Source organism: Trichosurus vulpecula, chromosome 2, assembly GCF_011100635.1.
Source record: "Trichosurus vulpecula isolate mTriVul1 chromosome 2, mTriVul1.pri, whole genome shotgun sequence".
Classification (NCBI taxonomy): Eukaryota; Metazoa; Chordata; class Mammalia; order Diprotodontia; family Phalangeridae; genus Trichosurus; species Trichosurus vulpecula.
The window spans coordinates 182,103,755-182,247,933 of NC_050574.1; positions in this window are offsets into that span (position 1 = coordinate 182,103,755).

Consider the following 144,179-nt stretch of genomic DNA (forward strand, 5'->3'; position numbering starts at 1 on the left):
TCACCAAAGATGATAAAAGAACAATAAAAAGCAACAAAGTGGGAAATGAGATCTCATGGAAAAATCAAGGAAACTTTCATATATTCAAATCCATGCTAATAAATTTGAAAATATAAAATGAAAGCATGAATATATATATACATATGTATACATATATATACATATGTATATATATTTATATATGTGTGTGTGTGTGTAAAATACCAAATAACAAACCCAACTGAAAAAGAAAATGACCTAAAATTTAGGAAATGCTATTTTGGTTGGACCTATTTATTTTTAATGATTTCCTATAAAGAAACTGCATTTACAAAGTAGGAATTAAGAAATTGGTTGTAAATTAGCAATAATTTAACTCTTGATGTTTGTGTCAGGGTGAGGGTTGAGGTATAAACAGGGAAGGAGAGACTAGAGGGTCTGGGAATCATGTGCTAAGCCACTAGAATCCAACAAATATGATGCAATCAATCAGGGAGTTATGATGAGGTGCCCAGGTTGTATAAATAGGTTGTTTGAGTACTATGATTCTAGGGAGGACACCTGAAGTACAAGCTGGAGATGTCAAGTCAAAGTTGAAGGAATGGAAGAGGAGTCCAAGTAAAAAAAGTCATAAGTCATTGTCTAGAGATAAAGCCAGGAAAGTCCAGGCAAAAAGATGGTCAAAATATATTGTCAGTGGTTATTAGATGGCATGGACTAGCTGCTTTGCAGAGACCAGGTAATGGGGACCATAGCCTAGGCAAATAGAATAAAAACGGTGAGATAGGGAAACAGATTTCTACACACTAGTGAGTTGCAACCAAGACAGAGCCTGGGCAATGGTGAGAAACCACTATCAAGAAACTGTGCCATAATTATGGCTGGGTTTAGAGAGTGAGAATTGGAGAACCAGGACTAAGAATGATGTTGTTATTGACCCAACTTTACTAAAGCAAATACTCCTTATATACATTTTCTTTATTTTCAGAATGAAGGGCAGATGATGAGTGGTGGTAAGGCCAAAATCACATACCGGGGGTAAATTTGTATGCCATATGACAATCTGTTGAAGGAACTGTGTATGTTCAGTCTAGAAAAGGGAAGATCTGGGGGAGGGGAGAAGGACATGATAGCATTTGAACAGCTCTTGAAGAATAATTAGGTTTGTTCTGATTTGTCTCAGAGGGGAGAAGAACAATTAGTGAAAGACACAAAGAGGCAATTGTAGTCTTGACACTGAGGAAAGCTTCCTCATGATTTGAGCAATCCAAAAGTAGAATAGGCAAACTTTAAGAAGTGAGCTATTCACAGAATCAATATGTCTGTGGTTGTGTATGGTGTCCTCCTGGTTCTACTCCACTCCCTCAGCATTATATCATAAAGGTCTTTCCAGGTTATTATGAAGGCCATATCTTCCCCATTTCTTATAGCACAATAGTATTCCATTACATTCATATACCATAACTTGTTTAGCCATTCCCAAATTGATGGGCATCCCCTTGATTTCTAATTTTTTGCTACCACAAAAAAGCTGCTATAAATATTTTTGTACATACAGGTCCCTTTCCCACTTGTGTGATCTCTTTGGAATAAAGCACTAGAAGTGGTATTTCTGGGTCAAAGGGTATGCACATTTTTATAGCCCTTTGGGCATAGTTCTAAATTGTTCTCCAAAATGGCTGGATCAGTTTGCAACTCCACCAACAATGTAACAGTGTTCCAATTTTTCCATATCCTCTCCAGCATTTATCATTTTCCTGTTTTGTCACGTTAGCAATCTGACAGGAGAGATGTAGTACCTAAGAGTTGTTTTGATTTGCATTTCTCTAATCAAAAGTAATTTAAAGCAGTTTTTCATATGCCTATAGATATCCTTCATTTCTTCCTCTGAAAACTGCCTGTTCGTATCCTTTGACCATTTCTCAATTGGGTAATGACTTGTATTCCCATAAATTTGGCTCAGTTCCCTATATATATACGTATTTTAGAGATGAGGCCTTTATCAGAGACACTGGTTGTAAAGATTTTCTCCCAATTTTCTTCTTCCCTCCTAATCTTGGTTGCACTGGCTTTTTTATACAAAAAAACTTTTCAATTTAACATAATCAAAATTATCCATTTTGCATTTTGTAATGCTCTCTCTCTCTTTTGTTGTGTCATGAATTTTTTGCTTTCCCGTAAATCTGATAGGTAAACTATTCCTTGCTCTCCCAAATTGCTTATAGTAACAGCCTTTATTCCTAAATCATGAACCCACTTTGAATTTATTTTGGTATATGGTGTGAAATATTGGTCTATGCCAAGTTTCTGCCATACCATTTTCCAATTTTCCCAGCAGTTTTTGTGAAATAGTGAATTCTTTGATAGACTTGGCTCTTTTCAGCAACACAAGGTTCAAAGACAACTCCAAAAGACTCATGATGGAAAGAGCTATCTACATCCAGAGAAAGAACTATGGAGTCTGAATGCAGATTGAGGCAAACTATTTGCTCTCCTTTTTTTCTCTTTAATTTAGTTTTGTTTCTTCTTTCTCATGATTGATTCCATTGGTCACAATTCTTCTTTACAACTTGACTATTGTGTAAATAACTTTAATGTGAAGCTACATGTAGAAAATATATCGGATTCCATGCTGTCTTCGGGGAGGGGCGAGGGGAGGGAGGGGAAGAAAATCTGGAACTCAAAAACATGCAGAACTGAGTGTTGTAAACTAAAAAATAAAAAAAAATCAATTAAAAAAAGAAGTGAGGTATTCCTCCTTGGTTTTTAGGCAGAGGTGACAATCACTTACTATGTTTTTAGTAGATTCCTTTTACATATAGGTTGAATAAGACAGCTTCTGAGGTCCCTTCCGCTCTAAAATTCTCTGAATCTGTGGAAGTAGCCATGCCAGAGTTGTAGGGATGAGGACTTAGGAAATTCCTGATACCTTATAGGATCATAGATCTACAGCTTAGAGGAAACATAGAGGCTATCAAGTCTATTCCCCTTAATTCTACAAATGAGGAAACTGAGGCTCAGAGACATTAAGTAACTCAATCAAGGTCATACAAATATACAAATTAATTGTCAGGTGAAGTTTAAGCCCACATCCTTTGATTCCTGAGGCAGTCATCTTTCAACCCTACCTCATTACCTTACTTGGTAGTTTCAAAATTTGCTACATAGTGTTGTTGTTTAAGAATACTAAAAGGAGCTTTTACATATTTATATATGTATGTATGCATATATGTACATATATGTGTAAATGTATGCACACAGATATATGTGTATATTCTGTGTGTAAACATATGTGTATGTGTATATATATGTGTATATATATACATATATATATATATATATATAATTATGCATACATAATTGTTCCCCTGAATTCCTTCCAAATGAGGGGAAATGGTTCTTTTCCTCTCTACCTGAATACTTCATGATTTCCAAAAATTATATACATCCAATTTCCTACCAGGCAAACTAACTTGACAGACCATTTTATTTTTCTTTAGTGTCATCATTCTCCTGAAAACCAGGCAGTTCAAATTTCCCTTAAGAACTCCCATTGGAGCATATTTGGAATATTAATTACTTAACTATAATTAATTACATTTTGAATCATGTTAATATGAGTATAATTTGCCATACCCTGATTTTATAACAATTGAGAAATAAATGCCTTAAGGAAAAAAGAGATTAAATTCCACTCTTAATAGAGGTGATGATGTTTTATAGAAACCTTCAGTACACTAATAACCTAATGTATTATTTTGAGTGTGCAATATTTGAATATATGGACACAGGTGTTCCGTGCTTAAAGATCACAATTTGATCTCAATTTAAGACAAAAAATAAACACTAAAGATCAATTAGATAAGATTATTTTCATATTCAAAAAGGTTTGATCTATATAGCTTATTACATTACATATCTGAAATAATTTTAAAAATTGATTACTCAAGAACTATTCAGGAATGCTACTATAAAGCAAAGCATATATTTGTCTGTAATATAAAAATCTCATTTTAAATGTAATAGGACAGTGCCTTTCTATAAGCAGGGTGAGATAAGGGTGGCAAGATAACTTTGGTTCAAATCCCATTTCTGACTTTTCATGGCTGTGGAAACCTGGCCCCATCATTTTACCCCACCCCCCACTTCAGTCTTTTTGCTTGTTAAATGCATATGAGAACATTTCCCTCACAGGATCGTTGTGAGAATTCAATAAGATATTGTATGTAAATGCTCTATAAAGTTTCAAGTGTTTTACAAAGGTGAACTATTATTTTTTTATTACTGTCATAAAAAAGTTGTTCTCTATCTACTTGAGCGGATAAAATTCCCACACCAAAATTTCCCCATGTTAATAAAATCATAGTTTCTTTTTGTAGTTATGTGAAGTAAAGCTTGATTTGGGCAGCTAAGTGATGCAATGAATAGAGTGCCATGCCTGAGGTCAGAAAGAGTTGTCTTCATGATTTCAAATCTGATCTTGGACATTTACTAGCTGTGTGACCCTGGGCAAGTCACTTAACCCTGTCTCCCTGAGTTTTCTCATTTCTAAAAAATGAGACAGAGAAGGAAATGGCAAACCGCTTGAGTATCTTTGCCAAGAAAACCTTAAATGGGGCCACAAAAAGTCAGACAAGACTGAAAAATAACTAAACAACAATGAAGACTTTGAAACACCTCTCTATTATGTGTAATAGTGAGGCTGCACGGTATAGTCAGTAGTGAGCTGCCCTCAAAATCAGGAAGATCTGGGTTCAAACCTGCCTCTAATACACAATGAATCTCTGATCCTGGGCAAACTATTGAACCTCACAGTGACACCAAGTAACTCTCTATAAGCTGAAAAAAATTACCAAGGACACACTTGCCCACCAAAAACAGATATGGAAAGATGCTTCTCCTACTCTTTCTCGGAGGAGGGGCATCCACTATCATTGACATGGCATACAATGTCAGTGTATTGATTTGTTTAGGTGTTGTTGTTTTTTCCTTCTCTTCTTCCTCTATTAAAAAATCTTTGCTACAAAGAATAGTTCTCTGAGAGAATATAGGGATGAAGTTAAGCAATGTAAACAACAAAAGCTATGAATATAATTAAAAAAAGAAAGACCATAAGTATAGAGAAGGTGCCAAGCTGACATTAGTAAAAGATATTTTATTTTCATCAGGAATTAACTCCCTAAACCAGTGAAATCACAGGTCAGGAAAAAAAGAAAAAAAACATAACTAAATTTAACCAATTTTTTTGATTATTTATTTAATATTTTTAGTTTTCGGCATTGATTTTCACAAGACTTTGAATTATGAATTTTCTCCCCATTTCTATCCTTCCCCCCACTCCAAGATGGCATATATTCTGATTGCCCTGTTCCCCAGTCAGCCCTCCCTTCTGTCACCCCACTCCCCCCCATCCCCTTTTCCCTTACTTTCTTGTAGGGCAAGATAGATTTCTGTGCCCCATTGTCTATATATCTTATTTCCTAGTTGCAGGCAAAAAACTTTTTTGAACATCTACTTTGAAAACTTTGAGTTCCAAATTCTCTACCCTCTTACCTCCCCACCCACCCTCCCTGAGAAGGCAAGCAATTCAACATAGGCCACATGTGTATCATTATGCAAAACCCTTCCACAATACTCATGTTGTAAAAGACTAACTATATTTTGCTCCTTCCTAACCTATCCTCCTTTATTGAATTTTCTCCCTTGACCATGTCCCTTTTCAAAAGTGTTTGCTTTTGATTACCTCCTACCCCATCTGCCCTCCCTTCTATCGTACCCCCTTTTTTATCTACTTCCTCCTTCTTTCCTATGGGGTAAGATACCCTATTGAGTATGTACCTTATTCCCTCCTCAGGTCAAATCCAAGGAGAGCAAGATTCACTCATTCCCCCTCACCTGCCCCCTCTTCCCTTCCTACAGAACTGTTTTTTCTTGCCAATTTTATGCAAGATAATTTAACCCATTCTATCTCTCCCTTTCTCTCTCTCTCAATATATTCTTCTCTCATCATGTATATTCCCTTCAGGTACAGTAATACTGAGGTATCATTAATTATACACATCGTCTTTCCATGTAGAAATGTAAACAAAACAGTTTAACTTTAGTAAGTCCCTTATGATTTCTCTTTCTCTTTCTTGTTTACCTTTTCATGCTTCTCTTGCTTCTTGTGTTTGAAAGTCAAATTTTCTATTCAGCTCTGGTCTTTTCACTGAGAAACCTTGAAAGTCCTCTATTTTATTGCAAATCTATATTTTACCATGGAGCATCATACTCAGTTTTGCCGGGTAGGTGATTCTTGGTTTTAATCCTAGCTCCTTTGACCTGCAGAATATCATATTTGAAACCCTTCGATCCCTTAATGTAGAAGCTGCTAGATCTTGTGTTATCCTGATTGTGGTTCCACAATACTCAAATTGTTTCTTTCTGGCTGATTGCAGTACTTTCTCCCTGATCTGGGAGCTCTGGAATTTGGCAACAATATTCAGTACAATAGCAAAACAATAGCAGTTTTCTTTTTGGGATCTTTTTCAAGAGGCAATTGGTGGATTCTTTCAATTTCCATTTTGCCCTGTGGCTCTAGAATATCAGGGAAGTTCTCCTTGATAATTTCTTGAAAGATGATATCTAAGCTCTTTTTTTTAATCATGGTTTTCAGGTAGTCCAATAAGTTTTAAATTATCTCTCCTGGATATATTCTCCAGGTCAGTGGTTTTTCCAATGAGATATTTCACATTGTCTTCCATTTTTTTCATTCCTTTGGCTCTGTTTTATAATGTCTTGGTGTCTCATAAAGTCACTAGCTTCCACTTGCTCCAATCTAATTTGTAAGGGAGTATTTTCTTCAGTGGTCCTTTGGAGTTCCTTTTCCATTTGGCTAATTCTGCCTTTCAAGGCATTCATCTCCTCATTGGCTTTTTGGAGCTCTTTTGCCATTTGAATTAGTCTATTTTTAAGGTGTTATTTTTGTCAGTATTTTGGGGGGGCTCTCCTTTAGCCAGTCATTGATTTATTTTTCATGGTTTTCTCACATCATTCTCATTTCTCATCCCAATTTTTCCTCTACTTCTTTAACTTGCTTTTCCAAATCCTTTTTGAGCTCTTCCATGACCTGGGACCAGTTCATGTTTTTCTTGGAGGCTTTTGATGTAAGCTCTTTGACTTTGTTGACTTCTTCTGGCTGTATGTTTTGGTCTTCTTTGTCACCAAAGAAAGATTCCAAAGTGTGAGTCTGAATCTGAGTGTGTTTTCGCTGCCTGGCCATGTCCCCAGCCAACTACTTGACCCTTGAGTTTTTGTCGGGATGTGACTGCTTGTAGAGTACAGAGTACTTTGTCCCAAGCTTGAGGGGCTGCACTGTTGTTTTCAGAGCTATTTCTACACAGCAATCTCTGCTACACCAGTGCTCCTCCTTCCCCAAGAACCACCAACCTGGACTAGGACTAAGATCTAAGTAGGCTCTGTACTCCTGCTCTGATCCACCACTTAATTCCTCCCACCAGTTGGACCTGGGGCCAGAAGCAACTGCAGCTGTAGTTCTTCAGAGCTGCACCATCTCTGCTGCCCCTGGGGTGGTGTCCAAACCGCAAAGTCTTTTCACTCTGTCCCCACAGTTTTTCCCACTAACCTTTTCTGTTGTCTTTGGTGTTTGTGAGTTGAGAAGTCTGGTAACTGCCACAGCTCACTGATTCAGGGTGCTAGGGCCTATGCCTCCCAGCTCCCATACTGGTTGGTCCTGGCATGGCCCATGCTGCTCTGCTCCACTCCCAGCTCCGTGCGATAGACCTTACCCAGAGACCATCCAGGCTGTCCTGGGCTGGAGCCCTGCTTGCCTCTGCTATTTTGTGGGTTCTGCAGTTCTAGAATTTGTTGAGAGCCATTTTTAATAGGTGTTTGGAGAGTCCTGGGGGAGCACTTCAGACAGGTCCCAGTCTTCCAGCTGCCATCTTGGCTCCGCCAATTTAACCAAATTTTAAGAGCATCTTATAGTTAATTACCATTGCCATATATTTAGAGTTTGAATTGTCTTTTCAATCCAAAATATTAACAATTAACTTTGGTCATTTTGAGCCATATGCTAGTATACTCAGCACTTCATTCTCTATGGGGGCTCAATAGTTATGAACCATCATGTCCAAGAAATCTACAATTCTCCCTTTCATGGAGGATAATTCCATATGCTAATAATGTAATCTACAGTGATACAGTTGGAGGGCAGCTGGTGGCATAGTGGATATAGTTCTTCTGTGTCTGGAGTCAGAAAGACCTGAATTTGGATCCAAGGTCTATCAGTGCTGAGATATATCAGTGATTTTCTCAACAGTCTCTAAGACCAATTGTCAGGGATATTGTATGGTGAAGGAGATTCATACATCAGGCAGGAGGTATGAGTAGATGAGCTTTCAGGTCCCTTCCAACTCTGGAATTCTATGAATTCATTGTCTTTACACAAAAAGAAGGCCATAAACATGATTTCTTTCTTTTGATTCTTCTTTGCTATTGTGTTAAAGATTCATGGTACAGTGAGAAATGTCCTGAATTTGGAGTCTGGTTCTGCCATCTGCATGCCCCTGAGAAAGTATCTTAATTTCCTCCTCTGTAAAATGGGACTAATAATAGCATCCACCTTCTGTGGTGGTTGTGAGGAACAAATGAGAGAATATTTGTAAAATAGTACTTAGCACAGTACCTGGCACATAGTAGGTTCTACATTAATGTTAGTCACTATTATTTATTTATTTAGTATTATCATACAACTTCCATAGTGCTACCCCAAACATAATAGCCTGAAATGTTAGAATTCTCACAGGATACTCATTGAAGGTGCTGCCTCTGCCACCTTGTTTTAGTGTTAGCCTAAGATCTGAAGGTCATGAATGAGATGAGGTAGCTTTCTGTGCAAAAGGCAATGACAGAAGCCTCATGAAGTAATGAACTTCCCATCACTGAACATGTTTAAAAAGTCTGGATGGTAATTTGGGGGATGATATTATAAAAGCAATTCATGTATTTAATAGTGGGATAGGCTAGATGACACATACAGTATTTCTGATTTTTATTATACTTTAAAGTTTAGAGAGTGGCTTTGTATCAACCACCCTGTTAAGGAAGTAATATGAATATTATTTTCCCCTTTGTACAAATTTGGAAAATGAAGCACAGAAACAGTCCAGATTCACTCAACATCACCTGGCTACTAAGTTTCAGAGTTGGGACTTGAACTCTCTGACTCCAGTACCAGTTGGGTCTTTTCTTAATATTAAGCAATGCTATCATTCAGTTTTTGTCAGTCATGTGACATTGTTTACTTAGAATCAGAATAACTGTAGATTTAGAGCTCAAAGGGACCTCAGAAGTCACCCAAATCAAACCTCTTATTTTTCAGATATGGAAACTGAAGCCCAGAGAGGTGAAATGACACTTCTAAGTTCACACAGGTAGTGGAAACGGGATTGAAATCCAGACACTCTGACTCCAAATCCAGGGCTTTTTCCCACTACAGCCTTCATGTCTAACCCAATAGCAAAGATGTCTAAGAAAAGAATCATACTTTTGGCCTTCCTCTTTGTATTTGTAAAGATAATGATTTCATAGCATTCCTGAGTTGGAAGAGACCTGAAAGCTCATCTAGTCTCACCTCCTGCCTGATGTATGAACCCCCTTCACCATACAGTAAATCTGACGAGTGGTCACAGAGTCTCTTGTGAAAATCGTTGATAGATCTCAGTCTTCTTATAGTCTCTATTTAATTCTATAGTAAATAATTATTCTTTTATGATGAAATATAATCACATTAGTAATCCTGTCACTATCTTTCAATGCAGTACTAATTCTGAAGACCTTTTGATCCTTAGTTGGGTTTTAGCAAATTTCCCTTAGACTTGAAGACAAGTACCTTTCAACAGAAGAAGGATTAACTTGAAACAGCAATCTCTCACCGCAGGTAAAGTCCAGGGTTCTCTTTTTTGCAGGTTTCTTTTTCTGGGGATTATCCATAGATGAGCCATTGGAAATAGTTAGTTGTCTGGTTTGTGATTTATTTAAAATCCTTTAAAAATCTACATAAGCATTTTTCAAGAACTGAAATGTAGCACTAATCTGATAGATTTAGGGAAAAAATAATGTAACCCAGTGAATAGAGAGAGGGGAATAGAAGGAGAGAGAGGGGGAAGGAAGAGGGGAGGGAGAGGGAGAGGGTCTTAGAAATGTTTGCCTTTTATGAAGAAATCACCAACCATCCTGATTTAAATATACACAGAATTTAATATACCCTCAGAAGGTAGAAGAGCTATATTTTGAATATGTGGTCATTTATAGCCAATCTACAAGCTTAGTGGGGTTTGATCATGCTTTCATGATAATAAGTCTTTAAAAAGTAATTCTTTGACTTTGTAATCATTCCCACAAATCAACAGGAAATTTATCTTAGAAATGGGGTGGAAACTCACCATTCATATCAATGTCTTGGGAAGAGAACCTTTACTCTTCAATCCTCCATTTTATAGCTTAAAATGGTACATTTTAAAAAGGAAAGACACTTTTACAACTTCATGAGACAAATCCATTGTGCAAATAAGCAATACACAATGTAGTCTTTGATCTTTCTACTTCAAGAGATTCCTCAAGATTCCTTCAAGAGATTCCTGTCTGAAACCTTACAGTGGCACCTGTGAATTCTGAGCAATGACCCCTTCCTAGGTAGCTACCTTGCTATTGATCCACATTTATTTATGTTCTCTTACTTTATAAACTGGTAGTTAAATGCAATCAAACAAAATTTCTACTCTGATTTAGAGAATGTCATTGACCAGATGAAATACTTATTAGACCTGTGATTTCTTCTCAGCTGCCTATTGAGGGAACTCCCTCTGGCAATTCATGTCAGCAGCATTTCTGCAAATTACAAACAAAGAGTTCCTTAGAGCATGAAGAGGTCCAGTGACTTGCTGAGGGTTATACAGTCAGTATGTGCCAGGCACAGGCCTTAAGCCCAGGTCTGACTGGCTTTGAGGCTACCTCTCTGTCCATGGTGGTAGGCTAGCTCCCAACCAAGACAATTAATTAACCATTTTCCTGGGCTTTACATAAGAAGATAATGTTGAATTCCTACAGGAGAGTTACACATGGATTTATATTCCTTGTATTTGTCTTCAAATTTCCCTATTCCTTTTTCTTCTTGAGACATTAAAGGGAAATATGAATTTTTTTTAAAAATAGGATTTCTGATAAATGTCACAAAAGAAGATATGTATTTTGATGTATAACATCTTACATTGAAATTATTGCTCAGGGGCAGCTAGGAAGCATGATGAATGGAGCACTGGCCCTGGAGTCAGTAGGACCTGAGTTCAAATCCGGCCTCAGACACTTGACACTTACTACTTGTGTGACCTTGGCAAGTCACTTAACCCCAATTGCCTTGCCTTTCCCCCTCCAAAAAAATTATTGCTCAATTCAGTTCAATCCAACAAGCATTTATTAAGTCTTCCTCATGTGCCAGACTTTGTTCCTTATGGTTACTCCTTTCTAACCATTCTAAATTTGAGCCAAATTATCCTTTGTACTTGGGCAACTAGGTGGCACAGTGGGTAGAGTGCTGGGCTTGGAGTCAGGAAAACTCATCATGCTGTGTTGAAATCTGGCCTCAGACATGTAATAGTTGTGTGACCCTGGGTAAGTCATCTAACCCTCTTTGCCTCAATTTGCTCATCTGTAAAATGAGCTGGAGAAGGAAATGTCAAACCACTCCAGGGTCCTTGCCAAGAAAGTTCAAAATTGGGTCACAAAGAGGCAGACATAACTGAAACAACTGAACAACAACATATCTTTCCTACTTCCTGTTCCCTGTACTTGGCAGTTTATCTTTTTCCTATATGTCATCGCAAAGGCTGAAACCCAGATTTCAAAAACACTGCCACCTCACCTCCACTTAGAAGCCTTGGCTTCATTCAAGGTTTAGCTACAAGCCACTTCCTATAAGAAGTTATTCCTGACCTTCCTAATAATTGTTCCTTTTTTCCTCCTCAAGTTACTGCATCTGTTTACATGTTATATCATACCCCACTTCCCACCTGCACATCTATCTATCTATCTGTCTACCTATCTATCTATAGCACAGTATTAAGTGCTGGGGACACAAATATGAAAATGCATTCAGTCTCTTTAACCAAGGAACTTACATTTGAATGTAGATAGTAACATGTATAGAGGAGTGGTGATTAGGAAGGATCATGCATTTTAGATAGGAAAGTCACAAGGCTGGTGAGTGAAACCAAATCAAACTAGATTGACATGCTCCATCCAGGCACAATGGCAGAATTAATTTGATTGTGGTTAATGGTTATAGAAGTGAGGAATTAGAGGGGGGAATTGTTGATTGAAAACATTGATTAGGCTGTGGAGGAGGTGGCTGAAGAGGAGGGAGTGAAATCAAGCATGTCTGTGGATTCATTAAAATAATCTTGCAGGACAGGATGCCCTTAATCATCAGAGTGGAGTCCTTGGTCACCAGTTCTTCCATGGTATGGTATATTGTGAGGGCGATGAGTTGGTTGTCAGTGCTATTGCACAGTTTGCCTTAATGAAAATCTATTAAGTGTGTGAGACTACTCAAAACTTTATCATATGCAGAAGAGTTGAAGCAACTAAGAATGACAATTCTAAAAAACAATTTCTGAGCATTGGAGAGTGGGGTAGGCCTTGAAGAGTAGTAAGCAATTACTATGCACAAGGCATTGACTCAGCTAGTCACTGAGTCTACAAAGATGAAAAGTAATACTGACCCTTAAGGATCAGGCAATCTACTAAATTGTAATGTCCATTATTTGTTTTTAAGTACCTTAAGGGTTATCTTGCAGAAGATGAATTAAACTTATTTTGTAGAGTTCCAAAGAGTGAAAAAAAATCCAGCGGGCGGAACTTACAGGGAGGTAGAATTCATATTAATATAAGAAAGAACTTCATCACAATTAGAGCTGACTTGATATGGAAATGTCTGATCAATGAGGTGGTAACTACCTTGTCATTGGAAATGTTCAAACAGAAATTGAACAATCACTTACTGGGTATGTTGTATGGAGAATTTTGGATCAGACAGAGTTGGATGCGCCTTGAGGTCCCATTCGAGTTTGTGCTTCTGTGATTCCTCTCATCCTCATTTTGATATTTTTCTGTCCCTTCAAGATGAATAGTTTTGGAAGGACAAATAATATTTTACAGAAACAAGATCATAGTCTCCCTGGAAATTTATGAACTTTAAATCATTCACTTTTCATTCCACGGAAAAATACATATAAGCTATGTTCAACATGAATAGAGGCGGCATAGTAAATGTCATAAAAAGAAACACTAATGATTTTTTTCTTTCCCCATAGATACTCTGTGTATTTAAGTGTGTAATGGGGAAAAGGGGGCAAGTAAGGGTCACAAAGAGAAATGTTCCATGGAGACTTGCTTGAGTAGGATGGAGGGGGTAAAGAAGAAAAATCAATGTATTCAAAATAAATAAAAATAAAAGTGGAGAGTGGTAGTGAGTGTACTGAAGGATAATTAGGCTTCTAAGGAACAAAACACATTAGTGAAAAGAAAATCATACTCATCTAACCTCTCCACCCATAAAAAAATGATGATAAAAATCAATGCCACGACACCAATACAAGGCATCCTAAGTACTTGTAAAGAAAAGCTGAAGCCAACAGAAAATTGAAATGGTTTGGGGAAAATGAGGGTGTTGAATATGTGTCCTGAACTTTCTAAGCCTATTAGATAGTTGGAAAGCCTGTTAATATATTTTGCTAAACCTGCAATGAGTGATAATACCTCAGTGCAATTACCCTCTCAGGTAAGATACTCAAATTTGTTCAGGGACTTTTAAAAAACTTCTTTTTCTTGATGCCATTGTTTTTCATGATGGTCATTTACAGATATGCTGACCCCACTACATGTTGACTCCATTTATTTGGAACAAGGGAAAACTAAGCATTTGTGAAGTGAAACAGACCAACAAAGCAACACTCTTCATTTATAGTTCTCCAACCAAAAGAAGGATGTGTCTTTTAACTCCTATTCTCAGAAAGCAAGGTTGTTTATTACATTTCAACTGAATTCAGCCTGGTATAGTGACTCACACAAGTAACCTCCATTTTGGGGGGAAGCTAAGGTGGATGGATGACTTAAATTTAGTTCTATGTTGCAATTGAACTAAAGCTGATCAAGATATCTATCTGTATTAAGTCTGACATCAATACGGTGAACTCACAGGAGCAAATGGCCCCTAGGAAGTCTAAGGAGAGGTATATTGGCTCTGGTTTGAAAAATGAAGTCAACATCAATATTGATCTATGTTTGTATGAGGTCATGAATGACCCTCTGCTTCCAGCCTGGGTGAGAAAGGGAGACCTAAAGTGCAATGAAGAAACAAACAAAAAAAATAGCAAATAAATGAAGGGATTGATAGACTAAATCAAGCTACCTTTTCAAGATATTTTCATTTATATTATTGAAGTCATTGAATATGTTGATCTCTTGGTTCTGCATTCTTCTCTCAGCATCAGTTCATCCAAGTTTTCCAACATTTTTCTGAACTCTTGATGTTCATCAAATGTCATAGTGTGGCAGAGCCAAGATGGCACTGTGAAAGGAGGGAACTACTGGAGCTCTCTCACAAATTCTGTCAGATACCTCTAAAAAAGTGAATCTGAGCAGATTTGAGAGAGTTAGAAGCCACTAGTAGACTGAATGGGGCAGAAGCGATTTGTGTATGGAACGGCACGAGACCACACCAAATGGAAGCAGGAGTGGAACCCAGCCAGTGAGTCCAGCACTGGACACATGAAATGCAGGAACAGGAGCAGGCCCAGAGTGGAAGTACTGGCTACCACGGCGATTGATCCCCAGGCCACTCAGCCCAGGATGGGAGTCCGTCAGAGCTATGGGAGACACCAGCATAGAGCCTTCAGCCTCAGGAGCAGCTACCCCTGAAGCCTCCAGCCCACAGTCTAAAGGTTTGAAACTCATCTTCTTGAACTTCTAGGAGCCGTGATGACTGGGTAAAGTGGCTCTCATCCCTCTCTTCCTCACCCAGATAATACTCCCTCTGGAGAAACCCTGAAATAGTGGAGCCAGAAGTGGGGCTTCAGTAGCCTTTTAGTGAGAGAAATTGGGGAGAGGGCCCTTCTTGTGGTGGCCGAATGAGACTAGTGCAGGAAGAGAGGTGCCCCAGCAGGCCCCACCTCAGCACAACAGCAGGAGTTCCTGGGCCCCACAGGGGTGGAGTTAGCAAACATCAACACCAGGACCCCAGACATACCTTCACACAGCCAGGGAAGTGGCAGACACCAGCACAGACAACAGCTGAGACCAACCATGGTGTAGCAGCCCTAGGGGAAGAAGAGACTTCCAGCAGCCAGACCACCCCTCCCCCACACCTCAGGAAACCAGAGGCCAACGCACACAAAGCCAGTGGGCAGGCCCACACTTCCCAGCAGAAGAAACTTGGAACATAGTCCCCTGAGCCACAGAAGCAAAGATTCACTTTAGAAGCCAGGGGGAAAAAAGCCAAACACCATGAAAAAACAGACCAGAAAACCAAAGACTATTGATTCCTATTATGGAGACAGTGAAGATCAAAATACCAATTCAGAAGAGAACAGCATTGACACTATACACACATGTGAAACCTCAAAAGGGAATGCAAACTGGTCTTCAGCCCAAAAAGTATTCCTGGAAGAACTCAAGGAGGACTTTAAAAACCAAATTATAGAGGTAAAAGGAAAAATGGAAAAAAAATTCACTGATGAGAACAAATATTTAAAAAGTAATATTGGTGAAATGGTCAAGGAGAGTGAGAATATAAATGGACAGAATGTCTCATTGAAAAGTCAAATTAACCAAATGGAAAAGGAGATAGAGAAAGTAAATGAAGAAAACAACCTGTTAACAATTAGAATTGGGCAAGTAGAAGCTAATTACTCTATGAGACATTAAGAATCAATCAAACAAAATCTAAAGAATGAAAAAATGGAAGAAAATGTGAACCATCTGATTGGAAAAACAACTGACCCAGAAAATAGATCCAGGAGAGATAAACTAAGAATTATCGTTTTACTGAAAGCCATGATGAAAAAAAGAGCCTAGACAGTATCCTCCAAGAAATAATCAAGGAAAACTTTCCCAACATCCTAGAACCAGAGGGTAAAATAGACATGAAAGAATCTAACAATGACCCCCTGAAAGAGATCCCAAATTGAAAACTCCAAGGAATGTTGTAGCCAAATTCCAGAATTATCAGGTCAAGGAGAAAACACTTCAAGCAGTCAGAAAAAAAAAAAACAATTTAAATATCATGGAACGACAGTCAAGATCATGCAGGATCTTGCAATTTCTACAATAAAAGAAAGGAGGAATGGAAATATGATATTCTGAAAGGCAAAAGAGCATGGACTACAATGAAGAATCAACTACTCAGTAAAATTGAGCATAATGTTTTTCAGGCAAGGATACGGATATTCAATGAAATAAGGAATTCCAGACCTTCCAGATGAAAAGGCCAAAGCTCAACGGAAAATTTCATCTTCAAATATAAAACTCAAGAGAGACATAAAAAAGGTAAACGGGAAAAAAAACTATGTTATTCAATAAGGGGAAATTGTTTACATCCTTATATAGTATTACATTGATTAATGTATGTTATATATATATATATATATATATCAGTCTGGAGAATGGCACAGTTATTAATGCCAAATGAAAGGGAAAAACACAGACCGAGGGTGTCAGTGTAAAGTAACTGATATGATAATAAAAAAAAACAGAATTAAAGGGTGCAAAGGGATTGTTCTGGGAGAAGAGGCGAGGAGGAGGTAGAAAAGGGTAAATCATGCCACATGAAGAGGCACAAAAAGATAGAAAGAAGGGAGGGAGAAAAGCAGTGTTAGAGCTTTACTCTCATTGGATTTGGTTCAAGGAGGGAATAACATACTCTGATTAGTATAGAAACTAAATTTGTCCTACAGGCAGTAGGAGGGGAAAGGGGAAAGCAAAGGAGGAGGTGGAAAGATGGGAGTGAAGAAGTAGCAAGGTGAAAAGGCTAAGATAAGGGAGGGCAGTCATTAGGAAGGAAGATGGTGGTCAAAAGCAAAACTCTCTTGAGGAGTGGAAGGGAGAATGGAGAAATAAAGGTATAAAAGGGGGTAAATAGGATAGAGAAAAAGACACAGACAGAAATCATAACTGTGAATGTGAATGGGATGAACTCTCCCATAAAACAGAAGTGGATAGCAGAATGGATTAAAAACCGTAATCCAACAATATGTTGTTTATAGGAAACACATTTGAAACAGGGGGATACACACAGGGTAAAGGTAAAAGGCTAGAGTAGAATATATTATGCTTCAGCTAAAGTAAAGGAAAAGCAGGAGTAGCAATCCTAATCTCAGACAAAGCAAAAGCAAAGATAGATCTAATTAAAGGAGATAAGGAAGGACACTATGTCCTGCTAAAAGGCACAATTGACAATGAAGCACTATCATTACTTAACATATATGCACTAAGTGGTATAGTATACAAATTCTTAAAGAAGTGAAGGGAGTTACAGGAAGAAATAGACAGCAAAACTATATTAATTGGGGACCTCAACGTTCCCCTCTCTGAACTTGATAAATCTAACCTCAAAATAAACAAGAAAGAAGTTGAGGAGGTGAATAGAATTTTAGAAAACATAGATATGATAGAACTCTGGAGAAAAATGAATGGGGATAAAAAGAAATATACCTTTTTCTCAGCAGTACATGGTACATACTCAAAAACTGACCATGTAGTAGGGCATAAAAACCTCAAAATGCAATGCAGAAAGGCAGAAATAGTCAATGCATCCTTTTCAGTTCATGACGAGATTAGACTTATTTGTAATAAAGGACCATAAAAAGATAAATTAAGAATTAATTGGAAAATAAATAATCTGATCCTAAAGAATGAGCTGGTCAAAGAACAAATGATAGAAACAATTAATAACTTCATTCAAGAGAATGACTACAATGAGACAAAATACCAAATACTTATGGGATGCAGCAAAAGCAGTTCTTAGGGGAAGGTTTATATCTCTAAATGCTTACATGAATAAAATAGAGAAAAAGGAGGTCAATGAATTGGGCACGTGACTGAAAAATAACAAATTGGAAATACTCAATTAAATACCAAATTAGAAATACTGAAAAGCAAAGGAGAGATTAATAAAATTGGAATCAAGAAAACTATTGAACTAATAAACAAAACTAAGAGCCAGGTTTATGAAAAAAACCAATAAAATCTATAAATATTTGGTTAATTTGATTAAAAAAAATAAAGAAGACAGCCAAATTACCAGTATCAAAAATGAAAAAGGTGAATTCATCTCTAATGAAGAGGAAATTAAAACAATAATTAAGAATTATTTTACCCAATTGTATGTCCATAAATGTGACAACCTGAGGGAAATGGATAAATACTTACAAAAAATAAATTTCCCAGGTTAACAGAAGACAAAGTAAAATGCCTAAATCACTCCATCTCAGAAAACTAAATTGAACAAGCCATAAATGAACTCCCTAGGAACAAATCTCCAGGGCCATATGGTTTTACATATGAATTCTATCAAACATTTAAAGAGCAATTAATTCCCATACTTTATAGACTATTTGGGAAAATAAGCAAAGGATTCCTACCAAATTCTTTTTTATGACATAAATATGGTACTAATACCTAAACCAGGAAGAGTCAAAACAGAGAATGAATATTATAGACCAATTTCCCTAATGAATATTGATGCAAAAATTTTAAACAAAGTAATAGCAAAAAGAATACAGCAATTTATCACAAGAATAATACTCTATGACCAGGTAGGATTTATTCCAGGAAAGCAAGGCTGGTTCAATATAAGGAAAACTATCAGAATAATTGCTCATATCAACAACAAAACTAGCAGAAACCATGTGATTATCTCAATAAATGCAGAAAAAGCTTTTGACAAAACACAACATTCATTCCTATTAAAAATATTAGAAAACATAGGAATAAATGGAGTCTTCCTTAAAATTATCAGTAGCATCTACCTAAAACCACCAGCAAGCATTATATGTAATGGGGATGAGCTAGATCCATTCCCAGTAAGATCAGGGCTGAAATAAGGATGTCCATTATCACCCCTATTATTCAATTTGGTACAAGAAATGTTAGCCTTAGCAACAAGAGAAGAAAAACAAATGAAGGAATTAGAATAGGCAAAGAAGAAACTAAGCTATCACTCTTTGCAAATGACATGATGATATACTTAGAGAATCCTAGAGAATCAAGTAAAAAACTACTTGAAATAATAAAAAAACTTTAGCAAAGTTGCAGGATATAAAATAAATCCACATAAATCCTCAACATTCCTATATATTACTAAGAAAGCCCAATAGCAAGAGATAGAAAGAGAAATTCCACTTATAGTTACTATAGATACTATAAAGTATTTGGGAGTCTACCTGCCAAGACAAACCCAGGGCCTATATGAACATAATTACAAAACACTTTTCACACAAAATCTGATCTAAATAAATGGATGGTGATTAGGCCGAGCTAATATAATAAAATGACAATTTTGCCTAAATTAATTTACTTATTCAGTGCCATACCAATCGAACTACCAAAAACTATTTTACAGAGCCGGATAAAATAATAACAAAAGTCATCTGGAAGAGCAAAAATCCAGAATATCAAGGGAATTAGTGAAAAGAAATGCTAGGGAAGGTGGCCTAGCCATACCAGATATTAAACTATACTATAAAGCAGCTGTCATCAAAACTACTTGGTACTGGCTAAGAAACAGTGGTGGATCAGTGGAATAGGTTAGGTACATAAGACGCAGTAGTCAACAACTATAGCAATCTATTCTTTGATAAACCCAAATAATCCAGCTTCTGGGCTAAGAATTAACTATTTCACAAAAACTGCTGGGAAAATTGGAAAACGGTAGGGTAGAAACTGGGCATAGACCAATATCTTACACTGTATACCAAAATAAAGTCAAGGTGGGTTCATGATTTAGGAATAAAGACTGATACTATAAGCAATTTGGGAGAGCAAGGAATAGTTTACCTGTCATATTTATGGGAAAGCAAAGAATTCATGACACAACAAGAGAGAGAGAGAGCATTACAAAATGCAAAATGCATAATTTTTTATGTTAAATTCAAAAGTTTTTGTATAAACAAAGCTAATGCAACAAAGATTAGGAGGGAATCAGAAAATTGGGAGAAAATCTTTACAACCAGCATCTCTGATACAGGCATCATATCTAAAATATATAGGGAACTGAGCCAAATTTATGGGAATACAAGTCATTGCCCAGTTGAGAAATAGTCAAAGGATATGAACAGGCAGTTTTCAGAGGAAGAAATTAAAGATATCTATAGGCATATGAAAAAATGCTCTAAATTACTTTTGATTAGAGAAATGCAAATCAAAACATCTCTTAGGTACCACATCTCTCCTGTCAGATTGCTAACATGACAAAACAGGAAAACAATAAATGCTGGATGTGGGGAAATTGGAACACTGTTAAACTGTTTGTGGAGTTGTGAACTGATCCAGCCATTCTGGAGAGCAATTTGGAACTATGCCTAAAGGGCTATAAAAATGTGCATACCCTTTGACCCAGCAATACCACTTCTATGTCTGTCTCCCAAAGAGATTACACAAGTGGTAAAGGGATCTGTATGTACAAAAATATTTATAGCAGCTCTTTTTGTGGTAGCAAAGAATTGGAAATCAAGGGGATATCCATCAATTGGGAAATGGCTAAACCAGTTGTGGTATATGAATGTAATGGAATACTATTGTGCTGTAAGAAATGGGGAAGATATGGGCTTCATAATAACCTGGAAAGACTTACATGATATGATGCTGAGTGAGGGGAGCAGAACCAGGAAAACATTGTACACAACCACAGACATATTGCTTCTGTGATGACTAACTTTGATAGACTTGGGCAATACAAAGTTCAAAGACACCTCCAAAGGACTCATGATGGAAAGAGATTTCCACATCCAGAGAAAGAACTACAGAGTCTGAATGCGATTGAGGCAAACTATTTGCTCTCTTTTTTTTTCTTTTTCTTTTCTTTTTGGTTTTGCTTCTTCTTTCTTATGATTCATTCCATTGGTCGTAATTCTTCTTTACAACTTTGCTATAGTATAAATAAGTTTAATGCGAAGATACATAGAACAAATATCAGATTCCATGCTGTCTTGGAAGGGAGGGAATGGGAGGGAGGGGAAAAAATTTGGAACTCAAAAACATGTGGAACTGAGTGTTGTCAACTAAAAATAAAAAAAAAAAAACTAAAAAAATTTTTTTAAATAAAATAATGTCACAGTGCAATAACTATATTTTATTACATTCACATGTCAAATTTTGTTTAGTCATTCCTAATCTCAAGTACTTGAAAATAGTTATTATGCTCATCCTAAGCCTTCTCTTCTTTGAGTTAATCATTCTCAGTTCCACTTTGTTTCTAGTATTTTGCTACCACAAAGAGCACTGATATGATTTTTTTTGGTATATACTGGGTCTTCCTGTCACTTATGTCCTTGGGGCATATGTTCAATAGTGAGATCATTGGGTTAGAAGAGTATGAACTGTTTAGTGGTTTTTCTTGCATAATCCCGAGTTATTTTCCATAACGTATTTGTCTTCCCGTGGTTCCTCCAGCATTAACTGCTGCCATCTTTTATTTTCTTTTTAAGTCTAATAACTGTGAAGTGAAATAGCATAGTTATTTTAATTTGCATTTCTCTAATTAGTGAGTTGTATGATTTTTTTTCTCCTTTGGGTATTGATCATTTACATCTTTTTCTTCTGAAAATTGTTTGTTCATATACTTAGACCACTAAGTGATTAAATACAGAAACATTCAATTATTTAATGTCAATTAACCTAACTAATGGCAGGCTGATGGGAAGGAAGAAGGAGACTTTCAGAGGAAGCAGGGTCTTTTGTTGTTGTTTAGTCATTTCAGTCATATCTGACTCTTAGTGGTTCCACTTGGGGTTTTCTTGGCAAAAATATTAAACTGATTTGTCATTTCCTCCTTTAGCTCATTTTAAATATGAGAAAACTGAGACAAACAAGGTAAAGTGACTTGCCCAGGGTAACACAGCTAGTAAATGTCTGAGGCCAGATTTGAACTCTGGTCTTCCTGACTCCAGGCCCAGCATTCTCCTCTACTGTGCCACCTGGCTGTGGGGCCTTTTAAAGGTCCTCAAATCTTTTATTCAGAAAAAAAATACTGACGCTCAGTGTCAAACAGTAAACATCATGCTTTAACTTCTCTAAGTGATAAGAAGAAATAATTCTAAAGAAGTAGATGAAAAAATGAAATTGGCATGGTTAGAAAAGACTCTGGGGTGGTAGAGGAGAAATCTGAAAGCATGAGTGAATGATACAGAGAGGTATATTTTTTCCCTTAGAAGAACAGCACTGGGTTTGGAGACCCCAGAGGAAACTGGATTCAATTGCACCTCTAACATTTATTTCTTGACCAGGAGTGAGTACCCTGAGCCTCAGTTTTCCTCATCTGTAAAATGATGATGAAGGAACTCCATCATGGAGCTGTTGTGAGGATGAAATCAGATAATGAGTATATTTTAAAAACCCGAAAGCATTACATCATTTTCAGTTGCTGCTGCTGCTCCTCTTCCTCCTCCTGCTACTACTACCACTACTACTACTACTACTACTACTACTACTACTGCTGCTGCTGCTGCTGCTACTACTACTACTACCTGGTATTTCATAGTATAGGGAACTCATTATGAAAAAATCATTACCAATGAAAATTAGCAACTACTCTACAATTTACCACCTTACAGAGCTGCTCAGGGTACTGAGAAGCTAAGTGACTTCATGGGGTGGCACAGCCAATGTGTCAGAAGTGAAAATCAAATCCAGGTGTCCCACTCTCCAAAGCCAGTTCTCTATCTACCACCACCACCATCATCATCATCATCATCATCATCATTTCATTTTTTTTCATTTTCTTGACAGAGTTCAAATGCAAAAGGTAGGGTAAATCCTTATCCTACTATGCTTCATTTATGCTTACTGTTTAGTAAGTGGTGCCTGGGAGGATAAAATTATCATTAATAATGACTCTTTGTGAAAGTGTTGAAATGCAGCCTCACTTCTGTAGATTTTAAAAGTATCTTCTGTACAACTCTATTAGCAGACAGTATGATGGGAATGATATGTACTTTTTACCATTCCCGAAAGATTTTGAATTCTTCTGCTAGTTCTCTATATTTTAAGAGCTTTAGATCCTACATAGTTAGGGATCATGCTTGCTTGATATGGAGGCATTTATTAAAATCTTATTCTTCATTTTTCATATGTACAGGCAGTTATAGTTGACAGTTTGTCTATGATAATGCTCTAATTCTAGTACAGTTAGTTGATCTGTTGAGTGCTCAAAGATATATTGAGACTTTTTTATAGCTCAAAGATTTGTCATCAGTTCATGTAGAAGAGTGAGCTTTAGGTATATAATTCCAACCACTTAACCATCTCTTTCCAGCTATTTGTCTAAATTTTTGCAATCTCTAGAGGTATATTTTGCAGTTCCTTTCATTTTCTTGCTAAATCTACATTGCTCAACAAGACTGGGCTCCCTAAGAATGGTTTTCTTAATAATGTCTATTATCAATGGCCTGATTGTAGATTGCGTTCATTAATCTACATGAATCTATAAATAAATAAGTTGCCTTGACAGCCATTTCTTTGATTTTTAAATTATTGTTATTATTTTTATTTTACTTATTTTTTTTCCACAGGGGAGGTACCATATGGGTTGAGTTCATCAGAATATCACCCGTGGAGTGGCTTTTGGTTCCACTCTGATCTTAGCTATTTCAGAAGTTCAGTATGAAGGTAAAACAATGCTATTTATATTCACTAAGTCCAGGAGTATATATCTATTATTAATCTTTATTATTACTCTGTTATGTCTGTTCAGGAAATATTTCTGCACATTTAAGCCTGTTTGTCAGGTAGTCTAGAACCTCCATCAGTCTTCTTCCTCCTTCTTGTTGGGGTTTTGTTAATCTTTCTATATCTGCCTTTCAGTGATGAGCCATGTGATTTTTTTTAAGATTATAAGACTTATGTTTGGATAGTTTTTAAATCTGTGACTGTACATTTTAGAATTTAAAAAGCTTATGTTAAGATTGGTATTAGAAATGTGTTGATTATTCTAAACATATTCTTCTTAATAAGTGGAATTATTTCTAAGTGGAAAAGACTTCCTTAGGAAGTGGTGAGTTCCCTACCACTACAATTCTTTAAACTACAGGTCTCTCAACTACTTGTAGGAAATGTTGTAGGAGGGATTCATTTGACCACCAACCTCTGAGCTTCTGTGACCTTATGGGAGAAGAGCAAGAATTTGCCCTACTAGTAAGGTAAAGTACTATTTTTCAAAGTGCTAAAACTCACAAGGCAAGGCAGTATAATATAATTATTCACAATATCCTGGCCATGAGCTAAGTTTCAAAAGTCCTGGAGAGTGTGGCTGTAAATCATCTGTCGGATCTGAAATTCGTGATTTTTCTTCAAAGATCAGTGACAGTTCTATGCAACATAATGTATTAATACAGCCACATTGGTTTGAACAAAATGACAGCGGTTCAGAATGATGTGCCCCTAGTGACTCCTTAATCCTCCTGCCTCATGGTGCTCCCAAGACTCCAAGGCACCATGACCATGGTACAACACATATGCCACATTAATTATTCTCTACTAAAGACCAACCAAGGGCCCAAGTACACAACACAACAGAAGGCGACAAAGAAACACCAAATAAATTATTGCTCTCTTGTTGTTTAATAATTGTTGTTCAGCACAGTTTTGAAAAATTCTATAATCCCTCCTTGTATATCAATTTGAAAATATTGGCACGTCCTTTATCACAACCAGCTGACCTAACTTCATCTGCCTCTTAAAAGTAAAGCCACATGTCTTATTAGCACTTCCCTGCCATGTGGCAAATCATTCAGCTCCATTCTTCTATTATGATTAGATGCCCTAAACATTTGTTCTGCATAAATTATTGGGGATTATTTATATCTGGAAGTGATTGTTGAGATTGCAGGGGAAAAATGGTCATAAGAATATAGTGAAGCCTAGAACTGGCTTTCAGACTTGTGAAGAAGGTATTTCTAATGATAAATTAGCAAATGAGGATGGCTCAGAGAGATAAAAGTGTTTTGCTAAGATGGACATTCAAATTAGTCTGATTTGGCCCAATGTCAAAGTAATTTTTTTCGTCATGACAAATTAATATGTCTATGTTAAGCTAAGGAGAAATAAAGATGTATTATCATGATCTTACCTGCCAACGTCTATTGCGGGAGTGGGGTGTTCCTACAATCAGAAAAGCAGAAGCTATTGCCAACAACCTTGCTAAGGGCATCAGTCTCTCTCCTTCACTGGGTTTGCCTATAAACAGCTAACATACAGCAGATCAACCTTATTCTCTAGGTTAACATCTTCTAAACTGACCCTCATGAAGAACCATCTGTGCTGTCAGAAAAGAGCTCAAAAATAAGTCAGGTAAGATTGCCATGAGACAGAACAATACATCTCTGGGGAGTGGTTGCCTGGGTCACTTTGTCCTGAATCTTTTTTTGTGCTTTTCTCTGTTCATGTTCCTGGAAAAAGTATAGTACATTTGACTGTACTATAATTTGCTAGTTCCTTTTAAGGGGCAACATACCCCAAAGCACCTGAGTGGTGATGATTGGTATAGCACAAGGTCATCAACACTTTAATAACATTTTCCTGAGAGCTTCCCTCTTCTCTCAGATATTTCACTTTTAGAAATTTCACAACCCCAGAAATCAGAAGTTATTTGTTGTACCTTGTTTAAGGTAGAATGTGAAGCACCGTGGATGAGAACTGTGGGGAATGCAGTTCTGAATGTAACTGTGAACCTATGTATCAGGCTGGGCGGAGCTCACATATTTGTGAGCTTGTGTATGTTGGTATCTAAGTTTATAAATAGGACCAGTGATAGACATTTATATATGACAATACAACTACAATTTTAATAAATCTGTGCCTTTTTCCCTACTATTTACAAGAAGACTAGTTAAAAAGATGAAGCAAGAAAAAGTCTGTGGTTGTTGTTCAGTTTTTTCAGACTCTTCATGACATCATTTGGGCTTTTCTTGGCAAAGTAACTGGAGTGGTTTGCCGTTTTCCTTATCTGACTCATTTTACAAATGAGAAAACCGAGACAAACAGGGTTAAATGACACGGACAGGGTCACACAGCTAGCAAGTGTCTGAGGCCAGAATTGAACTCAGGTCTTCTTGACTCCAGGCCCAGCACTCTATCCACTGAACCACCTAGCTGTCCTTAGGGAAAATGTTTGACTCAATCTAAGTAAAACCCATGAATAGTTTGTATAATGGAAAAGAGCAGTGGATTTGATGTCCAAAGATTGGGTTTCAAATGCCAGGTCGGATATTGCAACTATTGGCAAGTCACTTCATATCCCTTGGCCAACATTTCTTCATGTACATAGAAGAGACTTGACTGGATGATCTGCAAAGTCACTTCCAACTATCAAGATATGAGCCTATGAGCCTGCCATATGCAGATGATGGTGTTGGATACTAAGGATGGATAAGAATGGGGATGGAAAAGAACAAAGCAATAAATTACTGTCGTTTCCATTATGAATGTACAGTCTAACAGAAGAATAGAAAGCAAACGTTTATGAGTACAATGCAAAACAGCACCAAAAAGTGCATAGAGAAGTTACAGACAAAATATCATAGAAGGTCAGAAAAAGTAAAGGTGGTTTTTGACTAATGAGATTGAGGAATGGTTCATGGAGAAGATGGGGTTTGATGTTGGTCTTGAATGGTAGGTGAGAATTCAATGGGCAGAGATGGGGAAGATAAAAATACCAGGAATAGCAAATGTTGTGGGAAAAGGTAAAGGGGTGGGAAAATTGGAATGTATATAGGACTATCAGTTCAATTTGATGGGAACATAGGGTAAATGATAGAGAAATATGTGGGTTAAGTATGAAAAGGTAGGGTGGGGCTAGATTTTGCAGAACCTTTACTTCAAGGCTAAGTAGTCTGAATTGTACTTGGTTGGTGAAAAGAAAGCCATTAAAGTTTTTGAGCAGAGACATGAGCCTATCAGAAGTGTAAAATGATAGTGTTGGACTAGATGACCTCAGAGGTCCCTTCTAGTTTTCAATCTATAAAGCTATGAATCCATATACAGTTATGCCTTTCACATCAAAGGGGATGGGGCATTGGGTCCCCGCAATCTGCAAAATCCATGTAAAATTTTTTGCCCCTCCCTTCTTACTAGAGAAGAAGTCTTCCAGCTTTGCATATTCCATTCTCTTTTTTTCTTCATATTATACAATACTATACATATATTTTATGCAATTCTGAGTTTCTAAACTTTTCTGTGTCATTTGCTGGTATTCATGTGTTATCTGATGCTTCCGAAAATTTTCAGAATATTCTCATTTGCTTTCTTATACCAACCTGGAATATATCAAAACCACAATGGGGAAAGTTGTGATATGGAAGAGATAATTGCGTAGAAAACCTTAATCTAGATCTGATATAGATGATGGAATGAAACAGGGAGAAATTAGAACAATTCCCCAATTAACGAGGATTTATTAAACTCCAGTTGTGTGCCATGCCTCTCAATGTCTCTGCCCTGGATACAAAAAGACAAAGCCAAAATGGCCTACTTATCTTTATTCATGTTGTTTCCTTCCGGGTAAAATGGAAGTTCCTTGAGGGCAAGTGGCATTTCATTTTTGTCTTTGTATAACCAGCAACTAGCACAGAAACTGCCACATACTGGAAGATTCTTCATACATTATTGTTGAATGAATGTATTTATTTATATATTCTTAATGTCATACCAAATGGCCAGTTTGTTTAAAAGTGCCTCTTCATGTTATAATAATAATGCTACTTTTGAAAATTTGATCAGGTCAAATTTTTCCAAAATTATATTATGATTCATATAATTTACCTTTGTAAATATTTTATTAGATTTTCAAAGTTTTGAAATAAGAACAGTGAAATGAACTATGACTAAGTGCATTACTGTCCATATCTTTATGTATTTAGACTTTGGTTACCTTCTCCTCTTCATACTAGGCCATGTGGTACATATATTTTAATATTACTGTTTTTCATCACCTATTGTCTAAGCCTGATGCTCTGCCTCACCTCAAAACAGTAAGAAACATATCAAATGAATAAAAGAACAACAGGAAGGTGTTCCCAGAACCATGGGTCCTATGTTCTTTGCCTTTTCCAGAGGTCTTTTCTGTATCTGAATGACATAACTTCCCTGTTAATATCTTCTCTTTCTTACTCTATCATCCACTAATCATGTATGAATTTGGGGAGTTATGATAAGTTAAGTATTTTTAATGTGAAAATATTAATGGTCATTCAAAATTTTAACACTTGCCAGACTATGATGTATTTCCCATGACACTAGAAGCATATTGAACTGAGAGAGAAAAGCATTTTGAAAAAACAAGATGTTACTCCTTTTGATCTGAAAAATCTTTAAAAATGGTTCAATTTGTTGCATTTTGGATCATCCTTTCTGAAGAGAATGGAAAGAAAAACTTTTCATATTGCTATTACAAGTGATTTAGTTCTTTCATCTAAAATTAAGTTACTTTTTCTCTATATATTATATAGATACTTATCTAATATATTTACACACAATTTTAATGTCAGATGCTAGTACAAAATGTAGCAGTCCAGATGTTGTATATACTCTTGAATAGAAACACCTGGTACCTTAAATAAGAGAACACAACATCATAAAGGTTTTCTACGAGTAAGGATTTCTATTAAACATCCTCCTTACCTCAGATGTACATCAATCATTTATCCACAGTGCCTGTCACATATATATGCTCTTTGTCTCTTTCTTTCTCTCCCTCTGTCTCTGGGTCTGTCTGTCTCTCTTTCTGTCTCTCTCTGTCTCTATCTCTGTCTGTTTCTGTCTGTCTCTGTCCCTGTCTCTGTCTCTGTGTCTGTGTCTCTCTCTGTGTATGTCTTTCTCTGGCTGTGTCTCTCTGTCTCTCTGTCTGTCTCTGTCTCTGTGTCTGTCTCTCTCTCTCTCCCTCTCTCTCTGTCTCTCCCCGCTTCCCTCCTACCCCCCCCTTAAATTTTATTGTCCGTTGTTTGCATGTTGTTTTTCTTTATCTATGTACATTCTGCTTTCCCCTAGAAAAATGTAAGCCCCTCAAGCAAGGACCATTTCATTTTTGTCATATCCCCATTGCCTGGTATATAGTACATACTTAATAAATGTTTGTTGAATTGAATGGAATTGCTTTATAAATATTTAGAATTGAATGAATATATAATAAACTACTATGGTAAAGATACTAAGTAAAACTAATAATGTAGAGATCAATAATCATAAAAATAAAAATGACAACTTATTTTTGTGGTGCTATTAAGTATTGCATAGGGTTGGTGTTAGAAAAGAAGTCTTCATGGAAGAGATAGGACTAAATATCTGCTTTGGATGGCAGGGAAAGACAAATATAAGCCTAGAAAAGGGAACAAACATCTTGATTATTCCTTTTCTGAAAGCATTATAATGTAGCATCTCTACTATTCAGATTTCGGGTAGGGTTACCATAGCAATCTAGACTACCCTTTCACGTTCCCACTTTCCATTAATAAGCAGCAGGAGAATAAAAAAATGGGGTCATAGGATCATAGATTTAGAGCTGGAAGGGTGGTTATAACATTAGAATATCAAGAAAACACTGCCCCATAGGTTAATATAAATGGAGATTTCAAGTGAGATGGTCAAGCGTTTTATTTGTGTTTTACAAATAAACATGTTAAAAGCCCTAATGGAAAGAAATGTGAATGATGAATTAGGACCTTATTGTTAATGGAAATGTGTTCCCTATTTCCTGGAAAACTAGGCTAGTCATTTCATTCATGCCACTTCAACAAAATGATCTATAGATTCCTGAGGCAGAAGAGTTTTAAAATCAAATTTTATATATTACAATTAATATTCACCATACAAAGAATCACGTGTGTAGAATTATGTCTAGAATTGATGTTTCCTATAAAACCTGGGGCAGCTAGGTGGTGCAGTGGATAGAGTGCTAGGCCTGGAGTCAGTAAAACCTGAATTCAAATCCAGCCTCAGATACTTACTAGCTGTGTGACCTTGGGCAAGTCACTTAACCTTATTTGCTTCAGTTCCATATCTGTAAAACTATCTGGAGAAGGAAATGACAAACCACTTCAGTCTCTCTGCCAAGAGAACCCCAAATGGGGTCATAAAAAGTAGGACACTGCTGGGAAATGACCAAACAACAACAAATAAAACTAGATCAGAAGATCATAGAGTTAGAGCTAGAAAGGCCACTCAATTATATTGCTCTCTCTGTCATCTCTACTCTCATTTATCTTCAATCTCTCCTTCTCTACTGGTTCTTTCCCAACTATCCATTTTCCCTATCTTCAAAAAACCTTCCCTTGATCCTCCCATTTCCACTATTATCCTATACCTATCCTTTGTGGTTAAACTTCTTGAGAAGGTGCCTTCACTTTCTTTCCTCTCAAACTCTTAATTCCCTACAATACAATTTGAAACCTCAACATTTCCAATGTACTCTTAGTTGCCAAACCCAATGGCCTTTTGTCAAGCAATCTTGATTCTCCTTGACCTATCTCCTTGACTTTTGACACTGTTGATCATCCTCTTTTCTTTGATATTCCCTTCTCTATATGTTTTTTTTGGACACACCTTTCTCGTGGATCTTGTCCTACCTTTCTGACTGCTCCTTATCAGTCTCTTTTGCTGGATCCTCATTCAAGTCACACCCTCTTCCATAGGACTCTTTCCTGGGTCCTCTTCTCCTCCATTTGCTGATCTCAACAACTGCCATAGATTTAAATATTATCTCCATGCTGATGATACTCAACTCTACCTATCCTGCCTTAAACTCTCTGCTGACCTCTAATCTCTCATCTCCAGCTGCCTTTCAGATTTCTTGAACTGCATGTCCAGTAAGCATCTTAAATTCAACATGTCCAAAACTGAACTCCTTATATTCCTCTATGAACCCTATATATTTCCTAACTTTCCTATTACTGTTGAGGGCCCCACCATCCTATCAGTCTCCCAAGATCATAAGTTGGGTGTCATCCTGGATTCCTCACTGTGCTTCACTACACCCTAATTTGTTGCCAAAGCCTGGAAATTTAATTTTTGTAACATCTTTCAAATATACCCCCTTCTTTCCTCAGATACTGCCACCACCTTGCTGCAGCCCCTTATCAGCTCATACTTGGGCTAAGCTAGCTGATGGGTCTACTTTCATCAAGTCTCTCCCCACTCCAATCCATTCTCTTTTTGGCCACCAAAATGATTTTCCTAAAGTTCAGGTATGAACATGTCACCCCCATACTCTTACTCAATAAACTCCAGTGGCTCCTCATTGCTCCCAGGAGCAAAGCTAAAATGCTTGGTTTGGTATTCAAAACCCTTCATAACCACTCCCTAGTCTTCTTACATCTTACTTACCACCAGGTGTAACAACAATGCTACTTGTCCCTACTGTGGCTGTGTGAGACCAATAACACCAGCACACAGGAGGGCTGCAAGCACAAGTTCTTTGATCTGCTATTCTAAGGAAAGCAACTTCAAGAAGTTAACAATCTTACTTTAATTAAACATGTATGTACCATTCACTTAGTTCAGGGGGAAAAGCCAGCACCCTGAACTTTCAGAGGGAATACAAACAGAAATTACAACTAGAAATTATATAAACAGAGCAAATAACACAAACCAGTCTATCCATAGCAATAGATACATAGTTACCAGAGAGAAAAGCAACAACATCTGGGTTTTTCAAAACCAGAGGGCTCCTTAATGGCCACTCAGAGTCTCATCTGGTCAAATCACACAACACTCTTCCACTGAGTGAGAGCCCCAAGCAAAATGCTAACCTCAGAGTATACATACCCTTTTTCAGGGTCAGAGGGCATCACTACCATGTGACTCAAACTCATGAGACTTAGGCCTCCTTGTGACTTAAGCAGATCATCAAAGACTCTTGATTCAATCAAAGACTCTTGATTGAAAGAAAGGCAAGATTTAATCAAAGGCATTCGAACACCATAATGCTAAGAAGCACTCAAAAAGAAACAGCAAAAACTGCTGCCCTGCTTGGCATTACACCAGGTAAGTAAGTCTAATGAAACTGGACTCCTGGCTAATGTTTATCTCTTGGCTCTGGGCATTTTCTCTAGCTGTCCATTTTCCTGGAATGCTCTTCTTCCTCATCTCTACCTCCATGGCTTCCTTTAAGTCCCAATTAAAACCCTACCTTATATAGGAAGCTCTTCCAAATTTTCTTAGTTCTAGTTCTTTCCCTCATTTAATTATTACCAATTTATTTTATATGTATCTTGTTTGTATAGATTTGCTTGCTTGTTGTCTCCCCCATTAGACTATAACCTTCTTAAGGGCAAAGGCTGTCATTTGCCTCTTTTTGCATCCCCAGCACTAAGTACAATGCCTGGGATACAGTAGGTGCGTAATAAATCTTTATTGACTGACTGATTTTACTAAGAAGTAAATTGAGTTGAAGATTCAGTGATTTGCCCAGGGTCACACCTAATAAATATCTTACTGATTTCAAGTTCAGCAGTTTATCCTCTACTCCAAGCTCTTGCTTGTTCCTCACCCCCCCCCCCACTCCCCCATCACCCTGGGAAAATATACCTTTATTGTAAGAGCATTAGTACTGTTTTGGGGAGAGGCTCTAAAGATGAAATTGTTGGCCAATAGAAGTGCTCTCCATGTCCTCTTTAGGTGTTTTGAGGCCTACCATATTATTCTTGCAGTGTCTAGGTTTCCTCTTTGACTATGTACCCAAGCAGGACTTGCTTCTTATCATGAAGTTGAATAGCTAACTCTGGTAGGCATGTTCTGTCTCAATGTCCATGATGTTGCCACTGTGCTGTTCCTTTGCACTTTTGCTCTTCAAAGGATCAAAGGAAAAAGGCTAGAGAAATCACTGGGGTGATAAGGCAAGATGCAATGACTAAATGAGAAGTGATCCATGCTGCCCCTTTCCTGAATACAAGTTTCAAGATAGAGTAAGGAACTGCTGAAGACAACTATAATAGAATAAGTGTGTGCTTATGCATCATTTTAGTTGTTTTTGTTATCAGTTATTTGTTTTAAAAAAGCTGATAGCCCTACACAAATTTAGAAGCCTTAAATGCATGTGCATATCTCAATGGTCTCATCTGCTTAACAGCCATGCTCTCAAAATAGAAAAATTCTGAATAGTAACATCTCATATCATATGGAGGCCTTAAGCTCTAATTTGACTTCCAACTCCCCAATTGATCCAGACCTGTACAGTCATTAATATAAGGTGCTCCCTGTTGAGTAAACTCCCTCTGCCAATGCAGATGTACAACTCCTCTGTAACTTATATTATTAGAGAATTGCCTGGAAGACTAAGAGGTTAAGTGGCTTGCCTAATTGGAGTCAAACAGCCATTATGTGTCAGAGCTTTGGACTTGAATGTAAGTCATTCTGAACTCAAGGTCAACTCTCCACCCATTATAACATACTGTCTCTCGAAATGTTACTTGGAAACTTTGATCGACTTGAGATATCCTCAGTGGGGTACTCTTTTCACCAGTATTGATAGCATCCTCTACAACAGAGGTGTTAAAAATATATTAACCCTCAAGACCCAACATTGCAGATCTGAACACCTCCAAGTAAAACCCAAACCAGATTAAAATGCAATTAGGAAATATTTAACAAAACAAATAAAAATCAATAGAATATATTGCTAATATATGGTTTTCTAAGTCAATATGAGGCTGGAAGGATACTTACATACAACGTAGTAGCCCCTGTTTCTATTTGATTCTAATGCTGCTGCTTTACAACATAACCTTCCTCCCTAAGAGGTTCTCATTTGTCTTTGCATAAAGAATTTAGCCAAGAAATGGTGACCTTCCCCTTTTGATATCTCAAGGATATCAATGTTACATCCAGGCTATCAGTCTTCTACCATTCATTTTTGCTCAATGACCAACCCACCTCCTTATCTAGTAATATAAGACAGTGACTTATTTTTATCACTTCTCACATATTTCATCTTTGGTAATACAATTCAGCCTGCACACACTCAACATGTGTTTTTCAATTGCTATTTCAGTCACATACAGTTCCGAACCTTTTGAGTTGATGGCATTCGCTGATTTGTAGCAATATAGTTCTACCAGGAGTTTATTGACCTTAATGATATGATATAAAATTACAAAAAAACCGAGAGATCCTAGCAAATTGCTTTTATGATACAAATATGGTCTTGATACGTACGTCAGGGAGAGTCAAAACAGAGAAAGAAAACTATAGACCAATATTCTTGATGGAAGCTAGTGCATAATTTTGGATTAAAATCTTAAAAAAGATTACACCAACATATAAAAAAGATACACTATGACAAAGTTAAATTTATACCAAGAATGTGGAGATGATTCATAGAAAAAATTGGACATAATTGACCACATTGGTATCATGAACAATAAAAATCATATGAGTATATTAAGAGACGCAGAAAAAAGCATTTTAACAAAATATAACAACTGTTCCTGCTTTAAAAGTAGGAATTAAATTATCTTTCCTTGTTATAGAAAGTGATATCTGTCTAAAACCATGAACCAGCATTATAAATAATGGGTATATACTAGGGGTTTTCCAATAAGATTAGGGGTAAAGTAAAGATGTCCATTATTACTATTTCTAATTGACATCTTAAAAATGCTACCTATATCTAAAAAAGGAAAAGAAAAGAAAAAGAAATTGAGGAAATTCACATAGGCAAAGATGAAATAAAATTATCACTGTATGCAGATGATATAATGTTTTGCTTAGAGACCATTAGAAAATCCATTATATATTAATTGAAAGAATAAATAACTTCACCAGAGTTATATAAAATAAATGCACAACAAACCATCAGCATTCTAGTATGTGACCAATAAAATCCAGAAGGAAGAGATAGAATGAAAACTTCAATTTAAAACAACTACAGGATATATAAAGTATTTGGGAGTCCACCTATCAAGCTATCTATAGGCATGTGAAAAAATGCTCTGGATCACTACTGATTAGAGAAATGCAAATGAAAACAACTCTTAGATACCACATTGCCTGTCAGATTGGCTAAAGTAGCAAAACAGGAAGATGATAAATGCTGGAGAGGATGTGGGAAAATTGGAACATTGTTACATTGCTGGTGGAGTTGTGAGATGATCCAGCCATTTTGGAGAGTAATTTGGAACTACGCCCAAAGGGCCACAGGAATGTTCATACCCTTTGACCCAGCAATACCACCCAAAGAAATCACACAAGAGGCAAAGGGATCCATATGTACAAAAATGTTTATAGCGGCTCTTTTTGTGGTAGCCAAGAATTGGAAATCAAAGGGATGCCCATCAATTGGGGAATGGCTGAACAAGCTGTGGTATATGAAGGTAATGGAATACTATTGTGCCATAAGAAATGGGGATGATACAGACTTCATAACAACCTGGAAAAACCTACACGACATAATGCTGAGTGAGCGGAGCAGAGCCAGGAGAACATTGTACACAACCACAGATATATGGATTCCGTGAGGACCAACCCTGACATACTTTGCTCTTCTCAGCAACACAAGGTACAAAGACAACTCCAGGGGACTCACGATGGAGAATGCTATCTACATCCAGACAAAGAACTATGAAGTTTGAATGCAGATTGAGGCACACTTCATGCTCGCCTTTTTTCTTCTCTTTAGTTTTTGTTTTGGGTTCTTTTTTTGGTTCTGTTTCTTCTTTCTCATGATTCATTCCATTGGTCATAATTCTTCTCCGCAACTTGACTAGTGTATAAATTAATTTAATGTGAAGTTATACGTGGTAGTTATATGAGATTCCATGCTGTCTTGGGGAGGGAGAGAGGAGGGAGGGGAGAAAATCTGGAACTCAAAATTATGTAGAACCATGTGTTGTAAACTAAAAATCAAAAAAAGTAAAAAAAAAGACATACACAGGAAGTATATGAATGTAATAATACAATATTCTTTAAGAAAATATAGACCTAAATAACTTGAAGATGAGAAATTTCTCACAGATAGGCCAAGACAATATGATTAAAATGAAAATGTTACATGAATTGATTTATTTATTCAGTGCAATATCAAACACATTCCTAAGGGATCATATTATAGAGTTAGGAAAAATAAAGAAATTAGCATGACTAGGGTAGCAATAGCAATGAAGAGAATGGGATGAGAAGTGTTAAGGATGATGCTGATATTTACTAACCTGAGTGACAGGCAGGATGGTGGTACTTCAGCATTAATTAAGATGTTTAAAAGAAGGAAGAGTTTTCGAATTAACAACAGTTTCTCTTTTGAACATGTTGAGTTTGAGATGTCTACAAGACATCCAGTTTGAAATATTCAATAGGCAGTTGAGGGTATGAGACTTGAGATCAGGAAGGAAATTAGAGCAGGATAAATAGATATGAAAATAAGATGAATAGAGATAATAATTGAGTAATTATAATTAAAGCCATGTGAGCCGATGAGATAATCAAGTGAGATATAGGGGCACAATAAGAGTGCCAAGGACAGACTGTTGAGGGATATCCCCCAATTACTGGTTTTGGGATGGACTAAAATCTATCAAATGACTCTAAGAAGGAGCAATCACACAGATGGAAGGAGAAACAAGAGAGAGCTGTGTCATGAAAACCAATGAAGAAGAGTCCTAAAGAGAGAAATCAACAGTTTCTAAAGCTGAAGAGAATATAAGAAAGATGAAGATTGAGAAAAGACCCTTAGACTTGGCAATTAAGAGATGATCGATAACTTAGGAGTTGAACTTTGAGGTCAGATACCCAACCCTTGGAGAAATTAGATGACTGATTCCTGTTATTTCTTCTTTTGTTAATATGTAATCAATTTATTTTCTCACAATCCCTTCCAATTTATAAACTATATGTACCTTTCTATGTTTCTCTTTTCTCTTGAGCTTCCACTTCTGAATTTCTACTCAATTCTGGCCTTTTCATCATGAATGCTTCAAAATCCTCTATTTTATTAAACTCCATTTTCCTCCAGTAGCATTATACTTGGCTTTACAATATCATTTCTAAGCATTTCTCTCCTTTAAGTGATAGTTGTTAAGTTGTATGTGATCTCTGAGGTATTTGAATTCCTTCTTTTTGGGAGCTCACGCTACTTTTTCTTTGATCTAGATGGCTAGGTGGAACTGTGAATAGGTCTTTGGCATGGAGTCAGGGAGATCTGAGTTCAAATCCTTTCTAAGACTGATGATAACTGTTTAAACCTTGGCAAGTCATTAAACCTCTTCTTGCCTCAGTTTCCTCAAATGTAAAATGTGAATCACCATAGCACCTACTTCCAGGGTTGTTCTGAGGACAAATAGGATAAGATTTGTAAAAAGCTTAGCATAGTGCCTAGCATACAACAGGCATTAAATAAATGCTTGCTTGTTTCCTTTTGGCTTTGAAGTTGCTAAGAATTTTCTTTTGAGGGTTTCATTCAGGGGGTGATCAATATACTCCTAGATATGAAAATAAGATGAATAGAGATAATAACTAAATATAATTAAACCCATATAAGCTGATGAGATAACCAAGTGAGATATAGGGGCAAGGTAAGAGTGCCAAGGACAGACTATTGGGGGATATCTAGTTCCACAATGTCTGGGCTGTTTTCATTTATACTTTTTTGAAATACTCAAGTTTTTATTTTTGTGAGGAGGTGGTCATGATATTCAGATACTTCAATGATTCTTAGATTATGTTTTCTTGACTTTCTTTCCTAGGTCTGTTACTGTTATAATACTTTACATTTTCTTTCGCTTTTTCAATCTTGGTTTTGTTTCAATATTTCTTATGGTTTGACAAGTCTCTATTTTCTGTTTTGCCCATACTACTTTGTCAAGCAGTTTGATTTTGGGGTAATTTTTACTACCATTTTTCTTAAAGTATTAATTTTCCTTGTCATTTTTCCTCTCCCTAAATATTGAATTCTTTATTTTTCCCAAATTATTTATCTATTTACAGTTTTCAACATTCACTTCCATAAGTTTTAAATTTTCTCCCCCTCCCTCTCACCTTCCTCCCCAAGATGGCACGCAATCTGATATGTGCCCTACACATACATTCCTATTAAACATATTTTAACATTAGCCATGTTGTATAGAAGAAATATAATGAATGGGAGACACCATGAGAAAGAAAACAAAACAATAGAAAAAATATTCTGCTTTGCTCTGCATTCTGACTCCATAGTTCTTTCTCTGGATCAGCTCACAGCTCCACCAACAATGGATTAGTGTTCCAACTTTCCCACATCTTCTCCAACATTTATCATTTTCCTGTTTTGTTATGTTAGCCAATCTGATAGGTGTGATGTGGTACCTCAGAATTGTTTTGATTTGCATCTTTCTAATCAATAGTGATTTAAAGCATTTCAAGTCTTCATTTCATGTTGTTTTCTTCAGGTAGATATTCTCTCAGTCCTTGTAGCTAGGACATTTTTTTCCCTGAGGCTCTATTTAGGTTTCTTGTGGATTTACTCTTTTCTGGCTTTGCACCTTGGACTTTTCTCAGTGCAAGGGACTTCTTCATTGTGTTCAAGATTTTTTTTTTCACTTTCAGTTTACTCATATCTCCCATCTCAGTTTCTGGATTGGGGACTTCTTATGAGTCAAACAACTGATACCATACCGCTGAATGGTGTGTGTAGGCCCAGATCAATCCTGACTTTTCTGGCTAAGGCTGGGCCTAAACCTCTGCAAGAACTGCCTATCTTTTTTCTGTGATTCAGGTCCGGGCTCCCCATATGCTGGGTTGGGCTATGACTATTTGAATGTTAGGTTTTTCATGGGCTGCCTATGTGATTATTTGTCCCTATCACCTATCCTGGAAAGGGATGAGTCACCCAAAGTTGCCCTTCACTACACTGCAAATGAGAAAAAAATAGTGCTTTTGACCCTGCTATTTGTTTTTTTAATTATATCTTATTTTATTGATAACCTTTTTATGATTATATTAATACATATATCCTTCCTTTCCCCCACACCTTGTAAGATATACTTTGTTTCAATGATTTAAAAAAAAACATTTTCAGCAGTACCAACTAACACATAGACTGTTATAAATTTCTATATACATACATCTGCATACACATTTGCATACATGCATACATATACAATATATAATACACACATACACATGTACATATATGCTCATATATGCATATACATACATTTATACATATGCACACATGCATGCATACATATACACACATATATGCACACACACGCATATGATTTCATTTGGCATGCTGGCAACTTCTTTAGGTATTACTGTTGTTCCGGTGGCTGTTTGGAGGATCTCTAGAGTTTGGGAATTCTGACCTTTTATGCTAAGATGAGCAGCAATAGTGTGCGTTCTCCAAGGGTAACTAGGCTGCCTAAGGAGGGGAAAACTGACCCATGTCAGAAAAAAAAAACTGGTCAAAGCTTCCATGAGAATCAGTATTTGGATCAGGTCCTGAAGTGCTCACTGCATTTCTAGCCTGGGCAAAACCTAACCCAGTTTGGATTATGAGCCTGATGCAAATAGTAATCTCTCTCTCTCTCCCCCTTGTATATATGTATATTTGTATACATATTTGTGTACCTTATACACACGTACACACATACACATATATCTATCCCTATTCCTATCCCTCTCTCTGTCTCTATCTTGATCTTGATCTCTATCTTTATCATTTCTATCTCTATGTCACCTCTATCTCTATATATATCAACTATAGCTATCATCTATCTTTACAGTTATAGCTTTAAAACTAAATGCCTCCCTAGTGGCAGAGGCTATGTCATGTGCCATCAAACTGGATGGAATATATTATATATCCATCTATAGTCCCTCGGCCCTTCAATGAAGGGAAGAATATTCATTTTCTCAACTTTCCACCATAGCCAGGTGTGGTCATCACTAATTGTGTAGCACTATTTTTGTTGTCCTGCTATTTCTACTAACATTGTTATAGTAGTTGTATACATTGTTTTACTGGTTCTACTTACTTTCCTCTACATCAGTCCGTATAAGTCTTCCCATGCTTCTCTGAAGTCTTCATATTCATCATTTCTTGTAGCGTAGTAATAGTCCATTATATTCATGTAGCACAATTTGTTTTAGCTATTCTCTAATCAATGGGGGAATTTATTTTTTCTAGTTCTTGCTACTTTGAAAAGTGCTGCTTGGAACATTCTGATCATTATTGAATAAAGAAATCACATAGATGAATGGAAAGACCACTGACCTGGGAATTAGAAGAAATGGATTTGTATCCCAGATTTGCCATTGACTCAACAACTTTGTCACTTAATCACTCTGATCTTCAATACTCTATTCTATAAAATGGAGCTGATACTTTCATTAATTACCTCACAGGACTGTTGTGAAGAGAATTAAATGAGATAATATACAGACTATATTATAGGATTTATAAGTAGAATAGAGTTTAAGTAATGTCTAGCCCCTCTATTTTATATCTGAGGAAACTGAGGACTACGTTTTGGGAAGGCAATTTTCAAAACTCACAAATAGTCTAGCAGGGATTCAAACTCAAATCCCCAACTCTAAATCAAGTGTTGGGGTTTTTCTCTCCACTATTCAATACTTTCCTCTTTGAGGATGAACTATTATTAATCCATCAAAGGAAAAAGCATTCTATCATGCTAAAGAGTTTAAAATTGATTGAAGCCAATTATACTTACATGGAAAACTGACACAATTAGCTATATAATTGAAATGTGAAAGAATGCCTTTACCTGAATATATCCAGGCAATTGAGGAAAAAAATAATTTTGAGAGCTTAGATTATGCGGATAAATATATCAGTTCATTATTGCTCTTTGATGCATTGGCTCAGCATGGATATTTAGTGTCATCATCTAGTCATATAAGAGATAATCAAAGTTAGCCAAAATTATGGAATTTGGAGGAAGAATAGGCACCAAAGAGAAATTTTAATTTAAAGCCCTGTAAAGTGAAACAAACTCTGCGCATGGGATTCAGGAGGAGTCTGTGTGTGTGTGTGTGTGTGTGTCTGTGTCTGTGTCTGTGTCTGTGTGTGTAAGGGGGGGGGGGGTAGATAGCATTTGCTGTTAGTTGGTCACCTTCTCTCATCATGGGCCCCTCTCCACGCTTACTGAAACCTTCTTGCCATCACACTGCTTCAGTGGAAAGAAATTCAAACATCTGAGGTTTGGGAGAGAAAATAAAAGTGTCATAAAGTGTTACAATTGAGAAGACAGGCTGGGCCAGGTTTTTGAAAACTTCCCACATCTTCCCAGTCTTTTGACAGCTTCTCAGATAACTCACATGGCTCGTCAGACATGTTGCTTCAGCAAGAACCAGGTGGAAGAAATCAAAGTAACAGTCTGTTGTAAGACTTGTTAGAACGGCAAGTTTCACATTGACACCTGGCATGCAGACACACATACACACACACACACACACACACACACACACACACAGACACTCTCACACACATGCACATGCAAGCACAAGAAAGAGCAGATGACAATATATTTAAATAGTTCTTCACAGCTATCTGTGCCCATGGAAAATGTACCTTATCCCACTAAAGGAATGTAATTTACAAACTCAAGTGCAGGGGGGAAATGGGATTATTTTTAAAAAGTTAATAATATGAATAACCTTTGAAGTCTCTTTTCCTCTGAATAATATAGTGAAAATCACATAATGTATTACTAGAGTTTATATTTAACTATCTATATGGGGTTAAATATTTTAAAATATTTTAAAATATTTTACTTCTTTTGAATCACGAGATTTGCCATCCTCACAACTAACAATTGTCTTCATCTTCTTTTTTTGAGAAAAGCTCAATAAATGACCTCAGTTCAGTGGTCCAGGCAATATGATTCTAGAACGATATTTTAAAAGGAAAACTATCTCAATATCGAATTGCTTGCTGGCATAATTGCTTGGCTGCCAAGGTCGAGTGCCTTACTCCTCAGTATTTTAAAAGCAGTTTGTTTAAAAAAAAAAGAAAGAAAGAAAGAAAAGCCTCAACCATAGTCCTAATCAGCTGAGAGATTCCCATCATCCAACTTCATGCCAGCTGGCTCATGTATTCACAGACTTGCTTGGCAAATAGTCAAATGCAACACACATTTTAAGCAGCTGGATTAACCCCCCAATTCTTACCCAAACCTTTTCATCTGTTTTTCAGAGATAAAAGACTGCTACTTAATTACAGCCTAATTGAAACACACATATACACAGGCATACACACACACACATACACACAAACACACACACACACATACACACAAACACACACACACACACACACACACACACACACGTCAATACCTAATTAATTGGAGTGGCAGCTGAAATGTAACTTTGAAACTCCACATTGCATAACATATAATTAAGAGGAAAGCCTCGTTAATTTTAACTGTTTTCAATGTATTTACGTTTTTTTTCTTTTTTGTTATATCTTCACATGGTGAAACAGAAAACAATGAAATAGGTGTCTTTCTTTGGTAATTGGTCTGCTCTAACAATAAAAACAAAAATGCCACTTTGTCTGGAGTAGAGAAGCCCTTTACAGGGGACTGGAATTCTTGCAGCCCGCAGTTTAGCATGCAGTTTGCTTTTATTTTCTGTCTGAGATTATAATCAAAACAGTAGTAGTCTTCCTTAAAATTTCACAGTCTACATCATGATGGTGTTTGCAGCATTGGAAATGAGGACCATATGTTTCTCCAAAACCTATTTAGTGGTGGTAACCAGATGTTTGAACAAATTGTGAAGGACAGCTCAACTAACTTATCATAATGGTGAAGTGTACAGTGCCTACTTACAAGTTAGCCTTAATCTGGTTCCTGCACAGATAGGCTAGCCTTTCTTCTGGGAAATTGTCTGCCCAAGACTTATTGTACTGATTCTTTATGAGCCACCCTAGTTTGGGAGAAATATAACTCCATCTTGGAAGTGTGAAGTCTGTTCAAAGAAAGGCCATTCGAGGAATTGTTTTGTTGTATTTGTAAAGTTGATATGGATTTTTGAATAATGTGTTTACGTTTCTTGGGAAGGGATCATTTTTTGACTATGTAATGTTTTGTTACTTACTTTTGTTGTTCAGAGGCTTTTAGCCATGTCTGACTCTTCATGACCCCATTTGGGATTTTCTTGGCAAAGATACTGAACTACTTTGCCATTTCCTTCTCCAGCTCATTTTACAATTGAGGAAACTGAGGCAAACAGGGTTAGGTGATTTGCCCAGGGTCACATGGCTAGTTAGTGTCTGAGGCTGTGTTTGAACTCAGGTCTTCCTGGCTCCAGACACAGAAATCTATCCAGTGCAGTAACTAGCTGCCCCTATGCCACTTACTTCCTTGTCCTTTTCCTTCTGTGGACCTCAGATTCCTCATCTGGAAATGAAAGGGTTTTACTGGATGGTCTGTTAGGTCCCTCCTAGCTCTAAATCTATGTCACAATGGTATAATTCTAGATTTTGATAAGGGGGTTCAAGAGGTAAGATACTCCATATATCGTAGGCATCTGAATTCTATCTGTTGACATGATCTGAATGATGTGAGGCTGATAATGAATCCTTTAGTAGTAAATGCTTTTGCTGGCTGAGGTTTATGAAGCAAGTAAAACCCAGTAGACAATCATTTCTCTTTCATAATGTGACTAAGTCAAGTCACTCAAAATGCAGCCTTCAACAGCACTCACCCTCCTTGCTCCATGTGCTGCAATTTGTTTAGTTTGTGATAATTAATTATGATGGAAGCATTAACTGTTCAGGGATTGACCTGCTTATTTAAGGTATAGCTTTTATAGATGGAAGCCCAGTGCATTCTCTCATATTCCTGCAAGCACTTGATCTTCTTTCATCTTGCAAAGACATCCACAATTTGCCTAAATAACTGAGAAAAAAATTATAGCTCTCCTGAGTGAACTGACTCAGATACTCAAACTACATTCAAGAAAACAATAACAGCTTTTTTCTTTAATGATCTAAATACTACTGAAATGATTGAATAAGATTCAACTCATTCAGAAATACAACCCACAAGGCTCATTTGGAGAAGAGGTAGTGGAGTAGTAGTATATCAAGGATTGAGTACAGACAAGTAGCACAACAGTTAAGGGATAGAGAGGTTTGGGGTTTTTTTCTAGATGAAATTGATGGTTTTTTCTAAGGAAAACCCTACTCGTATTATCTTTAAGTACTGTTCTGGGTTCTTCTTCCTCTCTCCCTCCTCTTCTTCCTTTTTCTTTATACCAAGTCCCATGGGTTTAATTATCATCTTTATAGATAATAGATAATCCATCTTTTTAGCTTCAGCCCCAACTCCAGTCAAAGCCCCAGCCTCAGTTCCTTGCTTTCCTGAGTTTTGGTCCTGCATCATCAGCTACCTAATGGACATTTTCAATTGGATGCTGTGTTTAGACTCCATATGTCTAAAGCAGAACTCATTATCTTTCCTCCTTAATCCCCCTCCTCTTCCTAACTTTCCAATTTCTAGGGCATCAGTATCTTTCCTGTCATGCAAGTTTGCAACTTCAATGTCATCCTCCAGTCCTCACTCTCATTCACTCCATATATCAAGTAAGTTGCTGAGTCTTGTTGATTCTACCTCTATAATATCTTTCACATTGGTCCCTTTCCATAGGGAATTAATAAATATCCCTTTAAAAACAAATATTATTGCTAATCTGTAATCCACAATCATCAATTCTTATAGTAAATGGTGTTATTATAGAGGAAATGAAAAATACCTTTTCAGAGGATCCCAGAATCATACATTTAGAGTTGGAAGGAAACTTAAAGATCTAGTCCGTATGTCTCATTTGGCAGATGAGGAAACAAGCCCAGAGAAGTGAAATGAATTAGCCAGAATCACAAAGGAAGGAAGTAAAAGTCCTGAGACTTGAAACAGCTCCTCTGACTACAAATCTAACTAGTGCTATACCTACTGAACATCAAAAAAGTAAAATACTTGTTCTAATTTGGGGAGTGTTCCTTCAAGCACGGCAACATCAACATTTGCTTCTAACATGTTGCACATAATTGGCACTCAGGGCTGAAGTCAACATGAACTCTCCTTTCTCCCTCATCATCTACTTCTAATTACTTGTCGAATTCCCTCAATTTTCCTTTTGCAATATTCTTCACATCTATCAAGTTATCTTCACATAATCATTGAACTAGTTGAAGTCCTGGTACATGGATATCTGTAATAACCTAATAACTGATAAGTCTCATCACACTTCATTCTATGTTCTATGCTCTGGCTGAGCTATTTATTCACCAATCTTTTCTTTTATTCCCCATTTCTACCCATCTACCTAGAATATCCTCCATTCCCAGAAAAACGATCCCCTCACCTCTCTGCCAGTTCAAATCTTTATCTTCCTTGAAGATTCTGATCAGGTGTTACCTCCTTATTAAACTTTTCTTGATATCCACCACTTACATTTTTATAGCACAATGTCTATCCTCCATTCTTTATCCCTACTACATTCTACCTTTTCTTAGATGCACTAATTTGTAGGAGGAGGATGATCAGCTGAACCTTGCCATGACCAGACATACCCTTTTCCTTCATTCAGTTAGTACATGTTAATGTGAAAAGGAGATTTTATATGGGGAAAATGGTAATTAGATTAAGGAAACAAATTTTCTGCCTGTGTGAATGTCTGCAATCAATTCATACTGTGATACTTTGAAAGATCATATATTTTGTGTGTTCCATAGACACAAACTGTAACTTCTGCCTCCTCATACTTTGTGATCATTGTGTATGTTTTCCCATAAAATAAATCTTTCATAAGCGATCTATTCAATTTGCTTTTTTTTTCCTTCTTGGTATGCAAGGACCATCTTTGTGATAATTAGGCTAATCATCTTTCGTCTTTTATTCCTTCATTCCTTATGTGTGGCCAGCTCACTTATTTTCTAGGAAATTTTCTCTCTAATAATATGTTTTTGCTACTTTTTGTATGCCAGTTGTCATGTAGCCGATTCTTGTCCACCATGTATCTATTTTCCTTATTCTGAGTTCTTGTTGTTCTATGATTCATAACAATATAACATTTCTAGGAGAATATTAGTGTCAAAAATTGATATTTGTAGCAATATGTGGTTTGGGATCATCAAGAGCACTGTTTTCTAAATTGTAATCTAGTCTTTTCTCTTCAGCTTACTATCATTTGAAGTACTTTTTAAAGACATTTATTTGCTCTGAAGAACTGCTGATCTAGCTATATGAGACAACCTAGTAATATTATTTTCACCTACTTATTTTTTTCAGAGTGGATGTTAAGGTCATCCTCTTTCCCTCTGTGTGTATTTCACACTGCAGGGTTCATTGTATTCCCAGGGTTCAGTGCAACCAATAAAATGCTATCTATTGATTCACCTTATGTGGTATGTGTAATGGATGTGTAATGGATAATACCAAAAAGTAACTTTGTTGAATTTGTGTCTCCATATTTAACACTTTACTTAAAATCAACACCTAATGGATCGTTGGTCAGTTATTTGTGTATTTTCAGCAGTTATAGAGTCATTTATCTTTAAAACACATATGAAAATCAACTAGTCTATGGAAATCTGTCAAGGATACACTTTTTTATTTCCCAATTGTAACAACAATGCTACTTGCTGCTACTGTGGATGTGTAAGGCCAATAGCACCAGCACACAGAAGGGCTACTAGCACAGGTTCTTTGATCTGCTTTTCTAAGGAAAGCAACTTTAACAATCTTACTTTAATTAAACATACATATATCATTCCCTTAGTTCAGGGGGAAAAGTCAGTACCCTGAACTTCAGAGAAAACACAAACAGAAATTACAAGCAGAAATAATATAAACAGAGCAAAATAACACAAACCAACAGACAGGCTTCTAGTTGTCTGACCAAGACATTACATAGTTAACAGACAGAAAATCACCAACATCTGGATTTTTCGAAGCCAGGAGGCTCCTTAATGGCTACCCAGAGTCTCATCTGCTCAAATAACACTACACTCTTTCAGTGAATGAACACCAAAGCAAAATGCTAACCTCTGAGTATGTATACACTTCTTCATGGTCAGAGGACATCACAACCATGCAACTCAAACACATGGGACCTAGGCCTTCCTTGACTTAAGCAGGTCATCAAAGACTCCTGATTCAAAGACTCTTGATTCTAACAAAGGCAAGACTCAAAGGCACTTGATTGCCTTAGTGCTGAGAAGCACTCCAAAACAAAAGACAACAAAAAGTCCCACTTTACTTGCCCTTACATCAATCAAATGTTTTATTAAAATCAACAACTCACTTGAATTCAATTCAATAAGCATTTATTGCATGCTTAAGATGAACCAGGCACTGCTAGAGGCTGAGAACATAGCAGAAAACTGGAAATTCTAGGGCTAGAGGAATTTACTTTCAACTAGTAAACAATGCTTACACACACACACACACACACACAAACATAGAGGTATGTATGTGCTACACATATATACACATATATGCATATAGATGTATGTATGTGTATATACACAAATATAGGTGCATATGCCCATATATATTTATCTGTGGCAACATGGTTTTTATATGCATGTATGTATATATACATACCTATATATACTCTCAATACACATATATGTATATATACTTATTTATACTCATCTATTATACATACTCTTATATAGTCCCCTAAAGTTAGCAGAGATCTTTACAAATATTGGCTCATTTTATCCCCACAATAACCCTGGAATAGAGATGCTATTATTATCCCCATTTTATAATTGAGGAAACTGGAACAGAGATTTTATGACTTGTCCAAGACCATACAGCTAGTAAGTGTTTGAGGAAGAATTGGGATTCAGATCTTCCTGATTCCAGGTCTAGGTCTCTGGCCACCGTGGCACCCAACTGCCTATTTTCAAGTTATCAATGTATCTCCCCCCATGTACATACATTTAAATATGAGTTTGTATATGATACATATATGTATATAGTACATGTATATATATATGTATATATGTGTTTATATATACATATATATACATACATATATATATATGAGAAATACAAAACTATTTCAGTGGAGTGTGGGGCAATAACAATTGGAAGTTTTAAGAAAGAAAAGGTTATGACACCTAAACTGGGCTATGAGGTGGCAGGGAGTACGAAAGTGTGTACAAAGACAAATCGTTGAGAGATAGAATATTATATACGAGGAACAACAAATAAGCTAGTTTGTTTGGAACATAAAAAGCATTAAACAGACAGATTATATAATATCTATATTTCTAAATCAATCGTGTGATTATAAAGATGTGGTATTTTATGGAAAATCATCTATGTATTATATATATACACACATATACACACAGATATATGAACAAATATTTAAAGCTACTGTATAGGCATATAAACACCAGTGTGCCTGCATATATAAGCATGTGTGCATGTGTGTATATATTACCTAAAATAACAGAATATGGTATGTGTATGTATACATATATATACGTATATATGTATACATACACACATACATCAACAAAAAATTTTCATTTACCCTAAGTGCCTTACCTCTTAGATGTCTATGTAAAATGATTTTCACATAATGAGAATTTCCCAGCAGAGTTGGGGGAGGGAGGTAAGAAGGAAGGAAAGGGGCTATGAGCCTATGGAGGGAAGGTGGGGGCTATGTCAGAGAAGTGAGAACAGGAGAAGGAACAAGCCGGGTTGTGTCCAGCCACATGGGGGCCTGGTAGGAATGGAGAGGAAGAACAGGAATTTCTTTCAGAATTCTCTACATGAAGTCAAATTAGCATGATATGAATATACATAAAATAAGTAATGTCTGTACATATACACACATGTGTATAAGCATTTATATACATATACAGTAGATTTAAATATTTGTTATATGTGTTTATGATACATGTTATATATGTATGTGTATATATATATACACACACACACATACATATACATAATCATGTATAACACATTTCAATCTACTGGGAAGATAACAACTCTTCACCCACATATTTATTTTTATACATACAAAATGTGTGTGTACTTGCATGTTGTCTCCCCCACTAAACTGTGAAATCCTTAATAGCAGGGACTATTTTTTGGCCTATCTTTGTATATCCAAGACTTAGCACAGTACTTGGCACATAGTAGGCACAAAGTTTGTTCTTATTTGCTAGACTTGAAAATGTGCATACATGTAGATGTACCCTCTGTGGTCTTTTGATCTTATTTGGAATCTTCCTTTCTTTTATATCTTAGGATTCAGCCCTTTAGGACTTTGTATATTGCCCTGCCTCCTACATTGATTTCTTCTGCATATACTTAATTAGCTCTAATTAAATTCTTCCAATTTATTTCTCCTTAAGACCCATTCTTTCAGGAACTGACAGAACATTGGGAGGATTCAAATATCCTTGTTCTATTGTGACCTACAAGAATAGATGTCTTTTTCCTACTTCACCAGTGTTTTCATCCACCTATATTATCTATTGCTCAGTTGGAGGTGATCAGAGCCCCCTCTAGTGGTATAAGAGAGCATATCAACCTGCTACATTCAGTCAGTTTATTTTACAGATGACAGCTTCAGAATAAGGTAGAATAAACTCAATTATGCTTTTGATCACTCTTCTCCAAAGCCTTTTGTTAAAATTTATCATGCTAAAATAATATAATATCTTGTGTAGTATCTTATTTCTTGATTATATTTTATTAAAAAAGGAGAAAGATTGCTTTAATGTTTGATTCTCATGAAACCCCATAAAGCACATCATTAAAACCCAAGGGAGTTAACTGAATTTATCAGGGTCACGCAACTGGAAAGTAGCATGACAAGTCTTCAAATTCCTGTCTCATCATTTCATTCAACAATTCAGTTTAATTGAGCAAACATTTATTAAATACATATAATGGGAGAGACAGTATGGTAAAGTGGCCTTGAATCCAGGAGGACTTGGCCAAAATCAGGTGACTGACATACACTGGCAGTTGGACCCTGAGCAAGTCATGTTTATATATGTGCTTCTAACTTCTCAGCATATCAGATAACTTCCAGATAAAAAGAATATATGCTGTAGAGAAAGTGTCAAACAGCACTGATAAATTTTTTCATCAATGAAATAATGTCTAGTCCACAGCCCAATCCTACATGCCAGGCACTGTGTTATGCCCTAGGAATACTAATATCCAACAAAAGTTTATGATATTATAGGGTGGGATAAGGATGGGGAATACAGAATGTACACAGATGAGCAAATGCAAAAAATAGACAAAGAAAATAAAAAGCACTTTACTTGGGAGGGGGGATCAAAGCCACTAATTACTTGGGGGATCAAGAAAGGCCTCTGATCCGACATGGTACCTAAACAGTTCCTTGAAGGGAGGTAGGCGTTTTAGGAATTGGAAGGCTAGAGTATGAGCTTGGTTCCAGGAAGCAAGGACTGTTTCTTCTTTTTTCTTTGCATTCCTAGCACAGTGCCTGGTACATAGAAGACACTTGAGAAGTACCTGTTGATAGATTAAGAGGTGGAAAGGAAGGAATTATTACTATCATCATTATTAATGATAATGATCATATCATTTATGTAGCTAATTAAGTTTGGCAAAACCCTTTACAAAAGTGATCTCATTTTATGCCCATAATAACTCTGGGAGATAGGTGTCTATTTTATGTATACGGAAGCTGGGACAGACAGAGGTTAAGTGACTTCCCTAGGGTGACACAACTACCAAGTGCTAAAGGCCAAGTCTTTCTGATGCCAAGGCTAAGGCTCTGGCTGCTTCACCACCTAGCTGCCTAAATGAAAATCATCTATGTCCAATTTTCCCTCTGTTGCACTAAAGTTCCTCTCTAAAGTCACATAGATATTTGTTAGCTCTGTAAAGACTAGAATCCAGCTCTCCTGACCTCATGAGTTAGTGTTCTTCCCAACAGACCTGACCATTTGCCAGTGAAAAGACTAACCAGACCTTTAGTATATTTTTCAGACAGCTCTAGAACAGCATAGTTATATAATCAAATTGTAGGAAGTTTGAGCAGTCTCTTTTCCAATCTACCTCTAAAACTTATGTAGCTCAGAGTTCTCAAAGTCAGGAAGACCAGGGTTCAAATCTCTCCTCATCTGTGAGACCCTGGGCAGATCAGTTTTCTTCTTTGTACAATGGAGATAATAGACCCTTGCTTTGCAAAGGTTATTTTTGAAGATCAGATGAGATAAAATGTATAAAGCACTTTATTAACATTAAAATCCTATATAAATATTAACTACTATTGAAAAGATACTTTACAAGGGATTTTTTGCCCCCAAGGTAAGTACTGAGAACCATCCCCTTGGACAAACAGCAAGAAGTTCACCTTTAGTTCAACTTAATAAGGGAGAAAGATAGGATTATTGCACCCTGTGGTGGGAAGGCAGATGTCTTGCCACACAGAGCAGATAATGGAAAGAGTTTGTTATCCCAGATTTCCATTTGGTAGCTTCCTATTTTAAGTAATTACTTTTGCAAACTAGGGCCTACCTAAGCTTTTTTTTCTTACATCTCTGAAAGCTGTCAACACTCTCTAAATTTGGTACCCTTGGACAAAGCACTGATTGCCCCACCTTAGTTATGGCTCTGAATAAAATGATAGCTAAAAATAATCTAGAGAATACAGAATCATATTTCTAAAGATTATTGTTTTGTTTTTATAAAGTGCTTGGGCTACTTGGAGTAGATGGGCTCACTATTGGGAGAAATCCCAAGATGGTTGTGGATAAAATGGTCTCTTTTGATGAAAAATTATTGGTTTGCTGATCATATCCTTATATAATCACTAGCAAATGCAAAGAATTCTTTTTTGTTGGAGTCTTTGGGGACACTGCTATGATTCCGTGGTTTGAATTAGCTTAAAAGCTTCATTAACTCCATTCATTTTACTAAGAACCTCAACTTACTCCATATTTTATTATGGTTTTTAGTTGCTGGGGCCAAGACAGATACAATGACAAATCCAGAGAACTAACCTCTAATTTTACTCTATCACCTCAAAATTGTATTTTTGCATACCTATTATCTAACAGAGCAATTAGGGTAAAGGCAGTGTGGTTTAGTGGTTAGAGAGTTGGCTTGGGAATCAATAAGCTACTTCTTTTCACACATCCTCCCACCAATTGATTACATGGCATTTTGGCTAGACTTTTAACCCCTCTTTATCTTTACTTTTCTGTAGTGGAATCAGTACTTTCCAGGAAGATTTGAGCTCAGGTTTTATTTGGAATCTCCTGACAAACAATCATCTACATGCTAAGATGACAGAAGGTTGACTCCATAACAACTGCACAGTACCAGTCCATTCTCCCCTCTCCCCCAAAAATGGGTGACTTAAGTATCAGCCTAGGGATGAGGAATAGCAATGGAGTAGGTCAGTATGAACCTTTACTAAAGAGAATATTACTATAGGACCTTGATCAAGTCCCATAAACACTTTAACCTTCAGGTTCTTCTTCTGTAAAAGAAAAATAATATTTCTACTATATACCTCATAGGATTGTTGTGAAGATCAAATACGGCTTCTTGTTTAAGTAATTTTGAAATGTTGAAAACTCTATGCAAATGTTACTTGTTTTTAAAAAGGTAGTTGGCAAGAAAATGCTCTTTAGAAATACAGAAATTTGAAAAAAGTACCTCAACAACTCTTGGTTTTTATTTTATAACCTAGGTATCCAGGTAGCACAGCATAGTGCAAGATTTAGAGGTAAGAAGACCCAAGTTCAAATGTGGTCTCAAGCTATTACTACCTATGGGACCCAGGGCAAGTCATTTAACCTTTCTATGCCTCAGTTTTCTTATCCATAAAATGAATATAATAATTAAAAAAATACCTACCTCCCAAGCTTATTGTGAGGATAAAATGTAATAAAAAAATAAAAATAGTAGTTTGTTAAACCCTTTGTGAACCTTAAATGTCAGTTGTGGTTGTTACTGCTTTCATTTTTGTCTTTGTCAGGGCAAAAAAGTTCATCACTATTACCCACATGATCATTCATACCAAAGATTTTGTGGCTAACCATATTAGGTTATACATTGAGGATTACTCGGGAATTGATTATACAATTTATCATATGTTAGTCATTTGTTGCATCTTGTTAACCTTTTTTTTTATTTGTTCATTATTTAGCCCTGGTTCCAGAGGCAAAGGTAGGCCACAGAGAGGAATTCTAAGTCAAATCTGTCTGTTTGTCTACTTAGTACTGATTTTGGTGAGAAAAAAAATGAGTTTATAAAAGAAGTGGATGAAACTATGAGATAAACTAGAGTTTGGTGATTGTCAATGATTTTTTAAAATAAATTCTATCTTTGTATTCTCTATACTATGGTGAGGTAACCACTACATTATAGCCATTGACATTCTAAAATTATTTTCATGGAATTATCAAACAATTTATAATAGCAGACAATCACAGAATAATTAAGGGTTTGCAAAATGCTTTCTGTGTACAGTTTTTTTTTTTAATCTTATGTGGTAGTTGCTATTATCTCCAGATCTGCAAAAACACAGAAGGGTCAAAAGACTTGCCATCAGTGACACAGCTAGTAAAGGTCAGAAATGGTATTCAAACCAAGTCACTATCTGACTCCAAGTCCAGCAATCTTTTATTAAACTATGGTCCCCTTCCAGAAATGACGAGTAAGATAAAGCTACATCAATCACTCAATCAGCAAACATTAATCAAGTGCTTATAATATGTCAAGCACCATGATAAGTGCTAAGATATGAAAACAAAAAGAAAAAAATGCCTACTGTTAGGAAGCTTATATTCTAGTGAACATGACAATATATATCCATGTGAGAATATGAGCATATTTAGAATATTTACAAAATGAATATTAAGTTTGTGGAGGCCCTAGTTGAGGGGAAGTGGGGGGGGGGACCCGAAAGGATTTATGAAGTAGGTGGAGCTTGATCTGAGTCTTGAACAAAAACAGGGATTTGGGAATTTTTAGAGGTAGAAAAAAGCAAGGAGTGAATTCTGAGCCTGGGAAATAGACAGTACAAAGGCCCAGAAACGAGAGATGGAGTGATATGTGCATGGAGAATTGAGTAGGCCAGTGTATCTGGAATGGGGAGAGAGAGAGAGAGAGAGAGAGAGAGAGAGAGAGAGAGAGAGAGAGAGAGAGAGAATGGAAAGAAGGAATAAATTAACTTATATATATTACAAGTTAGAACCATAGTATCAGCCAGTTGGAAGATGAAGAGGAATAGAGAAGAGAAAGAAAAAGTTTAACAAATATTCAGAATATAAGGCCTCTTGGTAAAGTTCCCAGGGACAGTCAACTATAGCTACTATTTCCTACCTCTAGGTGACCCTGCTAGATACACACACAGACACACACACACTCACTGGATGCATAATCTAAGTGGTTTTTCTATACTCTCTCCAATGATGTAAATAGTAATACATTCTTATGTCTCTATCCAGTGTGACACTCATCTATGTCCTTCTACAAGGTCACCATAAGTGGTCCACCCAACATGCAGGGAGCTTTCTCCATGTCCTGATATAAAAAAGAATGCCAAGGGAGAAGATGGTTTGATGACCAGCCATCCTTGATCTTGCTGTATTACTGACCTGTGTCCATTTCCAATCACGTGCTTAAGGCAGCACCCTTTCTCCTATTTGCCCTACTTTGTAGTACTTCTCAGACTACTCATTCCATTTTTCTTTGGGTCGGTTTAACTTTGATTCATTTGAGACTATCTTGTTCCAAAATTTGCAGCTGTACAAAGATGCTAGAAAAATATTTAATTAAAAAAATAGTTCTTTGTTTCAGGGAAAAGCCATTCCAGAAAATTCTGTTTACTGGATTTCACTAAATTCTGTTTACTGGATTTCACTGAATATAAATGTAATACAGGCTACTCTGGTCCCCACTTCATGAAGACCAGGGATGTTATATTTCATCCTTCCCCCAGGATTTTCCAGTACCCACAAGAGACTTGAGGAGTGTCCACCCCTGGCTCTAGGCTCTGTGAAAATGGCTTCAAGCCCCACTTATACTGTTTCCTCAAGTATAGAGATGGCTCCCTATACACAATTTTGATTAGTCATTGACAATTAGTTTTGTTTTTTTCAAAGGAATATTTATTTCAAAAGGCATAATCATAAATAATTTACTCCCCCAAAACATGAGAGTCATAATCCTCCTTCCCCCTTATCACCTCAGTCTCTGGGGAGGGAAAGAGGATTAGCTTCATGGCTAAGCTCAGTTCCTATAAAGTACAGTGCCAGTTCCAAGTCCAAAAGCCCACTCAGCTTGAGTCCCAGCCACCCTGCCTTCTCAGGTCTGCCATACTGGGCTGGCTGCCTGCATTATCCCACCTTAAATCCTGCCTCCAAGGTCATCATGGTTCAAACTCCCAGTTCTGTAAGGAGCACCTCTGGCACCTGAAGGGGAGGAGGGCAGACAACACAAAATAGAAACATTTACACCTAGGCCCTTTTCTTGAAGCTGGAGTTAAAGAGGGAGAACAAGGGAAGGACTCCTATCCCTCAGTTGTCTGTATCTTCTACCACATGCTGGAGGTAATCTTCTTTGATTGGCTGCCTTCATCTTTAAAACTTGTGAAACTGAGCCAGTCACTCCTTTTTCCCACTCCTCTTTTCAGTCACTCTCACCTACTGTGTCCAGAGCTTGAAGATCATAGTTCACCAACAGTATGAGCACCATGACCTGAACCCTTTCCCTGCTCCTCCTTTACCCCAGCTTTAAGAAATAGGCATAGACATTATTGGTTCTGTTCTGTGTTGTTTGTCCTCCTTAGTTTCAGGTGCTGGAGGTGATCTTTACAAAACGCGGAGCTTGACCTATGATAATCTTGGATGAAGGATTGCTGGTGGGATGGTGAAGCCAGCAAGGTCAGGTTACACAAAAAAGGAAATTTTATTCTTTATTGAAACTCCTCTGCCCCCAGACAAAAGTAAAAATAAAACAAAAAAAAACCCTGACATGAAACCACTGAGGCTCCAAAAGGCCCCTGTAGGACCACATTCCATGATTGTCATGAAGTGCTACTTAACAGGAAAAACCATGGGTCACTAAGTGATAACACGGCATAAAAAAGGACATTTCTACATTCTGGAGAGTTGATATTATTAACCCATCCTGAAAGTTTAGAAGTTTAGGATGCCTCCCTAAAGTTTTGATCTGATACTTGATAGTGTGAATTTGCTCTTATTTCAGCAGGTAAATGCATATTTTTTGCTTGTTGGCCCAATTTTTGAGCTTTTGGAGTTGCATGGAAGTGAGTAAAATTTCTTTTTATATAGGGAATTTCAGTTAATCTGATGGAAGTCACATTTTAAAGACCACAAAAGGAAGAGCCAGGTATGGTTATAGAGGCACTATATGGAGTCAATGACTTTGTGGTGATGACACAAATGAAAACTTTTATTGATATTGGGACATCTACAAATATCCACTAAGCTGAAATCTCCCAGAGACTCAATATACTGAAAGAATGTCAATACCTAAAATAGCCTCCTATTTGAATTATCTTCCCTGTGTTTTTTCCCCACTCTTGTTCAATAAAACACACTTGGAGAACTCTCTCTGTCCTTGCCCCTCCTGAGAGTAAATGTAGGGACAATCTGCTAGCAGCTACTGTAGGGGTGTAGGACCCACCAACAACCAGCACACAGAAATCTGCCAACACAGGTTCTTTGATCTGCTTTTCTAAGGAAAGCAACATTAAGGGGTTAACAATCCCAGTTTAATCAAACATAAAAATATCATTCACTTAGTTCAGGGGAAAAAGCCAGCACCCTGAACGTCAGAGCAAACACAAACAGAAATTACAAACATCAACAGACAGACCATGTCTGATTCAAATCACAATTCATAGTTACCAGAGGAGAACCAACATCTGGGTTGTAAAGCTGGGGGGCAGTTGCAGTTTACCCAGAGTCTCAACACTCCTTCCATGAGGGTGCCCCCTAAAGTCAAATGCCAAGCTGTCCTCAATTATATCCTGTTCAGAGCCCTGAGGGCTCTGACCTCACCCAGGCTGGGTGTGGGAAAGTTCCCCATCCACAGTATCACATCATAGACAAATCAATGACTCCCAGTTTTCTAAATGCTGAGAGATACTCCAAGACAAAAAGATCCCACTTCATCTGCCCCATTCAAACAAAGGCCAGAATCATTAAAGGCACTTAAGAGAAGAACAGCAAAAAGTCCCACCTTAATTACTATTACAGTAAATGGGTCTCATTTTTTGTCAGAAGCTTGCTTGTGATGGTTCAGCATTTTATAGAAAAACAGACCTGAGAGGCCAACATCGTACTCTCGTGAGAGTAGAGGATAAGACTGACTTTCTTCCCTTCTCTTTGCCTACTCCTGAGCTATCCACCATGATATTACTCATGTGTTATAGAGTAAGTGAGCTCTCTCTTTAGCTAGATGACACTAATAGGATATATTTTTATCTCACACTTACAAGATTTGTATGGAAGTTCTCATCTTGTAGGGCATTCTTATGAAATCTGTAAAACATACATTCCAGATTCACGTGGGAAGTTAGTGACACAAACACTTCAGCACAGATAAATATGGAAAATAAAATATGGCAGGTGCCAGTGAATGTTACTTTTCTTATTTATACTAGAAAATAAGCTCTAATACATCAGCCTCTTGTGGTTGTGTATATTTCAATATTTCAGTGAACATGTGGTAACATCTATGTAGGTACTCCCTGCAAGAACATACATCTTTGCATGCTGTATTGGTTTTGCCCACATTCTCGCAGGAATCTCCCTTAGAAAATATAACCTATCACCTCTAGGATCAAATAAAAAAAAATCTGTTTGGCATTCAATGACCTTCATAACCTACCCCACACTATTTTCCAAGTCTCTTTATATTTTATACTCTCCCTCCTCTCCCCACCATGTGCTCTCAATCCAGTTACACTGACCTTGCTGTTCCTCAAATAAGACATTCCATCACCCAAATCCAGGCATTTTCACTAACTGTCTCCCATGCCTGGAATGTTAACTTTCCTCATGTTCACCTACTGGCTTCCTTCAAGTCCTAGCTAAAGTCTCACCTTCTTCAATATGCCTTTCTTGATCCCTCTTAATTCTAGTGCCTTCCCTCTATTAATTATTTCCAACATATCCTGTACGTGTGTATATGTATGTGTGTATATTGTTGTTTGCATGTTGTTTTCCCCATTAGATTCTGAACTCCTTGAGAGTATGGACTATCTTTTGCCTTTCTTTGCATCCTCAATGCATACCAGAGTGCCTGGCACATAGTATTTGCTTAATAAATCTTTATTGACTTAGTAACTACTCAATGTCCTAGAGTGCTTTGTAATGTTAAGTCTTTTAATGGTTCATGGGTCATCCACAAAATCTTCTCTATTGTTACATCTTTCAAGAGTCTATGATTTTGATACATAATTTAAAAAAAATCTTTGTTAATGAACAACCAAACCAATTTAAACTGGTGATTAAAAGTGATAAATATATAAACAGGACAGACATAGGCACAGACTATTACCTTTTCTTAAATGGATTTAGTGCTGCAAATCCATCATCAAAATCAGAGTAGAAAGGCATTCTCAAACTCCCTCAACTGAAAAAGAAACTTTATCACCTTACCTAGTAAAGAAGTATGGTAAACAAAGGAAATTCCGATTTTTAATCATTAAACACCCAACCAGTATTTGTTACATCTACTGCATGCCAGGCACTTGCTAAGCGCTGGGGATATTTAAAAAAGCAAAAGGCAGTCCCTGCCATCAAGGAGCTTATATTCTAATAGGAAGAAAACATGCCTATAACAACATATTATGTATATGTGTGTGATAAATTAGAGATAATTAAGTAGAGAAGGCACTAGTATTAAGGGGGACAAGGAAAGGCTTTTTGAAGAAAAGGAATTTATCTGAGACTTGAACAAAGCCCACGAGGCTAGAAGGAGGAGATGAGGAGGGAGATAGTTAAAGGTATGGATGACAGCTTCTGAAGACGCTTGCATATAAGAGATGACATACTTTGTGGGAGGAACAGCAAGGAGGTCAGTGTCACTGGATTACAGAGTATGTGGTGGTTGAGAGGCTAGGGCTTAAGGTGAAAGAAAACTGTAAAGGTGGGAAGGGGCCAGGTAATAGAGTGCTTGGTAAACCAAGAAGAAAATTTTATATTTTATCTTGGAGGCTATAAGGAGCCACTAGTTTCAACTGAATGGGGAAGTGGGGTGTGACATGAAAGATAAGCATTTACTTGATGTAGCTCCAGGCTGTCCAACCTTAGGTTATCTTAGGGCCACATTAGAATAAAATAATTATTCAAGGGCTGCACCCAGAATAAAAAATACAGTACACTAATAGACAGTGGGGGAATGCAGGTCATGAATATGACAGGCAAAGGCACAAAGCACAAAAGGAAACACAAAACAACAAAGCAACAACACAACAGTATACAGGTAGGTGCATACTGACCAGTCTGCATCGTATACATGGAACGCATCCCACAGATCGATTGAAAATTCTGTGCAATATGTTCCATCTGTAATATGACTTAAAAATACCAAAGAAAATTAACACTAAATGATATTATTTACTAGTGATGGAATTAAAAAATTTAATACACATTCCATGTAAATTATTATTTTATTTTTTCACTCATGAAACTTAAAACCCACAGGCGGGCCACATAAAATTGTACTGCGGGCTGCATCTACAGGCCCTATTTTGGAGAGCCCTGATGTAGTTTATTTCCTCCCAACTATGTCATGGAGAAGCTTTGTCTACAAGAAGACAAAGCTGCCTCCCTGGGACCTATTTGGCCTTTGTTTCCCTGATGCAGCTTCCTGGTCACCTAAAAGCATAAAAAGTCCCAGCCATGTGGTGATGCAGATTTGATGGATTTCTGAAACCTGTCAAAATCACTTTACTATAGACCTCTTTCCATATGGAGACAAAGAGACTGATGTCCAGAGAAGCTAGGTGCCATTGTGTTCTTGTTGAATATCTTTGCTGTATTATGGTGCAGTATACCTTTGTTTGTTATATGTTCAATGACTTTTTAATGCCTGAGAGAGTATCGGTGTTAGAGCTACAGTCCCAATGCATTGTCAAACCTGTGCTTTAATAAGATCAATTTGACAGCTAAGTGGAGCATGGACCAGACTGGGGAGAGACTTAAGAAAGAGACTAACCAAAAGACTATTGCAAAACAGTCTATGATGAGGGTTTGCATCAGGGTGGTGGCAGTGTCAGAGGAAAGAAGTGGATATATATGAGAGATGTTATAAAGGGTAGAAATGACAGGGTTTGCCAATTGATTGGATATGAGGGGTGAGAGAGAGTGAAGACTTGAGAATGACACTTGGCTTCCAAGTCTGGGGACTGGTGGTACGATAGTACTTTCCACAGTTATGGAAAATTAAGGAAGGGAGGAGCATTTGAAAGAAAGATGTAAATTAAATTAAATATAAATTTAAAGAGTTAAATTTTGGACATGTTGAGCTTAAAATTATGACAAAACATCTAGTTCAAGATGTCCAATATGCAAGTGGAGATGAAAGACTAGAATCACGAGGAGAGTTAGAGCCAGACAGTTAAACATGAGGAGCATCTCGTTTGTAAAAAAAAAAGTCTTACATAGGGGAATGAAAGAGAAAAGTCAAGCAAAAGTAAGTTCACAGTAAACTTGGTGAGAGAGTCAATTAAGTGAAGTCATCTTCCAGTATTAAGAATCTAAGAATGAAAGATGAATTTTAGTAGTTTTTTCTCCCTTCCAAAAAAATAACCCAAGAGGCATCTTTGCATAATGGTGAGGCAGCCAAGTGGAAAACTCAACTGGAAATATGGATACAAACTTTTACTGCTAAGATCCAAGCTGAAATGTCTCAGTGCAAAGTTTAGTTCTTTCAAATAGTATTTGGTATTTTATTGACTCTATTCCCCAGTTTCCTTTGATCTATAGAGCACAACAATCAAGAATAGAAGGAGGAAAATGTCCGAAAGAATCATAAAAATTAAAGGTGAAGCTACAAATTATGGAGAAAACACCATACACATAAAAGGAGCAGCAAAATGACCCAACTCTTCAAGTTTAGAAGTGACACAGAAATACTCCTACTTTGAAAAAAAAATCAATCACTGAAGAAAAAAAAGAGGGAGGAGGGACATAAAGACATTTTAAATGCTTCAGTTCTCTTTCTTAGTCCAGCTTAGTTGAATGCTTTAATAGTGTATATGAATGACTAAACTAGGTTTAAAGTTTATTTTAAAAAACATACAAAATCTTACAGAGCCAGTGAAGTGAGGCAATTATCAACAAGACTGAATGCAGGCAGGCTGGCACAATGGTAATAACAGTGCTCAACTTGAAATATAATAGAATGTGACAACAACAACAAAACAACCGCATTTAGCAAATAACTGATATGTATTTACAGCATGTAGCACCTTGTGGTTGTCAAAGTTCTTTACATACATCATCTCGTTTAATCATTACAATAAACTTCTGATATATTTTATTATTAATAATAATACAAATATTATCATTCCTCTTTAATAAATAGGGAAACTAGAGTTCATAGAAGTGTCCATGGTCACACAGCTAGCAGTGATCAAAGATAGGATTCTAACCCAGGTCTTCTTGTCCCTGATTCCAGCATTGATCTTCTCTATCATACTTCCTTTCAAAATAAATCCAGAACTACTAAAAATAACTTGTGAAATCTTACGAGTTTGGATTCCATAACAAGATGGCTTTTAAATGTGTGACCTGGCAATACCTTAAGATATCTTCTCTCTTATTTTAGACATATGTGCATCCACAGACAGTTATTAAAGAGATTTCCACATAAGAAACCCACAGAAGAGAGAATGGTGCAGTAGAAATCTACCCTGTATGTGATTGTGGAAACCTGGATTCTAATTCTGGCTCTGACATTAATTTGGCCGAGGGACGTTTTGGTCAGCTAGCCTCTCTGGGCCACAGTCTCCATATCTCTAATGATGAAATTGAAACCAATGAGCATAAAGCACATTCTAGTTCTTATAGTCTATGAATCTATGAATTTCTGGGCCTGTTTTCTTAGCTCTCAAGTGAGCTGATTGTATTACTTCTCTTAGTTTCCTTCTAATCCAATTATCTACATTATTCTAATCTACCCTTAGTAAATTAACCAAGAGGTGAGAAAAGGATATCTTTACAATTCTTTTGATGGAGACAGCTCCCATGTTCCCAGAATCATAGTTGGAAGGGACCTTAAAGCTGTCACCCAAAGACCTAGAAGGCCACATGTGGCCTCCAGGCCACAAGTTCCCCACCCCTGATCTAGTGCAACCCATACTGAACATCCTTCTTCAGAATCTCTGATCAATGTTTATCCAGCTTTTACTAGAAGACTTCCAATCGAATGGGACCCTCTATCTCCAAAGGTAGACAATTGCATGTTTGGGATGTTTCTAATTGTCAAGGAATTTTTTTTTCTTCTTATATCATGTCCAGGTCTTGCTTTCTGACTTTTTCATGAACTGCTCTTGGTTTTGTCCCCTAGGGCCCAGTAAAATAAGTCTTATTCTTCTTCCATATGATAACCTTTTAAATTTAAAAGTTGATATTCTGTCACACCCTATTTTCTCTTATCCTGGCTAAAAATACTTGGTCCCTTCAATTAATTCTTAAATAGCAAGGTCATTACTTCCTTCATTATCCTGTTCACCTTCCTCTGGATGTGCTCCAACTTATGAAGGTCTTCTTAAAATGTAATTCCCAGAACGAAATGCAATGCCCTCAGTTTGGTCTGACTAAACCAGAGCACTGGAGAGCCATCACTTCCCTTTTTTGGTACACTGACTCAATAAAGCCTAAGATGGCATTAGATTTTCTTCTTGAGACTTTCCTTTTTATCAGTGACTTCAATAGGACATATGCCTAGTAGTAGAATCTGTGGGACAAAGAATAAGGAAATTTTAGTCACTTTAATCGTAAAATACTCTATTGATTTCCAAAATGAGTATAGTAAGTGATAGCACCATCACCAATGTGTTGGGGGTCCTTGACCAGCAAGGACCCCTGTCTCGGTACACAATGAATGAGGCGGGAGTCAAGGTGGAAAACAAGTCCGATTTATTGGGAGAAATCATCCATTTTTATAGGTTTTGTACTACGTGAGCATAAGCAAGTAGCCAATGGGTGTGAGGATGACAGCATGGGAAAGAACAGAAATGGTGCAGTGGGAAAGGATAGAACTGTTGCAGTATGGATATACTGTTGCACTTTGTTTCAGTATGGGTATCGGTATGGGCATGGGAAGGATCTGGATTGTTGCAATGTATGGTGCACTATGGTATCTACACGGGTATGGGAAAGATCAGGACTGTTGCAAGGTGGTATCTATAGGGGTATGGGAATGAGGAAGGATGTTGCGCTATGGTATTAGGCTTCATGGGCCACGTGAGACACGAGGCAGGATGTTCCTGTGAAGTATCAAAGATGTCCTGGTAAGTAAAGTAACAAGGCACTGCATTAGGCAATGGTTCAAGAGCATTAGGTAATGGCCAGCTGGATCCCTCCTTCTGGGCTCGTGTGTCCCTTGTGGACAGGCTCTGCCTGCATGTGTAGGATGACTACAGGGGCTTCCCAAGGGTGGAGGCCCTTCCTCCGGGTGCCTGCTGTTCCACTCCTACTAAGCCTGTCTGGTTTACCCAGGAAAGAGGCCAAGTGCTAGGGTCCTAACAGCCCTGGGGTCGGCACCAACCCGTTATACCAATGTACAAACGTTCCTATCTTCTCACAACCTCTCCAACCTTGACTATTTCCATCTATTATCATTACTGCCAATGAGGTGAAGCTTCAGGGTTGATTTGAATTGCATTTTTCTTTGTAATATGTAGCATTCCTTCCTGTGGTTATAAGTAGTTTACAATTCTTCCTTAAGAACTGTTCGTTCATTTCTTTTACCAGTTATGTATTGGAGAATACACATATACACACATATACCAATATAGAGTGTGTATACATATATTGATATCTATCATTATACATACATATATGCATATAGACATATATACTGCTATAAATAAACTACAAACGTGCTATATATACTTATACATATACAAACATATATACAAATATGTATATGCACATATGTGTATGTGTGTATATATATATATATATTTATATATGTATTGTATATGTGTGTATCTCTATCTACTGTTGTCTAGCTATAGGTTCCCAGTTACCAAACTTTCTTATATGAGAAATTTGATACATTTTTTCCATTCAAACATTTTTCTTCTTATCCTAGATACAATAATTTTGTTTGCGTAGAATTTTTTTTTAATTTTCTGTAATCAAAATTATTTATTTCAGCTTTTGTGATTGGCTCTATCCCTTGGTTGGTTGAGAATACACCTCCTATCCATATCTCTGAAAGGCCTGTAATGTGCTTCTCTTCTAATTTTTTATGGTATGCTCTTTACTGTTCAGTTCATATATCCATTTTGAATTTATTATGAAATGTGGTGTAAGTTTTTGGTGAAAGGCTAATTTCTGCTAAAGTGCTTTCTAGTTTTTCCAGCAGCTCCTATAAAATGGGAAATTCTTTCCTAAATATTTTATTATGTCTTCAGGTTTCTGATTCTCTGTTGTCTGATCTGTTCCATTAATCTAGTTCTCTATTTTTTAAACTAATACCAAATGGCTTTGATGACTACTGCTTTATAATACACTTCATGATTTGGAAGTGCTATTTTTTCTCATTCCTACCTTTAAAATTATTTCCTTTGATATTCTAGATCTTTTCTGCAAATAATCTTTTTTTCATATATTCCTTTGACAGTTTGATTGGAATAGCCTTAAAATCATTTATAACTTTGGGAGTATTGTTACTTTTATTATACCGGCCTAGCCCAACTATGAGCATAAAACATTATTCTAGCTATTCAAGTTGTTCTCAAACAACTTAATGTCTTCATTTAGGTTAATTAGCTGGCAGTGTAGATAGAGCACCTGGCTTCAGACACTAGCTGTGTTACCCTGGGCAAATCATTTAGCCTCAGTTTCCTCATCTGTAAATTGGGGGTAATAAAAAATTCAATACTCAATCAAATGATGTAATATTTGTAAATTGATTACCATGGTGCCTGCCACATAGTAGGTGCTATATAAGTCTTAGCTATTTTTGTTGTTCTTCTTTATTTCTTTAGGGAGCACTTTGTAATTGAGTATACACATGTATTTTGTGTGCTTTGGTAGATTGACCTCTAAATATTGTGTGCGTCTTTTAGTTATTTTGAATAGATTCATCTCCCTCTTTCTCTAAACTCTGACTCAAAGGAGACTAAGATGCATTAACTTTTTGGCTGCCTTCTCACTTTCTGACTCATATTGAGTTGTGGTTCACTAAAAATTCCAGATTTGGCCATTTGGAATCTGTTACTATCTGTCCCTGTTCTGTCCCCTCAACCCATAGGTTGGTGGGGTTTTATAAAGTGTTTTGCCCCTCCTTGAGCCAATGGGAGAGGGGAGGTTCTTCGGACAGATCTGTGCTGGGTTCGCTTCAGTCCTGGGTGAGTTTGATTCCAAAGAGGAGTTTTTTTCTCAAACCCTCTGGATCATTATGCCTCCACCCAAGAGTCTCAGGAAAATATTTTTAAATAAAATTGTTAGCATAGGATTGTTATTTATTTCCTCTGCAACAGAAAGGAATACAAATATTTATAAAATGTGTTTAATCACAATTAAATATAAACTATAATCCATCACCTCTACTGTGCTCTCCTAGGAAGTAAAAACTCCTGGGAGACTTAGACTGCTAAACAGATATTTTACATACATTGTTCAACTCAAGAGCCACATCTTTGTATGGCTGATGGTGGTGATTTTCTCCCCCAGGAGGGATGTGGTTGCAGGAACCACCTCCCAATAGGCAAGAAGGACCTGATTCAAGAACTCTTGAACTCATAAGGTAGCCACAACTTAAGATGGACATCTCTCAGGATGGCCATGCCATGACCTATTCATAGGGAAAAAGCATAAAGCTAACTAGATAGTCAGGGACTTGGATATGTGTGTATTTGCGTATACATCCACACAATACATACACACATATACATATATATATATATATATACATATATGAACTGTATGAACTATAAGGTTCACCTGACAAAAATTATTTTTCATATATTATTAACCAATTATTAAATTAGAATTAAGGTTTCCCCTTCTTATTTCCTCATCCATTCAGAAACCAGCCTCCTGTAGGTTATTTAGCCAGTCTCTGAAGGACATTGCAGACAGATGAGATTGTCCAAATCCTCTGGGTACATGCTTCTCAATCTTGGGTGGGACTCCACCCAAGTAGAAGACCTTACAAATAGAATCTAATCTAGGTGAGATCTTGACCTTACGAAATAAGCCCTTGTCCTTAGAATCATTAGAATTTGGGGAGACTCAGCTTATAAAGCTTTGAGGCAGCTGAGTCTCATGATCATGATCGGCAGGTGGAGCTGAAGACATTTTGCCCACCTCCTCATTAATACATGTACCCCGTTATTGATTATTAACCATTCAGAGTTGATTTCCACCAAGGTATACCTCCTTTTCCTAAGGCTTTTTAAGCATTTAGTGTTCTCCAGAGGGCCTTTGGTTTAAGAGAGAAAGCCACTGACCTCAATCTATTATTTGCTAGCCATAATTAATAAATTGATAATTAATTACTCAGAAACTCTGTCTCTTGGACTTTTCATTCATTGTGCACCTAGACAAATTCACGTTCTTGCTGTCAAGTGTGTGCGTGGCCTCCATACCTTCTTCTGGGGATGGGGAAAGGCTAAGTGATTCAACCCTATCCATTGAAGCCCAAGGGAGACCTGGTAGTCTCAAGTGACATGTTCAAAGGAGAAGCTGTTTCTCCTTCTTCCCTTAGCGTCTACTGAAGGAATGACTCTCCTTGTCCCTATCACCAGTCATCTTTGAAAAACCCTGTGGACCAACAAGGGATTGCTTCATCACCCCAAAGGACAAATCCTTTAGTACTGACCCAAATTACGTAGGATTAAGAGTTCTGGAACTAGATTAGAACTCAGAGGCAATCTAATCCTAATTTTTCATTTTAAAGATAAGGAAACTGAGGCCTGAGGAGGCTAAGAGATTTATTCATGGCCAGTTAGGTCTTAAGTGTCAGAGGGACGTAGGAATTGAACCCAGATCCTCAGACCCCTGGGGCCTTGCTCTTTCCACTAGACTACACCAGTTTTCTGTGTCTCCAGAGACCTATCATGCCAGGATGCTCATCTCCATCTTAGTTGGAAGTGCCTAATTCAGCAAATCAAGATAGCTCCTCTGATTACCCTTGTTACACTATATTGTGGGTTTTTGTTTTTTACTTCAAAGTTACTTCCCAATTAACCCCTCAATTACAATATATGTGCTAGCCAGAGAGATACTTAAACCAAATAGTTTTGAATTGTTTCCGTTATTTAATATTTGCACAGAAAGACCAATCTAACTGGCTCCTTTAAGCATTAGAATATTCTTGTTTAAGCTTAGAAAGCTTTTTAGCTAACCTTGGAAATTAGCCATTGAGTTATTATGAAGTTTCATGGATTGTAGCTAGAACTCTATATGATGTTTTAAATAAAGGGCAATGGGCTTAATTAATCTCTTTAATGTGGCTTATAGATGCCTCTTTCTAAGACAAGGTCCTATCCCTTTCATAGGATGGCCTATTGTGGCATAATTCATAATGAGAATCATAAAAAAAAAGATTGCATCTATACATAAAATAAATTATCTGGACTACCATAGGAAATAAACGTCTGTCATCTGAGACTAGAATGTGGTGTGCTCTGCAATTGAAAGACCTGAACATATTGCTCACTCTTTAACTATTTGAAAATTATGTTCTTATTTATGACCTCAAGGTGAAATCCAGCTTTAAATCACTTTCTTTTAACTGACTTCCTAGAATGCATGAAACTAGGTAAGCTATTCCTATATTTCTAAGTGGTATTAAATTGTAGATCCCAGATTGAGACATCTAGAAAGAAATCCATTTTTTTTTAAATAGGGCCAAGATTCTCAATGAGGCATATAATCAATGAAGGCCCATTTCTTCGTCAGCAGCCAGCCTCAGCCTTACATTTTTGGGAGTGGTTAGAATTGGAAAAGTCAATGAAGAATAGAATGTGAAAAACTAAGTTCAGTGATCCATGTGTAGTAATGTGAACCAGACTAGGATAATTTAGCCCTTGCAGGGATATTAGACATATGCAAGATTAGAATTAGGCAAAAGATGTGGATGGTTACACAACCCCCTCCAAATTTAAAAAAAATCAGTTTTAAGTACTATCTCCATCTATGACATTCTAATCACCTTAAGCATAACACACACACACACACACACACACACACACACACACAATTTCATTCTGCCAAGCAGAGTCATGTGAGGTTTGACCTTATTTGACATTGTTCAACAGCCTTGAGAGGTTTTGCTCATGTACTACAATTAACCCTCATAAGTGATGCTTCAGACTGTATGTTGGAAGTTTAGGGAGCTGCATGTGAAATGGCCCACATGTCTATGATGAATAAATAACTGTTGGATGTGTACTGATTCCTTCTTAGATTCACATTTCTTCTTGTTCCTCAAAGTAACACAATAGTCATATATTTCCCATGTCTTTTTTTTTTTAAAAAAAGGCATTACAATAGTGCTATGTTTGTCGGTATTAAAAATATTTGTATTCAACTTATGAAATGGACATGTCCCATCATATTATGAAATCCTATCAGACTCAAAGAACAAGGGATGTGTTGTTTATCTCAAATTCAGATTCTTGGTTCTTAGTTTTGATACAGACAATTGGCAACACTGGAGAGCTATCTTTGAAAAAACATTGGATAAGGGCCTGCTAAATGTATATGTTGTGTTCAACACTTGTGCCCTATTCACAATCCAGATGATGGTAAAGAAACAGCAAAGCTAACAAGTAGATTATGGAGAATATGACAGAAACAAATCACATCTTTCACAGTGCTGCATTATGCAGGTCCAGTGATGGGTAATTCGATGTCTACATCTGCTGTCTTTCTTATGAATGATGCTTCACTTTTTATCCTGTCTAAATGACTAACAATAAGTACAGAATATCTGGTAACATTGGGTGATTGTTCTCCTCAACTCTTTCCAGTGAATACAGTTGCAATGTCAATCAGCAACATTTTATTAAAATAGTCCTTCTTCTGAAGGATCTCAAAGCACCTCCTGTGACTATAAGGACCATGTTTGACCAATGGAATAAATGAGTCCTAATGAGACATGAAACTTAACCTCCAATTATAGTTAATGGAGGAGCCAGGAAAGAATAGAGGTCTCCTGAATTTTCAGGCTAGTGAATTCTTCGATTATGCAACTAGGGGATCTCAACAAATGAAATCATGGTCCGATAAAATTATTATTGGCAATTTAGAGATGAACAAGCTGGATTTTCGGGATGTTAAAGCTCCATTGGGAGTCTACACAACAAAGCAGTAGCTTGGCTGAGTTTGGAGGGCACAAGTTCCAGCAGTGTATTCTGAGGCCACGTTGTTGGTGCGCTAAGCCTATTATTCCCTGAAGAGGTGCCTCCCAGCCTCAGTAGCGCCAGACATGATGGTTTGGAACCAGTGAATCACTATTTCTGCCACTGAAGCCGTTATTTTTGGAGTGTCGGAGGAGGTGACACATCTGTAAAGGGAGCACAACACTGCATGAGACATGACTGCATCAGCCCTCCCCACGCCCTGACAAAGTAGTGGGATTGGCACAAATTGTGGTGTGCTGTCTCAAACCATCATCCATCTGTAGCACACAAAAGAACACACTGGTATGCTCTCTTCTCATCTGCAGACTTGTGCATTCGCAAAACCTGGGCTCCCTATGAGCTCTGTGTGGGATCCATCTGATAAATCCCTCCTCACCCCCAGCTTGCTATTTTCCCATCTCTCTAATGAACACCTATCTGGGTGTGAAATGTGCATGATTTGTTGAATGTGCCAACTTTGGACAATAGCCGTCCTGAGTCTACACCCCCCTACAGGCTAGTGACAGAGGGCTGGAAAGGAATGCCGCTTACATTGGCTGTCACTTGTGCCTGCCTTAATCCAGTATGTTGGATCATGCTCTGTGTTATAGGGACAGAATTGGCTACTTTACTGCATTCCTGGTAAACCCCCTGAGCCTGACAGGGCAGCTTGTGGTTAATCCTCCTCCATCAAAGTCATGTCAACTCCCAGGGTGAGGGTGAAATTTGGGCATCTCTGAATGGGATCTCAAGGTAAAATTGGCAATTGGTCAATTTTGAGACTATTTTCAAATTGAATATATTTGTCAAAGAAACAAACCCACTGCTTTTCAGACCAATATTAACTTTCTATGGTGATTTAAATGACAAACACATAAAAAGAAACCGTGTAAAAACCCCAGTAGGAATGATAATTTGAGATTGGGAAGGGAGTTTGACTAAATCAACATTGTAAATGATCCACCATCAGTGTGTTAATTAAACCCACGAGGCAGATTTTTTTTTCCAAATAGGGAAACATGAAGCCTCTGTGTGTTAAATAATCTTCATTTAAATGATCTTTAACCAAGGCTAGTTCAATCCTGCTGTATGGTTTTGCTCTGACTCTCCAGCTTGGGAAGTGCAACTTGGAGGGAAATGGCTCCTGCTGCCTTAGTGCCTTCAATGTTGTGCTTTGGAGCAGTAATTCAGGCATTCTGTATCCCTGTTGGAAGCAGGTGAGCAGCAGGAACCGGAATGGTAAAGCAGTGGCCTGGCACCAGAATAGTGCAATCTGTTCCAGGGACATATCCACCAGCATGGGGTCAATGGGATAACATAACCTGGTAACCTATCTCCTCTACAGTTTCTGCTGTTCATATAGATTTTGGCTAATTCATTCCATTTCTTGTGGCTAGGAAGGAAAACAGATAATCTCATTCAAATTCTAGTTAACAGCCCTACCTACTATGCATGAGGCATTGCTCTATTTGCCAAGGGATAAAGAGGGTGGAGGAAAAATAAAGCATTATTAAGGAGATAAAACATGCCCTTATTGAAAATCCATACTAGGTAATTTGAGAAGGGGGGTACCCACTAATAACTGGTAGGGATTGGGAAAGGTTTTTCATAGGAGGTGACATCTGAGCTGAGCTTTGAATGAAAGTAATGATTCTAAGAGACAGAGAAGTGAGTGCATTCCAGGCATGGGAACAGTTTGTGCAAAGGTAGGTAGACAAGAGTTGGGATGATGAGTTTGTAGAATTACAGGTAATTCCACTTAGTGGGAACATATACACATGCAGCTGGGGAATATGGGGAAAAATTATATAAGTGTTTTTCAGAGCTACATTGTGGACTGATTTAAAGTATGGATCAAGAAGCTTTTTATATTTTATCCTACTGACAAAATGGAGGCACTGTAAATTGTTGAGCAGGGGTGGTGACATAGAATTGTTCCATAACAAGTTAATGGTGGTAGCTCAATACAGCTAACAAGAAGAGGGGAAAAGTTTGGATGCAAAGAAACTGATTAGGAAACTGTTGTAATAGTATATACAAGAAGAGATAAGGGCCTAAACTGGCATTATAGTTGACTGTGTGGTAGACAGTAAGGAATGGATGTGTGAGCAGTGGGGTGAAGGAGCGGGGAGGGCCAAGGATATAAACAACACTACCTGGGAGGAGGTTAGGGCCTTCAACGTAGTGAAAGTTGGAAAGAGAACAAGTTTGTGGGAAATATTAAATTCTGAACATCCTTTGGGCATTTTGATGCCCATGTAATATCCAGGTGTAAATGTTTAGCTAATAGTTGCTAATGTTGAACTGGATTCAGTAAATGAGATTAGGGAGGGCTAGATAGTTTGGGAGTGAGCAATGTTTGTTATTAAAACTATGGAATATAATGAGATCACTGAGTGTAGAATAAGAAGACAAGTCCCAGGACAGAGTTTTTTAGGGATGCCCATGAATGCTTACAGTTTAGGAAATGGATTACAAACCAGTTGAAGAAACTGAAAAGAGGGCAGATAGAGGCTTCTGGGTGGTGCAATGGATAGAGAGCCCTGGACCTAGAGTCAGTAAGACTAGAGTTCAAATGCAGTTACAGATAGTTACTAGCTTTGTGACCTTGGACAAATCACCTAACCAATTTCTTCAGTTTCCTCAAATGTGAAATGTGGGTAATAAAAGGACCTACCTCTATGCATTACTGTGAGGATAAAATGAGTTTTAATATTTGTAAAGCGCTTTGCAAGCCTTCAAACATTATGTAAATACTAATTAATATGCTATTATTAGATAAATAGGATAACCAAGAGAAAGCAATGTTCTTGAAGTGAAAAGAGGAACTTCGGTCTACAAAGGAATGCTGTCTGAGGACAGCAGAACTTCATTATGTTCCTTGGGAGGAGGGAGGATATGTGTAACTGATGGAGTGCTGGGTCTGAAGTGAGAAAGACCTAGGTTCAAATCTTGCTTCTGATGGTTACTAGTTATGTGACCTCAGGCAAGTCACTTATTTCTGTATGACTCAGCTAATTCCAATCTGTTATCTGGGCTATCATCTTCTTTAGTGGAGGGAGTTCTTAAACCCCAGCTTCTCAAAGTTGAAGAAATTATACATATATGTTTATTCACATCTAATGAATATGGCCAGCATATTGATTTTCACATATTAATTGCTATTAGAAGTGTATGAAATTTATTGAAATGGAAACAAGAATGTACAAATGAAACTTTAATAAATTGGTGTGAATATCTTTGCCAAGAAAACCCTAAGTAGGGTCACAAAGAATTGGACACAACAATGGTAGCCAGATTACAAAAGTCTGACATGAGAGATCATGAAGAGATAGAATAATTGAACATAGATTAATTTTTTTCAAGCTCAAATGAGATCGTGTATTGTAGAGTGCTTAGCACTGTTCCTGGCACATCATAGGTGCACAATGGCTCATTCCCTTCCTTTTTCCCTTCAAGATGTTTGTGTAAAGGAAGGGGAAAAGGGAGGTGAGTGATAATAATTACTTCCCCAGTTGTGGTCAGATAGAGAAGTCACTGCTTCATCTTCAGGACAGATAAGAGTTTCTGCCAAGGCAAGGATAAGGAAGACCTCTCCCAGGTCCAAAAAGTCATCACTGATTTGTTCTTCAGAGTAGAGGTGAGAAGGAGCTGGGGAGTGTAACAAGAATATTGCTAGCAGCTGCTGTGGAAGTTAAAAGACCAACAACAAGACCAGCAACGAGAGCACATAGGAGGGCTGCTAGCACAGGTCCTTTGATCTGCTTTTCTGAGGAAAGAAACTTTAAGGGGTTAACAATCTCAGTTTAATTAAACATACATATATCATTCACTTAGTTCAGGAGAAGAAATCAGTACCCTGAATTTCAGAGCAAATGCAAACAGAAATTACAAGCATACATTATATAAAGAGATCACATAACACACAGAAATCAATAGACAGGCCTCTATCTGTCTGACCAAAGAATTACATAGTTAACCAGAGAGAGGCACCAATATCTGGGTTTTCAAAGCCAGGGTGGGGGTGTGTGACAACAATGTTGCTAGCAGCTGTTGTGGGGGTGAAACACCAACAACAAGAACACACGGAAGGGCTGCTAGTACAGATCCTTTGATTTGCTTTTCTAAAGAAAGCAACTTTAAGGGGTTAATAATCTCAGTTTAACTAAACATACATATATCATTCACTTAGTTCAGGGGGAAAAGATCAGTCCCCTGAGCTTGAAGGCAAATACAAACAGAAATTATAAGTGTACATTATAAACAGATCAAACCAGTCTATCCGTAACAGTACATAGTTACCAGAGAAGCACCAACATCTTTCTGGGTTATCAAAGCTGGGGAGGGGTGGAGCAAGGGGCTATTTCAACGGCTTACCCAGAGTCTCATCGCTCTTTCAGTGAGTGTACCCCAAAAATGAAATGCTAACCTTCCAACACATATACCCTGCTCAGGGCCCTGGGGGCTTGAGGCTCACCATCCAGGGTGTGGGAAACCAGCATGTGGGAAAGTACCACATCATATACATGAGTCTGGAGACTCAACCTGTCAGAACACATACGCTTTGTGAAAATGAACCTGTGAGCATTCCATACAAGAAACTTTAATAGTGGGAATTTTAAGTCTGGGAGACAAAGGCCTTGCTAGTAGTTGGGAGGGGGGGGATTGCAGATTTTCACATATAGTGGTGAAAGGAGAAATCTTCTCTTACCTATTACATCAATGATGGAAAAGGAATTGGCATAGCCCTCCATGGAGAGAGAGGGAGACTAGAATATAGCAGATTAAGGATTTATCAGTGAGGAAAGATGGACTAGAATCTTAGGGATGGGACCCTCAGAGGTAGTGCTACACAGCACAAGACTTTAAAGCAAGGGCCTGGTAGACCAGAGGATGACTGTTGAAAGAAAGTATATTATGCCTCCCCTCCATCTGTGGGTATGCTGGGAAAAAAGAATTTTGCTAGGAGGAGAGAAATTTGGCAACATAGTAAGTAGTTAGGAGAGATTTAATTGCGGTGCCCTCAAACCATGACCTAGATGGCCCCCAATTCTTCTTACCTGGAAAAGTAAAGAGGATTAGCCCTGAAGGGAATGTGCTGTGTTAAAAGACCTAGCTTAGAGGTTCACAGATTGAATTCTCACTTGCTGCTACTGCTGTTGAGTTGTTTTTCAGTCTTGTTTGCCTCTTCATGACCCCATTTGGGGTTTTCTTGGCAGAGACACTGGAGTGGTTTGCCATCTCCTTCTCCAGCTCATTTTACAGATGATGAAACTGAGGCAAACAAGGTTAAGTGATTTACCTGGGGTCACGTAGCTTGTAAGTGTCTGAGGCCACATTAGAACTCAGAAAGAGGAGTCTTCCTGACTCTAGGCCTGACACTCTATCCACTGTGCCACCTAACACTTGGCAAAGGCCTGGTAGAAAACTAGCTCAATTCTTACAGAAACAGTTTCCTAATTCTTGGTGCATTTCAATGTCTTTCTTTGACGAAGATGATACTGGTAGTTTACTCCCATTTAGATGTGTTTCGTGCTCGGAACTCCAAGAAAGGGGAAAGGAGGGAGGTACAATTATGGCATTATCTTCACTTAGTAAAGCTTCATTATGTGTTCATTTAAAAAAAAATTAACTTTTGTTTCAGGCAGCTCTGTTTTCCAATAGAAAAATGGTCTATTATTACCCCATACCAAAAGAAATCTCATTTGTACACAATTAATTAAGAAATGCATTATCTAGCTCATTGTATACTCACTATGTTAATAATTAAAATAATAACTAACAACTAACATTTCTATTGGACTTTAAGGTTTGTACAGCACTTTACTCTGGAAGGTAGATTCTATTATGGCTCCTGTTTTACTGATGAGGAAATTGAGATAGAAAGAGAGTTACTGACTTGCCTAAGGTCACACAGTTAGTAAGTCTCTGAGGTCAGATTAGAATTCAGATCTTTCTGAATCTAGGTTCAGCATGTTATTTGTGCTCTCGAGCTGCCTCAGTATCTCTTACCAATCTCTCCTTCCATGTTCTATGTCTTATACAAAACTCCATCCCCCATTCTTAAAAAAGATAGTAGGTGCTTAATGCATCTGGAATTGAATTTTTGAGCCTCTTTATCTCTGTGCCTTTGCCTGGAATAGACTGCCTTCCCTTCCAAGCTCCAATTCAACTGTGCTCTTTCTTCCCCATGAAGCCTTCTCTACCACTCTGCCCGAGTTTCTCATAGGACTTACTTTGCCTAGATCTCTCATTTATATTTACTTTGCTCTACTATGTATCAGAATCATTTATGCCCTTGTCCTTAAACTGACTGTCCGGGCTCCAGGATAAGATGGAGGGAATATAGTCAGTCTTTCACAACATGACTATTATGGAAATGTTTTGCATAATGAAGCATATATAACCTATCCTGAATTGCTTGCCTTCTCAAGAATGGTGGGTGGGGAGGGAAGAAGGGAGAGAATTTGGAACTCAAAGTTTTATAAATGAATGTTCAAAATTGATTTTTACTTGCAACTGGGAAATAAGATATATAGGCAATGGGGTATAGAAATTTATCTTGCCCTACAGGAAAGCAACGGGGGAAGGAATGGGAGGGGGGGTAATAGAAGGGAGGGCAGACTGGGGGAAGGGGTAATCAGAATGCATGCCATCTTTGGGTGGGGGGAGGGTAGCGATGGGGAGAAAATTTGGAATTCAAAATCCTGTGGAAGTGAATGTAGGAAACTAAAAATTAATTAATTTTTTAAAAAAAGCTATCAGCTCTTTAAGACTATTGCTTATATCACTTTTATTTTTATACCTCCAGTACCTAACACAGTGTTTTGTACCTTATCAAGGATAGACATCAAAGTAGTATGGAGTCAGTCCCAACATACTAGCAAAGATATTTGCTCAGATGGTCCTAGGATTGCTTTGTATGGAGGGATTTCATACAGTACAAGTCACACTCTGAAAGTAAATCTGCCTAAATTAATAACCCAGGAATAAATGTCACTGAGACTACAGTCACTTTTTCTTTCATCATATATGTTTTTAGTTACAAAAGTATCATTCAGGCAAAGGTCTTCTAAATGAGGACACACATTGGAGATGACAAGATAAGAATTTAGGAGGAAGAGAGAGCATTGTCACATATATCTCTCATTCCAAAGAAACCAAAACTGATGGTTAAACACCTGGCTGGCACAATGAATAGAATGTGGCCCACATCTCAGGAAAATTTGAGTTCAAATCTGACTTCAGACATGTGTCATCTCTGTGTGATGCTGGACAAGTCATTTAACCTCTCAGTCTCAGTTTCCTCATCTGTAAAATGGGGTTAAAAATAGCACCTACCTCCCAGGTTAGTGGGAAGGATAAATATGAGGTAATAATTTTATAGCACTTAGCAAAACTTAAATATAAATACTACCAATTGTTATTGTGCTTAAACAGTGTTTAAATTGGGCAAAGCACTTCAGATACTAATATTATCTCATTTGAAACTCATAACAACCCTGTGAACAAAGTACTATAGGAATTATCATCCCCATTTTACAGATGAGGAAATTGACATCTAAAGAGGTTAAAAAACTTGCAAAGAAACACATAGCTGGGAAATGTAAGAAGCAGAATTTAAACTCAAGCTTTCCTGACATTCAAGTCCAGGTGTCAAACATGCTGCCTCTGAAATTCTTTTACTGCCATTTTTTCTGTGATTTTCTACATTCGAACTTTCACCCAAGTTCTGTCCTAGGCTGCTAAGAGTTTTGGAACAAAGAAAAAGAATTTCAACTCGCAATACCCTAAGTGAAAGTTTTAGGTGTTAGACACTGTCTGGTGAACTTGACTTCACATAGAGTGGAGAGTCCAAGACAAGTCACATGCAGATACGAACAGCAACATGTCTACACATCTTTAAGCCAAACAGGTTTTATAATTTTATAAGCTGTGATCCACCCCAAACTTTCTATGAGATGACAGGTTTTATCAGAGCTTTTCATTAGTCATGGTCATTTGTAAAGTGAATGAACTATTTTCAAGCCTGCCAAGCTTGGAGAGACACCAACTTCCTGTGTTCCCCCTTGATACTTCGTGGGATTGTTACTGGCACAAGCAGATTTCCAGTTACCAAAGCAAAGAACAGAAATAGATGAGAATTTTATAGGGTTTCCAAGATTTTTGGTGGAAATTCTTAGAGCAAATTCTTGTTAAGATAACAGAAGACTAAAGCCAAAATTCCAAAAAAGTCCTACTTGAATTGCTTTCCTTCTTCAAGGGTGTCATTGTATGGCTGGGTCTGTATAGCTTCAGTGAAGTGGAAGGTTGAATTCAAGCCTCTGAGAATTCTGAGTCCACCTGAAGGAAAAGAATCAGCTTTTAAGGGTGGATGCCCCATGGCCCGTTGGACTTTTCATATAAGTCCCCTTGATCTATCATGCCTATGTATATACATACTATGTCTGAATAATGACCACAATTCCCAAAACACTGGTCAAGGGTGATCCTTTATACAACATTGAGAAAGCCTTCTTCCCATTCTCTAGCAACCATAACTTTAAGACAGTCACTAGCATTATTTTCTTCTGGGGTATGCCTTTGTGTTGGATGATGGGGGAGAGACTAGGAGGATGATCACTCTGGCACTTCACTCAGGGATAACTGAGGGTTTAACTGGAGAAACCCTGGATTCCAAGGTGGAGAAGTGTTTGGCTACTTCCAAAGAAGATGCTGAACAGGTGAGGAGGAGCATGAGGAAGAGGAATGAGGGGCAAGGGAGCAAGTGGATGAAGCTGGAGCTTGCTTCTGACAAGGGGCGGAGGTGGGGGGGGGGGATGTGAAAAGAGCCAGCAGGGGCTCCAGAAAGCAACAGTTGATGATTTCTCTGTTTTCCACCCTGGAACAAAGTCTTACCTTCCCCACCTTAGATATAACTCTGCTTAACTACACTTCACAGTAAAAGAAAGTTAAGTAAGTAAATACTGAGAAATTGTTGAAGATACTAACTAGTCTGGCATTTATTAGGGATTTTAGGACCTGTATTTACTGAAAATCTGCACTAGATTTTATTATTAATTTATTTGAACAAACCAATTTTGATTTATTTTAAATCACATCAAATTTGTTATTAGTTTTGCATGATGTAAACTTTTCTTCTTTGTAATATTCCAGTTATTATTGTATAATCCTCCTAGTCACCCAGGCTTACAACATAGGTGCTCATCTTCTGCCCCTTATTCACCCCTCATATTCAATCTGTTGCCAAATCCCGTCAATTCTACCTTCATAATATCTCTTTTGTATGCTCCATTCTTGCCTCTGACACAGCCAGTACCATGACATAAGCCCTCATCCCGTTATACCTAGACCTTTTGATTGGTTTCCCTGCCTCAATTCTCTCTTCCCACTCTAGTCCATCCTCCACTCAGCTACCGAAGTGATCTCCCTAAAGTAAAAGTGTATCCATATCAATTTATCCTAGTCCCAAATCAATAAATTTCAGTATCTCTCCATTGTCTCAAGCATCAAATAGAAAATCCTTTATCTGGCTTTTAAAGCCTTTCATAAAATGGCTCCCTCCTAACTTTCCAGTCTTCTCACGCCTTACTTCCCTCTTCCAGCGACTCTACCATCTTTCTTGTTCCTCACATAAAATGCTCCAACTCCTGACTCCACATATTTTCATTGTCTATTTGCTCTTCTTGGAATGTTCTCCCTTCTTATTGCCACTTCCTGATTACCCAGGATTCAGCTAAAATCCCAGCTTCTGTGAGAAGCCTTTCCTGCATACTCCAATCCTTTAATCATCTTCAATTGATTCTATATGTATCTTGTTTGTGGGCAGCTAGATGGCACAGTGGAGAGAGTGAAAGGCCTAGAGTCAGGACGACTTATCTTTCTGAGTTCATATCTGACCTCAGATACCTACTAGCTGTGTGACCCTGGACAAATCACTTAAACCTGTTTGCCTCAGTTTTCTCATCTGTAAAATGATCTGGAGAAGGATATGGCAAACCATGCCAGTATCTTTGCCGTGAAAATCCCCCAAAAGGTCACAAACAATTGGACATGACTAAAAACAAGGGAACAAAACAAATATCTTGTTGATAACAAAGTTGTTTGCATGCTCTCTCCCACACTAGATTGTGAGTTCCTTGAGGGAACTTAAGAAATGCTGCTTGATTTGATTTGCCTTGACCTGACTAATAAGAAAGGAAGTGCTATACACCAGAAAGCTATAGGGTTTGGAAGACCTGGGTTCAAGGAATAAAGACCATATTCTTTAGATTGACATTAAAGGTCATTCACGGTGCCAGTCAACTATTGTGTGCCAAGCACTGTGCTAAGCAATAGAGATTTTAAAAAAAAAAGAGGCAAAAGACAGTCCCTTCCCTCAAGGAGCTCACAACTTAATAGGGCATACAAGAAGCATATATGTATGTACGAACAAGCTATGTATAGGAAAAATTAGAGGATAAATTTAAAAGGAAAGCACTAGAATTCATAGGAATTAGGAAAGGCTTCCAAAGAAGATTTGATCTTATTTGTGCCTTGAAGGAAAGTGAGTGGGCTGAGATAAGGAGGGAGAACATTCCATGTATGGGAGACAGCCAGAAAGAATGCCACAATTGAGAAATGGAGTGTCATGTTCAGGGAGACCAGAAGGAATAGAACAGAGTACATGTCAGGGAGTAAGATAGAAGAAGCCTAGGAGCGTAGGGTGGTGTTTTGAATGCCAAGTAGAGAATTCTGTATTTGATCCTGAAGGTGATAGGGAACCACAGGAGATTGAGTGGACGGGTGACAATATGACACCAACCTACCTCTCATAGGTAATCTGAGGGGAAGTAGTGTACAAAACCCAAGTGTATTGGATCAGAGTAGGCCTAACTTAAAGTCCAGCTCTACTCTTTCACTTCAAAGTCCAGTCAAGTGTGAAAGTCTTTGTATATGAATTTATAGAACCAATTATAATTATGCTCAGATTCTAATTTTTACCTATTTTGGAATTCCAAGTCAAATCAAAATTGACATCATTTTTTCCTAGAAAGATAAAGTCTCTGGACCTCAGTTTCCACATCTGTAAAAAGAAGTTGTACTATATGATTTCTAATGTCCTTTCATGATCAAATTCCTATAATCCTATTATCATGTGCAGATTTAGCTCACATTACAGCTAGGTCCTTATAAACTTGAAAAATGAATCCCCTGAAGTGGTCACATTATTCAAATTTACACTGCATGTTTCTATTGGGCTGGAATTAATTACCATATTTTACATTAAAATATCTTTAAATATATGCAACAACTTCAGTGGTCTACTATTCAAGACCAAGGTGTATTCCCCTTCTTCTACTCCTAAGATCATGGGTAGCAGTAGATAGAACACCGGACCTGGAGTAAGGGAGACCTGAATCTCTATCCAACTATAAACACCTGCTAACTTTGTGACCAGGATAGATCACATCTCAGCTTCCATTTCCTCAACTGAAAAATGGAGATAACAAAACCTCTAGTAAGTAATTCACAATGTTATTGTGAAGCTCAAATAACAAAGTGCTTTGTAAACCTTAATACACAGTATGAAGATAGATATTATTACTACTCTTTCTTGCTGTCCTACAAACACTTTCCTGATAGCATTCTCTATGCATGGAATGCCTCATTTCCATCTATTACAATCATGCCTCTCCCTAGTCCTATGGATAGCCATTCATTACTACCTCCCTGGACTCTTCCCAGTTGAAAATAATTTTTCCTTCCTTAAAACTCTCACATAGTACTTTGTTCTTCTGTTAAACATTCATTATGTACTTCTTTGCATTGTAAATATTTGAGTACATGTTTTATCTTCCCCATCAAACTACAAGCTCTCCGAAGGCAAGGACTTTTATACAACAGTGTGGCATAATGGAAAAACCTCTGAATTTGAATTCCAGAGGGCCTGAGTTTGACTTTCACCTTAAACAGTTACTAGCTGTGTGATCCTAGGAAAATCAGGTCACATCTCTGAGCCTCAGTTTCCTCATTTGAAAAATCGGGATAATTCATGGTACCTCTAAAAGCAAATGAAATAAAAAGCAAGGAAATAATATACAGTGTGTATCAAAATTCTTACTTCAGTTTTAAATTTAAGAGCTTAAAACAAGCACTTTACCTGCTTTAGAATTCTGAGACAAAGCAAAATTGGCACCATCTTTTCCATGAAACATGAGGTCTCTGGACCTCAGTTTCCACATCTATGAAAAGGGCTTATACCATGTGATTTCTAAAGTCACTTCCAGATCAGATTCCTATAATCCTATCATTATGGGACTGTGATTTGAAATGCTTCATAAAGCATGCTGACTCATAAACTTTAAGAACACTTTTGAAAGATCTTGCTACCCCATCTACTCGTAATCAAGAAGTTGGTTGCTGTCCTTCGTTCTCAAAGAGGACCAAAATGACATCACTATGCTAGAGTCAAGTTTCAATGTGTCCAACTGTGGCTAATCAGACCAATATAACCTCAGAAGGCTCTACCACAGGTCAGGCACAGATAGTCCATGTGAACATTTGGGGTGGATTGTCTAAATTTGCACATCCTGCGTTGCCTTTGAGCTGTTTCAATTCTGCTTTGCTCGTAGAGCATAGCACTTTCTTTGATGTGGGAAAATGCTGAGTGCCAGTGTCTCCCATGTCACACAATCAATTCCAAAGTTCTTGAGAGAGACCTTGAGAGTGTCCTCATATCGCTTCTTCTAACCACCATGTGAATGCTTGCCTCGTGTGAGTTCTCTATAAAATAGTCTTTTGGGCCAGTGAACATTTTGCGTTCAAATAACATGGCCAGTCTATCGGAGCTGTGCTCTCAGAAGCAGAGTTTGAATGCTTGGCAGTTTAGTTCCATTAAGGACCTTTCTGGAATCAACAAGTTAAATCGAATGAAAAGCTTTTTCAAAGTACACAGTTAGCAGAGGAGATCAAAAGGATGTGAGCACAAGATGAGGTGGTATCATTCTGTGTCTTCATGGATTTGTGCTGAGGTTGTTTTCAGCAAAACTATGGAAGATGAATTTATAGCCCCAGGCTTTCATTTCAGAAAAGTTATTATATCCACTAATTCAATAGTCTATAAAATTAATTATCAGATTAGCAATTTATCCAAAGATGTTTTTGTCTGAACTGTCTTCAATGAGAACAATATTGTATTAATAATAAAACCTCATGTTTTCTGTAAGAGTTAGTATCAGTGCAAAGAACAAGGTAAATCATTTGGCATCAGTCAGAAAATTAGTGCAGAGGATTAGAACAGTGTCTGGTACGTGTGCTTAATCAAACTCTTGTCAGTGTTGTTGCTAAAGTAGAAACTCTACAGTACATCCTGGCAAAATATGGCTTGCTGGCTAGAACTACATTGGAATTTCATTATAAAATCCCTGTAATTCAGACTAGGGCAGCGAGGTGGTGTGGTAGATAGTGCCAGTCCTGGACTCAGGAAGACCTGAGCTCAAATCTAGCCTCAAATGCTTACCAGCTGTGTAACTCTGGGCAAGTCACTTAACCCTGTTTGCCTCAGTTTCCTCATCTGCAACATGAGCTGGAGAAGTAAATTGAAAACTACAGTAATTCATAAAAAAATGCTAGGGCACTCTTTTTAACGGATGCCACCATCTCAAATACTCACAGTCTTCAGGATGCATGGAACAAAAACTTTCAAAACATGGAGACCTGGCAGAGAAGGAAGTTATGTGGGAACACAATGCAGTGCATATCATCCTAGTTGTCCCTTCTGCTACCATAATTGTAATCAAAGATGATTTCAGCGAGCCTATAGAGGATGAGCTTACAAATTAATATTTTTATTCAAACACAAAACTAGTTTTTATCCACTTTTTAATAGCCTATGGAATATTAAATATTTAAAACTATAGCAGGATAACAATTTGTCCCACGGCAATTACTATAGAAGCATTATCAAGTCAGATAAGAAAAACAAGATGAGAATTCCAATTGGGGGCAGCTGGGTGGCACAGTGGATAGAATGCTGGACCTAGAATAAGGAAGACATCTTCATGAGTTCAACTCTGGCTTCAGGTACTAGCTATGTGACCCTGAACAAGTCAGTTTCCTCCTTTGTAAAATGAGCAGGAGAAGGAAATGGGAAACCACTCCAGTATCCTTGCCAAGAAAACCCCAAATGGACTCATGAAGTCAGACACAAATGAACAATAACAAACAAGAATACCTAATAAATAATACTTTACTTTTTTATAGAGCTCTTTTATATCTATTGTCTCCTTGATGCATGTAACAATTGTGTGTGGTCTGTAGAGCAAATATTATTCACATTTGTAATCGTGGAATATATTCATATTTGAAAATATAGCATAGGAAGGGTTAAGGTCACATAACAAGTTTGTGACTGGCCTGGTCTAAAAGCCCATCTTTCCACCGGTCCAATAGAACATGATGCTTTCTGACAATATAATGTTATAGTTACATCAACAAAACTTTTGCTGAATTCCATTCTGTTGAATATAGAAGTTCCAGAGTAGACCTTGATGGAAGAATGTGGCTGTCCTTAGGGTAAAACCTTTGTACAATTCATAATAATGTCATATTCTTCATGATAAAGCTTAGCTATTACATAAGAGAAATTATTACTTAATCCTTAATTACTTAAACTTTTAGCAATAAAAACAATAATTTTATATGAAAGTAGAGTATATATCTTTAGCAAACATTTATCTGTTAAAGTCCAGTTGTTTGAGGCAAACAACTTCATCCACATAACCAAATGAACCCTAATGACAAAGGAGATATCTCTTACCATCATGGAAAGGGTAAGCCTCTCTCTATATAAGGAAAAAAAATCCAAGTCCTTTAATGTGGAGGGAAAGTATAGTGTAGAGAAGATAGATAGCCTTGAGTCAGAAGAATCTAGATTCAAGTGTCCCCTCTGAAATATACTTCCTGCCTTACCCTTGAAAAATTATTGTCTCACAATAGGTCCACACAATTCTCTAAGACTGTATATGACAGTACCTGTACTAAATTGCATTGGTAAAAGGAGTGTCTGCACTAGGGGTTCTCTATGCCAGTGGTGTGAAACTCAGATAGAAACAGGGGCCATTGAAATGTCCATAAAGATCCCTGTGGTCCATATATTGATTTGGAAAACAACATATTGGCATTATATCTGTTCTGTTGTATTCTTATTTATTTTATTAACTATTTCCCATATACATTTTAATCTGATTCTGACTCCTTTTGCAGCCCACCACCTGTGTGCTTGGCAGCTCTGCTCTACAACAAAGAAATAACAATTCTCCCCAAAATGATGTGTAGGGAGAGCAGACCAGCTATTTTGAAACCTTTACTATTTTAATTAGAGGCAGAAAATCTTTAGCAGAAAATGTATGGCACCCTAACACTGAAAGAGGGAGGTAAAATCCAATTTGTTTGCTCCTAATCCCAATCTCACCCTCAATGCTCCTGATCTGTTTTATGGCAAGCAGACAAAAGCATTGTTATACAATGTAAATGTTCCAGAGGAACTGCTTGCAAACACAGTATCTGTGGCCCCCTGATTGGGGCAGGGAACAGAGACACTGTCATCACCTTAATCCTATGTACTTTGTTTCTCTTAAAGAAAAAATTTCATTAGCTTTCTTCCCACCCCCTTGTCTATCAAAAGGCACCATTGAATCATATTGATTTTTCATTCCTCTAAAATCAAATTGTTGTCTTACTACCACCCCCCAACACACACACATCTTGTATTTGTGTTGTTTATTTTTAACGCATCTAAGATTTATCTCCGTTGAACTCTACATTATTGAATGAAAATAACTTATTGATCTATCCTGTCACGTTCTTTTTTGATCCTGATGCTCTAATCTCTGTATTAGCTCTTCCTTCCACCTTTCTGACAACTATTATTTTGGTATGCATGAGCTCTATACCTTTATCCAGTCATTAATAAAGAGGTAAAAATATAATCTCTGAAGCACTCTACTGAAGATCTTCATCCAAGTTGACATGGACCGATTGGCCACTCTTTGAGTACAGCCATTCAACTACTGAATCCAGAGTGGAATAGGCTGTGGTTTCCCCCTCAATGGTAGTCCTTAAGTAAAAGCTGAATGACGATGAATCAAGTATCTTAAAGTGAGGTATCATTTGGGGGTTTGGGTTGGATTGGATGGTGACCAAGGTCCCCTCCAGCTCTAACATGTGGTAAATTTGTGATGATGTGATACCGTCTTCTGGCTTACCTATCTCTCCTTTACTCCCACAAGAATTCCATGACAAGTGTTATCACATAATTTATTAAAATCTAGGTAAATATAACTGTAGAATTCTTTTGATCTAGTAATTATTAATACAGGAGGCAAGATTAATACGGTATCACCGGTTCTTGTAGAATTCACGTTTATCTCTTCGATCAACTCTACATTTTCTAGATTTTAACCATTTCTTAAACAGCATTCTTAAAATGTTGTCAGCGATAGACATCAGGCTTACTAGTATATAATTTTTAGATGTTACTCTTCCCTCTCTGAAAGCCAGATTTAAATTTTTCTTGCCCTTGGTGCCTTCTCCTATTCTTCGTGGTCTTTCTTTCATATGTCTTTGACAGTGGCTTAGAATATAACATCCACCAGTGTCCTGTCCCCCCGCCCCCACTCTGCGCCTATATGTAATCCTAGCCAGATGGCTTAAACATATCAAAAGGCTTAAAATTATGTCTCATGATCTCTTTTATATTAGTTATCAACTCCCCATTAGCCATATATATTCTGCCCTTTTCAATCTATAGGTCTTGCTTATTAGCAGAGAAAACAAGGAAATTTAAATTTTAGCAGTCATGATTTCTGTTTTCAGTTATCATTATTCCATCCACTCTGAATAATAGTCCTTTCCATGTATTAGTCCATTTCCCCCCAAAGTATTAAACACAATCCTAAAATCAAATAAAAAAGTGTTAAGCTTTAACATGCATGACATTATCTTTACAGTATTATGTCATGTTTTTTGTTTTCATTCCTTGCTTCTGTTTAATAAATCTAAATTGGTGAGTGAATTTTCTGTGTATTCACTTCAGCCTTTTCATGGAATTCCCATTTTTCCTCATTTAAATGGTTTCTGTCTCCAGAGAATGATTTTTAAAATAATTTAACTTGTATCTTGCTTTTATACATCACTAAAATTTCTCCCAGTATTGCCCTACCACTCCCTCTCCCAGATAGCCAATCCCACATTACAAATAATATTTTGAGAGAGGGAGGGAGTGAATGAGAATGAAAGTGAGTTAGAAAGAAATAGAGAAAGAGAAAATGAGAAGGAAAGTGAGTAAGAAAGAGAGTGAGAAAGTGAGACAGACAGAGAGATGGACACAGGGAGAGAATCAGCAAAAATAATCAATACCTCAAAAAAAATCTGAAAATATGTGCAATATACAACACTTGTGAACTTCCTTCCTCTGTAAAGGAGTAGGAGATCTCTACTTTGAAGTCAGGATAATTCTCTGTAATTTTGCATCATTTACTTTTGATTGTTTTGTAGTTCTTTCTATTTACATTGTTGTGTTCATTGTGTATATTGTTTTCTCAATACTTCTTATATTCTGGATCTGATCTTGTAAATCTTCCCATTTTTCTCTGAATTCATCATGTTCATTATTTCTTAGAGCACAATAACATTCCATTATAATAATATGCCACCAATTTAGCCATTCTCCTATTGATAGGCATCTACTTTGTTTCTAATTCTTTGCTATCACAAAAAGTCCTGATTCAGATATGTTCTTGTACGTATCTACTTTCTGGGTCAAAAGATATGGACATATTAATCACTTTATTTTCATTATTTAAAATTGCTTTCCAAAAAACAACTCAAGCAAACAATTCTAACTTTCCACAAACCCTTCAAAAATGATTATTTTCATCTTCTGTCATCTTTACCAATTTGCAGCGTGAGCTACGAAAACTCAGTGTTGTTTCGATTTGTATTTTTCTTGTTGTTAGTAACCTGGAGAAATCTTTCTTATCATTGTTAATATTTTGCAATTCATATTTGAGAATTATTGTCTATGTCTTTTGACCACTTACCTATTGAAAAACAGATTTTGGTAAAATGTGTGTGTGTCTGAGTTTGGATGTGTGGGAGTGTATACATATATACACACACACATATATATATACATACATATATGTGTGTGTATGTGCATATATATATATGCATTATATATATATAATAACATACCCACACAGTTACATATTCAAACACGCATATGTGTATATGTATGTACGCATACTGCCTATAGATCTTTGATACCAAATGCTTTTCTTAGAAAATTGATACAAATTTTTTTTACATTCAACCACTTGTATTCTTATTCTAGATAGTAATTTTGTTGTACTAGTTAGTAATCTACTAGTACTAGATAGTAATCTAAACAGTAATTTTGTTGGAGAAACTTTGTTTTACCTAATTAAGGTTATCTATTTTATCTTTTGTAGTTGGCTCTATCCTTCATTTTATTAAATGTATATTTTCTTACAGATAACTGGAAAAGGTATATGATCTGCTTTTCTTCTAATTTTTATAGTATGATCTTTAATATTAAGGTCACAAAACCATATAGATTTAATCATAGAATATGTGGTAACATGTTATTCTAAGCCTAGTTTCTGGCAGTTTTCCCTACATTTTTTTTAAAGGAGTGCTATCATAAGTAATTTATGTTTTGCAGTCTATTAAACACTGTATTACTGCATTCCATTGTTTCTGATTCTCCCTTTTCTAGTGTGTTCTATTAATCCACTCTTCTACTTTTTAACAAACAACAAAGGAACTAGGTGGTGCAATGGAATCCTGGAAAGCTTGGAATCAGGAAGACCTGAGTTCAAATGTGACATCACATACTTACTGTGTGACTCCAGGCAATTCTCTTAACCTCTGTTTCTCTTAGTTTCCTCAACTGTAAATGGGGATAATACACCTACTTCCCAGGGTGGTTGTGAAGATCAAATGAGATAATAACTGTAAAGTACTTAGCATACTTCCTGCCAGATAGTAAGCACTATATAAATGTTGGTTATTATTGTTATTATTGTTAATAATAATAACAAAGTTTGAGACCCTTCCTCCACAGATTTTTGCCATTATTTTCCTTGATATTCTAGACCTCTTGTGTATCCAAATTATTTCTAAAGCTTTTTTTTTAAATCAAGTTCTATAAAATACTCATTTGGTAATTTGATTGGAATAGTATGTAAACTGTAAATTATCTTTGGTAGTATTATCATGTTTGTTATATTGACAAGGCCTGTTCATGAACCCTGAATATTCCTCCAGCTACTTAAGTTCTTTATTTCTTTAAGGAGCACTTTGTAACTGAAAGCGCACGCGCACGTGCGTGCACACACACACACACGCACGTATATATGTGTGTGTACTTTTATTTATTAGAAATAAGATTCATTGTTTTATTTTCACCTCTTGGATGTTGTTAGTATATAAAAATGCTGTTGAATTTTCAGGGCTTGCAACTTTAATGATCATGTCACCCCAAATAGGAGTTGTTTTATTTTTGCTATACCAATGATTTAATGAAATGTATGTGTATTCTTCTTGTCTTATTGATATTTTTGGCATGTCATTTACCATACCAAATAATGATTGGGAGAATGATGCTTAATTAATCCATTTACTGGGAAAGCTTCTGGTGAAACTCCATTTAACATGATGCTTTCTTTTTATCTATATTACAAAAGCTCCCTCTATGCTCATTCTCTGTAGAGGGTTTTTTTTTTTTTAACATAAATGATGAGTATACTCTCTAAAAGGCTTTTCTGGATCAATTCAGATAATAATACAGTTTTAAATGTTTTTTAATCTGATTAGTTTAATAATCAAGGTTTCTTTATATAATCCATCCTTGAACCTGTAGCATAAATTCAATTCATTCATAATGAATGATTTCTTGGATGAATTGCTGCAGTGTATTTGACAACATTGATTTAACAGTTTTGATTGAATATTCATAAATGATATTGCCCTATAGGTCTGTGCTTTATCTGTCCTGGTTTAGGTATTAGTATTATATTTGTCTAATAAAAGAAGTCTGGTAGAGTGCTTTCTTTCTCAAGTTTTGAGAATAATTTTATAGTGTTGGTTCTTTATTGGTTCTTGCATAGTAACTTTAAAAAAAAGTGTGATAGAATTTTCTTATGAATCCATTAGTACCAGGAGTCCATCCAACCACCCACATGGTAGTTCCTTTACAACCAGTTATTTTTCTTTTCTATTTCTTCCATCCTTCCTTTCCTCCTTTCCTCTCTCCTTCCTTCCTTCCCTCCTTCTGTTTTTCTTTCCTTCCTTCCTTTTATCCTTCCTTCTTCCATTCTTTTTATCCTTCCTTCCTCCCTCCTTTTCTTATTTTAGGTATGGCTTTATGTTGGATTTCTAAATTTTTAAATCCATATTTGGGGAAAAGGGAGAGGGAAGAAAAAAAATTACATGATAATTTTTGCATATTTCAAAGGAATAATAGTAAGTTGTGGATAATAGTTTTGTAGTTTCATGTGTAATCATGTTTTTTAGGTAGTATGTTGTGGAAATACTTGTTTTATTCCATAAATTAAAAACAATTTCTTAAAAGAATAGAATTTTCTTCCTGAGGCCTACTTTACCTGCCTACCAGATATTTTGGTATGTTGTTTCATTATTGTCATTCTGTTAGATATCATTAGTAATTGTTACTATGATTTGCTCTTTGACTCATTTAATATATAGGGTTCCATAATTAGATCTTTGTTTGCATCCCTTTTTTTCCTCATTTTTGTCCCTGAATGGATTACAAATTTTATATTGTCTTATAGTCTGTAGAGAATATATTTCCTATTTCTGCCTTTTCTATCTATTTATAGAATCTCTTTGCCCTACTACATGGTCCTATTTTTGTGGCAAAAATTGCACGTGATATTGATAAATGTGTACTTTTACCAGTCCCACTTAGAATATACCATAAGTCTTAAGGATCTTTTTATCTATCAATTTTCTAAATTCTGTATTTTCCCTTTTGTTGATTTTCCTGTTAGATTTGACCATAATTGAAAGATGGACATAAAAGTTTCCTGCCACTATTGTTTTTGTGCTTATGTCCTCTGGTCATTGAGTTAATTTTTCCCTTGGGAATTTAGATGCTAAAACATTTGAATTTTCCTCTAATACTTTTACTTCTGAATTATGATTTTTTTTTTCTTCTTTCTCTGTAAAACATTATCTTTTCTCAGTTATTCTTGCTTAATTCAATTTAAGGCATCCTTATTCCTGCATGTTCTTTTCCTGTTTAGACCCCTTTCCATAATAAAGACATGGATGAGAGGCACATAAGAAAGATGCCTTGCAAGTCTCATTGTCACATGGACCACCCGGAAAAATGATGTGACAAATCCATTGGATTATTTGAGTATTTGATGCTTTGCTAAGTGTGAGCCTCCAAAAAAGTGTTTATCACATAGAGGTGTGAGGCTGTTGTACTAATATAAGCCTATCTTATTTCTTACTTTTAAATTTAATTTTCCAATGTAATTTCAATAATTCTATTTTCAATCTTTTTAGTAAGTCACTGAGCATTTATACATACATATATGTGTGTATATATCTGTGTATGTGTGTGTATACACAATTTGATGGGTCTTGGCTAGTATCACCGCTCATACTTTACTAATTTCCATTAAAGCATAGCAAATTCCTTATGTTACTCCTTTGAAGTCTCTGAACAAAGTTGTGAGTAGGTGCAACTGTTATCATCATCATCATCATCATCATCATCATCATCCGTTTTTACAGATTAGGAAATGCATCTTCACAGTGTTTAAGTAACCAAAGTGATCCTCCTAAAGTGTAATTCCGGCCATGTCATTCCTCTATTCAATAAATGCCAAAGATAAAAGCCCCTGTTTTAATTTTAAAGCCCTTCGCTAGCTGGTCCCATCTTATCTCCTAAAGTCTTCTTTACTGCCCTCCCTGAATTCTAAGGTACTCTTAACTCTTACTCAGAGCCTTATTCTGACTTTCTTGCTATTCCTCAAATGTGAAACATAATCTTTCACTTTATCTCCCATGGCTGGAATGTTTTTTCTTCTCACCTCAGCCTTCTGAATTCCCTCAACATTCAGCTCCAATCTCACCTTCTACAAGCGGCCTTTCCCAGTTTCTACCCTCCCCCTCTTCCTCCTTTAGTAGCTTTCCTCAGAGATTACTTCCTATTAACAGTTATATGTAAGATATAAATTACACACACACACACACACACACACACACACACACACACACACACATTGGTGCTACTTAGAATGTGCTCTCTTTGAGGGGGATAATGTTTTTGCTTTTTTTTGTGATCTGAACACTTGGCATAGTGCCTGACACAGAATACTTAACCCACATTTGTTCATGACAAAATAACTTGATAATTCCCAACTAGTGAGAGTCAAAGGGAGTATTCATAATCAAGTCCTTCCTGACTCCAAGCTTAACCCTCATTCTGCCAAAACACACTTCTTCTGAATCTCCCAAAGAAGTATAGGAGCAGTTTAGGTTTTGTCGTACTTAAAAGACTCTAAAAATATTTGCACAATTTAGAAACATGTTTAAACTTTTGAAGGTGTTCCTGTATTACAATACTTTTGCCACTTTCTTTACCTTATTTCCTATTATATAAGTGTTTAGCTATGCATTAAATGCATATCAACATTGTCCAGGCTTATGGAGTACCTGTCCATTTTGGTGCATTGTTGTGGGGAACTTCCTGGTGAAGAAGCACCTTCTACTGAGATGCATTCCCTTTTCTAGCTCATTAAATAATATGCTTCTCTATTGCATGTAAAATATAATTTAATTGACCAGATATGTTTATAAATCACATTTAAGGATCACTCTTGTTATGAAATGAATTATGTACGTAAGAAGCATAAGTGGCCTCGTCTGTAACATGAGGCTACCAATCAAAGGGTAAGGAAGCAAATAATCTAACAGCAGAGATCGTGGCTCAAAAAGTGAGCAGCAGGAGCAAGCTGTTGAAAAGAGGAAGTGCTCCAGGGTTGAATCACCTCACTGCTGAGATCTATAAGACTTTAAGGAATTGCTTGAAAGCCAATCTTTGGCTATCGTCCTCAATGGCATATGGGGGAAACCTGGAATGACAGTGAAACAGGGAGCCTTAATGATGATCTTCAAAGAAAAATGATGTTGAGTAGAAGGGAGAGAAAAGCAAAAACTATAGTCTACTGTCATGATTAAATATTCATTATGGATTCTTCTTCAGGCATCCTGCTGCAAAGGCTGGCACAGGTGGCACAGGGTGAATGAAGATCATGGGGTATGGGGATTGCCCCAGAAGTCTAGCAGATACCTTAATTGTGAGCTGAATCCAAGGCACAAAGTACACCAAAGGAGTGAGATGGTAAGCAAACTGGTTATTAGAGCTAGACAAAACTTTTCCATGGATGTTTAGTGCCTTTTTCAATGTTGTATAAATATGTTGTATTCCAAAGACCCTGCTGAAAGTAGTAAGGACATAATATACCAACATGACCAATTCCCCTTTACTGAATGGATGGGGGGATAAATTAATGTAACAAAGAAGGTGATGCAAAGCTACTGGTGCCACTTATTAGAAGTATGGTCTGTGGCCTGCCTCATGAGAAATGCTTAATGCTAAAAGAAAGAGTATAAAGATGAAAAGACAGTAAATACAGGTCTAGCCCCCCATAGTACACAACAGAAGACACCATTCTGAGAATAATAGGAATTTAAAGAGAGTGAAAATTTACAAGAAAGATGGAGTTGGTAGGGAGACTGGAATAAAAATAAACAATACCAAAATGAAAAGCTATAGGAAGAGAAGAAAAATGGAATATCTGAAGATATCAAAGAGGAGAATGGGTATAAGAGTACAGTTAGTCTTGCTATAAGATTCCTAAAAAGCACAGGGCTATGAAAAATTAGGTTTAAAAAAATACAACTTATGTGGAAAATGGAGTTCATAGTAAAATACAATATTCTAAAATTTTATAAGTGACACATAAAAGATATAGGAACCTAATAAAAACTGTTGCAGAGTTTTATACATTTTATATGATTAAGAAATAAATAAATGCTACAATAAATAGTTTCAGCATCTGTGGCCTGGGCCTACTGCTCAGTCTGCATGTCAGTTCTCATGAGGCCTGGGCTGACAAAGTCAACAGCTACTGCCAGAGGGCAACCTTCATGGGCTAAGACGCTGGGGCCAGGGAGCCAAGCCTTGGTATAAGTGGGGGTGGGAGTTTAGGGTGGAGTGTACCAGCCCTCCCAGCCCACAGTTCATACCTGCACCAAACGAGGAAAAAATCAACCACTTTCTCTCCTGTCCAAATGCATAATTCAACTTGATTAGTGCATGAAGATGATAGACAAATGACTTTCACTTTTGAGAATCAAATGAAACAATAGAAAATAAAGTACTATGAAAAAACATAAATGCTATAAGCCCACAAAATGCCAAAAAAAAAATGCCAGGAGTTCTTTGCTATTATCATTATTAATAAAATGGCAGAGTAAGACCTCAAACAGAAAACTACATATATATACATATATATATGTATATATATATGTGTGTGTGTGTGTGTGTGTGTGTGTGTATGTGTATATATATATATATATATATATATATATATATATATACACATACACACACACACATATTTAGATAAAGCAGTTATTCAGTGCTTACTATATGACAGCACTATAATAAGCTCCGGGAATAGTAGTATAATTTTTAAAAAGATCGTCCTTATCTCAAGCATACATTCTAATGGTAGAAGACAATGCATGAAGTAGAACCAGAATCAAGGCAGGGGCAATGAAGGGCATCCTTTCAGAAGCAAAGCTGTTGGGAGAGGTGAAGACTAAAGACTTAGGGGTGGAGCCAGGATTGAAACAAGAATAGCTTAAGTGCCTGCAGAAATGGTGGTTCAACTTAGGCATTCATCAATCAAAAGAGATGGCCACAATTTAGAGGCATCTCCAGGATGGAAAGGCTGCCAGTGGGGAAATGCAAAAGTCCGATAAATGAGGAATGGATTCAGGAGTGACAAAGAAATTAGAGACCATGAAAAATGAGAGGAGTTATCTAGAAAATAGATTATAAAATCCTGGAGTTTAGAGATGGAAGGAATCATTGCAAGTATCTAGTCAAATTTTCCCATTTTACAGACAAGAAAACTGAATAAGTAGAGGGTGAAGACACTCAAAAGATCTCCAAGAAGCTATAGAAAATGGAATTAGGCCAAAGCTGAGCTGCCTAATTTGTTACATGACAAACTATTGTCAAAATCAATATAAAATTCTTGGATTAGAGCAAGCCCACCTGGCTTCAAAAAAGAGGGTGTGGGGAGAAGACTTGGGAACACCCAGTCTTTTCAGTCTAGCAATCAAATTTTAGAGCCAGTTGGCCAAGATTATGGGGGAAAAAGTGGTCAAGCTACAGCTAGAAAGATTTTATAGGGCCTCATTAAAAATAAAGGGGAAAGAGAGAGAACAAAGACTCACGATCTCAGGAATAAAGACTCACTGGAATAGCTGAAAAGCTGGAGCTTATAAATATGTAAAAGAGAACTTGCCCGGAGGTAAAAATAAGCCACAATATAGAAAAGGGGGGTGGGGAAGAAATAGGAGAAGGGAAAACAATAACAATATGAACCCAATTGTATTTATAATGAATTGATACACAATATTGGTCAAGTTTTGTTTGGTGGGAATTAAATCAATTAAAGACACCTAATACATGCATATATAATGATCATTTTTCATCTATAAGTATAGTAAAATGACCTTTCTTTTTCATTTTTAAGAGGAAAATGTTATACTACCTTATTTCAGTGCTGTATCTCACAGAGACGTCTTAAAGCACTAGGTAGAGGTAATCATATTTCCTCACCTTTTCTTTTATTATCCCTTCAAAATTTTCAATGGTGTTCATTTACATTGTGGGGAGAACACAAGAGTAGGATTTCTGACACATAAGGAAAAATTCTGGTCAAATCATTGACAATAAGCAATGGAAATCTAGGTAGTCCTAAGCATAGATTTCTCTATTCACATTCTCGTCTATATTCTCTGTCTTGTAATATTTATAGTTAAGGCCAATAAGGAAATTACATACTAATCACTGCTTTTGGTTGAACAGCAACCTTTGTCCAAAAGATTCTGTTGTAACCTCCCTACCCAACTGGAGAATCACTATGCCTCCAGAGGATTTGGTAAGTACTGTGGGCTGAGCAGAAGAAAATTGTACTCAAGAGGCTTTGGTTGCATTGTTTTCTTGGTGGTGATGCATATGAAATATTGGACAAGTTGAAAGGCCAAACTGTAAACAACTATTTCCTCTATAAATGTGTCTCTCTCTGCCAGTTACGGTCAAGACCAGCAAAGCCATACTTTGAAGCTTGACGATACTATCCTGATTTTCTTTGTAGTGAATCTAACACACAAAATGGATTATGGCTATCCTCAAGTCTGTGAAACATTTCAGATTACCATCCCATTTTCCTCATGACAACAAATTGAATCTATATTTAGCTTTTTTCACAGCATAGTTTCTGAAGTCTTTACAACTTTGTAAAACAATAAAAAATAAACAGGAAAAAAGATTTAAAGAAGGACAAATAAGAGTTCAGCAGATTTTCCAATGGAATATAAACTTACCCTGCTTTTCTTTCCAAACCACATTTTGTATTTGATTCTTCTTAAAGTATGTGGAGGAACCAAAGCAACAGGTTGGTCCGGATATGATATTTCTTTTGGAGAGAATTTACTTGTTTTTCCCTCTTCCTTTGTTTGATCTTAGAAAAAGTTTGCCAACTATAAATCATAAAACTAAACCAATATGGCAAGAAAGATTTCATGTTTGGAATACTTATCAATATTTTTAGAATATTCCTGAACATTTCTCTTTGTCTTCTAATATATTGCTTTATAAATATATTTTGAATCTCTCTTTGCGTTGATGGAATATAAGTGTAATGTGATACAATGGTAATCAGTAGTACGTGTGAAACCAGATTCTAAATACCTGTGGAAAAAATGCAAAAAGCAGAATTTTAGATTTCCCAGGGTATAAAAATAATCCTCCAAGTTTGCCTGACTTGATGCAAGATTGTGAAGAAAGTCAAAGTATCATGATTTGACTCCCATGACATTCTATCTCTGTGCCCTTTATTCCCTCATGCACCCACAATGCTTTGAAATCCCAATGGAAGAGGGGGTCATAGGGATCCGGGGGTACAGAGAATAAATAAATCACTGAGCCTGGGCTCAGGTGTGAGTTCAAATTAGGCCTCAGATACTTTCTAGTTGTGTTACTCTGGACAAATCACTTAACTTCTGTTTCCTCAACTGTAAAATGAGGATAATAGTAGCACCTACTTCAATGTGTTGTTATGAGGAATAAATGAGGTAACATTTGTAAAATAAACAAAAAAAACCACACCAAAAAAAAAAACCCTAGAGCCTTTTTTTTTTAACCATAATACCTGCAAGTAGTAGGCATTATATAAGTATTTATTTATCTCCTCCCTTACCCTTTCCACTCAAATTTTGGAGAAAGTTCAGAATATGCTGAGTGGTTTAGTGTAACAGAAAGTCCTCAAATTGAAAACTAATCTTCCAGCTCCCTGAAAAAAAAAATAATAAAACAAAGGGAATAAACATTCTTACACTGGCTCCCAAGGAATGTGTTTGAGGCACACTACTCCTGGTAGTCTGTGAGCTCAATCAAGTCTAAACTGGTCCAAGCTGGTCTAAACTGGTTCAAAGTTTTAGTTTGATTCAATCTGGTAGAACTCTAACCCTAATCTAATTCCAAAAACCTAAAGTACCTAAGAACCTAAATGCCTAAGTATCTAAGTCCCTGTCTAAGTACCTTAAATACCCAAGTGTCTATATCCCAAAGAACTTAAATGTCTAATTACCTAAATGCCTAAGTATCTATGTACTTATCTAAGTGCCCATTTACCTAAAAAATAAGCCCTTAATTACCAATCTAATTATTTAATTATATGGTTAAGTACCATGTTCAATCCATTTTAAGTCTAAAACTGTTTATTCAGGTTTTTTTTTAATTTAAATTTATTTATTTAACATATTTGCTTTTCAGCATTGATTTTCACAACAGTTTGAATTACAAATTTTCTCCCCATTTCTACACTCCCCCCCACTCCAAGATGGCTTATATTCTGGTTGCCCTGTTCCCCAGTCAGCCCTCCCCTCTATCACCCCCCTCCCGTCTTATCCCCTTTTCCCTTCTTTCTTGTAGGGCAAGATAAATTTCTACACCCCATTGCCTGTGTATCTTATTTTTTAGTTGCATGCAAAAACTTTTTTTGTTTTTGAACATCTGATTTTAAAACTTTGAGTTCCAAATTCTCTCCCCTCTTCCCTTCCCACCCACCCTCCCTAAGAAGTCGAGGAATTCAACCTAGGCCACACATGTATCATTATGTATAACCCTTCCACACTACTCATGTTGTGAAAGGCTAACTACATTTTGCTCCTTCCCAACCCATCCCACTTTATTGAATTTTCTCCCTTGACCCTGTCCCCTTTCCAAAGTGTTTGTTTTGATTACCTCCACCCCCATCTGCCCTCACCTCCATCATCCCACCCTTTTATTTTTTTTTTTATCTTCCTCCCTCTTTTTTCCTGTGGGGTAAGATACCCAACTGAGTATGTATGGTATTCCCCCTCAGGCCAAATCTGATGAGAGCAAGGTTCACTCATTCCCCCCTCACCTGCCCTCTCCCCTCCTCCCATACAACTGCTTCCTCTTGCCACCTTTATGCGAAATAATCCACCCCATTCTATCTCTCCCTATCTCCCTCTCTCAGTATGTTGCTCTCTCATCCCTTAATTTCATTTTATTTCTTTTAGATATCTTCCCTTCATCTTCAACTCACCCTGTGTCTGCTCTCTCTCTTTTACATATATATATATATATATACATATATATAAAAACACACATATATATATATAAACATACATACACATACATACATATACACATAGATATATATATATACATACACATTCACTTATATATATATATATATATATAAACATATATATATATATGCATATTACCTTCAACTACCCTAATACTGAGGTCTCATGAATCATACACATCATCTTTCCATGTAGGAATGTAAACAAAACAGTTCAACTTTAGTAAGTCCCTTGCAATTTTCTTGATTACCTTTTCATGCTTCTCGTGATTCTTGTGTTTGAAAGTCAAATTTTCTATTCAGTTCTGGTCTTTTCACTGAGAAAACTTGAAAGTCCTCTATTTTATTGAAAATCCATATATTGCCTTGGAACATGATACTCAGTTTTGCTGAGTAGGTGATTCTAGGTTTTAATCCTAGCTCCATTGACCTCCGGAATATCGCATTCCAAGCCCTTCGATCTCTTAATGTAGAAGCTGCCAGATCTTGGGTTATTCTGATTGGGTTTCCACAATACTCAAATTGTTTCTTTCTGGCTGCTTGCAGTATTTTCTCCTTGATCTGGGAGCTCTGGAATTTGGCAACAATATTCCTAGGAGATTTCTTTTTGGGATCTATTTGAGGAGGCGATCGATGGATTCTTTCAATTTCTATTTTGCCCTGTGGCTCTAGAATATCAGGGCAGTTCTCTTTGATAATTTCCTGAAAGATGGTATCTAGGCTCTTTTTTTGATCATGGCTTTCAGGTAGTCCAATAATTTTTAAATTCTCTCTCCTGGATCTATTTTCCAGGTCAGTGGTTTTTCCAAGGAGATATTTCACATTGTCTTCCATTTTTTCATTCCTCTGGTTCTGTTTTATAATATCCTAATTTCTCATAAAGTCACTAGCTTCCACTTGCTCCAATCTAATTTTTAAAGTAGTATTTTCTTCAGTGGTCTTTTGGACCTCCTTTTCCATTTGGCTAATTCTGCCTTTCAAGGCATTCTTCTCCTCATTGGCTTTTTGGAGCTCTTTTGCCATTTGAGTTAGTCTGTTTTTTAAGGTGTTGTTTTCTTCAGTGTATTTTTCAGTATTTTTTTGGGTCTCCTTTAGCAAGTCATTGACTTGTTTTTCATGGTTTTCTCGCATCCTTCTCATTTCTCTTCCCAATTTTTCCTCTACTTCTCTAACTTGCTTTTCCAAATCCTTTTTGAGTTCTTCTATGGCCTGGGGCCAGTTCATGTTTTTGTTGGAGGCTTTGGTTGTAGGCTCTATGACTTTGTTGTCTTCTTTAGGCTGTATGTTTTGGTCTTCTTTGTCACCAAAGAAAGAATCCAAAGTCTGAGACTGAGTCTGGGCACGTTTTTGCTGCCTGGCCATATTCTCAGCCAACTAACTTGACCCTTGAGTTTTTCAGTGGGGTATGACTGCTTGTAGATTACAGAGTTCTATGTTCCATGTTTGGGGGGGAGGTGCCCGCTCTGCCACACCAGCACTGCTCCTTCCCCAAGAACCCCCAACCCGAACTGGGCTTAGATCTTCGGCAGGCTGTGCACCCCTGCTCTGATCCGCCACTTAATTCCTCCCACCAGGTGGGCCTGGAGCCGGAAGCAGCAGCAGCCGTAGCTGCCCCACCTCCGCTGCCCCCGGGGCTGGAAGCCGAACCGAGAACTCCTTGCACTCCCGCAGCTTTTCCCACTAACCTTCTCCGCAGTCTTTGGTGTTTGTGAGTCGAGGGGTCTAGTAACTGCCGCAGCTCACATATTCAGGGCGCTAGGGCCCCCTCCGCCTGGCTTCTGGTCTGGATGGTCCACACCGCTCAGGCTGGGCTCTGCTCCACTCCGTTCCCAGCTCCCAGCTCCCAGCTCCCAGCTCCATGTGGAATAGACCTCACCCAGAGACCATTCAGGCTGTCCTGGGCTGGAGCCCTGCTTCCCTCTGCTGTTCTGTGGGTTCTGCCGTTCTAGAATTGGTTCAGAGACATTTTTTATAGGTTTTTGGAGGGGCTCGGGTACGGAGCTCACTCTAGTCCCTGCTTACCCGCCGCCATCTTGGCTCCCATTTATTCAGGTTACAAATAGTTTCTGAAGTGTCTCTATTCCTAATTAATCATTAACTGATTACCTAAATACTTAATTTTGCTGTTATTTTTCAGTTATTTCATTCCTATTAGACTCTTCTTAACCCCATTTAGGGTTTTCTTGGCAGAGATAACAGAGTGGTTTGCCATTTCCTTCTTCAGTTCATTTTACAGATGAGAAAACTGAGGCAAAACAGGGCTAAGTGGTTTGCCTAGAGTCACATAGCTATTAAGTGTCTGGGACTAGATTTGAACTGAGGAAGATAAATCTTCCTGACTTCAGGCCCAGCACTTTATCCACTTTGCCACAGAGTTGCCCAAGTATTTCGTTACCTAAGGACTAAAATGCCTATGTCCCTAAGCACCCAATGGCCTAAGTACCTAAAATAAGTAAATTATATATACAACTGTATAATCAAGGGTTATAAATACTTTTGTTCATATGGGTCTTTTCCTCTTTCTTTTTTATCTTTTCTCTTTTTCGCATGTAGGCCTAGTAGTGGTATTGCTGTATTAAAGAACATGCACAATTTAGCAACCTTTAAAACAACCTTCCAAATTGCATTCTGGGACAGCTGGACAAAATCTAATTCTACCAATAGTGCATCAATGTGCCTCTTTTCCCATAGCCCTTCTAGCATTAGCCATTTTCCTTTTTTATCAACTTTGACAATCTGTTTTCTCATTCTTCCAGTCTTATTACGTGACATCGAACTTTGTGTTTGAAGCAAACTCTGAGCATGTGCACAGGGAATTGCTGGTCCTTGGTCCTGTTCTGTGTTCCCTTGGGGAATTATCAACTTCCTTCTCAGTTCCTTGTCCAACTCAGTTTCATGTGACAAATACTTGCAGCAGAAAGCATTTAAGTATGTGTATGTAACACACATGTTTACACTTGTACATATAAAGCATATATATCTACAGACATACATCTACATACACAAAAGTGCCTATACATGTACAAATATATTTCTATATATAACATTTATTTATATGTGTGCATACACACATGTATGTGCGTATGTGTATGTTTCTTGTTGTTCAGTTCTTTCAGTTGTGTCTGACTCTTTGTGACCCCATTTAGGGTTTTCTTGACAAAGATACTAGAATAGTTTGCCATTTCCTTATCCAGCTCATTTTATGTGTGAGGAAACTGAAGCAAAATGGGTTAAGTGACTTACCCAGGATCACATAGCTAGTAAGTATTTGAGGCCTGATTTGAACTCAGGAAGGTGATTGTTCCTATCTATAGGCCTAGCACTCTATCCACTGCACTACCCAACACACACACACACACACACACACACACACACACACAAACACAAACACAAACACACCCCTGAGGAGAGAGCACTTAGCAGGAGGAGGAGCAGAAAAGCCTTCTCAATGTACTAAAGAAATTTATAAATCTAAAATGTTATATAAACATATTTTATCATCAAAATTGACATTTTTAGCACTAGTATAATTTCTGTGATGTTACATGACTGCAATTGAGAGAATGCTACAATCTCTGAAGTATAAAAAATGAAGGTGACAATTTTCAAATTTTTTTAAAATTTTATTTTTATTTTTAGTTTACAACACTCAGTTCTAGATAATTTTGAGTTCCAGATATTCTTCCTCCCCTTACCCCCTCCCTACCCAAGACGGCATGGAATCCAATATATCTTCTACCTATAACTTTGTATTGAACTTATTTACACACTAGTCAAATTGTAAAGAAGAAGTATGACCAATGGAATGAATCAGGAGAAAGAAGAAACAGAATCAAAAAAAAAAAAAAAAACCAAAAGAGAGAAAAAAAGGTGAAATAAGAGGCGGGAGTAAAGTGTGCCTCAATTTGCATTCATACTTCATAGTTCTTTCTCTGGATGTAGATAGCATTCTCCATCATGAGTCCTTTGGAGTTGTCTTTGCACCTTGTGTTGCTGAGAAGAGCAAAGTCTATCAGGGTTAGTCCTCACAGAATCCATATATCTGTGCTTGTGTGTAATTTTCTCCTGGTTCTGCTCCACTCACTCAGCATTATATCGTGTAGGTTTTTCCAGGTTGTTATGAAGTCCGTATCATCCCCATTTCTTACAGCACAATAGTATTCCATTACCTTTATATATCACAACTTGTTCAGCCATTCCCCAGTTGATGGGCATCCCCTTGATTTCCAATTCTTAGCTTCTACAAAACGAGCTGCTATAAATATTTTTGTAGATAAGGGTCCTTTTCCCACTTGTGTGATCTCTTTGGGATACAGCCCTAGAAGTGATATTGCTGGGTCAAAGGGTATGAACATTTTTATAGCCCTTTGGGCATAGTTCCAAATTGCTTTCCAGAATGGCTGGATCAGTTCACAACTCCAACAACAATGTATCAATGTTCCAATTTTCCCACATCCTCTCCAGCATTTATCATTTTCCTGTTTTGTCATTTTAGCCAATCTGACAAGAGAGTTGTGGTACCTAAGAGTTGTTTTGATTTGCATTTCTCTAATCAGTAGTGATTTTGAGCATTTTTTTCATATGCCTATAGATATCTTTAATATCTTCCTCTGAAAACTGCCTGTTCATATCCTTTGACCATTTCTCAATTGGGGAATAACTTGTCTTGTTATATATTTGGCTCAGTTCCCTGTATATTTTAGAGATGAGGCCTTTATCAGAGACACTGGTTGTAAAGATTTTCTTCCAATTTTCTGCTTCCCTCCTAATCTTTGTTGCATTGGCTTTTTTTTTTACACAAAAACATTTCAATTCAACATAATCAAAATTATCCATTTTGCATTTTGTAATGCTCTCTATCTCTTGTAGTGTCATGAATTCTTTTCTTTTCCATAAATCTGATAGGTAAACTATTCCTTGCTCTCCCAAATTGCTTATGGTATCAGCCTTTATTTCTAAATCATGAACCCATTTTGACTTTATTTTGGTATGTGGTGTAAAATATTGGTCTATGCCCAGTTTCTGTCCCACCATTTTCCAATTTTCTCAGCTGTTTTTGTGAAATAGTATATTCTTAGCCCAGAAGCTGGATTCTTTGGGTTTATCAAAGAGTAGATTGCTATAGGCATTAACTTCTCCATTTTGTGTACCTATCCTATTCCACTGATCCATGACTCTGTTTCTTAGCCAGTACCAGGTAGTTTTGATGACTGCTGCTTTATAGTACAGTTTAATATCTGGTATGGCTAGGCCACTTTCTCTAGCATTTTTTTTTCATTAATTCCCTAGATATTCTAGACCTCTTGTTCTTCCAGATGAATTTTGTTATTACTTTATTCAGATCTGTAAAATATTTTTTGGTAGTTCGATTGGTATGACACTGAATAGATAGATTAATTTAGGTAAAATTGTAATTTTTATTATATTAACTCAGCCTAACCATGAGCAACTGATATTTTTCCATTTATTTAGATCTGACTTTATTCACATGAAAACTGTTTCATAATTATGTTCATATAGTCCCTCGGTCTGTGTTGGCAAGTAGACTCCCAAATATTTTATAGTGTCTACAGTAACTTGGAATGTAATTTCTCTTTCTGTCTCTTGCTGTTGGGCTTTGTTAGTAATGTATAGGAATGCCGAGGATTTATGTGGATTTATTTTATATCCTGCAACTTTGCTAAAGTTGTTTATTATTTCAAGTAGTTTTTTATTTGATTCTCTAGGATTCTTTAAGTAAATCATCATATCATCTGCAAAAAGTGATAATTTAGTTTCTACTTTACCTATTGTAATTCCTTCAATTTCTTTTTCTCCTCTTATTGCTACAGCTAACATTTCTAGTACCAAATTGAATAGTAGGGGACATGCTTGTTTCACCCCTGATCTTTTTGGGAATGCATCTAGCTTATCCCCATTACAAATAATGCTTGTTGATGGTTTTAGGTAGATGCTATTTATAATTTTAAGGAAGGCTCCATTTATTTCTATGCTTTCTAGTGTTTTTAATAGGAATGGGTGTTATATTTTGTCAAAGGCTTTTGCTGCATCTATTGAGATGATCATATGGTTTCTGCTAGTTTTATTGTTGATATGGTCAGTTATGCTAATAGTTTTCCTAATATTGAACCAGCCTTGCATTTCTGGAACAAATCCTACCTGGTCATAGTGTATTATTCTCATAATAAGTTGCTGCAATCTTTCTGCTAATATTTTATTTAAATTTTTGCATCAATATTCATTAGGGAAATTGGTCTATAATTTTCTTTCTCTGTTTTGACTTTACCTGGTTTGGGTATTAGTACCATATTTGTGGTACCTATTTTCCCAAATAATCTACAAAGTATAGGAATTAGTTGTTCTTTAAATGTTTGATAAAATTCACATGTAAAACCATCTGGAGATTTTTTTCCTAGGGAGTTCATTGATGGCTTGCTCAATTTCTTTTTCTGAGATGGGTTTATTTAGAAATTTTACTTCCTCTTCTGTTAACCTGGGAAATTTATGTTTTTGTAGATATTTATCCATATTCCTAAGGTTGTCAAATTTATGGGCATATAATTGGGCAAAATAATTCCTAATTATTGTTGTGATTTCCTTTTCATTAGAGGTGAATTCACCCTTTTCATTTTTGATACTGGTAATTTGGTTTTCTTTTTTCTCTTTTTTAATCAAATTGACCAAAAGTTTATCAATTTTATAGGTTTTTTTCATAAAACCAGCTCTTTGTTTTATTTATTAATTCAATAGTTTTCTTGGTTTCAGTTTCATTAATCTCTCCTTTGGTTTTCAGTATTTCTAATTTGGTATTTAATTGGGGATTTTTAATTTGGTCTTTTGCTAGCTTTTTCAGTTGCGTGCCCAATTCATTGATTTCCTTTTTCTCTATTTTATTCATGTAAGCATTTAGAGATATAAAACTTCCCCTAAGCACTGCTTTTTCTGCATCCCATAAGTTTTGGTATATTGTCTCATTATTGTCATTTTCTTGAATGAAGTTATTAATTGTTCCTATGATTTCTTCTTTGGCCCACTCATTCTTTAGAATTAGATTATTTAGTTTCCAATTAATTTTTAGCTTATTTTTCCATGGTTCTTTATTACAAATAATTTTTATTGCATCATGATCTGAAAAGTATGCTTTGACTACTTCTGCCTTTCTGCACTGGATTGTGAGGTTTTTATGCTCTAGTACACGGTCAATTTTTGAGTATGTGCCATGTACTGCTGTGAAGAAAATATATTCCTTTTTATCCCCATTCACTTTTTTCCAGAGGTCTATCATATCTGCCTTTTCTAAAATTCTGTTCACCTCCTTAACTTCTTTCTTATTTATTTTGAGGTTAGATTTATCAAGTTCAGATAGGGGGAGGTTGAGGTCTCCCATTATTATAGTTTTGCTGTCTATTTCTTCTTGTAACTCCCTTAACCTCTCCTCTAAGAATCTGCATGCCATTCCACTTGGTGAATATATGTTAAACAATGATATTGCTTCATTGTTTATGGTGCCTTTTAGCAGGATATAGTGTCTTTCCTTATCTCTTTTAATTAAATCTATCTTTACTTTTGCTTTGTCTGAGATTAGGATTGCTACACCTGCTTTTTTTTACTTCAGCTGAAGCACAATATATTTTACTCCAGCCTTTCACCTTTACCCTGTGGGAAATCCCTGTTTCAAATGTGTTTCTTGTAAATGGCATATTGTAGGATTATGGTTTTTAATCCATTCTGCTATCTGCTTCCATTTTACGGGAGAGTTCATCCCATTCACATTCACAGTTATGATTTCTTTCTGTGTCTTTTTCTCCATCTGATTTCCCCCTGTTTATGCTTTTATTTCTCCCGTTCCCCTTCCACTCCTCAACAAGGTTTTGTTTTGACTGCCACCTTCCTCAGTTTACCCTCCCTCTTGATTCCCCTCCCTTTTCTTACTGCTTTCCATTTGCTACTTCTTCCCTCCCTTCTGACCACCCCCCCCCCCCGTTTTCTCCCCTTTCCCCTTCTACTGCCTGTAGGACAAGATAGATTTCTATACTTATCAGGGTATGTTATTCCCTTTTTGAACCAGATCTGATGACAGTAAAGCTCAAATACTGCTCTTCTCCCTCCCTTTTCTACTACCTCCTTACCTCTTCTCCCATAACCCTTCCTTTACATCTCTTAATTATGTTTTTTATCCTTGCATCAGTTATTTTTTACAGACATTCACAGTCTATGTGTATCCCTTTCAATTGTCATAATAGCTGTACTATTCTCAAGATTGACATATATATGTACATATATATATATATATATATGTATATATATATATATATATATCATACAAAAGATGATATAATCCTATATAAAGATGTCACTAATTTGCCCTTATTGATTAATAAGGTTCTTGGGGGGGTTTCCCCCTGTTTACCTTTTTATGTCTCTCTTGAGTTTTGTATTTGAAGATCAAATTTTCCATTGAGTTCTGGCCTTTTCATCAGGAAGGTCTGGAATTCCCTTATTTCGTTGAATGTCCATCTCCTTGCCTGAAAATTTGTGCTTAATTTTGCTGGGTAGTTGATCCTTGGTTGTAGTCCCAGCTCCTTTGCCCTTTGGAATATCATATTTTTCTCCTGTCATTTAATGTAGAAGCTGAGAGAGTCTGTGTGATCCTGGCTGTAGTTCCACGATATTTGAATTGTTTCTTTTTGGCTGCTTGCAGTATTTTCTCCTTGACTTTGTAATTCTGAAATTTGGTATAATATTTCTTGGTGTTTTCAATTTGGGATCTCTTTCAGGGGTTGATCAGTGGATTCTTTCAATGACTATTTTACCCTCTGGTTCTAGGACCTCTGAGCAGTTATCTTTGATAATTTCTTCGAAAATACTGTCAAGGCTCTTTTTTTCATTGTGGATTTCCTGTAGACCAATAATTCTTAAATTGTCTCTCCTGGATCTATTTTCCAGGTCAGTTCTTTTTCCAATCAAATATTTCACATTTTTTTCTATTTTTTCATTCTTTACATTATGTTTGACTACTTCTTGATGCCTCATAGAGTCATTAGCTTCCACTTGCTCAATTCTAATTTTTAATGAGTTGCTGTCTTCATTTTACTTTTGAGTCTCCTTTTCCAATTAGTTGATTTTACCTCTCAGGGTGTCATTTTCTCTATTTAGATTCTGAATCTCCATAGCCATTTCACCAATCTTATTTTTTAAGGACTTGGTTTCGTGAGTGTTTTTTTTCTATTTTTTCCATTTTTTTCTTTTACCTCCATAATTTGGTTTAGCTCTTCCAGTAATGATTTTTGGGCTTGAGAGCAGTTCACTTTCCTTTTTGAGGTATCAGATGTGGGTATAGTGTCATTGCCATCCTCTTCCAAATTGATATTTTGATCATGCCTGTCTCCATAAAAAGAATCAAATGGTCCTCAGTTTTTTTGTGTTCGTCTTCATGTTTGTTAGCCTTTTCGTGGCTTTACAATGAATTTCTGCTTTTGGGGCTCAGGCCTCTCTGTCCCAGGTTTCTTATGCTGGGGACTGTGAGTCTAGTTAACTGACTTTGTGTATTATAGCCTTCAGTTTCCTGAGGTGTGGGGGAGAGGTCTGCCTGCCTGAGGTCTTTTCTTCCCCTGGGGCTGCTCTCTAGTACTGTTGCTATTCAGCAATGGTCTCAGCTCTTTGTAGTTTGTGCTGGTGTCTAGCACTTCCCCTGGGGATGCAAGGGTATGTCTGGGCTCCTGTTGTTGACCCCTGAATGGCTCTGCCCCTCTGGGACTCAGGAACTCCCACTGCCCAGCCACCGAAGCCCACTTCTGTCTCCTCTATTCCAGTGTTTTTTCCCGAGGAATTCTCTGGGTCAGGGGGGAGGGATTAGAGCCGTTTACTTGGCCATCATGTCTCCTGGAAGTTCAAGAAGATGCTTTTCATACCTTTGAGCTGCAAGCCCCAGGGGTTGATGTCTCATGACCAGTGGCATTGCACTGCTGCCTCTCATTGCTTCCACAGACTTCTGTCCTGTGCTGGGAGGTCTGGGGATCTCCGCCAGTTTCAGGTACCCAGCTTTCTCCTAGCCTGTCTCGCACCGACCCAAAAGACAACTGAGATCTCTATGGTGGGCATGAATAGACTGCAGCACATTACCAGTAATGACTATTATATTTGAAGTTGTATGAAAACACCAAATCTATGAGATGTGTTATTGAAAAAGGAAGTGGCCTAGGCATTTTGTAAGATAGAGGGATAACACATGGACAGCCAGATGCTCCATTGCTACCCATGAAATGTTAAAAGTATTAGCAGAAAGTTCCTTTGATCAAACCTTGATCAAAGACATATGGGAGAACATATTTTAGGGTAAGTTAGGTAGTTCAGTAGATAAGAGTACTGGGCCTGGGGGCCAGAAGACTGGAGGTCAAATACTTCAGACAAATAGGTTTGTGATTCTGGGCAAGTCATTTAACCTCTGCCTCAGTTTCCTCATCTGTAAATGGTGATAATAGCATTAACTTCGAGGGTCATTGTTGAAAATCAAATGAGATGACATTTCTTAAACACTTTTGAAACCTTTAAGCATTGTATAAATTCTAATGATTATTATTGATTGTTATTAAGATTATTATTCACACAGGATAAGATGACTGTGATGGCATAGATGAGTTGTGATATGCACTATGGTATGGGGTCATTAAGAATATCACAGGCCCATTTTGATATATTAAATTATAAGTAGTAGCAATATCATCTAGGATTTAAAGGTAGGAAGAATCTTTATAGGGCATATACTTCAATATCCTTATTTTATAAAGGGCAAAACTAAATATCAGAGAGGAAGTGTCTTATCCAATGTCACACAGACAGCTGGTGGTGGAATTGGGATTTGTATTCAAGTCCTCTGACTCTAAATCCAATATTATTTGCCCTGGGCATGATGACCTCAAACTGTTCTTGTTTTTATACTCCAACATGTATCACTTGCTCTAGCTAGGGATTCTAGACAAGAAGTTTATGTTCTGTTGGCCTTTCTCAAGATACTCTTTTGTCCTCAAGTTTTGTTAACCTGATTTGTGTGGGAAAATTGAAACACAATGCTTCTTTCCACCCCCATCAGTTTAAGGCTGACTGAATAATGTCCAGTAAAATTTACTATCCATAATGGTCAATTTCTAAATGACTATTATGGTTTTGTTCCAAACAAAGGGCATCTGGACTTTCAAGAAAAATATTTTCTTTAGTGCTTGTCTTATAACTCCCAACCCCTTCCCCACAACCTGTATATGTTTGTTTAAGAGTTTGTATACTTCCACTTTTCCAGTGGAATGGATTTATTATTTCTAGGTTGCTATAAATTGCACTGTGTTTTCTCTGAAGTCTTTTTATTTTTACCACATTGCCAATCTCTTTCCCCAGTGGCTTCTATCTCACAATCATTACAGTGTCATTTGACAAATAGCACTATTTGGGCATATGGAAGGGAAGCCCTCCTGTGCCATTTTGATTTTATTGTGGCCAGCTGCTCAATAGATAAACAATTCAAGTGGGGGATGATTTTGCACAATAAATGGCAGCTATGGTTACTAATAACTAAGATAACCTTTTAGTAATACCAGAATTATAATAACCCAATTTTTCCATGCTTAAGACATGAATTTTATAGTAGTGATTTTTTTTATAATTACATGATTCACAATGAAATGGGAAAAAAAAACACATTTCTTGAATGTTTATTATGTACAAGGCACTGGTCCTTTCTACTTTGACACCTCTCATAGTTAAATCCTCTTTATACTTAAACAAATCATTCAACCACTCTGGGTTTCAATTTCCTCAATTATAAATTGAGGAGGCTAGACTACATGGTCACTAAAGTCTCATTCAGCCCTAAAGATTTGATCATATTAATACATTTAAAATAAAAGATAATCATAATAATAATAAAAGGCAATCATAAAATCTTTTTAAAAAACATACAATTAATCGTTAACAGAATTACACTAAGAATAACTGGAAAGAAATTCAGAGAAAAGTGAATGAAGTAGAATGACATTAAAACATATACAAATTACTATGTAAGAGAGTCAAGTGATTATCCCAACCATACAATATAGCACACATTCAGGTATCTAATATGTGGACTCTACAGAAGCATTTCACATAAAAGCATGAAGAAACACACAGAAACATGGTGCATGGTGTATAACCAACAGAATGTATGAGAATAATGCATACACTAGACCAGAACTATCTCATGCAACACATTACATAAAAAATTTAATGCAGCAACCACATGCATACTTCACATGCAGAAATTAATTGGTACACAAATAGCAAAAACAAAGTCATAATATTCCCATATTAACACACATAACAAAGAAATATAAACACAACAGGAATAGCATATACAAGTCATGTGCAGAGTATAACAAGAGAAGACACAGTTGTATGCACAGTCCTTTCATATGCTTCCACCACTGAGCATCACCTATGTGCATAATAGCTGGTCCCATTGATCTTAAAGCATCATAAGTTAATTTGGCTATTAGCCAAATAATCCTGGAACTTCTATTATGACTGACTATTGGCACTGTATCCTAGATATCTCTTAAACTATTAGTTGGACAAGATTATTATGGCTCAAGGTAACTATAAGCATCTTCAGTCCCACTGGCTTGCGATCTCAGTCTTGAGCTACTTGATGGTCCAGTCTATCATTTGGTTTCCATCCTCTACAGTGTCATGTAAAGAGTTCAGTGTCAGGCCAGGACAGACTCTGTTAACTTTCCTGCTCCTCCATTGGGTAACAACTACTGGAATAGGTTGTGCTAAGTGGTCCTGATGACCCGCTTGGACACACAAATTGACTGACTCAGCAACTGACCCACCCTGCCAGCTGGCAGTTGGCTGCAGCCCTGTGGCAGATGCTCATCCAGGTCAGGGCAAGACTCAGATATGTTAACAAGCCAACCCCAAGATGGTAATGATGTGCTAGTGAATCAACCCTAAAGTGGCCAGAATTAGAGAATGCATCAAATCAAGATGGTCTCAGTAAGGTATCACCCAGAATGCAATATAGACATACAGTAATGGCCTCTTTTGAGGCACTGCTTTCCAACACTAAGAGCCACTATGAATCCCTTCCTCACGTGAGTCTGGTCTAAGACCAAAGCTTTGTCCATTTGACTTCCTGTTTATGTTTATACAGAATAAGTTGTACGTATTCTCCTATATAGCATAAGTGCATTCTTGTGGGTGAATGCATGTATACACACAGAGTTTACATATAATATGTATGATATATATGTATGTATGTATATATGTCAGGATGTAGGCATATGTTTATAATACATACGTGTATATAGGCATACACACATGTATGTATGTGTATATGTCTAATATAGGGCTAGAGTTAGTGTTATACATGTGTGTATATATGCATATATATACATGTGTATGGGTGTAAATATATACACATATAACCAATCACTGTCATATACACGACACATATACACACATATATAATTTGTTGTTTAGTTATTTTTCAGTTGTATCTGACTCTTCATGACCCCATTCAGGGTTTTCTTGTGAAAGATACTAAAATACTTTGCCATTTTCTTCTCCAGCTCATTTTACAGATGAGGAAATTGAGAAAAACAGGATTAAGTGTCTTTCCCAGGGTTATTTAGTGTCTGAGGCCAGATTAAAACTCAAGTGCTCCTGATTCCAGACCCAGTACTCTATCCACTGCAGCCCTTAGCTCTGTGTGTATGTGTGTATACACACATATACGCATGTGTACACACACATATATATGTACACATATATTTAAATACATGTACATATGTACATGCATATATCTTGGATATTCTCTGAAAACCAAGATTTCTTGACAGAACTCTATCACCTGATTGAAGTTTTCAAACATTTCAAGCACTACTTGTTTCTATCAGAACTTTCCTGCGATGAGTCCATAGGTAGGCTATAGACCTACTTCATTTTGTTTGTCATCTGAGTCACATACCAGATGTGAGTTTCTACCTCTCCTCCATTAGAAAACTATGGATGTTGAGTTCAAGTTTTTCATAGCATTGTACGTATACAATAAAAATTTTATATACTAAGATTTCTTCTCAGGCCTCAGAGTGTTCAAAATTTGCGATTTAAATGCTCAGATGGCTGTCTCCCAACATGGGGGTAAGATATAACTCTGGACTTTGTGATTCCTTGCAAAGTTTACATTTCTTTGAGTACTTTTCTCTCAAAGTCATTGCCTTGCTTAGAATTATGGCCAGAACACCCTCTACTGAGAAATATTCCTCCCACAGTACCTTAGTAACCCCGTTTGAATGTGCTGGTGTATATTGAGTGAAATCATCTATCTCCAGCATAATATATTGCTTATGTCCTTCCTTTTCCCTTGATGAGGCCAAAAGTCTATACATCAAAACATCAGAAGCTTGCTAAACTTGCAGTTTGGCTTCTGTCTGATGTCTCTTTTTCCCTAGCTTCCTAGTGACATAGGTCTCTATTGCTCAGATGAGGTATTTGTGAGGTACTTAGCACAGTGCCTGAAATATACATAGTAGGATCTTAATAAATGTGCATTCCCTTCCCCTTCTTGTATAACATTAGTACTTTCCTTGTGTTGGAAGCTTAGCAATACAATCCAACTTTTTCTCCATTACCCCTACAGCCCTTAAAGTTTCCCTGGGGGGAACTGAGCAAGGTTGACATGTACAACAGAGAGATGAAAGGAGAAGCCAAGTAACCCTTCAGCACTGCGGTACACAAAGAAAGAGGAAAAAGAATTATTCTCTGTGCCTATATATAGGGCAGCTAGGTGGCACAGTGGATAGAACACTGGGCCTGGAGTCAGGAAGACCCCAGTTCAAATCCAGCCTCAGACTCTTATTATCTGTGTGACCCCGGGAAAGTCATTTAACCTGTTTGTCTCAGTTTTCTCATCTGTAAAATGAGCTGAAGGAAATGGCCAATGTCTTTGCCAAGAAAATCCCGAAAGTGGGTCGCAAAGAGTCAGACAGGACTGAGCAACAAATATGGCTATATTTAGAAAGCTAGAGATGGTCACTGCTCTATGAAAATAATTTATGTTTATAGAGTACCTTAAGGTTTATAAAGTACTTTTCTCATAACCAACCTATTAGGCAGAATAGGAAAATATTTTGGAATTCTTCCTCAATTATTGTGCATGTGATTGATTTCTATTCATTCCCTTAGAGCAGGCCTGTCCAAAATGTGGCAGTGGGATTTATGACCTGCCTACAGGCATAGAAATTTACATAAATGCTTTAGTAAACTAAGCCAAGCTACTGAAGAACTCTCACTAAAATGGCAAGTCAAAATATATTGTCTATTGTTTCAATAAAAACCTAAGGTTGGACAGCCCTGCCTTAGAATACTGGGTTCATAGACTGAAGGTCTTTTTTGAGTTTTTAGCTCTGCCATTTAGTAATCACCTATGTGGCCTGTGATAGTCACTTCTTCACTTCTCTCTTTTCCCTTGCTTATCTATGGAGTGGGGATAATTATACTTTTCCTTCCTCTCTCAGGAGGTAACATGCTATAGCAGAAAACACGTTGGATTTGGAGTCAAAGGACCAGTGTCTGAAATCCAATTCTTCCACTGTGTGACCTGGCACACATTACTTCACAACTCTGAAGTTCAATTTTCTTACCTGTAGTGAGAAAGCATCTAGATGGTCCAGCAGATAGAGTACCAGGCCTGGAGTCCTGAAGACCTGAGTTCAAATCTGGCCTCAGACACTTACTCACTGTGACCCTGGTTAAGTTTCTTAACCCCATTTGCCTCAGTTAACTCATCTATAAAATGAGCTAGAGAAGGAAATGGCAAACCACTGCCATACCTTTGTCAAAAAGAAAACACAAATGGGGGCAGGAACAGTTGGACAAGAATGAAAGTTAGTTAACTACAACAAGAAGAAAGCATCAGACTTGATGACCTTGACATTCTTCTTCGTTCTAAATCTGTAATACTGGGAATTCCATGAGGATTGAATGGGATGTTGTATATAACATGCTTAGCTAACTTAAAATCAGTATATATGTCTAATATGAGAAGGTATTATTCATTTGAATTTTGAACAGATTTTGCCAGCGGCTATCCTTGAGCAATTCCTCTTTTATTGAACAGGCCTTCTTGATTTGAAATTACTTCCTAATGTTGCATTAAAATGTTTCTTGGGAGTTAGAGGTAGGAGCTTAGTACACTGGGTATGGAGCTTTTGGTGTTTGTTTCAGTTTTCATTGGGCTCTGACATCTGGACATCACCTCAGACTGCATCAGTTTTCCTTTGGGGATGTAAATCTAATTTTTCATGGCCAAAGCATATTTGAATATCAAGGTTTCTGCTAAAGAGAGCTTTCATGTTTTTCTTTATGATGAACAGCTATGGAACAGCTGCCCTTTAAGCAGTTAGTTGGGGGGCTAATGAAATGCTTAGAAGAGCTGACTTAAGTCCTGGTGCCTGCCTGAAACGACTTGTGGAACCACAGGTGCAGAGACAGGAGCTAGTGACAAAGAACAGTCAACTCTAAGAGGGCTGTGTAATAGAATTCTGCTGAGGTGCTTCTTCCCCCTTCATCTTCATCTTCCCTTCCCCTCCCCTCCCTCCCCTTCCCTCCAATCCCCTCCCTTCTCTTCCCCTCCCCTCCCTTCCCTTCCCCTCCCCTCCCCCCACTCCTTTTCCCTTTTCCTTCCCCTTTCCCTTTCCCTTCCCCTTTCCCCACCACATATTGTTCAAGTATATCAGAAGTATCATCATCTTAAGATTCCTAGTATCATCGGGTAATAGGGAAGTCTACTTAACTCTCATTTATGTATAGAGAAAGTAAGATGCCACTCGAAAATAATGTCTTTGAGGTCACTGCTAGACTTGGGCAATACACACACCCCCCCACACACATAAATGTGTGTGTATGCATACATATGGTTAAATATGAATGCATTTGTGTATATATGTATGCATACATATAATTATACATGTATAGTACACATATACGTACACACATACATACAGATACACATACATGCAAATATACACATGCCCGTTTATATATACACATGTGTTTCTATACATACATGTATACACAGACATATACATGCACACATGCACATATCCATACACATACACACATATATACACGCATATGTGTTTATGTATATGTATATATTCACACACACACACATGTATGTGTGTATTCTGGCTCAAAAAGTCTCCATTGTAAATTTTAATTGGAAATTCACAGTATATTAACATGTGAGCCGTAACTAGGGCAGCGTGGCTGAACCTCTGCTTGAAAGAAGCAGAATTTGTAGGACAGTGACAGTACTTGCCCTCCTTTTGCAGCATAGAAACACCTGAGCTTAGCACCTAGTTAGCAAGAATAATTAGTTAAAATGAGAAGATAACAGATGGAGAGCTTCCTCTCCTACTGTGGCCTGGCTCAACCACAGATAAGCTCCTCTACATTCTACCCTCTCCCCTTCCTTGAGGTGTCCTGCTCAGCAAAAGCTTCCTGACATTTGAGGTTCTCAACCTACAGAGATCAGTTTCCCCATGTAGTGGTCTCCTAGATCCCCCTATTTCCAACCACTAAATGAATTACCCCAGGTACCAAAATTGATAATGCTGTCTCAGATCAACATAGTGCCAAAGTGATATTTTAGTCAAATACCCAGTCGATTCAATGTTGAAAATTTTAAAGGCAGATGGGAGTTCCATAGAACAAACAGTTTGTCGATTGTTTAAATTTTCACTTTCTGACTGATTGCAGTGACATAATATACACAATCATGATACCTCAAGAAAATAATTTTGATTTTGATTCTCATTATATTGGGGCTGCTAAGTGACACATTGGATTGAGCAACAGGACTGGAGTCAGCGAAACCTGAGTTCAAATCCAATTCCAGACACTTAATTGCTCTGTGACTGTGGGCAAATCACTTACCTGCTATTTGCCTCAGTTTCTTCACCTATAAAATTGGGTTAATAATAGCACCTATTTCCTGGGATTATTGTGAGGATTGGATGAGATAATATTTGTAAAATACTTAGCACAGTGCCTGGCACATAGTTGTTTGTCCTTCATTTTCAAAGAGGACCAAAGACATCATGGGGTGATTGCTGTTTTATCTTGCATGTGAACTGAATTTAAGTGAGACAAGTCATCAGCCTCATTCTTTCTTCCTGAATTATTAAAGTCCAGTGGCAGGACAAAAGTCAAGAAGACTGGTGATGGCCAGAATGCAGTGGCATCTTCAGTGTCTGGCCAAGCTCTAAGTGCTCCACAGTACCACCTTCAGCCACCTCCATGGACATTGGAACAAATTGCAAATTGTTCTTATCCACCCATTCACATGCTTGGAGTAGATATTCCCCTAATTCACTGATGGGTTAGAGTCTTGTTGGTTAACCTTAACCTCGTTTAGCCCATCTGCCAAGATGGTTTACTGGGGTGCAACCACTGCAAATGCTACAGCTGTTTGAAGCTAGAGGTGAGAGTTGGGTGAAGGTGGACACCAAAGGTGGAGGAGCAGTCCTGAAAAGAGCTCAGCAAGTCCTCACTCCAGATGTACTAGTTCTCAGTGAACACCCCATATACCTGCTGGCACATAGTAAGGGCTGTATAAATGTTAGTCATGGTGGTGGTGGTGATGATGATGATAATGATGATGACGATGATGACAATTCTGTGGTAGAAGAAGCTTTATATGCATTAGTCAGGAGATCTAAATTTTACATCTGCCTGTGATATTACCAAGTTGTGTAACCTAAGGTTAATTATTTAACTTCTCTAAAACTTTGTCCTCACATGAAAAATTATGTAGGTCCCCTTAAGTTTTATTTACCTATGACAAAAAAAAGCTATTTTAGAGAGATCTATTGTACACTGTCCCAGTCAGACTATATCTGGAATATCGTTGACAATTGTTAAAATTCATTTTAAGAAAGACATGGACGAGTTCATCTAGAAGAGGGCAACTAGCATGGGCTGAGACTTCAAAACCATGTTATACAATTATTAATTAAGGAAACTTGGAATGTTTAACCTGGAATATAAGAAGACTTAGGAGAAACACAATGGCTATCTTCAAATATTTGAAGTGCTGGAGAAAAAAAAAAAGATTAGACTTATTTTGCTTGGCTTCAATGGGTGGAATTTGCAGGTCAGCAGGTATCAGTTCAATATAAGGGAAAACTTCCTAATCACCAAAGCTGGTCAAATGAGGAATGAGTTACCTCAAGGTGTGGTCAGTTTCCTAGGAATGGAGGTCTTCTGTAGATTGGAAAAAGATCAGGATTCAGATCCTACCTCTGACATTTATTGGTTTTATGATCATGGAAAAGTCAATTACCTCTCTAAGCCTTGGTTTGCTCGAGGAGATACCAAGGGGGATAAGTCAAAGGAGATAATTTCTGTAGTTCCTAGCTCACTGGATTCTTTTGAGGCTCAAGTGAGATAATGTATGCAAAACACTTTACAAACTTTTAAAGCATACACTTTAAAGTTCCAATTCCTATTCATTAGGGTTGAATGATCACTTTCAAGGATGCTATAGAGGCAATTTGGGGGCTGGTGTGGTTTGGACTACATGACTTCTGATGTCTTTATGGACTCCAAAATCTTGTGATTATTTTGAAAAATGGAAGGAAAGAAAATTTGTGTCCTATCATCTAAAATCACTTATGGCAGAATTTGTCAACAACCCTCTCAAACTAGCTACTATAGACAGGTTCCAGGGGTGAGGAACCTGCGACCTTAAGTCCACATGTGGCTTTCTAGATCCTTAGGTGTGGCCTTTTGACTGAGTCCAAGTTTTGTAGAACAAATTCTTTTATTAAGGGGAGTTGTTCTGAGAAGTTTAGATTCAGGCCACACTGGAGGACCTAGAGGGCTACATGGGGTCTCAAAGGCCACAGGTTTCCCACCCCTGAATGTAGGATAAAAGTTTTTTTTTAAAAGTCCGTTCTTTAATCCTATTCAAGTTATTCTTTCAAATAAATGTCAGTAATTAATTTTATTTTGGCTTTTTTCTACATCTCCAGACCAACTTTGTTCACCTTATAGCTTGAAAAGAAAAAAGGGTGTGTGTGCGTGCGTGTGTGTGCGCGCACACGCGCGCGCGCGTGTATGTATTATTAGAGAGTGTTGAAGCACAGAGGGACTAGGGAGAGGCAGCAAGGGGTGTGAGAAAAGTGAATAAATACAAGAATGAGTTAAGTCCAATGCAGAGATATTTTCTCTTCATAAATTACCATACTGATGTACATTCAATACCAGCAAATTCAATACACAAGTAATGCAAAGAATTTTCGTGGGTGGAAAAAGCTGACAGAAAAGATCAAGCAACAGAATCAGTAGCTCTGGGTAGCTTGATAATGGTCCCAGATTTCAAACAGATACTTAGTTACATTCTTCACATAACTTTGAGCACCCCAGTGTTACATCTCACAGAAATGGCACACTCATTGTGCTGATATTATTTCTAAATGGAATTTGAAGAGGCCTCCCTAAGTGAAATGCTGGCAAGGAAACAAGCCTGTCATTTAATGTCCCTGTCATTCTGTCTTCTTTCATGTGATTGGATGCAGATGGTGCTTTGGAAAGTTTTCCAGGGCCCTTATCACTCCACCTACCATCAGTTCACACTCAGTCCATGACGGCAGAAGCATTGGACCCAACACTTGGCGATCATGGCATATCTTTTGACTTACATCTTTTTCTCTCAATTTGCTAGTATTTGATATGTACAAGGAACACCCAAAGGGTGAAAGACTATTAAATATGGTATAGATGAATTACTGGGTGGCTTTATTTCAACATTAGCTTTTAGTTAATTAAGATTAACTTTTGGTTACCATATTCTAGTGAAATGGAATTGATAACAAATAACTTAAAATCCTGGACATTTCAAGTCAGAATATGTTTAGATTAGGAAGCTACAATAAGTATAGGCTATTTAGTTTTATATGTTCACCAAAATCCAAAATTTATGGTTGTAACAACTATATTAGATGGCTTTATGCTTGAAGGAGATAATAATGAGTGATCATTGACCAAAGTCATATGACATTTTTCATTTTGCTTAAAGGTGTTGCTCTCAAACTGTGACTTTTTCACTGTATTTGAAAACACAGGGGTGTTAAAATGTTGTAGAAAAAGTTAAATTTCACCAATTTTGCTTTTCCCTTTTTTCTTCTTTGCCCTCCCCCACCCCAGACCATAAGTTATTTTCCTTCTTAGGACTTCCTTAAATGAATTGTCTCCACCATTATGATGTAAATTCCTTGAAGGCTGGGACTACCTTGTTTTTAGGTCCCTATCGCTAAACACAGTGATTGTCACATATTCATTTTTTAAATGTACAGAAAACAATACACCACTAGTTACTGAAGCAATTTATGACCTGCTAGTTCCATATTTCATGTTATTACTCTATGCCATGTCCTTGACTTTATAATGAATAATATGTCTCAGGGTACATATTGAAATAGTTCTCTTGAGATTATAATAAAATCTTATGACCTGACATTGTGTCATTAAAGCCAATTTTGGACAAGTCTTCATATAAACTTAAATATCATTCTAACCTGCTTCCTCATGGAGTGTATATTGACATTTCATCAACAAATATCAAAAGTAACAACAGAAGCAGTCTGTATTTGGGCCTAGCCTTAAATTTTTGTAATTTGAAGAATGTGTGCCCCTTAAATATGCACTTCTATGTGACAAAACTTGGCTCAAACTTTGTTCCATTCATATACATTTGTGTTGAATACCCTGTCATATTGATCTGAAGATGCCTCGGGGTGTGATTGCATTGAAATATAGACAAACTACTGTTATTCCACTTTACTCCACGCTTCTAGATAGTAACCAAAAGTTGATGTTCAGAGGCTGTTTTTCATATAGAAACCCTTCCCACTCATTACCCCTTCTTTTGAATCAAAGGCAAACTCTATCAGAACCACCTCTTCACCCTTCTCCCACTCTGTAAAGTGGCATTACACAGTAAGTGAATGGAATACTGCTCTACTGTTAAGGTTTTAGGGGTTTGGGGGTGCTTGGGACCCCAAAATACCAATCCCTGGTCATGGAACCATATGTTGAGGTTTAGGGGTGAGGGAACCAAAAGTTGAGGTTTTTAGGGGTTTGGGGTGCTTAGGACCCCAAAACACTGACATGCCTGGTTCTGCTCAAATAAATTCAACCCAAACTTTCTTACAGCCAAAGAAAAATGAATTTTATTAAAGATTGGCCATAATGGGCAGACTCTTAAGGAGCCTGAGCATTTCTGACACTTATACAAGTGGGTCAGACAGAATCTAAGCTAGATTGAATATGAGCACCTTCATAGGGGCAAGATGAATCTTATATACAGAAAGGTTGTGGGAGGGATCTAGGGTGGTCAAGTAGTCTGGGTGATGGGAGGAGGGGTTTAGGGAGGATTTTGATGGGACTGGGGTCACTGGGGGAACTGGGGTGAGGTCAAACTCCAGGAATGGGATTAAGGGTGGGAAATAACTGAAGGCTACCTGGAGATGCCTGACAATGAAGGGCTGGGGTAAGAGATTTGGGTATGAATACTTTGATAGGCTCAAGGGTGGGAAATGGCCTGAGGCAATCAGGAGGTAATTAGACAATGGATGGTTAGCCTAGGGTATTTGGGCATAAAAAGCCAGATCAAGTGGGAAGATTCAAGGTGAGTTCAAGAGGGTTCCCAGAGACTGTACCCCATCAATACCACCTTTAAAGACTGTCATCCCCTGACATGTATAATCAAATGCTCTGAAACACAGTTTCTTGATGACGTAAGTATCAAAGTAATATAACATTAAAACAATTCACTTTCAATTTTGTGTCGGTTTAATTTCAATGAAAGAAAATATCTAATTAACATAAATAGATAGATAGACAGACAGACAGCTAGATAGAGAGACAGACAGATAGATTCTGTAATCCATCTTCCCCTCAAATTATGGCCCTTGTTTAAGACTTCTAGAATCTACATATATTTTATGTTTTTTTAATAAATCATGAGCTTCCAGCAATATTTTTCTCTTTTCCCATACCAAAGCAGAGGATACATAAAAAAATCAATTAAATGTTAAAAGCAAAGAAAATATTCCTATTTATACAGGGATACACACTTTCATAGAGCCTCATACCAAAGATGGGTGAAAGATCATGAATAGGGAACCCATTCATATAACCTGGACAATATTTTTAAGCCTACATCCAAAAGTTTGCTGGAGATCTTGTACCAGTCAGCTAGTGTAAACTGATTGTTAAATTTATACCTCAGAAATCAGTAAACACTACAAATAATGACTTGATTTTGCATTATTTTTTTTCCTCCTGAGAAGCTGGTGGTTAAACATGTACCAGCACATGGCTGCATTGCAGTTAATACTTCTCAACAACTGAAACTGCTTCTTTTGGTTTCCCCAGAGATAGTATAGCCATTGGCAATGTCATCTTTTGGGCTTCTTTTTATTTCAAGCTGTGACCTCTCTTCTCTGCTGATCTGTGATCTACTGGTGTTGTCTGTTGGGCTATATTTTCCATTGTGATGCTATCTGCTGGTTTTCCATTGAATTGTACCTGCTTTGTAGCCTCTGCCACAGACAGAATTTTTTTCTGTGACAGCAAATAACAAAGGGCTATTTTAGCTCTTTTGTGACTCAGACCTACAACCTCATCCAAACAGCAATATTGCTTAGGTCAAGTATATCTTTTAAGCTTCTTTGTCTCTGTCTCAGGGAGCACTCTCCATAGTCTTCCTCTTATTTAGGTTGGCATGAAAAAATTCCTTCAACTCTTCTCATTTTCCCTGGCAACCAGAGTTGAGCAATTTTATATTGGAGCTTCAATTTAATAAGATTAAAGAGGAGAAGTACATCAACCTTAAGCTCCACTCAAATCTCTGCTTTCTTTATAATTCTTTTTAAAAATAACTATATGGAATAGATAGGTATTTAGACATTTTTATTTTCAATTTTTTTTTTGAATTTCTTTATTTATTTTTAGTTTACCACACACGGTTCTACATAGTTTTGAGTTCCAGTTTTTCTCCCCTCCCTCCCCCCTCCCTCCCCCCTCCCTCCCCAAGACAGCATGGAATCTCATATAACTGTCATGTATAACTTCGCATTGAATTAATTTATGCACTAGTCAAGTCGTGGAGAAGAATTTTGACCAATGGAATGAATCACGAGAAAGGAGAAACAGAACCAAAAAAAAAAAAACCCAAAAACAAAAACAAAAAAGAAGCAAAAAAGGTGAGCATTTAGTGCGCCTTGATCTACATTCAAACTTCACAGTTCTTTCTCTGGATGAAGATAGCATTCTCCATCGTGAGTCCCCTGGAGTTGTCCTTGCCCCTTAGGTTGCTGAGAAAAGCACAGTATGTCAGGGTTGGTCCTCACGGAATCCATATATCTGTGGCTGTGCACAACGTTCTCCTGGCTCTGCTCCGCTCACTCAGCATTATGTCATGTAGGTTTTTCCAGGTTGTCACGAAGTCTGCATCATCCCCATTTCTTATTTCACAATAGTATTCCATCACCTTCATATACCACAGCTTGTTCAGCCATTCCCCAATTGATGGGCATCCCTTTGATTTCCAATTCTTAGCTACCACAAAAAGAGCTGCTATAAATATTTTTGTATATATGGGTCCTTTTCCCGCTTGTGTGATTTCTTTGGGATACAACCCTAGAAGTGGTATTGCTGGGTCAAAGGGTATGAACATTTCTATAGCACTTTGGGCATAGTTCCAAACTGCCCTCCAAAATGGCTGGATCAGCTCACAACTCCACCAGCAATGCAACAATGTTCCAATTTCCCCATGTTCTTTCCAGCATTTATCATTTTCCTGTTTTGTTATATTAGCCAATCTGACAGGAGAGATGTGGTATCTAAGAGTTGTTTTGATTTGCATTTCTCTAATCAGTAGTGATCCAGAGCATTTTTTCATATGCCTGTAGATAGCTTTAATTTCTTCCTCTGAAAACTACCTGTTCATATCCTTTGACCATTTCTCAATTGGGGAATGGCTTGTATTCCTATATATTTGGCTCAGCTCCCTGTATATTTTAGAAATGAGGCCTTTATCAGAGATACTGGTTGCGAAGATTTTCTCCCAATTTTCTGCTTCCCTCCTAATTCTTGTTGCATTGGCTTTTTTTACAAAAACATTTCAATTTAACATAATCAAAATTATCCATTTTGCGTTTTGTAATGCTCTCTATCTCTTGTTGGGTCATGAATTTTTTACTTTTCCACAAATCTGATAAGTAAACTATTCCTTGCTTTCCCAAATTACTTAGAGTATCAACTTTTACTCCTAAATCATGAACCCATTTTGACTTTATTTTGGTATATGGTGTAAGATATTGGTCTATGCACAGTTTTTGCCCTACCATTTTCCAATTTTCCCAACAGGTTTTGTGAAATAGTGAATTATTAGCCCAGAAGCTGGCCTGTTTGGGTTTATCAAAGAGTAGATTGCTGAACTTGTTGATTTCACCTACTTGTGTACCTATCCTATTCCACTGATCCACACCCCTGTTTCTTAACCAGTACCAGGCAGTTTTGATAACTGCTGCTGTGTAGTACAGTTTAATATCTGGTGTGGCTAAGCCACCATCTCTAGCATGTCTTTTCATTAATATCCTAGATACTCTAGACCTCTTGTTTCTCCAAATGAATTTTGTTATTATTTTGTCCAGCTCAGTAAAAAAAAATTTTTTGGTAGTTCGATTGGTATGGCACTGAATAGATAGATTAATTTAGGTAAAATTGTCATTTTTATTATATTAGCTCGGCCTAACCATGAGCAACTGATATTTCTCCATTTATTTAGATCTGATTTTATTCACGTGAAAAGTGTTTCATAGCTATGTTCATATAGGCCCTGGGTTTGTCTTGGCAAATAGACTCCCAAATATTTTATAGTGCCTTCTGTAACTTTGAATGGAATTTCTCTTTCTATCTCTTGCTGTTGGGCTTTGTCAGTAATGTATAGGAATGCTGAGGATTTATGTGGGTTTATTTTATATCCTGTAAATTTGCTAAAGTTGTTTATTATTTCAAGTAGTTTTTTACTTGATTCTCTAGGATTCTCTAGTTAAATCATCATATCATCTGCAAAAAGTGATAATTTAGTTTCTTCTTTTCCTATTCTAATTCCTTCAATTTCTTTTTCTTCTCTTATTGCTACAGCTAATGTTTCTAGTACCAAATTGAATAATAGGGGTGATAATGGACATCCTTGTTTCACCCCTGATCTTATTGGGAATGCATCTAGCTTATCCCATTACAAATAATGCTTGTTGATGGTTTTAGGTAGATGCTATTTATAATTTTGAGGAAGGTTCCACTTATTCCTATGCTTTCTAGTGTTTTTAATAGGAATGGGTGTTGTACTTTGTCAAAGGCTTTTTCTGCGTCTATTGAGATGATCATATGGTTTCTGCTAGTTTTGTTGTTGATATGGTCAATTATGCTAATAGTTTTCCTAATATTGAACCAGCCTTGCATTCCTGGAATAAATCCTACCTGTTCATAGTGTATTATTCTCGTAATGAGTTGCTGCAATCTTTTTGCTAATATTTTATTTAAAATTTTTGCATCAATATTCATTAGAGAAATTGGTCTATAATTTTCTTTCTCTGTTTTGACTCTACCTGGTTTGGGTATTAGTACCATATTTGTGTCATAAAAAGAATTTGATAGGACTCCTTCTTCACCTATTTTCCCAAATAGTCTACAAAGTATTGGAATTAGTTGTTCTTTAAATGTTTGATAGAATTCACATGTAAAACCATCTGGCCTTGGAGATTTTTTCCTAGGGAGTTCATTGATGGCCTGCTCAATTTCTTTTTCTGATATGGGGTCATTAAGAAATTTCACTTCCTTCTCTGTTAGCCTGGGCAGTTTATGTTTTTGTAGATATTCATCCATATCTCTAAGGTTGTCAAATTTATGGGCATACAGTTGGGCAAAATAATTCCTAATTATTGTTTTGATTTCCTCTTCATTAGAGGTGACCTCACCCTTTTCATTTTTGATACTAGTAATTTGATTTTCTTCTTTCTTTTTTTAATCAAATTGGCCAAAGGTTTATCAATTTTATTGGTTTTTTCATAAAACCAGCTCTTTGTTTTATTTATTAATTCAATAGTTTTCTTGGTTTCAATTTTATTAATCTCTCCTTTGATTTTCAGTATTTCTAATTTGGTATTTAATTTGCTCTTTTTCTAGCTTTTTCAGCTGTACGCCCAGATCATTGATCTCCTCTTTCGCTATTTTATTCATGTAGGCATTTAGAGATATAAAACTTCCCCTAAGAACTGCTTTTGCTGCATCCCATAAGTTTTTGTATGTTGTTTCATTATTGTCATTCTCTTGAATGAAATTATTAATTGTTTCTCTGATTTGTTCTTTGGCCCACTCATTCTTTAGAATTAAATTATTTAGTTTCCAATTAGTTTTTAGCTTATTTTTCCATGGTTCTTTATTAAAAATGATTCTTATTGCATCATGATCTGAAAAGGATGCATTGACTACTTCTGCTTTTCTGCACTGGATTGTGAGGTTTTTATGCCCTAGTACATGGTCAATTTTTGAGTATGTGCCATGTACTTTTGAGAAGAAAGTATATTCCTTTTTATCCCCATTCAGCTTTCTCCAGAGGTCTATCATATGTGCCTTTTCTAAAATTCTGTTTACCTCCTTAACTTTTTTCTTATTTATTTTGAGGTTAGATTTATCAAGTTCAGAAAGGGGGAGGTTGAGGTCTCCCAATATTATAGTTTTGCTGTCTATTTCTTCCTGTAACTCCCTTAACCTCTCCTCTAAGAATTTGTATGCCTTACCACTTGGTGCATATATGTTAAGCAATGATATTGCTTCATTGTTTATGGTGCCTTTTAGCAGGATATAATGTCCTTCCTTATCTCTTTTAATTAGATCTATCTTTACTTTTGCTTTGTCTGAGATTAGGATTGCTACACCTGCTTTTTTTACTTTAGCTGAGGCACAATATATTTTACTCCAGCCTTTTACCTTTACCCTATGTGTATCCCCCTGTTTCAGATGCGTTTCTTGTAAACAGCATATTGTAGGATTATGGTTTTTAATCCATTCTGCTATCTGCTTCTGTTTTGTGAGAATGTTCATCCCCTGCACGTTCAGGGTTATGATTTCTATCTGTGTCTTTTTCTCCATCCTAATTCCCCCTGTTTATGCTTTTATTTCTCCCTTTCCCCTTCTCCTCCTCAACAAAGTTTTGCTTTTGACCGCCGCTTTCCTCACTTAACCCTCCTTCTTTATTCCCCTCCCTTGTCTTACCGTTACCCACTTGCTACTTCTCCTCTCCCTTCTGCCCACCCCCCTCCCTTTTTCCCCCCTTACCCTCCCACTTCCTGTAGGACAAGTTAGATTTCTAAACTTATCAGAGTATGTTATTCCCTTCTTGAACTAGATCAGATGACAGTAAAGCTCAAATACTGCTCTTCTCCCTCCCTTCTTTCCCTCTACTATAATATGTTTTTGTGCCACTTCCTTTGGTGTAATTTACCCTTTTCTACTACCTCCTTACCACTTCCCTCATAGCCCTCCCTTTATATCTCTTATTTATATTTTATATCTTTACATCAGTTAATTTATAAAGGCATTCACAACCTATGTATATCCCTTTCATTTGTCATAATAGTTGTACCATTCACAAGAATGACTTATATATGTATATGTATATATATATACATACACATATACATATATATGTATATATACACATATATATATATATATATACACATACATAAAAAACATACATAAGATGACATAATCCCACATAAAGATGTAAACAACCTGCCCTTATTGGTTAATAAGGTTTGTGGGGTTTTTCCCCCTCATTACCTTTTTATGTCTCTCTTGAGTTTTGTATTTGGAGATCAAATTTTCCATTGAGTTCTGGCCTTTTCATCAGGAAGGTCTGGAATTCCCTTATTTCATTGAATGTCCATCGCCTTGCCTGGAAAATTATGCTTAGTTTTGCTGGGTAGTTGATCCTTGGTTGTAGTCCCAGCTCCTTTGCCCTTCGGAATATCATATTCCAATTTCTCCTGTCTTTTAATGTGGAAGCTGAGAGATCCTGCATGATCCTGACTGTAGTTCCACGATATTTGAATTGCTTCTTTTTGGCTGCTTGCAGTATTTTCTCCTTGAGTTTATAGCTCTGAAATTTGGCTATAATATTTCTTGGTGTTTTCAGTTTGGGATCTCTTTCAGGGGGTGATCGGTGAATTCTTTCAATGACTATTTTGCCCTCTGGTTCTAGGACCTCTGGGCAGTTGTCTTTGATAATTTCTTCGAAGATACTGTCAAGGCTCCTTTTTTTCATCATGGATTTCCGGTAGACCAATAACTCTCAAATTGTCTCTCCTGGATCTATTTTCCAGGTCAGTTGTTTTGCCAATCAGATATTCCACATTTTTTTCTATTTTTTCATTCTTTACGTTTTGTTTTATTACTTCTTGATGCCTCATAGATTCATTAGCTTCCACTTGCTCAAGTCTAATTTTGAAGGAGTTAGTGTTTACATTTTGCTTTTGAGTCTCCATTTTCAATTGGTTGATTTCGCCTCTCAGGGTGTCCTTTTCTCTCTCTAGATTCTGAATCTCCATATCCTTTTCACCAATCTTATTCTTTAGGGACTTTATTTCATCAGTGAATTTTTTTTCCATTTTTTCCATATTTTCTTTTAGCTCCCTAATTTGGTTTTTAAAATTCTCCTTTAGCTCTTCCAGCAGTGCTTTTTAGGCTGGAGACCAGTTCATATTAGCTTTTGAGGTATCTGATGTATCTACCGTGTCATTGCTATCCTCTTCTATGTTGATATTTTGATCCTGCCTGTCTCCATAAAAAGAATCTATTGTCCTCGGTTTTTTTGTGTTCTTCTTCATGTTGGTTTGCCTTTTGCTGTCTTTACAACAAATTTCTATCTGTGGGTCTCAGGGCTTTCTGTCCCAGCTTTCTTATTCTGGGGGTTGTGAGTCTAGAATTATAACCTTCAGTTTCCTGAGGTGTGGGGGAGGGGTCTGGCTCCCTGGTGTCTCACTCCCTGTGGGTGCTCTCCAGCACTTGCTTTTCAGCAATGGTCTCAGCTGTTTGTTGTTTTAGCTGATGTCTGGCACTTCCCCCCTGGGGGAGCAAGGTTACGTCTGGGCTCCTGGTGTTGACCCCTGCCGACTCTGCCCCTCTGGGACTAATGAACTTCTGCTATTTAACCACTGAAGCCCCACTACTTTCTGCTCAGTTCCAGCATTCTTTTTTTTTTTTTTTCCCCGAGGGATTCTCTGGGTGGGGAGGGGAGGGATTAGAGCTGTTTACCTAGACATTAAGAGCTCCCAGAAGTTCAGGAAGTGGCGTTCAATATGTTTGCGCTGCAAACTTCTGGAGACGGTGTTTCATGGGTGGCATTGCGCTGCCTCTCGTCGCTTCCACAGACTGCCATCCTGTGTTGGGAGTCCTGGGGATCTCCCCCGGTTTCGGGCGCCCAGCTTTCTCCCAGCCCGTCTCCCACGTGGATTTCCCGGCCAGCCACTTCCGCCTTGGTCTGGAGCAGCTCCGCACCCAGCACTCTCCGAGCCTACAGGTTCGTGCCTCCGGCCTTTCCCGGCTCGGAAATTTGCCCCACGCAGACTGCTCGCGGTTTCTGACTCTCTCAAATCTGCTCAAATTCACTTTTCTATAGGAATCTGACAGACCTTGTGAGAGAACTCCGGTAAGACGCTGCCTTCACGTGGCCATCTTGGCTCCGCCCCCTATTTTCAATTTTTAACTTTTTAATTATTTTATTATAATTTTTATTTGTTGCTACTACTTTGTGGAATGTGATTTGGAATGGATTTTCTAATGTTTCACAATAATTTAAAACATATGTGGGAATACTTCTTTCTCTGTCTTTCTCTCTCTGTCTCTGTCTCTCTGAATCTATCTTTGTCTCTCTCTGTTTCTTTCTGTTGCCTTGGAAACTCCTCTTTTATAACACCTGAAGAACTTTTAAGTTCCCCATTATGGTTACTCTCTCCATCAGTACAGAGTAGATCACAAACCCTCTAAAAAGTAATAATTGATCTTCAGGAGATTATTTCAAGTGAAAAGTTCAACAAAACTGCTTGCTTGACAGCAGTGTTTTACAGGCAGTTTAAAATGTGAAATCTAAGATTTTTTTTCTTTGTTTCTTCCTTCCTTCCTTCCTTCCTTCCTTCCTTCCTTCCTTCCTTCCTTCCTTCCTTCCTTCCTTTCTTCCTCCCCTTTTCCTTTTTTCTCTCTTCCTTTTTTCCTTTTCTTTCCTTTTTTCTTCCTTCTTTTTTTTTCTTTCCTCTCTCTGTCTCACTTAGATTGGAAGTACAATAACCACTCATGTCCTTGATCCCACTGTGGATAAGCATGGACATTTTGACCTGTTCCTCTTCCATCCTGGATTGGTTTACTTCTCCTTAGCTAATCTGGTAGGCTTCCCATTACTGGGAGCTCACTTATGTTGACACCAAACTTAGTCAGTTTCCTCATAACAGGGATTACAAGCACACACCACCATGTACAATTTAATTTCCTAGTAGTCTGAATGCACGAAATCAAGACTTTCTTTAAATCTAGTTGCAATGTTAGCTATATACGCTCAATATCTATTAGAATATGAGTGCCCTTCAGACGTCTGCTCACTACTCCCTCTTCTTTGGGTTTCTTAATGAAGTGGGCAGTTAGTCACTAAGCATTTGGTAGGTACTTACTATGCATCAGGCACTATGGTAAATGCTGAGAATACAAAGAAAGGCAAAAACATGGCTTGTAACTCAAAGTAGTTCACATTCTAATGTGAAGACAACATGTAAACAGCTATGCTCACATATATATGTCTTATGTATAGACATATACATATATGACACATGCATCTGTACATATACATACATACATACACACAGATACATAAACACACACACATATCTTATATATCCTCCTATATACACCAAACATATATAAGATATATATATATATGTGTATATATATATATATATATATATATATATATATATATAGGCATACTTTGGAGTTATTGCAGGTTTAATTCCAGACCACCACAATAAAGCAAATATCACAATAAAGCTAGCCACAAGAAAGTTTGTGTTTCCCAGTGCTTATAAAAATTATGTTTATATTATACTGTGGTCTTTTAAGTGTAAAACAGTGTTATGTCTTATAAAAGAATATACATGCTTTAATTAAAAAAAATATTTACAAAAATAAGGGTTATTCCTCAGTTGATGAATGGTCAAAATCACAAACAGGTAGTTTTCAGAAGAAGAAATCAAAGCCATCAGTAGTCACATGAAAAAAATGCTCAAAATCATTACTGAATAGGAAAATGAAAATTAAAAAAAAAACTTTGAGACAACACCTCACATCTATTAGATTGGCAAAGATGACAGGAAAGGAAAATGAAAAATGGTAGAGGGAATATAAAAAAAACTGGAACACTAAAGCACTGTTCATAGAGTTTTGAACTAGTCCACTCATTCAATGTGGAACTTTGTCCAAAGTATTGTAAAGCTGTGCATACTTTTTGACCCAGCAATATCACTACTATGTTTGCATCCCAAAGAGATCAAAGGAAAAGGAAAAGGAACACTTTAAAATATATGTATTTGCATATATGTATATATATATATAATATGTATATGTGTGTATGTATGTGTGTGTGTGTATATATATGTGTGTATATATATGTATATATACATATAGATATGTGTATATATATAATTTATAGTAGGTCCTTTTGTGGTGAAAAAGAATTGGACATTGAGGGGATTCCCATCAATTAAAGAAAGGATGGACAAGTTGTGGTATACAATTGTGATGGAATACTATTTTTCTCTAAGAAATGACAAGCAGGATGGTTTCAGAAACACCTGGAAAGGCTTATATGAATTCATGTAAAGTGAAGAAAGTAGAACCTTAAGAACACTGTACATACTAACAGCAAAATTGTAAGGATGATCAACTGTGAAAGACTTAAATACTCTCATCAAGACAATGATCAAAGACAATTCCAAAGGACCCATGGTGAAAAATGCTATCTGCCTCCAGAGACAGAACTGATGAATTATGAATGAATATTGAAGCATTCTTTTTTGGCTCTCTTTTTCTTTTAATTTTGTTTGTGTTTTCTTTTGTAACGTGGAAAATACTGTGTATTTTTGTTTTGCATGACTTCACATGTATAACTGATATTGTTTGCCTCCCCAAGGAGGGGGGAGGGGCAAAGGGAGGGGGAGGTTTTAGAAATCAATTTTTTAAAATTGTAATTTTTTACGTGTAAGGAAATATTTGATTAAGTAAATAAAAATAATATTTTAAAGGGTTTCTCTGAACTCAGGTACCAAAGCAATGATTATCTTCCAAGATATTGATTTATTTCTTCTTGCCTGGGAATAATAATAATAAATAATTAATTTTAGTAATAACAATAATAGCATTTATATAGTACTTATAGTTTTCAAAACACTTTACAGATGTTATCTCATGGATTTTCACAATAACTCTGTGGAGTAGGTATTATTATTTCCTCCATTTTACAGAAAAGGAAACTAAGGCAAAAATTATGTGACTTTCTCAGGGTCTCACAACTAATAAGTGAGGAAATATTTGAACTCTGGACTTTCTACTTCCAGGCCCAGCATATCAACTGCATTATACTGCCACATTCAGGTAGATATTTTAGAGGTTTTCCTCCTCAGTTAAACAATTATGATCCATTTCAATTTATACTCTCTTAAGAAAGATGTTGGACTGGTCACAACACTTGATATGTTATGGTCTGAGAGAGAGCCTTGGAAGAAGGTATATACTTGGATTGAAAATCAGAGCCAGGTGCCATGGAAGAAGGTCTGAGTTTGGACCTGGAGAAACTGGGTTCAAATTGAGTCCTGGTTCTGCCACTTGCTCGGAGGACAACTCATTCCACTTCTCTGGTTTTCTGTTTACTCATGTGTAGAAATGAATGGGTTGAAGTAAATGATCCCACTGAGGGCTATGTCTATGATTCTAAGAAAGTAGATGAGTATTTTCTAGCTTTGATATTGTGGAAAGAGTATTCTATTGATGGACAGCTATTACTAAAACCTTTTCAAAGAGGAAGTACAATTACTAAAACCTTTTCAAAGAAGAGGGTAGTGGATCTGATAGAATTAAATATGTGCAATAGTAGCTTTGATCATTGAAGGGACATTCCAAAAGCAGGAGTCTAACCAAGGTCATCTTGTTATTCAATAAAATCCAGTGGCTCCCTGTTGTCTCCAAATTCAAACGCGAAATCTTCCATTTGGCTTCTAAAGCCCTTCATAACCTGGTGCCTTCTTACCTCTTTAGTCTTCTACAACTTATACCCGTATGCTCTATAACACAATGATACCGGCCTTCTTGTTGTTCCCTACACAAGATCCTCCATCTCCCAGCTCTGGGCACTTTCACTGACTATCTATCTCCCATACCTAGAATTGTCTGCTTCTTCATGTCAGCCTCTTGCTAACCTGGATTCCTTTAAATCCCAAGTAAAATCCTTCCTACTACAAAAAGTCTTTGCTGATCTGCCTCAATGCTAGTGCCTTCTGTCTGTTGATTAGCCCCAATTTATTCTCTATATAGTCTGTTTGTACAATGACTTATGTGCTGTCTCCAGCTTTAGATTGTGAGCTCCTTAAAGGCCTACATTATCTGTGCCTTACTTTGTATTCTCCAAACCTAGCACAATGTCTGGTCAATAATAGATGCTTAATAAATATGATAATAGCAAATATGACTATTCTGTTTAGGACAAATAAATCAATAATGCTGATAAATGAAAGTGAAAAGAGTTTATTGGAGTGGGCAAGTTAGTGTGCTATTATATGATAACAGCTGTGCTTTCTTTACAGGACACTGGCAGCATCAACACCTGATGGAAAGAAAAGAGGCTAAAGCTAAAGTCTGTGGCTATAAAACAATTGGAGTAAATGTGTTACAAGCCAAGAGAAAAACATATCTGATGACACAATGCACCCAAACATACTTGACATGGTAAGCTGACATAAAAAAACCCCAAAAAACATTGGAATCAGAGGGGTGGGACATGCATAGAGGGAGGACATTTAGGATACTAATATAAACATCTCAGTTCTTTTCTGACTCAGTCCTTCCTCCCATTTTTGAAAACTTCAAGTTGAGCCAACCAGCCTACATTCTATTAAAGTTGGTAACTTCATGTAAAAAGGAATGTTCCTTGGACTACAATGAGGTTCCCTACCCACTTTCCTTTGATTAGGTTACAGATGACAGTTTATAATAGAATAGCAGACCATAGCAATATGGAAAAAAAGCATAAAATCCAGCATTTATATATTTCCAACTCCTTGTCACACATCAGAGGCATTTAAAAAGGATTTGGTGAAGAATTTATAACTCTAACACAATTGCATTTGCAGCAATAACATTGAGCTGATGAAAAAATGGAAAAGTATTCAAAAATAATGTAGGCTCTGGAGGCAGATAGGACACTGCACCAACAAAACTTCTTGAATACAAATACATACATTTCCCCCCCAAAATCATGAGAAATAACAGCTTGAAAATGCATTAGGATCTAGCCCCACTTTCTCACCATCCAAAAGAAAGACATTTTGCCATTAGAAAGTCAATGTGGCAATCTAGGTTTGTGTAATTTCATCTAAGTTCTGGATCGTGTTGACTGTATGCCCTTAGGTAAGTCCCTGAATCCTTCTCTGTCTTAGCTTCTCACAGCTCAAAATATGAGTCACTTAATTTTATTTTGGGAATTCAGCCACCTAACCCTAACAGCATCACAGTTAATGAATTTCAACATTGAGAACCATTGTGAATGGAGACATTGACATTTTGTTAAGAACATCCAAGAAGGTCACTTTCTGTTCCTATGCAGTTAAATCAAAATTACCATATGTCCCAGTCGATATTATTTTTCTTTTGGTACATAAATATCCATGACATTTCTAATAAATGTCAGAAGGATGTGAACATGGATACAGAGCTGCTGATCCCAAATGCCAGTAGTATGTATTTGTTGCTGCTCAGGGCCACCTGTCTTCAGTTTGATGATCTCAGTGGAAGAAACAAATCCAATTTTGTAGAGATCCTGGTAACAGCAGCAGCTGGACAACTTCATTTACTTCTTTAAAAAAAATTACTACATACACACACACTCACACAAATACTGCTAACCTTTGAGATCTAGAAAAATGAAAATTGGAGTTTTATTTTATTTAAGGTAATATCCTGTAAACATTATGGCATCAAGACAATCATCCTCTTTTTATTTATATTAAATGAATATCTAAGCAATTCACAATTGTGCATAAAGGGCCTGTTTGGAGCTTGGGCAATTCTGATCTAAATCTCAGAAAAACTTCCAAGCTCCCTCATTTTCTGATAACTCAAGATATTGTACAAAAAGTCCGTCATCTTGGCTAACGCACGGGATTAGGCATCAGCCTATCTCAGTTTTTGTCTCTAAGTCTGACCATTAAAAGCTATGTGATCATAATCAAGTCAATTAACCTTTCTGAGCTTCTATTTCCTCACCAGTAAAATAGCACATAATAATGCACAAGAGTGTTATGAGGAAAATACTCATCATGACTCAAAGTGCTATACAAATGTAAATTGTTATCATTCTTTTGGCCATTATTTTGCCTTCTCTCCATTGATATGTATATTCATTGATCTTGTAATTTCTGCCCCTTTAATTCCAAAGCATGTGCTTTGACCACCTGTTTTTAAAACAGCTGCCAAAGTCTTAAACCAGCATTGATTCAACAACTTCAGTTCAAAAAATATTTATTGGATGATTACTATGCATTAAGCATAGTTTTTTCTGTGGTTCCTTCTCCAAGGAACAAAATAACCAACTTACTGCCACTTTAAGTTTCCTTGAGGCAAACGCCATGTCATCCCTTTGTATGTATTCCTTGCACCTAATCATCCAATACATTTATTTTTTAGGAGAGATAGAAGGGGGAAAGAGAGGATGAACTAAAGAAAAATAGATTGACCAGGAGGTTATGTTGACCTTAAAAACATCATCCTCTCCATATAAAGGTGATTGCATCAGCAGCAACAGGACTTCCAGCTGTTTCCAGTAGTGTTGATGGCCTTGCACTAATCTATCCTCTTTGTTTTTGTTCTATTCCAGAAGCACACACTTGAGAGTGCACTTAGAAATAAGATTAAAGATTTTGGTCATTTAATAAGCTGAAAATCATTATACCACACAAAGATCAAACCTGCATTATGAACTTCAGTTAGCACAATACTGTAGCATATTAAGCACACTGATAATAAGTAAACAGCATATTACAATAGAAGAGAGCATTGCTTAGTAAAGAAAAAAGCTATCTAGATTGTTTTGTTTTGTTTTTTTTTTTATTTTGCTTAACCAAAATCAATTATTTAATATAAGGAAAAATCAATTAAAAATGTTTGCATCAAATATTTCAGACAAAAATCTAATATCTAAGACATAAAGCAAATTGATAACATATCTGAGACCAAATTCAGTCTTCAGTAGCTGAGTAGACAAAGGATATAAAGAAAAATTTCTCAGGAAAATAATGTCAAGCCATTGATTATTAGAAATAGTTATGCGGTATAATAAGTGGTGTTGGATTTGAATTAGAAAGACTAGAGCTCAGATTTTTCCTCATAGACTCACTAGCTCTGAGATTTTGGGCAATTCACTTATCTTCTTACTCTAGTTTCCTCATTAGTAAAATCTAATGCACAGGGTTGTTGTGAGGATCAAATAAGGTAACACAAGAAAAGTGTTTTGCAAAACTTAAAAGCAATATATTAATATCATCATCAGAAAGACTGCTTTAAATCATTAATGCTATGATAAATGCAAATTAAAACAAGTATAAGGTTTCGCCTCACACCTAGCAAAATGGAAAATATGACAAAAGACAGAAATAACATTGGAGGAGCACATAAATATACTGTTGGTAGAGGTATTGCATTCTGGAAAATTATTTGGAAATATTCAAGGAAAGTGACTAACTTTTCTATATCCTTTGATTCATAGATCTAGCTGATACACAGATACCCTAAAGAAGTCAAAGACACAAAGAAAAGACCCATGTATATTAAAAATATCCCTGCACCATTTGTGTGTCTGTGTCTGTGTGTGTGTTAGCAAAGAACTTAAAACAAAGTTGTATTCATAGTTTAGGGAAACACTGAAGAAATTGTGATATATGAATGTAACGGATTATTAGTGGACCTTAGGAAATAACAAAAGATGAAGAATTCAGAGAATCAAAGGGAGATGTGTATTAATTGATGCAGAATGAGGTAAGAAAAATCAGGAAAACAATATACAAAATGACTAAAATAGTGTAAATTATAATCACAATGAAGCAATACCAAAGGTGATATACTGATTAATCTTGGTTCCAGAGAAAAGGAAATGTATTACCCTTCTTTCATTGGACTGATGGCAAACTATGGGTGTAGATGAGAGATATAAGCTATGGTCACTATGGTATTATTTAAGTATTTTCCTTTGTTAACAAGGGAAAGCTCATTGAGTGGGAAAGGGTGTGGGGGAATAGACACAGAAAAAAGGCATCTATACAACACTTTTTCAGTGAAATAAAAATGGAATATGTGGAGAAAAAATCTTCCTTTCACCTTTAATGGTTACTCTCTTGACCACAAAGATATGATGGCGGCCAACTTACTTCCTTTTTCAGAGTAGTATCTGGGAGGTTTGGTCCAAGGATTGAAGATCTTATAGTAGCAAGCTGTTATACAAAGGAGGCAGATAACAGTCTGCAGCATGTGGTATGGAAAAGTGGTAAGCAGGACCAGTATCAATAAATTATCAAGCTATTAATGAAATTAAATCATTGGGAAAGTGATGGAGAAAAGAGAAATCAGACTTTCCTTGATGGAGTGTGTTTTAGAATATGCAGTTGGACCAGATTGAAGTGTAATAGTACATAACTAAAACATCCTCGCCCTGCAGTCCATTGCCAACCAGAACCATCTTTACCTTTCAGACTTTGTAGATCTTCATCTCTTTCATCGGGAATTTGAGTATGGTGAAAACTGTATTGTTCTTTACTTTTTAGATAATCAACCATGGTAGAAGGAACTTCAAAACTGGATGGTTACTGTAGTCAGATAAGAAATAATTTTTGTCTGTTTTATGCTTTGCAGTTATAGATTTTTATGTCAACAAATTCACTAACTGAAAGTATGCAATTGAATAAGTTGAATGGGATATTTCTTATAAGTTCTAAAATCTTTTCATCAGAATCTCTTGGACATTTATCAGTATGAATGCAAGCAAATCCCTATTATTATGACAATGAATTATGAATTCTGAAAATCTAAAAAAAATGAAAATTAAAAAAATTACTAAAATGGTGGAAACTACATGAAAAAGATGAAATTTTATTTTATTCTATAAGTACATTTTCACAATATTTTATGAGTGTTTGATGCATTCTACTGATGCTCCAAGGACAAAAGACTAATATGGGCAAAGAAATCACCAAATAGAAATAACCGAAGTATTTCCTCTTGTTCACAAAAATATATAAAATATTTAAACATATGCAGCATTTGAAGCATTTTGTCCTTATAAATAAAATCATATTTTATTTATTTGAAAAGTTTTTTAGAATGGTAAAGAAAGCTGATAATACATATATAGAAAAAGGTATGATGAATGAAGTAGGAATACTTAAGTCTTTTAGAGTTTTAAGCATCTAACTGTATTTGCATCGGTTGGCATACTTGTTCCTTTTACTGTTGCATTACAGAGGGGATTACATTTTATCCCAGAGGCAATAGGGAGCCCTATAGAAATCCTGATTAAGGGCCTAATCAGATCTGTCCTTTAGGCATCTAGATGGTGCAAAAGACAGAGTGTTGGGCTTAGAGTTCTGATTTCAAACCTTGCTTAAGAAATTTGTTAGCTTTAAGACCGAGCTGTATGGGCAACTTATTCAACATTTCTCTGCCAGTTTCCTCATCTATAAAGTGGAAATGGCAATAAATACTTACTTCACCAGGTTGTAAAGATCAAATGAAATAAATATATTAAGTTCTTTTTGCAAACATTAAAACTCTATATAAATATAAAATTATATACAAATGCTCTCTGTCTCTTTGTATGTTTATCTGTCTATGTATATATATATATATATATATATATGCGTATATGTGTATATGTACACATATACAAACACACACATATACATAATCACTGATACTGATGTGGAGTATAAACTAGAAAGAGTACAGACTAAATAATGCAAAAAGACTGAGCAGAAGGTTATTGCAGTTAGTCAAGGAGAAAGGGGATGGATTATACTACTTGGTGTTTGAGTGGAAAGAAGAGGATAAGAGATGTAGAGAAGGGATGTGGAAGGCCAGGACTAGTTGTCTCAGGTAGTGACAAAAAGTGAAGTCTCAAGGATGACTCCTAGGCTGCTAATCTAGGTGTCTATAAAAATAACAGTGGCCCCATGACTGAACTGCCTTCTAAAGGAAACCCCTCAGGCACAATTAGGCTAGGGATAGTTAATGGATGTGTAATTTCATTAGCCCACGGAACTCCTGAGTGAGAAAAATCCTTTGACTAATGCAAGCTATAGGCACATTCTCCAAAATTTACAGTCTTAGAGTTTCCTAGATCACTGAGATGTTAAGTAAATTGTCCACATCATGAGGCCAAAATGTGTCAGAGGCAGCTGATACTCTCCTCTTCTTGGTTTGAGAGTGGCTCTCTGTTTACTAAGCAAGGAGCCTTTGTTTGTAGACTGTCTTTATCATATACCCATGTGGCAGGATCACCTCAAATATAAATGATTGTTTTTGAATTCAAAAGAACATTTCATGTAATTGAGCTTAGAGATTCTTGGTGTTGATGAAACCAAAATCTTTGTTGCTTTGGGCACCACATTTTGAGAACTTTTTCTTTCTTAAGTGAGATCTGTGCATTCTTTTAGTATGCAATGCCTCTTACAAGACTTTCTTGATCTTTTTTACTCAGTTCAAAGAAATTGACATTGCCAGGTCAAATTTACCCACTTGAACTGCTCCACCAAAGTTAGATCATTTTGAGGAGAGCTTGAGCCTTTTTCAACTGCATTTGGACCACTAGTTGACATAAAAATCATATGCTTCTTTCTGTGAAGCATGTTAAATGTTTTCTACACTAAGTACAATGCCTTTCTTCACAGCTATCCAGCACTTTCTGGCTTTTTACCTCTTTGGGGGGAGTACAACCTCTTAATAAAGATCATAGCCAAATCTGCACAGTAAAAGATTGGCATGCAAAGACTGGGCAGATCTGCATTTATCTATAAATATCAGGAGCAGTTTAAATCACAGAAATCATGTCTCTTTAGAACATTCCTAAAAATTCTTATTCTTTGTAAGACTAGAACAACAAATTAAATTTTAAAAAATCCCATACTACTAACAACTAGAAAAGGACACCAATTTTTTTATGTGCATTTCTAATACTGAAATGGGTTTGGTTGGCACTGAAAGTAAGCAAATTTTACTCTTACCTTTGATTGGCCAGCAACAATTTTGGCTCTAATTTAAGGAGTTAACTGTGCTTAAACAAGCAGAGTCAACAAGGAATAGTGGAAAGAATACTGGCTCTGGGATCATAGGAACTGGCTTTAATTCCCAACTCTGATACCATCTTGATGATCTTGAGATAGCCAAATGGCTTCCCTAAGCCTCACTTTCCTCATTTAGAATATGAAAGTATAGGACTACCTGATATTTGATACCCCATCTAGCCCTAGATCTATGGTCCAAGAGATAAGGAAGAAAAACTATTTAAATTGCTGTAGTGCTTCACCTCCTGAAAGTCCCTAAGTTCAAGTTTTCTCAAGTACTAGTCCCCTCCCAAAATTACTTAATTTGCCCTAAACCTTTTCCTTCTTAGGTTGTCATTGTGTCTGCCTGCTTCTCAAACACTCACTTTGCTCCCCCTTTCATCAGATTCAGGTTATCTTTGATTCTCCTTCACCTCATATCCAAGGAACTTAATTCTTCAAGTATGTATTAAGTACCTACTATGGAGCAGTCACTGTGCTAACTGCTGTGGATATAGGAAGAAGAAGAAGAAGGAGAAGAAGGAGAAGAAGGAGAAGAAGGAGAAGAAGGAGAAGAAGGAGAAGAAGAAGAAGAAGAAGAAGAAGAAGAAGAAGAAGAAGAAGAAGAAGAAGAAGAAGAAGAAGAAGAAGAAGAAGAAGAAGAAGGAAAAAGAAAGAAAGAAAGAAAGAAACATTCCTTACCTTCAAGAAGCTTGCATTCTACCTGGGGAGGAGGGGACATATATACAGAGATAAATAAACAAAAAAGTACAAACTAATTTCAGAGGATTTCACGGGTGATGATAGGGTATCCTCTCTTGAATTCATCCTCTCTAATCCTACTGCAGCTACAATAGTTACCATCTGTTTAGAGTATTGCAGTAGCTTTCTTTCAAGAGATAGGTAGATAGATATACATATATGTATATATACACATACCCATACATATATGTATATGATATATGTATTTATATGTGTTTATATATTTGTATATGTGTGTGTGCGGTGTGTGTTTGTGTGTGTATACCGTATCACTATTCTGATAAAGCAAAACAATCTTTAGGGATTCTTTGTTGTTTAACAGAGTTCAAACTTTTCTGCCTTGTATTTAAGGCCATCCTCAATCTTTCATCTCTCCAGCTTTATCTCATATTACATCACTCCACATTTCAACCAAATTTGACAACACATTGAACTTTCATGCTTTTGATCCTTTTTACCATGATAGTCCTATCTTTGAAAACCCTGCCCAAATGCCACCTACTTTAAGAAGTCATATCTGAAACATATAACATCTATAAAATCCTCAATATGTATTCACTCAGACTTCTCTTTCTTTTCTAACATTTATTTGTGTATATATATATATATATATATATATATATATATATATATATATGGAGAGAGAGAGAGAGAGAGAGAGAGAGAGAGAGAGAGAGAGTGAGTCAGAACTAAAGTCAGGAAGACTCATCTTTGTGAATTCAAATCTGGACTCACACACTTTCTAGCTACGTGAGCCTGGGCAAGTCACTTAACCCTATTTTCCTCAGTTCTTCATCTGCGAAATGAGCTGTAGAAGGAAATGGCAAACCACTCTACTATCTTTGCCAAGAAAACCCCAAATGGTTCACAAAGAGCTGGACAGAACTGAAATGACTGAATAACAACATGTAAGAACGCTTTCAGTGGCATGCCCTGATTGCCTAAAGTGGAGGCTCCCTACATTCTCTATCATGTGAGTAGATGTTAGCCTCCTTTGATTAGCAGCGTAGCCAGAACAAGTTACATCTTTAAAATGGGTGATATTGAGACAGTCTCTCTCTTTTCATTCTTGCTTGCTGCATCCAAAAATGAAGTTCAGAGCTCATGCGTAGCACATGCACATGCCATGAATTGAAATGTTGGGAGAAGAAGGGAGTACTTACCCTCTTCCTTCTCTCTGTGTTTTACCCCAGCTCCAAGAAATCAATTGAGGAGCATTTATTTCTGTTCTGTGTTGTTTGTCCTCAGTTTCAGGTGCTGGCAGTAATGCTCACTAGACCCTGGAGTTTCAGCCATGACAACTTTGGAGGCAGGATTATAGGTAAGATGGTACAGTCAGCCAACCCAGCAAGGAAATCCTGAAAAATTAGAATGGCTAATACTCAAGCCCAAAAGGGGTTTGACTTGGAACTGGCACTAAGCTCTATGGAAAATTAATTAAACTATGAACCTAATCCATTTGCTCTCCCCAGAGACTGAGGTGGCATAAGGGTAGAGGAGAGATTGTGTCTCTCACATGTTGAGAGATCGTGTATTTTTGATTATGCCATTTGAAGTAAATATTGCTCTGTAAAAGCTAATTTGTCTGTTAGGAACTAAACCACACCCTACACTTGAAGGAACACCATCAGTGGGGGCTAAACCAAATGGAAAGGGAACATAATCACTACCCAATACTCTTTAAGGAAAACAGAAAATTTATTTTTGGGGGGGGCAAGGTAAAATGTAAGATACCTGTTTGGTATTTAGGCAATGAAGTCTAGGTTAATCAGTGTTACATATATTATATGATGTTTTCTATATTTTGCTATGTTGTTGCTTCATTTATCACTCATTCAATTCATCAAATAGGTACAGAATGTCTACTCTGCGTAAAAACAGGATCAGTCATGTATGGCCTTTGAAAGTCATTGGCAGGATGAGATCCGTTGTACAAGATATTGTTGCAGATACAAATATGTATGAACCATTACTTGCCCTCAAAGGGCTTATGATACAAATGAAGAGACAAGGAATGAATACATAAAGAGGTGATGCAAAATGTTCTTGCCTTTTTAAAAAATCAGTGATCTCAGTAGAATGGGTATTTTCTTAGCTAGTCACAAACTCTTCACACCTATTCACGCTATTTGATTCTTATCCATGGCTTTCATAGACAAATCCTTCATAGACAATTTACCCCATGCTATGGAAGCTGTCTACTGAATCTTTCATGATTTTTCTAATATTAAAACTACATTTAAGTTTTCCGTAATCCTCTCTGTATGACTATCATGTTCCTTTTCTGATCATATATGTTCTTGAAGCTTTTTTTGCCTATTCTCAAGAGTTTTCCAGTTGTAGATCATGTGTATCCAGGAAAAATCTAGTAATTATCCTTTAAGTCAGTTGTCATGCTGATTTTTCAAATACCATAGTGTTCTGTGATTTATCACCAAAGGATATCACTGGGAGAACTTATTTTTTTAATTTTCTTTTTTTGGATTGGACCTGTGATTTTTATCAATATATGTAAGTCTATGTAAGGAATCCCCATCTTCCGAAGGAGAGCAATACCCGCTCTGCAACTTAAATTCTTAGAAATTTTCTGGGAGAGGTTAAGTGATTTGCTAAGAGCCACATAGACATTATGTGTCAGAGATAGGACTTAAGCTGGGAGAGTGAGAGGTTAAGTGATTTGCTAAGAGCCACATAGACATTATGTGTCAGAGATAGGACTTAAGCTTAGGTCTTCCTGACAATTCCCTACTGCCTTTTCACTGAAAGAACACTGGTGCCAAAAAAGAAGAAGTAATTGATAGCATTTTGCACCTTAGGATCACTGAAAACCTTCAGTAAGCTC